The following is a 144,179-nucleotide window of genomic DNA, read 5'->3' as shown; positions in this document are numbered from 1 at the left end:
ATTCTTTCAACAATTCTTCTCATTAAATGATTCATCAACATGATCAACCAATTCTTCATATCAATCAGAAACCGCTTATCAAACAATAACAATTGATTAAACAATAACAATCCAACAACAGTGACATTTATCAAACAGCTCTTTCACTAATCTATGAAAACATATGTTTGTTTCATGTGATTGAACAATCACATTTCCGGTCGGTTTAAAGTAAGGTCTAAGTTCATCTTACCGGTCAACTATGCATAATTATAAATTTGTTTTACCGGATTTGGAGCGCGTGCGACTAACTCCTGTGCTAGAGGTTGGACGGCTTCGACTTCTTATTCGGTTGATACTTCCGCATGAGATACGTTCGGAGTTGACACCTTTCTTCCCACCTTCCTTGGTGGTGCAACGACATGGGCGTCCTTAGAACTTTGCGTTACACGCTTCGAAGCCATAGCTTCGGAATAGAGAAAAGAAAAGCGCGCTGTTGGAGAGAGAGAGAGAGAGAGAGAGAGAGAGAGTGTTCACAAATCGGGTGACGGCACGTCGACGATTGGAGATGGAGATGGCTTGAAGGTGAGAGGTTAAGGGAGAGAGGCTTTCTCCGGCGCGTCGTTGCAAGAGAGCTTCCGCTTCTGTAGATGTGTGTGTTCAAAGTGAGAGGAGAAGGGTCCTTTATATAGGCCCTAAGAGGGTGTTAAAAATATTGAGAGGTTTCAAGAATAGGAGAAGAAAAAAGCTCACGCGTCGTCGCGGCTCTATATATATAATAATTTAAAAAAGCTCTATATTTACAAGTTCCCATTCTATCTTGAGAGAGAGAAAGCAAGAAGTATCCTAATTTTGATTCACCTCTCTTTCTTTCCTAAAAATACTATCTCTAAGCTTTTTCTTCACACATAGATTAAGTTCCCACATAAAGAAAGATCATAAATAAATAGATTCTGAACGCGATTTTTGATCCGATTGCTCTTATAAACTCATGATGACTCACAAAATTGAGAACCTCAATTACTTTGCAAAATCTCTGAAATGATTTATAAGGATAAATGTTGGGTACATTACATTTCTGCAGCCTGTTGTTGTTGCATAAACATGGCGAATGCTTGAAACATTTGCATTGTGCCTTGATCAAAACGCATGCCTTGTTGCTCTTGTTGATCCATAGCTTAAATTATTTGTAATTAAACCTTTCAAAAAAAAATGAACCCCCACCCCGGCTCCTTCGTGTTGGGTTCACCAGAAATGTCGGAATGTGTGCGGCCTAGCTAGGAAGGTGCAAAACCTCTGGCTGTGAGAATTCGTTATGAGAGTCACAAAAACTTTGTTAAAAGTGTTTGTGAAGAATCACCAAACCTCTTTCTAAGGGTGACTAAAAATCTAAGAGCGTTCGTGACAGCAAAGTCACAAACGCTCTTTCCTATCGTGCTTAGAATTTGCTTGTTTTCGTAGTCGAGATTATGATGAGAGGATCACCAAATCACATTCAATTTCACTTAAAAAGACCATTGAAAAACACTTTGAATTATGAGATTCCAGAAGAGTTATGGTCTAAACATAAGCCCCACTATGACCATCTACGTGTTTTTGGTTGTAAAGCTTATGCTCACGTGCCTAAACAACTTCAACAGAAGTTAGAGCCAAAGTCACACAAATGTATCTTCATTGGATATGGTGCAGATGGAGAGATGGGATATCGTCTCTGGCACCCAGAATCTCGTCGAGTCATCCGTAGTTTAGATGTGATCTTCAATGAGTCAAAGATGCATAAACAACCTATCAAGGAAATAGAGGTTTGGAGAGTCACTTTTGAGGACGTTGCCTCAGAGAGAGTGAAATCAACTCAGCAGGCTAGTTATGTACCTTCCACTAGCAATGCTTCAGAGGGAGAGGGTAGCAATGGTCAACAAGGAGTGAGACGGTCTACTAGAGTCTCTCGTCCACCTACGCGTTTTGAGCCAGGTCTTGATTACATCATGTTGACCGATTGTGGTGAGCCAAGCTGCTACCAAGAAATCATGATGACGGATGATGTGGTGTAGTGAGAGCAGGCTATGGAATCTGAGTATAACTTGATTCTGGCTAAATGACACTTGGGACTTGGTAGAACTGCCAAATGATGTGAAAGCTTTACCTTGCAAATGGGTTAACAAGAAGAAGTTTACCTCAGGTGATCCAAATCCAAAGTACAAGGCTAGACTTGTAGCCAAAGGGTTCAAACAGCAAAAGGGAGTCAATTTTGATGAAATCTTCTCGCCTTTGGTCAAGATGAAAACGTACTTGGTCTTGTAGCGATTGAGGACATGGAACTTGTCCAAATGGATGTGAAGACAACATTTCTTCATGGGGATCTAGATGAGGATGTTTACATGCAGCAGCCTGAAGGGTTTGTTCAGGAGAACACATCTCGTGAGGAACTAGTATGTAAGCTCAAAAAGGTACTTTACGGCTTAAAGCAGGGTTCAAGGCAGTGGTATCATAAATTTGATGCATGTATGAGGTCTCAAGGGTATAAAAGGAGCGAAGAGGATCACTACTTGTACATGAGAAAGTTAGATGATGGCTCAATGATCATTCTAGTTCTATATGTTGATGACATGCTTATAGATGGGAAATCCATTGCAGAGATTGCCAACTTGAAGAAAACACTTAACAACAATTTTGCAATGAAAGATTTGGGTGATGCTACGCACTTTCTTGGCATGCGAATCAAAAGAGATCGTAAACGTCGTATTCTTGAGTTATCTCAGGAAACATACATTGAGAAAGTTTTGCAGCGTTTCAATATGCAGGGAAGGAAAGCATTGAATACCCCAATGCAGGTATTCTTGAAACTCAATAAGGAGGATGCATCCAAATCTGATGCAGAGCGAGCAGAAATGGCTAAGGTACCATATTCTTCAGCAGTGGGCAATCTCATGTATACTATGGTGGCCACAAGGCCAGACATTGCTTTTGCAGTGGGAGTGGTGAGCCGATATATGGAAAATCCTGGCAGCAAGCATTGGGAAGCAGTGAAGTACATTCTTAGGTACCTCAAAGGTGCGATCGGCAGGTGTTTACGCTTCGGAAACAATGATGCATCCATCGTGGGTTATGTGGATGCAGACTATGCGGGGTGTGTCAACAATAGGAGATCAACATCTGGCTATGTCTTCATATTTGCTGGAGCAGCAGTATCTTGGAAGTCATGTCTTCAAGATTGTACGTCATCTTCCACTACAGAAGCAGAGTGCGTTGCGTTGTCGGATGCAAGTAAATAGGTTGTATGGTTATCTCGCTTGGTCAGAAATCTTGGCATTGATGAGACTCTAGTGATATATTGTGATAATCAAAGTGCTCTTGCATTGGCTCCAATTAGAAACACATTGAAGTTAGGTATCATCTCGTGAGAGATTTCTTGGTCAAAAAGCTCATTGATTTGGTCAAGGTACACATTGATGACAACTTAGCAGATGCTTTGACAAAAGGCTTAACTTTGGAGCGGTTTACACATTGCAGTGAGTTTATGGGTATAGGCTAAAGCCACTAGATTGCTTCATTGTTGTACATACCAGGTCACGTGAACTGCGTTGGCCTTCAAGTGGGAGTTTGTTGGGATTCAAGCCAACTAGCCACACATCCCAGTTACCACTAACCCATCTACTAACTTAACCACATATACACTTATTCTTTAATACAGAAGTGAATAAGGAGTTGCAACAAGTTAACGTTGTTGTGCGCTCCACCCAATAGTAGCTCTCTCTCTCTCTCTCTCTCTCTCTCTCTCTCTCTCTCTCTCTCTCTCTCTCTCTCTCTCTCTCTCTCTCTCTCTCTCTCTCTCTCTCGGACATGCTTCCCGCGGCACCTTCACTTCTTGAAGCAAAATAGCTCCAAGGCAATCACCACAAGCATCACATTGGACCTCAAATGGCTTTGAGAGATCTAGTAGTGTGAGCACACGTTGAGAGATAAGTTTCTTCTTAAGCTTCTCAAAAGCTTCTTGCACTTTTGCAGTCCATGAATACTTAATATTCTTTTGTGCTAAGTCATGTAATGGGCCTGCTATTAGCGAGAATTTTTTTATGAAGCCTCTATAAGATGCACACATACCTATAAAGCTTCGTAGCTCCTATAGATTCCTTGGATTATGCCATCTTCTATTACCTCTAACTTTGTTGGATCCATACGGGTGCCATATTTAGAGATAATGTGACCTAAATATTGAATCTCTTGTAGGAAAAAGTCACTTTTCTTTTGGTTAATGAAAAGCTTATTCTCTCTCACAACTTGAAAGATTACTTGGAGGTGTCACGTGTACTCCTCAAGAGAATTTGAGTGGCCCGAAGATTTTTTTCCATCATGAATTTGACTGCAACTAGACCATTTGTCAGGCCAAAACTTGTAACTTATCAAATAGGTCTTCTACTCGCGGCATAGGAAATCTTTTTGTTTATAGTGATCCTATTTAGTACGTTATAGTTGACACACATGTGATATGTGTCATCTTGCTTTTGCACTAAAAGTATTAGTGAATAGAATGGAGAGAAGCTAGGACTCACCATCCCTTTTTCCACCAATTCTTGCACTTGCCTCATGATCTCCTCTTGTTGAGCTTAGGAAACTTGATAAGGAGCTTGTTAGGCAGTGAGCTTCCTGGTAAGAGCTCAATTGCATGGTCATCATCCCTCATTTTGAAGGTAGCTCACTAGGGATGTCATCAATGAAAACATCTTGGAATCCATTTAGGAAATTAGACAGCTCTAATTCCTCTTGATTTCCTTTATTGCTACTTGCAAAAACATTAGAATCATTTACATATTTTCTAACAAAAATCATATACGCAAAAATAGGGATTTCATTGACTTAGCAAAAGTAAGTATATTTACCAGGGATATGGTGTTCCTCAACTCATTAGCATCTACGTACTTGCTCTTTTCCCTCTAGGTGAAGTGTATTCTCCTTTCAAGGAACTTCATATTGGCAGCCATGCAGCTGAACCATTCTGCCCCAATGATAACATCCTCATGTTTGAGAGGGGAGATGAAGAAATCCTCTTTGTCCACATAGCTTTGGACACGAAGCCACAATTTTCCATATAAGGGAGTAACTGAGACGTCTTATCCCTTGATAGCTCCATTGGCTTTCAATGCATCTCCCATCTCGTGGGCTTGTATGTCTAGCTTGGTGGTCAACTTTGTGGATATGAAGTTGTGAGTTGAACCAAGGTCAAACAAAATAAAGGCATCATGCTCTTGCATCTTTCCCCAAGCATAGGAAAGGGAAATCCTTGGGAATGAGCATCCTCTTTTGGAGCTTCAACCATAGAGGCTCTAGGTAGCTCATTGCACACATTTCTTTGAGGGCAAGCTCGATAGGCCTGTCCTTGCTCCCCGCACTTGAAGCACCGGCTATCTTTGCATAATGCTCTAGATCCTCGAGAGAAAGTCAATTCTTGCCTTTGTAGACTCCTTTCTCTTTAGCTTTATTGTTTTTGATAGAGTTGCCTTGGGAAGAATTTTGAGCATTGTTCTTCCCCTTTGCTTCATTTCGATCTTTTTTTTTCCATGGGCTTGGCATTCCTTTTAGCCCCTTATTGGAAATTTATGTGTGAATCAACCATAGTATGGTGGATTACTTCCGTGATAGAACCAGGCCATTGGGAGTTGACATACTCGGCCATTTCTTCAGGTAATCGCGGACACGTTATTGTTCCTTTTGCTCGACAAAGTCTATTTTTTTAAAGATAGTAGCCTTGAGATATAAATCCCAAACCTTGTCCACATATTTGTGGATAGACTCATGACGGAGAATCTTCAAACTCCGCATTTGGTAAGCACTTTGTCCTTTGCATCGCTTGCAAGGAATTGCTTCATGATGGAAACTCGTAGAGTTTTCCATGTTTTTGGGGCTTTGCCGTTTCCACGAAGGCTAGTCCACCATTGACGAGTAGATTTTTGGAAGTGCATAGCTACATGATGTAGCTTGGAGGACTCTGTGAAGCCCTCGTCTCCAAAGGCCGCATCAAATTGTTGATGAAGGCCAATACTTTGTCGGTAGCACCAAAGGTTCCATCATAGGTGAGAAAATAAGTACTCTTTCCTCCCTCTTTGAACTTCTAGAGATTTTGGGACCTTCGCCATGCAAGGTAAGATTTGCGATGTCCTTCCCTCTTGTATTCTCAAGGAGAATAGCTATTGCTTTCCTTGGAAGAGGAGAAAGGTGAAGAAGAAGGAGAAGAGGGTGACCTCTTTCTTACCCTTTCCTTCCTTCTCTTCCCTTTTGAAGTGACAAGGAGAAGGATTGTGGGTTGATCGTTTCCTCTTGAAAGGAGTTGGCATCGTCTAGACCATTGTCTTCATGGAGCCACATCTTTAAAGGAACTTAGGGATTTGCTTCTTTCTCGTTCTTTGGATTCCTCCTCTCTTATGGGAGAGAGTCTTCTTTTGGGGGTCTCATCAAGACGCCTCCTAAGCTCTCTCTCTCTCTCTCTCTCCTCTTGGAGAGGAAGGGAAATCCCATAAGCACAAAGTTTTTGAGTAACTTCGGCTTGCAAAACAAGGTTGCCCATAGCTTGTTGAAACCTAGTAACAAGATAATTAACAAACATGGGGGCATCATCATTAGCACCTTTATGTGCAAAATCAAAGTTGTCAATATTCACTCTACTCTCTTGGTTATTGTCACCCATGCTAATTAAACTCAATTATAGATTACTTTGTGCTTTGGTACCCTCAAAAACCTTTGTCGCTACTCTTCTTTACCATTGAAAATTAGTTCTCAGCAGCCACACCCGTGGTTTAGACACTGTTGATTGCAAAGACTAGTGGAGTGGGTCTAACATTGCTCGATTGATTATAGTTTCTATTGAGATTGCTAGTAGCTGAATAATGGTTAAGCCAAAGGCAAGCCCCAAGAGACTCCAGTACTAAGACTATAGTTCCCAGCGGTGACCTCAAACTAAGTCCTTCTCAACCAAAATAATAGATCCCTGTCCCACTTACCCTATTGCAATAAACAGGCCCAACCTTTCATGAACAACTTAAGGACCTCTCTTCTTAAGCAAGAAAAAAGAAACCAATCGCTCTGATACCAATGTCATGGAAATGGCCTATGAACTTTGAGAATAGCGGAATTAGGAGAATTAAAGAGAGAATTTTTGTGAGACTGCTCTCTTCTTAAGCAAGAAAAAAGAAACCAATAGCTCTGATACAAATGTAACGAAAATGGCCTATGAACTTTGAGAATAGCGAAATTAGGAGAATGAAAGAGAGCATTTTTGTGAGATTACCTTGAGAACATAGAGGGTGAACTTAATTAGCGGTAGCAAACATAACTGATATACTTAATTAACTTGGCATGAAAAATACTTTTGCAAGAGAGAGAGTTTAGAGAACTTGACAACAGTTGAGGACCGGATATATGTGGAGCCGGTCCCCTCTCCAATAGGCTTTTGTATTATAGATTCTCCCATAAAGAGAGACTTGGTATAATACAATCTTTGTGTTCCTTGTGACCTTGGTGATGCTATGAAGATGAAAAGCTTCATGCATCATGAGCATACCATAAACTTTGTAAAATCATTAACCATCCCTTGCCTCAGTCCCAAGGCCTCAAACACCTTCAAAGGTGGAGAGAGCTAGTGGGGAATGAGGGTAGAGAAGAGGAAGAAGAAACATTCATAGGAGAAAGAAATAGTTGCTCACTTATCATCACTCTTCTTGCTAGCATACATAATAGCATAGTAATAATAAAGATAGAGAAGATGGCAAGCTTAAGCATTGAAGCATGGCTCTTGGTTGGATTTATACTCCATTGCCAAGAGTATTGAAGTAGGCTCTCAACTTCTCAACAAGCTTGGAGAAGGAGATGGAGTTCCTGCACTTTCACCAAGTGAGAGAATGTGTTAAAAATGAGTGTGTGAGAGAGTGTATACCCCCAAGCACACCCCTTGCTTGCTTTGGTTGACCCCTCCTTGTAGATCAAGCTTGAAGCTCATTGGACCCCTCTAAGCCTAGCCAATCACATGCATAATGCATTTCAAGCAACATGGGTAGCATTAGGACAAGTGTCCTCCTTACCTCTTTGAGAGAGAGAACTTGAAAATATCTAGATATTTGTTGAATTGAACTAGAAGCTCATTGCACCCCTCTTAAGCCCAGCCAATAGGATTCAAGCACACCATGTGGCTAATCATAGGGAGAGCTTGACATGTGTCCATGTGCCCCTTGAGAAAGGGGGGTGCCCTTTGGGTGAGTGGGAGGTTAAGCCAAACATTCCCCTAACTTTGGGGCTTTCCCCCTCCTTTGTAGGGTCTTTTTTTGACTCAAGATCCTTACCCCCCATGCATGGGAAGCTTCTCAAGCACTTACTCATCAAGCATAACAAGCACCTCAAACATCTTAGTCAGCAAGCACGACAAGCACCTCAAGCTTGGGTCAGGTTCCCACCTGAAGCTCAGCCCTAGCTTGCCTAAGGTCCTAGGTCTAAGGACTTTTACGGGGACTTTTAACACTAACCTTTGGAGGTCTTTAAAGAATCTAAACTTAAGGTCTTTTAAGCTCCATTAGATGCACGTTGCTCTTTGATAGACCATCTCCTTTTGGACCCCTATTGAGATGTAACCATTTCTCCTCTTAGTCCCCTGCAGAGATAGAATCACTTATTACACATTGCTCTTTGGTAGACAATTTCCTTTTGGACCCCTATTGAGATGTAACCATCTCTCCTCTTGGTCCTTTGTTGAGGTAAGTCTAGAAGCACTTATTACACATTGCTCTTTGGCAGACAATCTCCTTTTGGACCCCTATTGAGATGCAACGATCTCTCCTCTTGGTCCCATGCTGAGATAAGTCTAGAAGCACTTATTGTACATTGCTCTTTGGTAGACAATCTCCTTTTGGACCCTATTGAGATGCAACGATCTCTCCTCTTGGTCCCCAGCTGGGATAAGTCTAGAAGCATTTATTACACATTGCTCTTTGGTAGACAATCTCCTTTTGGACCCCTATTGAGATGCAACCATATCTCCTTTTGGTCCCCTGTTGAGATAGGTATAGAAGTGCATGTCTCTATTCTAACTCTTGTTCCCGTTTATTCTCCCACATTAAATGATCAGTTTAATATAAGAAAATCATTTGGGCTAGCTAGATATTAGATTTTAAAACAAAGCTTAACAAAAATCTTTGTATCAACGCTTTTAATTCTTCTCTTTTCAATTCAAAGCATAACATGATTTCCTTCATTAAATTCATGTGCTTTGCGATGTTTTTTAGTGTGCTTAGTGTAAAGTTATTTTGAGTGCTTAATAGTAGAGTGAACACTTTGATAAATGTTATGAAAATTTGCAATGAAAGTCTTGACAACATGCATAATGTTAGAAAGACTTGAAGTAGGAGATTTACGTGTAGCATAGTGAGTGGTATTGCTATAAGAAAATTGTAAAATATGCAGGTAATCATCCCATCTCTTTGGTTGAGAAGACACATAAGCTTTTAATAAATCAATAAAAGTACAATTGGTGACTTTTGTTTGACCATTATACTCAGGATGAAATGCAAAGGTGAAATCAAGTGTAGTACCAAGATTTTCAAAGACTGTAGTCTAAAAAGCACTACATAATTTGGAATCTCTATCATATATGATTACCTTTGGAAAATTGTGATGAGGAAAGACAACTTTAGAAAGAAAAGCGCAACTTGATGTGCAGTGAGAATTTTATTACTTAGAATGAAATATGCTTTCTAAGAAAAATAATCAATAACATTCCAAATCATATTATGCTTGTGAGGAGTGAGTGGAAAACACATTAACAAAATCCATAGAAATGTGTTCCCAAGGTCTTTCAAGAATGGGTAGAGGGTGTAACAAACTATTGATCCTTTAATCTTTTGGCAAATCAAACAAGATAAAACATGATGTTTAACATACTTTTCATAGCAGGCCAATAAAAACCACGACATAAATTTTGAAGAGTAGTAGTAAAGCCTCTATGTCCAGCATAAGGTGGTTTATGCAATTCCTCGATGAATTTTGTGACATACATTTTTTGTTTGAAGTAAAAAAATAAAAATTTGTCTGGTGCATTCAAGAAATGTATGCACTGAGTTGTCAAGCATATGCAACCATGTTTAAAATCATCATCTTGTGCATAAGTAACAACCATATAATGAAATAAAGTACCCGTAATAATAAATAGATTATTAAGAGAGGGTCTTCGACTCAAAGCATCATCTATTAGAGACGTACTGAATGTTAGGTTGAAAAATTTGAATAAAAACAGTCCACTTAATATGTGTATCATCTATTAGGGGTTGAGAGATAATAAATATTCAATACTTTGTTGATCCATTGTAATTATCAAGTCAGCACCATTAAATAATTTTTAAAGCATGTACTACAACAATCAATTCTTTTTCATATGTACTGAACTTAGATAAAAAAAGGTTTAAATTTATGACTTTCAAAAGCAAGTGGATGGTTATCTTGCATAAGAACTACACCAATTCCTTTTCCACTAGCATAAGTGTCTACAACAAAGAGTGGTTGATCAAAATCAGGCAATTGTAACACAAGTGCATCAGTCAAAGCATTTTGGAGTGCAGAGAATGAGTATAAATGATTCCATAGAGAGAGAGAGAGAGACAAGGCTGCCCCCAACTGCCATGTCCTACTACGCGCTTGAGGGCGGCTAAAAACGCGCGCACTGCGCACTAGCTACTTGCTGAAGTTCTACACATCACTTTGGTTGCACTTTGCCACGTCGACTGCCAGCGTCTGCCAGTTTGGCTCACTACCCCAGGCCACGCGATAGTCAGCTCCTCAAGCAACAAGCACTCACGCCAGGCCACGTCGACTCGACTGTGCCACTGAGCTCCTCGAACATGGGGCAAAGTTGGCCAACCCGACCAACTCAGTGAACTTATCTTTTGTTATTTACCTCCAGCTGCGGGCAATCAAGCCAAATTAAGTGCCTCCTCAATATTTTAAGAGGTGCGTCCCTCAGTGCCATCCACAAATTGGTCCTCGCGTGTCGGTAGCAATTCATTTGGAGCAAACTGACCCTCTTCCTCTCTTTTCTTTATCCAACATTGCCTTTTTTTTTCTCTTGAGTGCTGCCAGCCTCGACCTTTCAGGCTGTCGACACAGGTTTGGACTATGGACCTTTTTAGTTTATGCTTTTGTTATGTGCAGTATCTATTAGTCGTGTACTTTCAAGGATTGAACTAATAGATGACCATTTTAGTGTAAAAATTATTGTCCGTGCAATGATGGATAGCCCTTCTAGTTGTTCTCCAATTGCTGCTATAGGAGGACATGGTGTTAATGAGGTTATCATGCATACACCTCTAGATCGTAATAGCCTATGAGCTACAAAGCAACTTGCTAGATCAAGAGGTTATGGGGATGATGAAGGTTCTTCAAAGTGTTTACACATTATTCAAGGATTTTGCGAACGTAATGAAGCTAACCAACACGAGTCCAATGAATATTTAAGTAAAATTTGGAAAGAGGTTCAAGCACCTACAAGTGAAAGTGACCAAGAGACTTTTCAAGAAGAGTTTTTTGACTCCTAGACATGCAAGACATAGCAGATTGTGTGAAGCTACTCAAAAAGCAAGACGGGAAGTTGCACGGTCTAGGGCTCAAAGATCTCTGCATGGGGTTCATTTTTGAAATGCCCCCTCTTCATCAATGGTCTATGTCAATGTCCTCTCTTCATCAAGGGTTGATATTTTGAATGACCCCTATTCATCAAGGGTTTCTATCAATGAGCAAGGACCAACTGCTGCTAACTCCGAAAATAATCTCTACAATATTGAAACTCATAGACCCTTGCAGGATGTCCACATAAATCCTCACAATGCTCTTAGAGAGGGTGACTTCTCCAAAGTTGAGAAATACAGCCTTTCTTTTCGTACAGTGTATCCAGTTTCCTTGGTCTTAAAGCATAGCCCATGCTTTCTCTTTACCATGGTAAATGCTACACAGCTTGGGCATCTTGGAATTTAGATGTTCTATCTGTGTGCTTTTTCTTGGAAGGTAGAAGGGAGGTCAATACAAACATTTTTGGGAAAGCATTGTTGCTCATTGGGTAAAGTGTCTTTGCTTCCTTTAAGTGATCCACCAATGGAGCTTAAAGAATTGAAGCAGGGGACTACTAGAAGCAAAAGATTTCTCAGAAACATAAGGGCATATAATAATGCATTAGCTTTTGCATCATTGGGGGCCCATGTAGATGAGAAATTTTCTAGAGGGAGAGGTATATACACTTTTTAAGTTCATGGATCTGTGTACCATAATATTGGGCCTATGACTGCAGCGGAAACAATAGATCAAATTCCTCGCTTTGCACAATTGTACTTTTCTGACACAGAGAATGAGTTGAATAATCGATTACACCATGTACCAAATGTGGATAGAGATGTTTTGCAAAGTTTGCAAACGATGATGCATCATGAGAAACCATATGCAAATGCCTTTCGTCATGCCGCTACAATGATGTAAGATTCTATAATACCTAAGGTCCAGATGGTAATTACTGAAGCACGTTCAAATGGTTGGCAGTACCTAGCACCCCGTGTCTCAGAAGTTACAGCAATCATAACTGGGCATGGAGATGAAAGAAATGTGGGGCATCGTGATATTTTATTGCAATATCGTACAAGAGGCCTTAAAATAATTTCTTCCTTGCATCGCTCATATATGCCTTTACTATATGTTTTGTTTTTTCCAAGAAGAGAAGATGGCTGGCACCTGTACATATCTCTTCTCAATATCAATAATAATGCTAACTTCGATGATGATGCCGGTGTGAATACTAAAAGGAGAACACGCTTTATGACTCAAAAGCACTATTATACCTTTAGGATACAAGTAAAGAGTGACACCACAGAGTGTCTTTTACGAGGGGGTAGGTTATTGCAGCAATACATTGTTGATGCTTACAGTACAATGGAGGAGTCTAGGCTACTATGCTTGAGAAACCATCAAAAGGAACTTTGTGTTGAAGCTTATCAAGGCCTTGCAGACATGGTGGCAACTAGGGATGTGGTGGAAGGAGTGAGAGGTATTAATGTTGGACAAAGGATTCTTTTTCCTTCGTCTTTTGTGGGTGGCCCACGACATATGTATCAGCTCTATCAAGATGCCATGGGAATCATGTGCAAGCGTGGGAAGCCATACCTATTTATAAGTTTCACATGCAATCCACGCTGGAAAGAGATTGATGATGCCTTATTGCCAGGACAAAGTGCTTTTGATCGTCTTGATTTGATAGCACAAGTCTTTATCCATAAGTTTAAAGACTTGATGCATTTGCTTATACAGGGCTCTATTTTTGGAGATGTCATTGGGCATGTCAGTGTGATAGAATTCTAGAAAAGAGGACTTTCTCATGCTCATATTTTGTTAATACTTGCATCTCAGTACAAGCCCACTGATGTTTCACACTATAATAAAATGGTTTGTGATGAGCTACCGGACAAAGACAGGTTCCCTGATTTGCACAATGTTATAACATGTTGTAACATTCATGGTCCATGTGGTGTCTTGAATCAAAATGCACCATGCATGGTAGACGGGAGGTGCATATATAAATATCCACGCAAGTTTTGTGCAAAAACTTGCATTGATGGTGATGGATATCCAACATACATGCGACGAGATGATGGAAATTATGTGCTATCAAAACAAATCAAGCTGGATAATCAATGGGTTGTGCCATATTATCCACTTCTCTCATTGAGATATAAAGCGCACATCAATGTTGAGATATGCTCGACTATCACAGCTGTAAACTATGTTTAAAAATATGTTTATAAGGGCCATGATAGAGCCACAGTCTTCCTGCAAGATGGTGAAGGTGTTCTTGATGAAATTAAGAGCTATCTAGAGGCACGTTATGTATTAGCATCGGAGGCAATTTGGAGGATATTTGGATCTGACCTACATGATGAGAAGCCCGATACAATGCGGTTACAAGTTCATCTTCCTTTACAGAATATGGTGACTTTTAAAGATGCTGCAGATTTGGCGGGAGTAGTCAATAATGATGCAAATAGAAAGACAACACTGACAGAGTGGTTTGTGGCAAATCAAAGGTATCCGAAAGCAAATGATTTGCTCTACACAGCCTTTCCTACTCAATGGGTTTGGAGTGCACGCAGAAAAGTGTGGACTCACACAGACAAAAGGGCAACACCATCGGAAGAATGTATAACATTGTTCCTGCAAAGCTGGGGAGGTTTATTACCTTTGACTGTTGCTTAACGAGTGCAAGGGTTCACGGAACTTTTGAGGACCTTCGAACTTTTAGTGGGAACACTTACCCTACCTCTAAGGAAGCTTGCAATGCTAGGGGCCTACTACAAAATGATGTTGAATGGTCAATGTGTCTACAGGAGGCATCCTTGCAACGATTGGGACCACAAATGCAACAATTATTTGTGATCATTTTGGTGTTTTGTGAGCCTTTGTCTCCAGGTACTCTATGGAATAATTTCTCCAAAGATCTTTCTGAGGAATTTTTTTATGCTTTGCGCACACGTACGCTTGATGAGCATGTTTGTCATGAAATAACAACCAAGCATTATCTACCCTAAATTATATGCTTCAACAATATGGAAAACGACTTGTTGACTTTTTTGGAATGCCTAGCATAGATCAAGCACGTTTATTGCAGCGTAGTGGTGGATTGCTAAGTGAGGAGACAATATTCAATGCACATGAACAAATGATTTGGCAAATAAAATGGAGAGTTCTTTGAATCAAGGGCAACACATTGCATATAATGAAGTCATGGAGGCAATTGAAAAGGCAGAAGGAAGTTTTTATTTTCTAGATGGACCGGGTGAAACTGGAAAAACGTATCTTTATAATGCCTTGCTCTCTCGCATTTGTGGTCAACAAAAGGTTGCTTAGGCATGTGCATCATCCAGCATTGAAACTTTACTTTTTAGCAAGGGAAGGACCTCTCACTCAAGGTTTAAAATACCATTAGAGTTGCATTCGGAATCAACATGTAGTATCAAAGTGAACAGTCAGCTTGCTGAACTTTTGAAGAGAGCTGCCTTGATCATATGGGATGAAGCTCCCATGACCCATCCATATGCTTATGAGGCACTAGATCGAACGTTAAGGGACGTGATGCAAAATGATGTATTGTTTGGAGGAAAAGTGCTTTTTTTTGGGGGCGATTTTAGACAAATCTTGCATGTTGTCCGCAAAGGAAGTCGTGTAGATATTGTGAATGCATCTTTGTGTCACTCACACATATGGAAATATATAAAGGTTTTGCGGCTATAAGACAATATGTGTGTGTTTCAAGGATAAAATAATGCACTTGCAAATTGGATACTTCACATTGGTGATGGTCATGGATATTTGAATGACCATGTCCCATTGCCAAATAACATGCTTCTTCCACGAAATAGTCTTGAAGGGTTCCTTGATTTTATATATGGAAATATGCAACACATTCAAGATTACAAGAGGTTTTTTAAGGATAGAGGTATCCTTGCTCTTCGCAATAAGGAGGTTGATGCCATTAATGACTTGGCCATGGGTAAAATGAGAGGAATATTATGTGAGTGCAGACTCAGTATGTTCATCTGATTGCAGCAACATTCTTTATACAGCTGAATTTTTGAATTCTCTTGAGCTTGGGGGAGGTTTTCCACCACACTCTTTGCAATTGAAAGAGAACGCCCCAATTATGCTTCTTCGCAACTTGGATCCTCGACAAAGTTTGTGCAATTGTACAAGGTTGATATGTAAGCAGTTTCACCACAGGATTATTGATGCAGAAGTAATCAGTGGGTCACATGCTAGAGAAAGGGTATTGATACCCATAATAGACTTTATTATAGGGGCTTCTCATGGACTACCTTTTGAAATGAAGCGTAGATGGTTTCCTGTGAGGCTTGCATTTGGAATGACAATCAACAAGGCACAAGGTCAAACACTCAAAGTTTTGGGTTTGTATCTAGCTACACCCATTTTCACTCATGGTCAGCTATGTGTTGCAATGTCCCATGTGAGATCTTCATCTGCCATCAAAATAGTTCTTGATGATGCTCAAAGATCGAATATAAGTGAATCCGCAGAGCCACCAATGGTTTACGCTCGAAACATTGTGTACAAAGAGGTTTTACAACTAACAAATATGTATGGTTTGATATATTAAAAAATCGTGTTATTTTTTCCTATTGGTTTGATTCTAACCCAATATACTTGGTTGGTTGTGTTTTTTCTCATCAGAAGCTATCAATGATAATAGAAAATTAATCTATAGTTTGATATATATTGGGACAAGCAAACAGGGCTAGGACATGTTTCTGAGAGAGAAGTGGGACAACATAGACCTTTAAATGCAGTGTCCTCACTTAATTTTGGTTGTAACGAATGGTTACTGAAATTATATACAGTAGATGACACAACATTGGACCGTGGGAATTCCACGCGTAAGCTTGAGTTTTTTTTGTTGTCTCTTATTGAAGGACTATAATTGAAATAATTGAGGGAAATGGAAGAATTTATTGTGTTTTACTAATAGCTTTTAGGAAAGTTCTCTTCTTTTTTGTTGCCTTGGTGGCTCCTTTGCTGGAGTCTTACTCAGCATATGTACATAGCACCACCGGAGGTATCGCCGTTGTACCAAAATGTGATCACAAATAATCGTCACAAACACACACACTTGATTCAAACCAAATCATGTATGCTATGAGAAGTGATGTTTACTTTTGATGCTTTCTTTCTTTATGCCGCCGTAGTCAACTACTCTGTCGGAGGCGGAGTTAGTCTCATTCGTTTGTTATAACATATGCACTAGTATCCTTGGCTACACATCAATTGGCCCCTTTCAGCCCCTCTGATTCCGAAGTTGTTACTATAAGATTTAACGACCATCTACCCTTTTTAGGGGTTTTTTTTGTCATATGAAGGTAAACATATTTAGCTTTTTGAAACAAGCCTAAGTAAAGTAAGGCTCCACAATTTTAAAAATGAAAAACTTATTCTAAAATTCAAAGGTTTAACCTTAGTACTTAGCGGGGCATGCAATGATACATTAAAAATAGTTGCAGGAAGCGATGACTATTACTTTGATAAAAGGAGTCCTACCATATGGCGAGCGAATATTTTCGAGCAAGGAAATAATAAAGCAAGCAATTTGAGAGAGAGAGAGAGAGAGAGAGAGAGAGAGAGAGAGAGAGAGAGAGAGAGAGAGAGAGAGAGAGAGAGAGAGAGAGAGATGTTGGAATTAGGGTTGCAGAGAAACGCACACAGCTTGGAGAAGACGAAGGAAGCTCAAGGCACACAATAGAGAGTGTATTACTTAGTGTGCAATGGAAAGATAGATAGCCCTATAGTGATTGGCGTATATACAATGCACGGGGGGGAAAAACATCCTAAAGAGGGAAAAAATGCCCCGGCAGTCCTAGTGTGTTCACACACATCACTACCACATGTATATGGTAACAAATCCCCCCTGGAGTGATGCGGTGAACGAGAGTTGGCACATGAGTAAAGGGAAGTGCCATGCCGTGAGGACATAATCAGTCCACAAAGTGGAGTAAGCCCAAAGCTTTGCGGAAAGCTTCAAGATTCTCACGAGATAATGCCTTTGTGAAAAGATCTGCAAGGTTGTCTGTGTTGGCACATAAGCCAAGCTGATCTCTCCTGCTGAGAGCCTCTCCTTGACATAGTGGTAATGCACCTCAATGTGCTTTGTGCGAGCATGAAAAATTAGGTTCCTCGCAACTGCCAATGCGCTCTGACTGTCAGTGTAGATAGTGTTGGCAGTGTCCTGTCCAACACCCAAATCAGCCATAAGGCATCTGAGCCATACACACTCAACCGTAGCTGTGAAGACTGCCATGTACTCAGCCTCACAACTCGAAGTGGCCACAGTAGATTGCTTCTTGCCCAATCATGATATACATGAGCTGCCAAGCATGAAACAAAAACCACTTGTGGACACTCTCGTGTCAAAACAACCAGCCCAATCTGAGTCTAAAAAAGCATGTAAGTTTGGCGGCAATGATCCCCCCTTGGGATAAAACAAGCCAAGATGTAAAGTGCCACTAAGGTAGCGGAAAATCCTCTTGACAGTCTGCCAATGCTTAGACCCTGGGCTATGCATAAATCTGCTGACCTGTGAGACTACAAACTGAATATCCGGCCTCGTGTTGCATACATAAATGAGGCAGCCAACAACAGTTGGTAAAGAGTGACATCAGTAGGATCTCCAGCATCCTGTAGACTTAACTTCAAACCTGTTTCCATGGGAGTGGGAATAGGTTTGCAATCCTCAAGTCCAAACTTGCATAGCAATGTCTCTATGTAACTTTTCTGACACAAAGCAATACCACCATCACACTACTTAAACTGTATACCCAAGTAATGATGCAACAGCCCCAAATCTTTCATCTTGAAAGTAGCATTCAAATCAGCCTTAAATTCAGCAATATGTCTCTCATTTGGTCCAGTGATCAGCAAATCATCGACATAAAGAACCATAATGAGAAGTACATCACCTTCACGCTTTACATACAATGTGCTTTTTGTTGGACTGTTACGAAAGCCTCGTTTGACCAAATGAGTGTCAGCTTTCTCATACCAAGCTCGAGGAGATTGCTTCAACCCATACAAAGCCTTCTTACATCTACACACTTTGTCCTCTTGTCCTTTTATGACAAAACCGCGAGCTGCGTTACATAAACTTCCTCAAATATGTCACCATTCAAGAAAACAGTAACAATGTCTGATTGATGTACATCCCAACCAAAATGAGCTGCCAATGCACATAGAAAATGCACAGTAGTCATACGACAGGTGGGAGCAAAAGTCTCTTCATAATCTATGCCTTTTTGTTGTGCATAACCCTTTGCAACAAGTCGAGCCTTATGGCGATCGATCTCACCATCCGGGTTGCGTTTCAACTTGTAAACCCACTTCGTACCAATGGCCTTTCTGCCAGGAGGCAAATCACATAAAGTCCATGTGTCATTTTCTATAAGTGCATCATATTCTGATTGCATGGCAGCCATCCAATTTTTTGAATTTTGTGCTTCATCAAAAGACAGAGGCTCCTCAACATCATGTAAGCTAGACACAGCCAAAGCATAACAATCTGATGCATAAGATGCATGGCGAGAGCCTGAACGAGTACGACTAGAAAAAGGTGCATCCAATTTACTGTCACGCAAAGTGTGCACAAGCCATTTTGGCATACCTCTAGCCTGCTCATTTTCAGCCCTTTCCTCATCAAGTATATCATGTACATCTGCATCAGTAATAGGCTGATCTGCAACATTTTCATAAACCTTCATAGGTTGTACATTTGCCTCATTGGAACTTACATTCATATTTCCACCACTGAAAAGAGGCAACAAAGTGTCATAAATGTCCTGTGAGCTTACATTACTGTCGCTAGTACATGACAGCAAGGGCTGAACAGAATCTTCCACAAACACTACATCCCGTGAAACGAGAATACGTTTGTTTGCGGATGATACAACCTGTAACCTTTGCTTTCAGCACTATAACCAACAAAAATACATTTGACAGCCTTATCATCCAATTTTCTGCGTTGTGTTTGTGGCACCAAAACATATGCCAAACAGCCAAAAACACGCATGTGCTCAATAGAAGGCTTTCTATCATGCCATGCTTCATATGGAGTAATAGACTGCAAAGCTTTCGTAGGACACCTGTTTAGTACATAAGTGGTACACATGATGGCATCAAGCCAAAAAGAATGCGGCAAAGCTTGACTTTTGACCATACATCGTGCCATTTTCGTCAGTGACCTATTTTTCCTCTCAGCAACACCATTTTGCTGAGGTGTATAAGGCACTGTACATTGGTGTTTTATCCCACGACTAGCCAAAAATGCATTAAATTCATGAGACATATACTCCCCCCCTCGATCGGAATGGAGGGTGCCCATAGTACATTTCAAGACATTTTCAGCCATAGCCAGAAATTGTTTGAAGCACATAAAAACTTCGGACTTCGCTTTAAATGGAAATACCCATGCATGCAATAAAAGTCACGAAGTACAGGTAATTGCCCAAGGACGGAGTTTGCATGGACCCACAAACATCACTATGCACAAGCTGCAATCTGCATGTGGCCCTAACTGAACCATCCTTTGGAAACTTAGAACACTGCATTTTACCCAGAATACAACCTTCACAAACATGTTTGACAGGTGCTTCAAGAGGCGACAAAGAAGCAACCATATCAGATTTCTGCAAACGCAGCAAACTGGCAAAATTCAGATGACCAAGAAGTGCATGCCAAAGTTTTTCATCTGAAATAGACCTTGAATCTGCAACAGCATTTGCCAAATTTTGTCCACACTTGTCATACAAAGTGAGCTTATACAGCCCACGGCACAAAAGGCCAGATGCAACAATTTCATCACCAAAACTGAGATCATGAACTGTACATCTCTCATCCACAAATTTGACTACAAGTCCAAGTCTATCAAGTGCGGATACAGACAAGAGATTCTTCTCGATCCCAAGTACATAAAGTGCATCAACAAGTGTGAAGGAACTGCCATTAGCAGCAGTAAGCACAATCTTTCCAACTCCCTGAACTGGATAAGAGGCATTGTTGGCACAAGTGATTGAATTCCCATGAGGGACAGACTCGCGAGAGGTAAACAATTCATGATGTGAGGTAATGTGCTTTGTAGCACCATTGTCAAAATACCACACATGTGAATCTACAGCAATTGACAAGCATGCATCATGGACAACAGGATTGTAAGTGCACTCTGCGCTAAAAGCCCATTCTGCATCAACATCAGCATTACAGTCTCCTTTCAAAGAAGAATCAACAATGGCTGCATTTGTAGTGCAACCAGCATTTGCAGTGGAACCACCCTCTTTCTTCTTAGCCTCTTTGTCCTTCAACTTAGGACACGACTTGATCAAGTGATCATTAGCTTTACAATAATGGCAACGCATCTTCTTTTTGCCCTTATCACCAAAATTTCCAAATGAATTGCTGCCAACAGAAGCATTAGGAATAGAATTTTTGCCACTCGCAGCAGAACCATAAGAAGTGGCTGCATTGCTGTTACCACCCTTTCTTTGAGAAGCAATAAAAGCCTGTTCAACTGCACGTTGCCTAGTCCTGTTTTTTCTAGAAAGTGACTCTTGCAACAGCAATGTGCATAATGCATCAAACTTGACAACTTCACGATTTCCTTGGGTCATCGTCTCCAAGTACTAGCAAAAGTCTGGTAGCAATCTGGTAAGGCATCAAGAACAGTCTGCACAAGGGAACTGTCTGAAATGACTTCACCTGCAGAAATAAGTTACTCATTGATATCCTTGACACTAGCAAGGAAAGTGTCCATATCATCTTCCTCATGCATAATCTTCTACTCTAGCTCTTTACGCAGCAAAGCAATTTTAGCCTCATTGCGGCTTGCATAAAGACCTGCTAGAATATCCCAAGCCTGTTTTGCAGATTTTGTTGAGCAGATGTGAGGAACAATGGTGCACTTCACAGACAACGCAATCAATGCATGAGCCTGCGCATCCTTTACATCCCAACGAGCTTGTTCTGTCGTAGGCAAAACAACTCTAACAGCATCAAGACCTGCAACATCCTCAACATCGCCTACATCCTCAGAACCAAGACGTACATCAATGCCCTGCACAATGTTCCAGACGCCCTTTGACACAAGAACATGTTGCATCATTTAAGCCCACATAGGGTAGTTGTCCCCATCCAACCTGTCCTCAACAGCAAACATCTTGAACACATCTTTGTTGTTGTTGTTAGCCATGGTAAATGCTGCACCTGATGTGAAAACTGCCCGAAAATAGGAGAAACAACACGTGCTATATAGCACAAATCGTAGAAGACTATAAGGAACCTGTTATGCAGAAAACGGCACTGACAGAAATTCTGCACAAAATGACAAAATAGCCTGTGCAATACTGCCTGTAGTGGAAACGGAGGCCGAAATGAGCCCAAATCAAAAAATCTGAGCAGACCAAGCTCTACGAGTTTTCCCCAAATATTTGTCGACCTGCGAATGCTCGCCAAAGCTCACTGAAATTGGAGAAAGCGAGCAGGCGTGTACTGGAGCAGCTAGAGACTAAGCCCGGGAGGACGCAACCTGCTCTGATACCAATTGTTGGAATTCGGGTTGCAGAGAAACGCACACAGCTTGGAGAAGACGAAGGAAGCTCAAGGCACACAATAGAGAGTGTATTACTTAGTGTGCAATGGAAAGATAGATAGCCCTAGAGTGATGGACGTATATACAATGCACGGGGGGGAAAACCTCCTAAAGAGGGAAAAAATGCCCCGGCGGTCCTAGTGTGTTCACACACATCACTACCACATGTATATGGTAACGAGAGAGAGAGAGAGAGAGAGAGAGAGAGAGAGAGAGAGAGAGAGAGAGAGAGAGAGAGAGAGATGGCCCCTGACTCCCTAAAGAAAACATGTATAGTTAGAGCCAAACTAAGTATTCGGTGTCACATAAATGAATCAAGTGGTCATACTTCCAGGATCTACAAAAGTTGCTTCCTCTCCTCAATTGGACTTGCACCTCTCTTATACCCCATGAAGATCATAGTATATTTGCACGACAAAAACTATGACCATGGCTTGAAATGCTTTATATCCGTGATATTGATTGAATTTTCATTAAAAGTAAAATCATGCTTTACTCAGTGAAATCACCCAGGAAATCAAAATAGCCATAAGAAATATGGTGAAGAACCATAATGAAATGACTAATAATCAAGTCTAATGAATGAGTATACTTTGCCACCCACCCTACCGTATCATCTTTGCAACAAAACAAGGGTAATGTTTTCATTGTAACCAAGCTATCGTGTCTTTTCCTATCAATAGATACTTAATCAAAAAACTAAAATGAACAACTAGCATGTCGCAATGGAACATGCCCATGAAGATTCATCTCTCCAATTATTTTCTTTCCCTTCTCTAGTGTGTTTTTTACAATGAAAAGAGAGCATGTTACGTTTCTGTATCTTGAAATTGGGGAGCAACAATGTGTAGTCTCTCATATATAAAATAATATATCCATCTCTTTGTATTGTTTGTAGCTATCTGGAGTGACACAAATGGGTGCATGCAATGGAAGGTGACAAAGAAAGGAGATTGTGAGCACTAGCTTTGGTTTCTGGGTGCAGAGGACTAGTAGCCATTCAAGGTAGCATGGATATATATGTGCAATTCTTTATGGTCAAAGAGGGCCATCTAAGGCAATGAAATTTAGTATAATTTATAATTTTTGGTGTGCATTAATAATATTTTCCTCCATTGCTGTTTCTTTAGCCATCAGTGCGGATAGAGTTTGCAAAACTCTGTCCTCTCTCTATGCATTTTTGTAGGGCACTTTACAAAAGCCAACTAAGATCGTTCGTGACTAATCAAGTAAGCAAAAACGTTACTCTTGTTGCATGCGAAAGTGCTCAAAGGGATTAAGTACACAAAAGTTGCCATGCACTAAAAAATTCATTGAATTTTTCATCATCTGAATCATGAGAACTAAAAGGTTGTCATACTTATAACTTTTGTAAAAAATGAAACTGCATGTAGCTATCCACGCCGGCGTGGATGGCTACAAGTAGGTTTCTTTTGGAAATTACATTCACAATATCAATTCCAATTCAACAAATGAATCTAATAAAATGTCGTTTCAAATATTACGAACGCACCTTTGTGTACGAAGACCATGTCGACCTCGCAACACACAAATAGGATGAACCTGCTGACTTACAGTCTCGCAAGCTAAGATCGGAGCCCTGCTTTGTGCCCATGCATGCTCGCTGCGCTCCTCAATTTTTTGGCCTCTGCTAATTGCAAGCAATGCATTAACCATGTCATGGGAAGCGATGCCTGGCTGATGTCTCTCTCTCTCTCTCTCTCTCTCTCTCTCTCTCTCTCTCTCTCTCTCTCTCTCTCTCTCTCTCAATTCTCCCACAAGAGGTGAGGGTGAGGTAGCTCATAAGCATGACAACTCGTAACTATAAGGCTTTGACATCATGAGGCAGCGAGAGCAAAGACACGCTGGTATGTGAAGAGATCTGAGGGTTGGCGCACTGAGAGCTAGCTATGGGTGAAGGCAACCGGCAGGAGGGAAGTAGCACTAAACTGGAGATTGTGAAGGGAGGCCTGAGGAGCCACCAGATTATAAAGAAACGGGAACTGTAGACATTCGCTGGAGGATAAGGGAGGTTTAGATAGTGCAAAGAGGAGAAAGCTCACCCAGCTAGCATGGGCAACCAAGTACATGCCACTCGAGGATAGTTCGAGCTTGTAGGGGGCCTGATCAATTGACGTGCGCTGTGAAAGGGGTGTATGGGAGCAATTCGTGGGTGAGGAAGGTGGCTTTGCAAACAAGAAGGGGAGGAGCTAGATGTGACATTAGGGGGAAGCTCATAAGAATGATAACTGATAAGTCTTGTAGAAGGAGTGATATGAGCATACAGGTATGTGTGTAATGGGAGGTGGCCAAGTGTGGATGGTGAGATGGTGGAGTGGACACAAGCTATAAGGGTGTGGTGACCGCATCATTGGTTCTGGCTAGATGTCATCTGTAACTGCCTACAAGCTTGCATGATGTGGTGACATTTTGGCCCTCAAGGACACTCCTCTCTCCTCCAACATGGAGTGGCGTACATATTAATTGAGCATGCAGTTATCCATGTAATATTGGGATCATCGGAGGAGGGGCAACTTGAGGATGGTGAGATGGCGCAAGTAGGAGCGTGGTGAGTCGGACTGGTGATCGCATCACTGGATCTGGTTGGATGTCATTTGTGAGTGTCTACGTTACAAGCTTGCATGTGGTGACGTTGTGGCCCTCACCCTCCTCGTCTCATCCATATCCCGACCAAGATTAAGGTCACTGCTGGTGCTAAGGCCGCTGTCAAGGAGGCTACCACTCACATGGCCTCATCATCACCATTGCCGTTTTTGCAGACCGTAGGACTTCTAGGTGTTGGGCAAGGGAGTATAAGATAAACATCTAGGCAAGGGAGTGTAGGCATATCACTATCCTTGGTCCTCTAATGTTGGAATGTAGAATGTTTGAGATCAAGTTTGTTTTGAAAGAACATTTTATGGCCCTTGCAGACCATACATCTTTGCATCCATTGATGTTTTGGAAGCACACGTGAAGTTTGGATGCTATAACAATAGATGATGGAGAAGATGCATAGATGAAGTTGGAGGCATAGAAATAGATGATGGAGATGATGATTTCTTACTTAATCCTTAATGGCATCAATTATACAACGTGGTTATATTCAAGGTGCTTTGCCAAAAATTGCTCGGTTTTGTGTTAGCTCGGAGTGGTTCGCTCGGAGTTCGGAATTCCTCGATAACAGCAACCTACTTTGTGCCAAAAAGTAGGGATGTGAAATACTTCTCTCTCTCTCTCTCTCTCTCTCTCTCTCTCTCTCTCTCTCTCTCTCTCTCTCTCTCTCTCTCTCTCATATTAGGGCAGCAAAACTACGAGGGATGAAGACGTAAGGGAGCCATGAAAGCTGGAGGGTGTGCAACAAAAGAAGGGTAACGCGAGAGAAGGAGAGAAAAGCAGATCAAAAATACAAGAGTAGCATGCTATTTGATATTAATTGAACACCTTACATTTATAGAATTGATAGACTAACTTTAAACTCCTTTCCCATGCATTCTCCACATAAGGAGTGGTTCATATCAGTTTACTAATAGGGAGTGTGTCCCACGAGTTAGACGACTCGTGATCAAGGCTTGAAACCCAACATCTCTCTCTCTCTCTCTCTCTCTCTCTCTCTCTCTCTCTCTCTCTCTCTCTCTCTCTCTCTCTCTCTCTCTCTCTACGTTTGTAGGCCTTCATGGCAAGTCCCTCTATGTGAGTGAGGTGGGGTTTAGGGAAGAGGGACCTGTGTTTGTGTGTGTGCACGTGCGTGTGTGTGTGTGTGTGTTGTTGTTGTATTATAACTATTACTTATACACAAAAGGATTTTATGTTCAAAACACAACTAGAAGGTGGTGTGCACAAAAACGAATCGATATTTGATTCATTATTATACAATATGGTCAAAATGAGGAACCATTCCAGTAATCCTAATCATCGGCAAAATTAAGACCGAAATAGGTCTTCATCTTTAGAGTCGAAAACTAAACCACTTGAAGCAAAGAGCATTCTCACCCTGCATCCATGTGAACAAAACAACAAATTTGTTAGCCTTGAATAGGTTTTTATGCTTAAAAAAAGACTGTGATTTTCATGCTTTAAAAAAGACTAAGAATTGTAAGCCTTGTAAGAAATGATGATTCAACAAAATTAAGTGTAAGTAAACAAAATGAAAATGGAATTAAGGAACTAAAAAATAGGACTCAAGCACCGAAACATAAACGAAGAGGGAATGTAGCCACTGTTTAAAAAGTCGAAAAGACAACATGAAAACCAGCCCAAAGGAAAGCACTGTTTAAAACGTCGAAGAGACAATATGGGTCAGAGTATGCATTTGTTAACAAGTAATAATGATGAAGTTTAGAAAGGAACTTTCTACGTTTTTTGAATTCATTCTATCTACCCTCCTTGCCTCTCGTTTGCTTCCCTTTGCCACCTCCTCCTCTTTGACTGCCTCGAATCCCAATTTTGACATGTTGGTGTTTGAAGCCACTGTTGATTGTCTCCACGAAACTGCAGCTCGAAGTTTACAAATTAGACTTGCTGGCCCTCGAGCAGTCCGTATTGCAATGAGGTTTTTGTAGCACAAATTTGATAGTAGCTCTACCTTCAGCCCTTTGATATATTTGCAATACCTAGTGCAGCTTGCCTTCCCCGCGTATCTTGGTGCCTTTGCCCATGGCAACCCCATTCCTTGCACCCCAACTTTGTTGACTTTTGCCTCCTCTCCGTCGAGGTGTCATCACCCTCTGCCTATCAACCCCAACTTGCTGCCTCACGACTAATTGCCTGTGTGCATTTCGCATTGTCGACATAGTTGGCACGTATAAAAGAGCTGCTTAGGTTGACTCTAGGGCACTTTGCACTAGAGAAAATGGCACTTTGAATTCATGACATAAGCAACGCGTGCACAATTGACTAGCCTCTTACACTTGGTCCAAATCCTGCACCGCCAACGTTCCCCCTGCGTAGTTCGCAAGGAGTAATCTTAAGTTGAGAACTTAGGTAGGCTGTGATTGGATTGCCTTCATGAGGAAAGTGTCGGATGCTTTTCAAGTCAACAAATCATCGATATGACAGCCTGATAGAGGGTCACTCGAGTAAGGAGAACACCTTTTTGGCCTACCCAAAGGGTTAAGGCCATAGTGATGTGTTCCCTTTTTGTTAGTGAAAATTCTCATATATATTTTAAAAATAAAAATAAAAAATAAAAAATGTTTGATTGGTGAGTATTGTAGTGAGCACTCATGAGAAAGTTAAGAGTGAAAGCCAGTGGGAGACAATGTGCTATTTTCTCTCAACAGATATTCAGATAAGATTTTTTCCAAGATTATAGTATTGATTGGGCTTGCAATTAGAGTCTGGCTCCTCTTTTCTCGTGCAACCTCCATGAGCAAGTGTCCACTGTGTTAAACAAGTGATAAAATCGCAAGCCTGCCAGGCGTGATAAAAATTTCTTTTTGACATGCAATTTTTCAAGCCCCCTTTCATATGCTTTGTGTAATGCAATCAACTTATATAATTTGCCATATATAACGTTAACTTAAAGATATAAATACAAACAATGACAGGCAATTTTGAGATTGTTTTGATTGTCAAAATAGCCCTTGACAAAAAAAAATAGGCGTCAATTTTAGGCCTTGATCTGAGGCAAGATCCCACTTTAAAATCACTACATCTCTAAGCTTTTTTTTTATAAAAACATAAGCACATAAAATTGAATTAAAAAAGCACCCTTAAGCTCTACACCCTAAGCTTTAGATCCCTATGCTCTACACCCCACTTTAAAAATTTTACATTTTTAAGCTCTAGAGCCCTTTTTACAAATTTAAAAGTGTAAATCCTTAAGTTGTAGATCCCACTTTAAAAGCTTTAAAGCTCTAAGTCCTAAAACTCTAGCGTTTCGGGGTGACCCTCCCCCTACGTGTGGATCCATGTAACATTTTCACTTTCTTTAATTCAAAGTTTTATCTTCTAATAAAAAAAAACTCTAGGTACTCATTGGATAATTGGAGACCTTACTTTAAAAGTTCTACATCTTTGAGTTCTAAACTTAGCTTTAAAATCTCTAAAAATAAAAATAAAAATCTTTAAAGGTTAAAGCTCTAAATGATAAATTTCTTCCATAAAGTTTTAACTAACAAAAATGACAACTTTAGTCTATTACCTCAAGTTTCAAGGGGTGAACCAAATTCTCAAAATGAAAAGGTGGGTAAAAGAACTTCTCATATTTCAAAATGAAAAGGTGACTCTTCGGATTTGTGGAGCCTCTAAGGTTTTATCATTTAACATGTAAGGACGTCCATGTTTCATGCTTCCAAAGGCATTGGGCAACCCAAAATCTTTTCCTTGATATATGAGAGTTCATTTCATATTTCAAAACTCAAGACATGTCTATCATTAGATTTACACAATTCATTTCAATGAGTGCCCACTATCTTATTTCAACCAATCAACATTTTTGACCTATCAAAAAATGCTTAAAAATACAACTCAACCTTTTTCCTATTTTAGTCAGCAAAAAGAGAAGGCAACGCTATAGTCTTGCCCTTTGGGCAGGCCAAAAACACTTTCTTGGTGCTTGGCTCTAGCTGCCACGCACAGTTGCAACCCCTTTCATCACATCTCATGCTTGTTACGCAGGCCTGCATCATGCTACTCAAGCTTGGCTTTGTGCCCTCACAACCCCTTCTACACTTTGGCATCCGAGCCTAACCCCCTCATCGCCCCGCCCACATCCTCCCCTTCTCAACATCGTGTGCAGCAACCCCTTCTCACCATCACCTGCAGGGGGGTGCATCCTCGGACAATGACTGCTCCATACAAATTACTCCTCCCTCCCCTTGGTTACACGAAGCTTGCCTTATTGTTGAGCTTCTTTGTACGTTATGGAAGGCTATTGTGGCTTGTCTGGGAAGCTTTCCCTCCATGAAGATGACACTGCAATGCATAATGGGAGGCAAAAGAAGCCCGCACAAGCTGAAGAGACCGAGTACCGTATTCTTTGCCCTGTTGGCAAGATTTGGTAGCCTCATTGGCAAAGGAGCTCCACCATTAAGGCCCTCCGAATAGAGTACAGATCCAAGATTAAAGGACCCCGTCTTTGGCTTTGACGAACGTGTAATCCTTATCAGCTCCTCTACTGACCAATTCAGAGAACAAGGCTACTATGTTTGTGTTGCTCAAGAAGCCCTTGTCAAAGTCCATGCCAGGATTACAGAGGCCGATGATGATGATAAATGATGATGATAACGAGCCTCCTCAGCCCATGTTTGTCCGGCTTCTAGTCCCTAAGAGCCACATTGGCTATTTGCTTGGGAAGGGTGGCAAGATAATTGAGCAAATGTGGAAGGAAATTGGTGCCCAAATCAAAATCTTGCCAAAAGAGCAACATTCGCCATGTATTGGCTCCACTGATGAGCTTGTGCAGGTAAGATCTATTTGTCTCTTTTGAAATTTGGGTCTTTTGAAATTTTCGGGTATAGGGTTTCTTAATGAATAGCTTTTTTGAGGCCTGAGAGTCAAACTTTCATGTAGGTGACTGGTGATGCAGCTCTTGTGAGGAAGGCTTTATTTGAGATTTCAACTCGGGAACGTACACGAAAGGGTGCACATGTGTCTCAAGGCTCTGGCGGCATGATGGCTCCTATGTTTGCTGCTGCTGGTGGAATGTATCCATGGGATATTTACAGGCAGGTTCACTCTTGGGTCCATCCGCTGTTGGTGACCCAATGCAGGGCCTTTTCCTGCACTGAAAGGCCACATGTGCGGCATTGTTTCATGTTGCTTATTGAGCAACCTCCCACACAACTTCCCATATGATTCTCTTGCTCACAACATTCCTGCAGCGTGATGCCCAGGTTCGACCGATCCCCAACTGCCTTGGATGCACCTCCGATTCGATTCTGCTACTCTTTGACATCTGCTGCATCAACCCTCACCATCTGCCTCAAACACATGATTCTCCAGTTTCTCTTTGACAAGTCTTCCGCCCTTACCTTGCATCCATTCTTCCCTTCGTTCATCATTGTCGTCGTCGTTGCTCCCGTTCCTATGTTCGCGATGTGCCCAAGCAAAGCAAGAAAATGTAGTCTCTATCTGCACTGGCTCGTCCTCATACATCCCTGGTGCATGGCATTGACAGGCCAAATGGAGCACCTCAGGAGCGCACATGCACTTCATCGGGTTGTTGGACGACATCTCACACACAGAGCAAAAATCTTTTTCAATTAGCCTCTCTCTCTCCACGTGCTAGGTCCCCCCTTTTTTCCTCCTCAAAGAGCTTCCTACTAATGATGATCCTCACGTAAAATTGAGCAGACCTATTTTGGGGGTATCTTGAGAATTGGGATTTTTAAAACAAGTAAAAAGAGAAGTCACTCCATGGCTCTCGACTCTCGAGATCACCTAGAATATCATCATTTTTAAGTGAGAATTTGGAGAGATTCTCTCTCTCTCTCTCTCTCTCTCTCTCTCTCTCTCTCTCTCTCTCTCTCTCTCTCTCTCTCTCTCTCTCTCTCTCTCTCGTGTTGAGTAGTTTGCACCATTGCAGGAGGTGCTTCTTGTGTCAATTGTCGCCCTCAGTTTCTTGTGCTTCTTGTGTCGATTGATCGTATGCATGCAGCAACAAATGGAGCTGTGCATGCAAGAGCAGTAGGCAATGTGGCGGTAAATGGTCCGTGAGGGGGTCAGGACTCAGAGCAGGAATGATCATAGCACTATAATGACTGTCAAATTTATTAGCAAGAGAAAAGTCGAATCGGGACTCACTTACATATGTTTGTGAAAGCAAAAGAAAGAGAAGAGGAGGTGGAGCTTCGGCACATCGAAGGGAAGGAGTGCAGAGGTTAACGTTGTGAAGGAGCCCACAAAGGATGTTAACGGAGACTGTTATGAGGAGCAACTTGCTATTGATACTAGGTGCAGTTTTATAAGCAGGAGTAGTACGCCAATGGATTATGGGGCAGCTGCCTTCGACTTCCAAGTTATATTCTCTCCATTTCTAGAAAGGGGGGCTTGGGCCTCAATCACAGCTGCCTGCTAATTCTACCAGTTTGTTGGCATTGAACTTGGAAGACTCTCACCTATGATCCACACTTAAATGGGTGCCCCCGCCCTGTGGTGTAATGGGCCTGCTACACACGGGGGATCAATTTTCTGATTGCCTTTCTTTTCCCACCTTAAAAGTCCCCTTCCCCCTCTTTTGTTTCTTCTTGCAGGGCGTAGCGGCAATAAGAAGATAGAGAAACTTCCACACTCTGAAGGAAGAGATGCACTCACTCTTTATATAACGGTCTTCGTCATCTCTCTCTCTCTCTCTCTCTCTCTCTCTCTCTCTCTCTCTCTCTCTCTGGCATTGTCTGTTAGCGGTGGTAGTGGTAGGCCACGAAGTTGACACAGTTTCGGCTCTAGTGCAAGCATAAGGGTATGTTTCTGCCTATGTAAACACCGCATTCTTGCTCGCCATAAGCCGACCTGGTTCTTGACGAGGTCCGAACCTTCTACTCTGTTTTGACAGACTTAACCATTCACACAGGGGCCTTGATTATGTCTTCCCCTAGTACTCCAGCATAGAGCCGCAAGAGCTTTCTTGCGATGATGGCCGCTCCAAAAAAAGACCCTTTCGCCCGTCAAGATGCACGGGTTACAATCTTGGAGATGCAGATCCAAGAGTTAATCAAGGAGAACGCGTCGCTTAAGCAACGCTTGCATTCGCTTGAGGAAGCAAAAGAATCAGAGAGTCAAGCTTTACTTACAAAAGCTCACAAAGTCGAAGCTTCCCTCATCGAAACTGTCATGGTGGTACAAAAAGAACTCCACGAGGTAACTCACAAGAAGCTCGATACACAAATACAAAAAGTGCTACAAGAAAATCAACAACAAGAGTCTCTTGGCCTCAAGATCAGGATTGGAGGGCTCAACTCTCCATGGTGCACAGAAGAAGACACACTCGAAGAAGCCATCACCAAGCTCAATGATATCCTCCAACCAATCCACATCAAGCCCGATTCCATCTCTTGGATCAACGATACAAACAAGGCAGTTCCACCTCAACAATGTATTCTTACATTCGAGGACAAAGAAGCACGGATGAAACTACTGCAACAATATTGCCTCCTCAAGGGAAGAATGCTTTGGATCACCGAGAAACTGACTCGACATCAACTCAAGCTTAAAGCTAGCGAACTCAAGAAGATGCATGAAGCTCGTAAACAAGGTAAATGGTTGTCTACCGAGGTGGTAAAGCCATCATCCACGAGTTTCGAACTCCTAAACCGTCATCTCCGTCTCTCGAACCCCCTTAGCACTAGGTTGGTAATGGGACACTTTTATGTCCTGGGACACTTTTATGTCCTGTTAAGTGACCATTTTCCTTGAATTATGTCAAGAGTTTCAAAATGGATTTTGAGGTGCTATCTGTCTAGAAAATTGTCTCATAAGCTGAAAAAAACTCGACATTTTTTTGGAATATCAATTCCATCTTTAACCTTGTCCTTGCACAACATTTCACAACCTAAACTGTGTGAAAAAACGGGTCTTGTTTTTGGCTTTTTTCAACTTTTTGCAACTATACCACTCTAGAATTCATGTTTGTGAGGTCTATAATGCTAGATAACTATCTTTAGTAGTCCTCAACATGTCTTGATGCTTCTAGGGAGAAATAAATGTTAAAGTTGTAAGTTATGACCAAATTACAAAAATTGTCAAATTTTGTTTTTTAGCCAATTTTAGCTCTTCTATGATTTTTTTGGTGGCTTTCATGATATCCAAATGCAGTTTTGATTTTCTATGTCGCATATTGTAACATAAAGCTAATATTCCTTGAGTTTTGGGGCACCTAATACCCTATTTTGCATAGTAGACAACGATGGTTGATTTTTTCAATTGTAGAAGAAAATGAAACATTCTAGTATATCAAGTATAGCTTTTTCAATATTAATAGTTTCTTGTGACAACTACATGCATTTTGTAGGTAGTAACCATATCTAGCCATAAGGATCAAATTTGGATAGATATTGAATAGTTTCTATGGGATTCTACAACTCATAATGTTGAACCCAGGTTTTTTCATGTTTGCTGTATTTAGCACTTCATCTTTGTCCCCAAGATTCCCCTTAGTAAGAGATGTATTATTCTTTTGACATGCTCCATGGCTCCTTATGAACCTAAAGTACAATAGTGAACTAAGAAAACATGCATATATTATTTGTATTGAGCGTGGCTATAGAAACTTTGATGATAGGTTTGTAGAATGGCAAAAATTCAACTTTTTTGTACCTATTTCTTTTGGCAAAACAAAAAATAGTGAGTGAGAAGCAATCATATGTTCTGATCACCAACCCATTTAAGTTAACTAGGGAATTTATCTCAAGTCCTACAAAAATCCCTAATCTTATTTTTATGCAACAAAACGTAAGAAATGACTGTTTCGATGAAAATGTACTGGTCCATCAACATTGGAGGCTTGGTGTGACCAAAAGATGAGAAATTTTACAAGTTTCTTATTTTTTCCATGTGTAGTATGCCTTGAACTATAACCTCATGAAAGGATTTTACAAAATGAGTGGATCTACTATGGTTTTGGAGGTTTTTTTCAAAACCCTGAAAGGACACTTTTATGTCCTATTAGGTTTTGGAGGTTTTTTTCAAAACCCTGAAAGGACACTTTTATGTCCTGTTAGGTTACCAACCTAGTGTTAGGATCTTCTATTTTCCTTTTGCCTCTTTTCTCTTCCAATGGACCCTCAGTCCCTAACTGATACGTATCTCTTTGAAAACCTCGTTGTAACGCTCTCTTTTTTGGTCCCATGGGTCATATGTGACCTTTAAGGACGATAATGAAATCTATCTATCTATCTATCTATCTATCTTGCGCGACTATGATCTTTGGAGTCTGTGTCTCCCTGTGTAACACAAGCCTTCAACAGTTTTAACAGTTGGCAGTGTGTGTGTGTGTGTTCGCCCACGCGCTTTTCGGCAATTCTATCTCGGTTTCAATTTTAATCTACCTAGCCTAGAGCCTGCACAGGAATGTTTGAAATTTGAAGGGTATTTTGGGAATTTCCACAAATTAGAGGGTAAGTTTTACTATAATCTCGTCTTCTTGGTTGCATCCTCGTGATTTATCACTTTTTTTCCTCTTGTTTGAGTGCATGTACATTGTACAACCCGGCCTAGTGGTAGCTAGCAGAGACTCGGGCAAACCTCGAAGGGAGAGACGGGACGCATCGTGACTATGATCTCCTATGATCTCATATTCGTGTAATCAAAGAAAACTATATATATCCTCTTGAATAGTGAGAAGATATATTTTAGCTACCAAAAAGAGAAGGTGCCTTCGCGCAACTCTTCAAGCGCCGCTTCGCTACTACAATCATGCTGGGGGCACTGACATGAACGCCGAGGTCAAGAGTGTGCGCTTGGAGCGATACACGGGATACTCGAAAGACATCTACTTTCGTACTACGCTTGCAATTACTGGAATGTCATCCACCACCAACACAGAAGCAGCTTCAGACCCCGACGAACGAGGGTTGAACCCATCTGTACCTCGCCTTATCGCCTTGTCTCAGCCCAGTCCTGCGGTAACCAAGAGACCTTCACTCCCTCCAAGCTTCTTCAAGTTTCCTGTCCGTGCCAGGCTCAATGTCATTGAACAAGTATGCTTTTTTACCAAAATGAGCACTTCACTGTGCTGTTTCGACTCGCTGCCTTGTCTACCTGTTACTCTGAATGGCTGCATATTTAGTTTAGGGTTGATATTCTTAGCTGTTTCATTATCAGGCATTGGGTTCTGACAAGTGTTTAAACAGCATTTGAAGCCATATCAAATTTTAAGAGACATTCTACTCCTCATTCCAATAAGTAGGAGCCATTGATAGCCAGCAAAAAGCACCCATATCCTGATGAGGTTTAAGACACTTTGTTGTTTATAATCTAATATGTATTTATCGATACTTTGTCTAAACAAAGGCCCTTGATGCCGTGCTTGAACTCCCTCCTACTAATTGATAGTAAATCAAGATATTTTCTCCAGAATCATAAAAAAATGGTAATGTGATTGTGATTATCGATTTCAATGAAGAGGCTCATGATAACCTATCGTACGAGTCACAACAAACAATTTTTTCTGGTCTGTTTTTTGGGATAGTGGGTAATCAAAACCCAAGGCTCACATTGTTGTGCGCCACCTTGCAGTCCAAATGGCATGAGATGTTAAAAGGTAACTATCAGCATTTGTTAGGGAGTCTCATGGGTTGTATTGTGGAGGATATAAAGCAAACAGGAATATGCAAAAGGTTTGCGTGCAAACGTACAAGCACAACAATAGATAACATAATAGTGGTCTCCAGTGCAATGCAATTGCTACTTGTTTGAATTCCTTCAAGCCTTAATTATAATTTATATAGGAAAAAGCTGAAAGGATTCATGGGGCAGATGCAGCAAAATGGGATGACAAATTTTCTGGCAAAGTGTGGCAAAACCATGGTTGAGAAAGATGCTTTCTTTTTGGTGTCCCCAAAAGCAAACCACACAATTGGACTTTGAGGTTGTAACTTGTCAGATGAAAGACTAACACAATGTAGACCCCCATTTTCTTGCGGAGGAGGCTTCATCCTGGCGGTTATGGACATTGGATATGGAAGGGGAGACCGATCTCTCAGCTTTACAGGGATTCAGGGGAGTGACAGTGTCCTTTTGCAGAGCATGGTCAGGCTCGGGTTGTTTTTGAGTATACAATTAGGATTGGACGCATTGCTCTAGTTAGACAGTAGAGAGATGGTTACATTTAGGTCTCTCACATGCATATCTGAGACAGTAGTGGTCAGCACATTGGATCTGCATATAGTTAGACGGGTCTCATATTTTCTATGGCTGCTAGCCATGGTGGATTACCTATTAGGACGTGGGTTTCTTCCATGGGACATGATCCTACATGCATCAAATGCACCCTTCAAATTGTTGAGTCCCCTAGTCACTACTTATGTCACAAAAAATTGATGTGGCAATATCATACCTGACTGGGGAGGGGTTGGAGAGAGAGAGAGAGAGAGAGAGAGAGAGAGAGAGAGAGAGAGAGAGAGAGAGAGAGAGAGAGATGCAGACATGGATCTGTATGGCCTGGGATTTTCGTCTTGGACGATGGTAGAGGAAGTGGCGTGAAACGCGGCAATCGATGCGGCACTTTGGACGCAGGCACTTTCCGCTTAAAATTATTGAAAGGAGTTGACTCTTAAGGACGCCATTGCTTTTTGGGCACCAGAGCTTTGGTATTAGTTGCTTTTGGCCATGTGCCTTATTAAATGAAGCCTTGCACTTGTAGATTAATTGCATGGTTGCACAGTTGTAGAGTGACTTCCCAACAATTGTAATTTGTGGCTTTATCAGTATAAAAAGTACTTGTGGGGGGCGCCTAACTCAAAGGCCATTGCATTTGGGTAGAGAACTTGCTACCATGTCTCGTCTTCCGTGCTCTTTCAATATTAAGTGGTTTTAGTTTTCAAGTTGAGTTGTGTGTTTGTTGTGGATTCACTACCTCGCCAATGGCTTACTAGTTAGCTTTAATTGATTTTTCTTCTACGGAGGATCCAATCCGACTTTTTGCAAAACACTCCATGGATCTTGACAGAGAATTTGTCAAAGAATGAGTGGGAGACCGAATGTGAAGACAGAATCTTAAGATAAAGCAATTGCCAAAGAAGAAAAAGCTGATCACATTCTTGATCAGCTGATCGAATGTTGAGGAATTTGAGGAAGTAGCCAAAGAAGAGACTGAGCGCCAAGTGTATAGGAAATTGGTGAGTTTGGGGTGCTCCAGGTTCCAAACCTTTGAATTCAAAGTCTTTTTTTGGTTTTTTGGGTGGAATGCTTGCTTCTTCCGATATGGCGGCCAAGGGTGCTCGTGTCGATGCATTTGGTTCTTGAAATACCCTTAGGGATACCTTTGGGAAACACTGCAAGGATGCAATTGACCACAACGATTACAACTCAGGATTAGTGCTTAGTGTTACCCAAGGTTCCTTTTACTTCATGAGAGAATTCCGTTTACTGCTTGAGAGAGAGATGCAATAGTCTAGAGAGGAGATATTGTGAGTGAAGGTTCTGTGAGTGATAGAGAGAGAAGACACCGGATTGGGTCGGGTCCTGCTTTCTATTGCTAGAGAGGTATTTGCTTTAGATTGCACAAATGTTGATACAATGGTCCTAGATGTTAAGAGTTGCTGGTGGGATATTGTGGTGGATGCTTGGATCTGGGAGGCTAAGGGCTGAAAATGCAAAACGCATGTGGAGCTGATGGGATCTGCAATCGCCAACAAGGATATGGCTGATCTGCTATGGTCGATGTTGAGGGTGGGTTGAAAAGTGAAAAAACACTAGCTGATTTGGGGGACTGAATCTGAAAACGCTGGTGTTACTGTTGGATGTGCGACGGTATGACGAGGTTATGGCCGAAAATTGCTAACGCTATGGATGATCTAGTACTGTGGGGTTAATCTGGTGCTATGGGTTGATGCTGGGCAAAAACGCCATGAGTGCTGGATGTATTGGTGAAAAACGTCGGGTGGTATTTGTGCTGCTGGGTACTAGTACTGCAGGTATGGGGATAGTAAGTGGAGAGGTGACTCCGAAGGTCACCTATATAGGTAAAAGTATTCGGAGTCACCTGTATAGGTAAAAGTAGCTGGGTCAAGCAGGCTCCAAACAAAAAGGTAAAAGTATTCTATATAGGTAAAAGTATTTGGAGTCACCTGTATAGGTAAAAGTAGCTGGGTCAAGCAGGCTCCAAACAAAAAACCCACGACTTGCTAAAATGCTACTATATATTACTTATAATAGTAAGTTATTAAACTTACTTATAAGCGGTGCTTTGTATGCAGATACTACCTAGGCCAGGTACTAATGATTTGTATGGGAACACTCCCTAGTGCCTACACCTAGCAGATACTGTCACAAAGTGATGACGTGGCTACCGACAGCAGCAAAAACCCTAATTTCAAAAAACCCTAATTTCCTGCAAACCCTAACTGTTGGCTGGAAACTCTAATCTGGCGCCAGTGCCACGTGGTAGTAGCTTCGGATTTTGCGGCGTGAATTACGGAAGCTGAAAAAAAAAGCACAAGCGACGCAAAAACTGTTTTTGGGCTTTTTCTTGAGGCTACGCTTTGAGAGAAAGAGAGAGAACTTGCTTTTTGTTGCTGTGATTGAGAGAGAGAGAGAATTTGCTTTTGCTTTCAAGCTTTTGGGGCTCTGCTTTTGGGCATCCCTTGTAACCCTTTTATATGCGGTGAGGGCCTCACTTCTCAGAGCATCTGGACGCAGAGTCTGAGAGTGAAACCCTAACCGCTCTTGTACTCTGACATTGATTTTTAATACAAAAAGAAATTCCGAAAGGGGCGCCAGTCTTTGGGGCCAATATCTCTAGGCACGGAACTCCGCTGGGCAGTGCAAATCTATTGTGATCTGTGAATTGTTTTGAAGTGGTTATTTGGCGCTGTCGCGATTGATTCTTGACTTGGAGTGTCCAAGTCTGTTACAGTGGTATCAGAGCACGGCCGGCTTCTCTTCTATGGGAAATCCAATCCCCAATTTTTTTTTCCGCGGCACCTATGGCTTCACGCAAGGATCAATCGACTCCCTCTGCATCTGGAGATGCGGGCAGGGATCACAACGAAGATTCAGACAGAGAGTATGGCCCGCCTCGGCCTACTCAGGCGGAGCAAAGAGAGATGAAGCGTCGTCAATTGATTGGCGATGCAACAAAGATGATGCGCAATTTTGCGAAGGATCCGAAATTGGTAAAATATATGAGCGAGACTTCTTTTCAGGAAGTGCATGCACAGTGGCAGAAAACCACTACACCACCCCTGAAACCCGCTCTCAAGAAACCTTCTGATCACAAACAGTATTCAGAGAAGGAATTACAAGAGGTGGTTGATGCACGGATAGCTCAGCTTTTTGACGCGCAAAAGAAAGCCAAAAAGCACGGCAAAAAGCATAAGAAAAGCACCGACTTCCCGGGATATTTGGGTCGTCAGTCGACTTTTGACAAGGCAAAGAAACAGAAGAAGCGTGTTCGATTTGAAGGAGTACCCAGTTCTTCTTCTTCTGACAGTTCTTCTAGCTCTTCAGATTCGAGTGAAGAAGACAGAAAAGGTAAGAAGCGAAGGAAGAAACAAAGCTTCGGAAAGGGTAAGAAAAAGGCAAAGAAGGCTAAATCTCGCCCAGAGACTGACAGTTCTACTGAGGACTCGTCTACAGACAGCTCAGATTCTGATGATGGAAACTTCTATACGAACAAGAAGAATTTTTACAAAGCCAACCAGTATGACTTTCTCGAAGATAAAAGCAAGAAAGTCCGAGAGTTTAAGGAAGGTGGCCACTCGATCAAGTTTGATACTTTTTCAGGATACTCAGATGCTTCGAAGGCTTTGTCTTTTATACAGCAGTTTGACATCGCTTTCGCGGGAGGACGCTATTCAGAGCACTCCAAGATTTGGAGAGCTACCTTTTACCTTAAGGGGAATGCTCGTACTTGGTGGTCCACGCTTCTTTTAAACAAGACTGCGCCAGTTAAATGGTTGAAATTTAAAAAGATTTTTATTTCTTCTTGGTTGACGCCAGAATATGAACGAGATATACAAGCTGCTTGGAACCATCTTCGGATGACCAAGAAAGATACAATCAATGCTTATTGTGAAAGATTCTGGAGCTCTTTTCTACCCGCCTCTTCATTGAAGAAGATCTTGTTCAGAGAACAGATTGAGCGGTTCACCTTGGGTCTATCTACAGAGATCCGAGATCACTGCTTGGAGCAGAAGTTAGCTTCTATTCAAGAGTGATACGAACCGGGCCTTTGCCATTCACTCTGGCAGTCTGACCTACCCCACAGATGAGAACATGACACAACGAGCCGAACAGACTTCTGGGAATGAAAGTAGAAAGAAAAAGAGCAACCCAGAGAAAAAGGATGCACGACCCAAGCTTACTCCTCAGGAGCGAGCTCGATTCATCAAGGAGGGGAAGTGCTTTGGATGCGGGGAACAGGGACACATCTCTGCGAAGTGCCCTAAAAAGGCACAAAAAGGACAGAATAATAAGGATGACGATAGGCCTGAGAGTTCGAGAGCAACTGAGGATCGTGGACGAAAAGGCAAGATGAGAACAGGACTGGTTCGAGATTGTGTGGGTACCGATCCCGACACCATGGATGAGAGTACAAAACTTTGCCAAGCTTGGGGCAAAGTGAAAGATCAAGAGGCCCTGATTTTCTTTGATGGAGGAGCCAAGGCCAACTTCATTTCACCGGATTGGTGTCGCGGCTCGAGATTACTCCCGATCAGATGGGACCACTTGCAGAGGCAGTTCTAGCGGCACCCGACAGGGACATAGCCATTACACCTGTCATTGGCAAACTCCGGCTGCATTGTCAGGGGTATTTGGGGCATGAGAACTTCTTCATAATGCCTTTGGAGGGTTGCGATGTTCTCTTAGGGATTCCCTGGTACCATAAGAACAACGCCGTGGTCGATTATCGAGCGAGGAAAGCGACTTTGACTACAGAAAAGGGCAGAACAATTGTACTTGATATTAGATTGAAGGGCGAGTTTGTCCCTATTGTATCGGCTTCGGCCATTTCAAAAGTAATGAAATCCAGTCTGTTTGTTTACTCGATCTTTATGAAAGAATTGAGCGATAAGGATAGGACAAATATGTCTAAACTTGATAAAGAACGCCAAGATTTTCTCCACTCTCACACTGATTGCTTCTCAGAGGGCCTACCAGAGAGTTACCACCTGCTCGTCCTGAAGATCATACCATTGATCTGATACCTGGAAGCACACCAGCGAACCGGCCACCTTACCGTGTGAGCCGAGCACAGAAGTAAGAGATTATGAACCAAGTGAAAGACCTCTTGGAAAAGGGTCTTGTCCAGTCTAGTACTTCACCGTATTGCTCTCCAGTGTTGTTGGTTTTGAAGAAAGACGGATATTGGAGGATGTGCATCGATTATAGAGCTTTTAACAAAATCACCATCAAGAACAGATTTCCGATTCCTAGGATCGATGATATACTCGACAGGTTACAAGGGTCCTCGTGCTCTAGCAGGATTAACTTGAAGAGTGGATATCATCAGATCCGAATCGCGCCGAGAGACGTCTACAAGACAGCCTTTCGGACTACTTTTGGGTTATTTGAGTTTTTGGTAATGCCTTTTGGCTTAACCAATGCTCTTGCGACATTTAACCGGTTGATGGACATGATTTTTTGAGAGTACAGACTATTTGTTGGCACTTTCTTTGACGACATCATTGTTTTCTCCAAGAATGAGGCAGAACATAGAGATCATCTGCTTCAGGTCTTTCAGGGATTACGAGATCACAAGTTAGTGATGAATGCAAAGAAAAGTGAATTTTTCCTACCAGAGATACACTTCTTGGGACACATTGTCTCAGCAGCTGGAGTACAAATGGACCCAGCCAAGATAGAGACTATCCCGGATTGGCCCGAATGTCCATGAAGTTAGAAGCTTCTCGGGACTGTGTTCGTACTACAGGCGGTTCATACAAAAGTTTGCAGAGGTTGCTTCCCCTTTGCATGTCTTGACATAGAAGGAGTCCCTTTCTCGTGGGGATCCACAGAGCTGACTGTCTTTCGGACATTGAAAGAGAAATTGACTACGGGACTAGTTTTGACTTTGCAGGACTTGCAAAAGTCATTTGAAGTATATTGTGATGCTTGTGGTCGTAGTCTGGAGGCGGTCTTGATACAAGAAGGCCATGTCATTGCTTACGAGAGGTGATTGTTCTCTAGGCCGAAGATGACAGCACAGATATACGAGAAAGAGCTTTTGGTGGGTATCCATTCTCTTACTCAGTGGCGGCATTACCTACTCGGAGCGGATTTTACTAGTCTTTACAGACCATCAGAGTTTGCGCTACTTCTTGTCACAGAAGCAGCTTTCGGAAAAGCAGATGCGGTGGGCGAACATCTTGTCATAGTTTCACTTCCAGATTGTCCATGTGCAGGGATAGAAGCATGTGGTGGCAGATGCTTTGTCTCGGAAGCCGTTGGTTCTGGCTATTTCCACGATACATCATAGGAGCTTCGAGGATATGGTCGATTAGTATGGCACAGATACAGATTTTGCAGATATTTTCACACGGATACAGGATGGGGAGACAGTAGCTGGATACTCTCTTCAAGAAGGCTACTGAGAAAGACTATGTTGTGCGTTACACAGCGGTTGAGGGAAAAGGTTATGACTGAATGCCACTGTGTACCTTTTACGGGTCACCGTGGCATTGCTACCACCATGAAGGGGGTAGAGAGATACTTGTTTTGGCCAAGACTCAAAAAGGATGTGGAAGAGTTTGTGCGTTGTTGCTTAGTATGCCAGAAGGTCAAGTTTGACAGACATAAGGCACAGGGATTGTTACAACCTTTACCCATACCCACCCGCCCTTGGGAAAGTATTGCGATGGATTTCATTTTTGATCTCGCGAGAACACAGAGCGGTCACGATGGTATCTGGCTGTTATTGACAGATTTAGCAAACAGGCTCATTTCATTCCAATGAAGAAAACAATCAAGCCAGATCACTTAGCGAGACTGTTTGTGGCCCAAATCTTCAGATTGCATGGCATGCCTGAGACGATTGTCTCCAACAGAGACTCCAACTTTACGAGTTTGTTTTGGAAGGCAATTTGGGAGAACATTGGCACGCGGTTGCAGTTCTCGTCATCGTTCCACCCGCAGACTGATGGGCAACCTACGATTGCAAATTCAGTGGTTCTAGATTTATTGAAGTCTTATATCTCTGATCAGAAGACTCAATGGGAAAAGTACTTACCCTTGGTGGAATTTGCCTACAATAACACGATACACTCTTCGACGGGGAAGGTGCCATTTGAGATTGTTGAAGGTGCTGCAAAGGTTCCACCGTTCCTAAGCACGAAAGGTAAAATCTTTGAAGCGGATGAATATACTCGAGATTTGGATACGGCTTTTGCCAAGGTTCGCGAGACTTTGCAGAAGTCTCAAGAACGACAGAAAAAGGCAGCGGATCGCCATCGTCGCGACATGAAATTGAAGGAGGATGATTGGGTGCTCTTACGTTTTGAGAAGGCACGCCTACGAAAGAAAAAGGGAAGGGAGAGGCTTTTTCCAAAGCTTAGTATGCGATACTACGGACCTTTCCAGATCACTGAAAAGTTAAATGATGTCTCCTTCAGATTGAAACTGCCAGATACTTGGAGGATTCACAATGCATTCCATGTGAGTCTCTTTAAACCTTTTAAGGGTGATGTGCCTGATGAGCAACCCGAAGTGGAAGAAAACGAGGAGATCCTTGTTCCTGAACAGATTTTGGCACATAAGGATACGAAGAATAAAGGTAAAGTCCGAAGGCGGTTCTTGGTTAAGTTCAAGAACTATCCTGCATTGGATGCGAAGTGGATGGAGGAGGAGGACCTAGCAGATACTCCTTAGATTGTGAAACTTTACCTCGATGCTTTTGGTTTAGCATAGTCTATTCCAAACGGAACCCAGAATTCAGCTTGGCCGTAGATCTGGTGCAGTGGGATGCACAAGAGGGGAGTCGCTCCGCTCCTTTGTCAACAGATGCCTTGATTTAGATACTAGAGTCACTGATGTCTCTTTGAGCTTCAGGGATATTGAAAGCTGACAGTATTCTGCTGTATGACTTTATGAAATGGAATTCTTGATTATGATACTGATTTGTTCTTGACTTCTCTTAAGTGCAGGAACTGATAGACGAAATGACTGCAGTATTTTGGTTTGATTGATCTCGAATAAACATGGTTGCAATAGGGGTTAATCATTGGACATCAATGAGGTCCCGATTGGACCTAGATGTGATTGCTAGCTACATTGCCGATAAATCATGGTCTAAGATCCGGATGAATGTTGAGTGTCATGTGATGTCCTGTGATGTCCGGTGATATCATGTGATGTGACTGTCGATTTGGTACATGTGCTAGATGTGTGTTCCTATTACATAGGTACTAACAGTCAGTGTTTGCTAAGACGATTTATGGCTTTTGTCGGTTTTGTAGGCGATAATGCGTAGCGTGCAGGGCATCACTCCTACCACCGCACTGTACATAAGAGGTAAGCAAGCACTCCGTTGAAGCTCTCAACCAGTGAGCATGAAAATGAGCCTTCTCCTCTCTAAAATCAGCGCCCCCTTCTCTTGCATGAGGAAACTGCACAGAAATGTGCCACTTGACACATTTACAAGCCATTTCCCGTTTCGGGGTTGCCGCCTAAAAATTTCCCGACCGGTTGCCCAGTTGACTTCACGGCAGAGTAATAAAATGTTCCCCTTGTCATTCCGGAGGTAATGACGCTAACACATTTTCAGGTCCCAAAATAGCAGTTCCCTAAATTTTAGGAGATGCTGCCATTGTATCTTTCTAGGTCATCTGACCCCCTTTGTACACTGCAGCCACACCCAGAACTGAAATGTAGCCTCTGTAGCAAAGGATTCCACTTTGGCTAGTCAATGACCCCACTTTGGCTAATCATAGTCCTTGTCCAACCTTAGTGCTCTCTTGCTCTCACCAGGAGGTGTATTTTTCCTGTTGCCTTCCGTAAATAAGTACTAGATATTTTTATTTATTTTTATTTTTACTTGTTTTCCCCGGAACCCTTGAAAAGGTGCAAGTGGACATTGCATGGCCAGTGTGAAACGGCTGCGGCCGAATAGGTTTCTCACAACGGGAGTCTGGGTCGGTCAGTTTTGGACTGATCGGGCCAGTTAGCACTGAATTATGATGAGTATGGAAGCTTGTCTGCGCCACTCGGAAAGTCACTTATAACTTTATAAGTCAGTGGGAACTAGAGAATTAACTCAAAAGGGGCAAATTGGACACATGGCGGCTCCAGGCAGTTTTGCCACTTCCAGCATGAAGGGGGGGCGCCCAATTTGAGAGAGGAGGCTGATTTTTGAACATAAGTGAGCTACAGTGTGTGTGTGAGTAGTGGGTGCAGGTCTACAGCTTTAATGGAAAGCTTGCCTTCTCCTCTGTCTCATGTAGCGCGATGATTTGCTCTCGTGCATCTCTCTCTCCTCTTTGGCACATATGGTAATGCCCCACTAGATGGGCTACTCAGATGAACATGTACAGTTCTTGGGGTTTATGCGCGTTTGCCAAGGCAAGAGCCTTCTGAACAGGAACCGGATTAGCTAATTGCTAATCCCCCACAGGTACGCACAGTTCCATCGCGAAAGATTGCGAGTTCGGAGAGTTTTCTCGTGTGAAAACTCGTCCAATTCACAGGGGAACTGTCCCATTGTGTGCGGGAGCCCTTGGGACACGCGTAGGCGTGTTCGCTCTGCAAAAAACGATCCAAAACAGCGAATTACAGCCTGCTGTGTTTTTCTGCAGGTTTAGGGTTTCGCACCGAAACTGCAAGGGAACATCGGGGGAGCCTCGTGAGAGCCTTGGGATGCGTGTACAGGCTTTTGGGCACCCGATAGTGAAAAACAGGGAATTACAGCCGGCTGAAATTCTGTGACAGCTCACTAGAAAGCTTCCAGATAGCGAGGGAATCCGTCCTAGACAGGTGCTTTTGACCTGCAGGGGTTTTTGCGCCGTTATGCTGCCAAAATCAGGTCGAAAACCTGCGTTTTCAGCCCTCGCCAGGTTTGGACAGCTTTGTGAAAGCTTGTGCTAAGTGGTCGGATCGTCTGTCTTAATTTGAATAAAGAAATACCGAAAGGGACGCCAGTCTTTGGGGCCTACAGGGTGTCGATCTCGTGTGCGCAGTGACATTCTAGTCGCTGGACGCAACTGTGTTCTCTTCCCTTCTCAGTGCTCTGTGTAAAGTTAACAAGTAATTGAAATAGTACCGCCTTCTACGTTGTACAGGCCGGTTATATGGTTCCATCGACGGGATAGTCACTTTTTCTTCAAAAAGTGCAGCGTGGATTGTTGTGGGTGAAAACAACACAGAGCTTGTCGTTATGGCAGAGAAGAGAGACCAAGTACCTGAAGAGGGATCTTCCTCACATGGCACGGAGAAAGTTCCTTCAACTCTTCAAGAAGAGGACAGGTTGTTTAGAACTCAACTGCGTTGCTGCATGGACATGTTTCAGCAGTTGGCTAACAACCCAAGGATGCAGGAGTTCTTACAGGCTCCGACACAGGGTTTTCAGCCTCCTACACAGGGCATGACTGAGCCGTTGCAGGAAAAGGAGATTTCCAATGCGCAGAGGACTCATGATGCTCGAGGGAAAGCCCATGTGGTTGAGCAACTAGCGGTGTCCAATGATCCAAAGCAGCTTGCTTTAGCTGGACAAGAACCGTTTGTGAATGGTCGAGGGAGCAATGAATAGGCTATGCGTCAGACCCTTCCATTACCTAATACTTATCCTGGTTATTTTGGAGGTGGTTCAGTGTTTCAAGCTATGGCTGGACCTTCCCCAGACCTTCCCCAGGTTATATGCCAGGGAATGTGTTCGGGACAATGCAAACAGGCATGGGTAACCCTATGTACGCGAACATGGGTGTCCAACCAGGTTTTCATGGTGCCTACGGCCAGTTTCGAGTGCCTGGAACACAATTTGGTATGGCTGGTTTTTCGCAGCCATACGTACCAAATGCAGATATGACAGGTAAAATAGTTGATGCGAGTGCTGGAATGAACACTCATGGAGCACCACTGTTACAGGCACCTGCTTATGATAATGTGGCTCCTTTGAGTCAGCTTAAGGATTACAAGGAAGGTGGGCAGGGAGTGAAGTTTGAAACTTTCAGAGGAACTGAGGATCAATTGAAGGCTTTTACCTTCATACAACAGTTCGACGCAGCTTATGCTGGAGGAAACTTCATGGAATCTTCAAAGATACGCAAGGCTGCCACTTTCTTGAAAGGGAATGCGCTTCAATGGTGGACCGCATTGTTGAACTAGGGTCAAGCCCCAACAACGTGGGTCCAATTCAAACAGCTTTTTGCGCCTGCATGGTTGACAAACACTTTTGAAGTGGATGTGATGACAGAATGGCACGAGTTGTGACCTTCATACAACAGTTCGACGTAGCTTATGCTGGAGGAAACTTCACGGAAACTTCAAAGATACGCAAGGCTGCCACTTTCTTGAAAGGGAATGCGCTTCAATGGTGGACCGCATTGTTGAACCAGGGTCAAGCCCCAACAACGTGGGTCCAATTCAAACATCTTTTTGTGCCTGCATGGTTGACAAACACTTTTGAAGTGGATGTGATGACAGAATGGCACGAGTTGAATGCTAAACAGTGTGCGAACTTGGAAGAGTACAATAAAAAGTTTTGGGCCGCGGTGTTGCCAGTCACCTCTTACAGGTTTGTGCCATTGTCAGAACAGATTGAGAAGTACTGTTGCGGATTGCCCAAGAAAATCAGGGACTACTGCACAAAGACTACTGTCATGAATATGTTTCTGTTGATAGAGAATGCAAGAGTGGCCAGCAATCTGTCGAAGGGAGATTCCGATGGATTTAATAGCCACAAGAAAGGGTCCCAGGGCAAACAGTTTTCAGCCAAGGGCAATGTTGCAGCAAAGCCTTCTGAGCCTCCCACAAAGAAGCCCTCCACTGAAGAAGGTGATACGTCCAAGAAGCAGTCTAAATCTTTTTCCGGACGAGGACAAGGGCAAAAAAGGCATTTTTCTGGCAAAACTTTTGAAGAAAGGAAAGCTCTTAGGGAGGCCAAGAAATGCTACATTTGTGAACAGGAAGGACATTTTGCAAATGAATGCCCACAGAAGAAGTCACAGGATAAGGATGACAAGTCAGACCATAAAGGGAAGAAGCCAAAGCCAAGTGCAGGACTTGTTCCAGATTTGGTTGGAGACCAGCCAAACACAGATGCCACGGAGCTGTGCAGAGCTTGGGGCAAAGTTAGAGACCAGACAGTGCTGGTTTTCTTTGATCCAGGAGCCCGTGCAAATTTCATATCACCAGAATTGGCATCAAAGTTGGGCATTCGTGCAGAGGAGATGGGTATGACAGGGGAAGCAGGTTTGGCATGCCCAGGTCATTCAGAGCCCGTTACTCCCATTTTGGGGAAGCTTCGTTCTGCACATTTAGAGTTATGTGGATGCGGAAGAGTTTCATATTATGCCACTTGAGGGCTGTGATGTGTTACTGGGTATCCCATGGTGTTACAGGTTGCATGCTATGGTGGATACTTACAACAAAAAGATTACCCTTGTACATAGAGGAAAGACTCATGTCCTTGATGTAAAGCTTAAAGGCGAGTCTGTTCCAGTTGTTTCTGCTTCTGCTATTTCATCTGTAATAAAGAATCATCTTTCTGCGTACTTGATCTTTGCAAAAGAAGTACCTCAAGTTGTATCCAATTTGTCTACCTCAGATAAAGACAGGTCAACTTTTTTGAGTGGTTTCAGTGGTTGTTTTTCGGACTCTTTACCAGGGGAGTTACCTCCTGAGAGACCTGAGGATCATATTTTAGATCTTGTGCCAGGTTCTAGTCCACCGAATAGACCACCATACAGGGTTAGTGCAGCCCAGCAGAAAGAGATTATGAGTCAGGTCAACGAGCTTTTAGAGAAGGGGCTGATTCAGCCCAGTTCATCCCCTTTTTGTTCGCCTGTACTCTTAGTGCAGAAGAAGGATGGTTCATGGCGCATGTGCATTGACTATCGCGCCTTGAATAAGAATACCATCAAGAACAGGTTCCCCATACTGATGATAGATGACATTCTTGATCGGCTTGAGGGAGCGTCATTGTTTACAAGAATAGACCTAAAGAGTGGGTACCATCAGATACGCATTAGGCCAGAAGATGTCCATAAGACTGCGTTCAGGACAACATTTGGTCTCTATGAGTTTCTTGTTATGCCATTTGGTCTCACAAATGCTCCTGCCACGTTTAATAGAATGATGGACAGAAATTTTAGACCACATGGAAACTTCGTGGGTACCTTCTTTGACGACATGATTGTCTATTCGAAGTCTGAAGAGGAGCATAGGGATCACTTGACTGCAGTTTTCAATGAGTTACGTAAGAACAGGCTACTCATTAATGTGAAGAAGAGTGAATTCTTTTTGCAAGAGATTCACTTCCTTGGGCACATTGTTTCAAAGGATGGGGTACGCATGGATCCCGCTAAAGTGGAAGCAATTAGATCATGGCCAGACTTGAAGTCCGTACATGACATCCGAAGCTTTCTAGTCTTATGTTCCTACTACAAGAGGTTCATCCGAAATTTTGCTGAGATTGCTTCTCCACTCCATGCACTACAAGGAAAAGGAGTTACTTTCAAGTGGACAGCCAAGGTAATTTTAGCGTTCAAACACTTGAAAGGGAAGCTGACTTCAGATCCGGTAATCATTTTGCCAGATCTTTCAAAACCTTTTGTGGTTCAGTGTGATGCGTGTGGCCATAGTCTTGGTGTAGTTCTAATGCAGAATGGCCGAGTAGTCGCATATGAGAGCAGAATTCTTTTGAAGACTGAAAGGAACTTGCAAGTCTATGGGAAAGAATTGCTGGCAGTAATTCATGCTCTTACTAGTTGGAAACACTATCTGCTAGGGGCTGATTTTGTTGTCCAAACGGATCATCAAACCTTGCGATATTTTCTCACACAGACGAAGTTGTCTGAGAAGCACGAGCGATGGGCAAACATCTTGTCAATGTTCCATTTTCAGATTGTGCATGTGCAAGGGAAAAAGAATGTGGTGGCTAATGCGTTGTCACGAAAGCCCCAAATTTCAGCAGTGTCAATTCTGTACCATTGTGAACTAGATGAAATGAAGACACAATATGCTAAAGATTCAGATTTTGCAAGGATCTATGACCAGCTTGTTGATGGGCAACATCATGAGCACTATATGCTTAAGAATGACTTTCTCATGATGCATGGAAAGTTATGCGTCACTAAACAGTTACGGCCAAAGATTTTGATGGAAAGTCATGGACCATATGCCGGACATCGTGGAATTGATGCGACAGTGAAAGGGGTTGAGGCATTCTTCTAGTGGCCAGCTTTGCGTCAAGATGTTGACACATTTGTAAGATCATGCTTAGTATGCCAAAAAGTCAAATTTGACAGACAAAAGCAATTGGGATTGTTGCAACCATTGCCGATCCCAGATAGGCCATGGGAAAGCATAGCAATGGACTTTATCTTTGATCTTCCAAGGACGCAAACAGGCAATGATGGGATTTGGACTATCATTTATAGGTTCAGTAAGCAGGCCCATTTCATTCCTGTGAGGAAGAAGATAAAGCCAGAACACATGGTCAAGATATTCATGAGCAATATCTTTAAATATCACGGGATGCCTCAGTCAATTGTCAATGACAGGGATCCACGTATGACGAGTCTTTTCTGGAAGGCATTGTTTGAGAACATGGGCACTATGCTAAAGTTCTCTTCTTCGTTTCATCCGCAAACTGATGGACAGTCAGAAGAGGCAAATTCTACTGTTCTGGACCTGCTCAAATGTTATGTGTCAGAGCACAAGGCAACTTGGGAACACCATCTTCCATTGGTTGAATATGCTTACAATAACACTGTGCATACGTCAACAGGTAAGGCACCATTTGAGATAGTGGAAGGAGGGAAGAAAGTCCCGCCCATTTTGCAGACTAAGGACAAGATTTTTGAGGCAGACAAGTATGTGCAAGATATGGATGAAACATACAGGAAGATAAAGATTGCTCTTGAGAAGACTGAGGCTAAGCAAAAGAAAGTTGTTGATCGTCACCGTCATGAACTTGTATTTTCACTTGGTGATTGGGTGCTTTTGCGCTTTGAAAAGGCCAGGTTAAGGAAAAGGAAAGGCAAGGAACGCTTGTTTCCTAAGCTCAGTATGTGATATTATGGTCCTTTTCAGATTTCAGAAAAGATCAGCGATGTAGCTTACAGGTTAAAGCTACCAGAAGGTTGGAAAATACATAATGCTTTTCATGTCAGCCTTCTAAGACCCTTTGTCGGTGATGTGCCAGAGAATATGCTTGATGAGGAACAACCCGAAGTGGAAGAATTGGATGAAATCCTTGTTCCTGAACAGATATTGGCACATAAAGAAAGAAAGGTTAGAGGAAAGGTTGCAAGACGCTATTTGGTGAAGTTCAAGAACTATCCATCGTTGGATGCCAAATGGATGGAAGAGTCTGAATTGATTGATTCACCTCAGCTATTGCAATTGTATCTTGAAGCCTTTCAGATGGAACCCACAGTGACTTGATGTAGACTTTTTGGAGCAAGGCAAGAGCATGGTTCATGATGCTCAAGAGAGTAGTTAAGCAATTGTATCTACTCTTTCCGTACAGAATTTAGCTAGAGAAGTTTGTGCTTGAGAGTACACTAGAAGACTTCTATGCTTGATATATGTGCCGTAGCCAGGTTGGTGGGATTGTTTAATCGTCCAACGCTACATTTCCGGAAGCATGTATATCTTGGATTCCCATCGTAGAATACATGTGATATCAGGAGATACTGCATGTATTATTGGCATGCAAGCGAGGTCGCTTGCAGTATTTCAAGGGTGGGGTGTGTCACCAGGAGGTGTATTTTTCTTGTTGCCTTCCGTAAATAAGTACTAGATATTTTTATTTATTTTTATTTTTACTTGTTTTCCCCGGGACCCTTGAAAAGGTGCAAGTGGACATTGCATGGCCAGTGTGAAACGGTTGCGGCCGAATAGGTTTCTCACAGCGGGAGTCTGGGTCGATCAGTCTGGGATTGGTCGGGCCAATTAGCACTGAATTCTGATGAGTATGGAAGCTTGTGTGCACCAAATGAACTCTGGGCCACTCGGAAAGTCACTTATAACTTTATAAGTCAGTGGGAACTAGAGAATTAACTCAAAAGGGGCAAACTGGACACATGGCGGCTCCAGGCAGTTTTGCCACTTCCAGCATGAAGAGGGGGCGCCCAATTTGAGAGAGGAGGCTGATTTTTGAACATAAGTGAGCTACAGTGTGTGTGTGAGTAGTGGGTGCAGGTCTACAGCTTTAATGGAAAGCTTGCCTTCTCCTCTGTCTCATGTAGCGCGATGATTTGCTCTCGTGCATCTCTCTCTCCTCTTTGGCACATATGGTAATGCCCCACTAGATGGGCTACTCAGATGAACATGTACAGTTCTTGGGGTTTATGCGCGTTTGCCAAGGCAAGAGCCTTCTGAACAAGAACCGGATTAGCTAATTGCTAATCCCCCACAGGTACGCACAGTTCCATCGCGAAAGATTGCGAGTTCGGAGAGTTTTCTCGCGTGAAAACTCTTCCAATTCACAGGGGAACTGTCCCATTGTGTGCGGGAGCCCTTGGAACACGCGTAGGCGTGTTCGCTCCGCTAAAAACGATCCGAAACAGCGAATTACAGCCTGCTGTGTTTTTCTGCAGGTTTAGGGTTTCGCAGCTAAACTGCAAGGGAACACCGGGGGAGCCTCGTGAGAGCCTTGGGATGCGTGTACAGGCTTTTGGGCACCCGACAGTGAAAAACAGGTAATTACAGCCCGCTGAAATTCTGTGACAGCTCACTAGAAAGCTTCCAGATAGCGAGGGAATCCGTCCTAGACAGGTGCTTTTGACCTATAGGGGTTTTTGCGCCGTTATGTTGCCAAAATCAGGTCGAAAACCTGCGTTTTCAGCCCTCGCCAGGTTTGGACAGCTTTGTGAAAGCTTGTGCTAAGTGGTCGGATCGTCTATCTTAATTTGAATAAAGAAATACCGAAAGGGGCGCGAGTCTTTGGGGCCTACAGGGTGTCGGTCTCGTGTGCGCAGTGACATTCTAGTCGCTGGACGCAACTGTGTTCTCTTCCCTTCTCAGTGCTCTGTGTAAAGTTAACAGGTAATTGAAATAGTACCGCCCTCTACGTTGTATAGGCCGGTTATACTTGCCCTCAGGCCTGGACTCCCTCTGAACAGTTCCACACTAGCTATGCAATGCAGGGCAATTAGATTTCCCGAGGGGTGTTTCCAAAAAGTGAAAATGAATAAATAATAAGAAAGAAATCAACAAAAAGGATAGATAGTATTCACACGTTGGTGCCATACCCCCCTCTTGAAATCTCAAACGTCCTCGTTTGCATCTATGTCGTACATGCTCACAGTCAACACTCGGGTGTGCGCACAGCTGTCGACACATGTACGACACATACATGCTCATTGTCAGCCCTGGTGTATTCAGCACCTTGTTGACACATGTATTGCCTATGTGTGAACCCTGTCGCAATGACATAGTGGTAGCTTCGCACTCTGCCATTGCTTTGAGTCATTAACTTTCCAATGACAAAATGGTAGCTTCACATTTTGCCACTGTCTTTTAGTACACGTTGGATCCAGTAACACTTTCGAGCATACCCAAACCGACAGTTTAAGAATGCAGTTACACATGTATCCTTTAATAGAAGCAATTACTGTATCCTTGACAAACTGACAAGAAATACTCACTTCTATAGCACTAACCAAACTTTTGGACTTTCCATAAGAGCAATTGCCAAATTGACAATCTGTACAACATTCATGTAACATGTATTTGATTTGAGCTCACTTTAAATACAATGTACATCATTTGTTTCAGAAGCCATTGTCACACTGACAGTCCATGTAGCTTTGAAACTCAAGGGGTCAAGGTAGGTTGCAAATCGAAGGCTTCAAGGTAAAGTGATAACACAGTTGGTGACTCTGCAAGTTCACCTTCTTCCATCCACTTAGCATCCATTGGTGGATAGTTTCTGAACTTCACCAAGTAACGCCTAGCAACCTTGCCTTTCACTTTTCTTTCTTTATGTGCCAAAATCTGTTCCGGGACCAAGATCTCGTCAAGTTCCTCGACCTACGGCTGATCTTCAGCTGGCATATCCTCTGACACATCACCCACATAGGGTCTGAGAAGACTCACATGAAACGCATTGTGAATCTTCCAACTCAGGCAATTTCAGCCTATATGCAACATCACTGATTATGTCGCATACTTGAAAGGGCCCATAGTAAGTCATGCTGAGCTTTGGAAACAGTCTTTCCTTGCCCTTCATCTTCTTTAACCTTGCCTTTTCAAAGCATAGAAGCACCCAATCACCAAGTGAAAATGTAACAAACTTGGACACTCCAAGTCAAGAATCAACCGCGACAGCACCAAATAACCACTTCAAAACAATTCACAGATCACAATAGATTTGCACTGGCCCGGCGGAGTTCCGTGCCTAGAGATATTGGCCCCAAAGACTGGCGCCCCTTTCGGTATTTCTTTTTGTATTAATCAATCATCAAAGTACAAGAGAGCGGTTAGGGTTTCACTCTCAGACTCTGCGTCCAGATGCTCTGAGAAGTGAGGCCCTCACCACTAATTTAAAGGTTACAAGGGATGCCCAAAAGCAGAGCCCCAAAAGCTTTTAAAATCAAAAGCATCAGTTCTCTCTCTCTCTCTTAGAGACTCTTTTCTTTTTTTTTATAAAAAAAAGCAAAAGCAAAATTCGCGTCGCTCATCATTTTCCAAAAAAAAAATAAAAAATATATATATATATATATTTTATAATAATCCGCCTCCGCGATTTCCGGAATTTAGGGTTTTTGGCAAAAATTAGGGTTTGCAGGAATTTTAGGGTTTCTGTTGTCCGCCACGTCATCACTTTGTGACATACCCCCCTCTTGAAAGCATTGTAATCGACCGCGATTACGCCTGCAAAACTGACAAAAGCCATAAACCGTCTTAGCAGACACTGACTGTTAGTACCTACGTACTAGGAACGCACATCTAGCACATGTACAGAATCGACAGTCACATCACACGACATCACAGGACATCACATGACATTCAACATTCATTCGGATCTTAGACCATGATTTATCGGCAATGTAGCTAGCAATCACATCTAGGTCCAATCGGGACCTCATCGATGTCCGATTGACTAACCCCTATTGCAACCATGTCTATTCGAGATCAATCAGACCAAAATGCTGCAGTCATTTCGGCTATTAGTTCCTGCACTCACAAGAAGTCAAGAACAAATCAGTATCATAATCAGGAATTCCATTTCATAAAGTCATCCAGCAGAATACTGTCAGCTTTCAGTATCCCTGAAGCTCAAAGAGACATCAGTGACTTTAGTATCAAAATCGAGGCATCTGTTGACAAAGGAGTGGAGTGACTCCCCTCTTGCGCATCCCACTGCACCAGATCTCCGGCCAAGCTGAATTCTGGGTTCCGTTTGGAGTAGACTATGCTAAACCAAAACATCGAGGTAAAGTTTCACAATCCGAGGAGTATCTGCTAGGTCCTCCTCCTCCATCCACTTCGCATCAAATGCAGGAAAGTTCTTGAACTTAACCAAGAACCGCCTTCGGACTTTACCTTTCTTCGTATCATTATGTGCCAAAATCTGTTCAGGAACAAGGATCTCCTCGTTTTCTTCCACTTTGGGTTGCTCATCAGGCTCCCCATCATCAGGCACATCACCCTTAACAGGTTTCAAGAGACTCACATGCAATGCATTGTGAATCCTCCAAGTATCTGGCAGTTTCAATCGGAAGGAGACATCATTTATCTTGTCAGTAATCTGGAAAGGTCCGTAGTATCACATACTAAGCTTTGGAAAAAGCCTCTCCTTTCCCTTTTTCTTTCTTAGGCGTGTCTTCTCAAAAGTAAGAGCACCCAATCATCCTCCTTCAGTTTCCAGTCGCGACGATGGCGATCCGCTGCCTTTTTCTGTCGTTCTTGAGACTTCTGTAAAGTCTCGCGAACCTTGGCAAAAGCCGTATCCAAATCTCGCGAATATTCATCCGCTTCAAATTTCTAATCTTTCGTGCTCAGGAAGGATGGAACCTTCGTAGCAGTTTCAACAATCTCTCATGGCGTCTTCCCCGTCGAAGAGTGTATCGTGTTATTGTAGGCAAATTCCACCAAAGGTAAGTTCTTTTCCCATTGAGTCTTTTGATGCGAGATACAAGACTTCAATAAATCTAAAATCACTGAATTGGCAATCTCAGATTGCCCGTCAGTCTGCAAGTGGAACGATGACGAGAACTGCAACCGCGTGCCAATGTTCTCCCAAATTGCCTTCCAAAACAAACTCATAAATCTAGGGTCTCTGTCGGAGACAATCGTCTCAGGCGTGCCATGTAATCGGAAAATCATCGTGATCATTCTGTATTCTCGGGAGATAAAAAAAAATGAAATCCATTTCAATACTTTCCCAGGGGCGGGTGGGTATGGGTAAAGGCTGTAACAATCCCTGTGCTTTATGCCTGTCAAACTTGACCTTCTGGCATACCAAGCAACTGCGCACAAACTCTTCCACATCCTTCTTCAGTCTCCACCAAAAGAAATCTCTCTCTACCCCTTTCATGGTGGTAGCAATGCCGCGGTGACCCGTAAAAGGTGGACAGTGGCAATCAGTCATAACCTTTTCCCTCAACGGCTGTGTAACGCACAACAGTCTTTTTCATCAAGTAGCCTTCCCGAAGGGTGTATCTAGCTACTGTCTCCCCATCCCGTATCCGTGTGAAAATATCTGCAAAACCTGTATCTGTGGCATACTGATCGACCATATCCTCGAAGCTCCTATGATGTATCGCGGAAATAGCCAGAACCAACGGTTTCCGAGACAAAGCATCTGCCACCACATTCTTCTGACCCTGCACATGGACAATCTGGAAGTGAAACTGTGACAAGATGTTCGCCCACCGCATCTGCTTTTCCGAAAGCTGCTTCTGTGACAAGAAGTAGCGCAAACTCTGATGGTCTGTAAAGACAGTAAAATCCGCTCCGAGTAGGTAATGCCGCCACTGAGTAAGAGCATGGATAACCGCCAAAAGCTCTTTCCCATAGATCTGTGCTGTCATCTCCGGCCTAGAGAACAAACGGCTCTCGTAAGCTATGACATGGCCTTCTTGCATCAAGACCGCACCCAGACTATGACCACAAGCATAACAATATACTTCAAATGACTTCTGCAAGTCCGGCAAAGTCAAATCTGGTCCCGTAGTCAATTTCTCTTTCAATGTCCGAAAGGCAGTCACCTCTGTGGGTCCCCACGGAAAAGGTACTCCTTTTTGTGTCAAGGTATGCAAAGGGGAAGCAACCTCTGCAAACTTTCGTATGAACCGCCTGTAGTACGAACACAGTCCCAAGAAGCTTCTAACTTCATGGACATTCCTCAAATCGGGCCAATCACGGATAGTCTCTATCTTGGCCGGGTCCATTCGCACTCCTGCTGCTGACACAATGTGTCCCAAAAAGTGTATCTCTAGTAGGAAAAATTCACTTTTCTTAGCATTAATCACTAACGTGTGATCTCGTAATTGCCTGAAAGACTTGAAGCAAATGATCTCTGTGTTCTGCCTCATTCTTGGAGAAAACAATGATGTCGTCAAAGAAAGTGCCAACAAATAGTCTGTACTCTCGAAAAATCCTGTCCATCATCCGGTTAAATGTCGCAGGAGCATTGGTTAAGCCAAAAGGCATCACCAAAAACTCAAATAACCCAAAAGTCGTCCGAAAAGCTGTCTTGTAGACATCTCCTGGTGCTATCCTGATCTGATGATATCCACTCTTCAAGTCAATCCTGCTAAAGCACGAGGATCCCTGTAACCTGTCGAGTATATCATCGATCCTAGGAATCGGAAATCTGTTCTTGATGGTGATTTCGTTGAGAGTGCTATAATCGATACACATTCTCCAAGATCCGTCTTTCTTCAAAACCAACAACACTGGAGAGCAATACGGTGAAGTACTAGGCTGGACAAGACCCTTTTCCAAGAGGTCTTTCACTGAGTTCATAATCTTTTCATTTTGTACTCGGCTCACACGATAAGGTGGCCGATTCGGTGGCGTGCTTCCAGATATCAGATCAATGGTATGATCTTCAGGCCCTCTCAAAAGCAATCGGCATGAGCGTGGAGAAAAAAAATCTTGGCGTTCTTTTCTTCAGGTCAAAACATATTCAACTTTTATCCATCGTTCAGTTCTCCCAAAAGAATGAGTAAGAAAACTGAAGTTCATCAAGTACAATCTCTAAGCCCTTCATTTATCAAAGTCGCTTTCTCGGCCCGGTAGTCAACCACGGCGTAGTTCTTGTGGTACCAAGGGATCCTGAGTAGAACGTCACTCGCGTGCCCTGAACACCCCTGTCATTGCAAACGAAGTTTGCCAATGCTCGGTGTAATGGCAACATCCCATCCGGGTGCCAGTCGAACTACCTCCGCCTGTGGCGTCAGTCTGTCGGGCGTAGTTCCAAATCGAGCCGCCAATTCCAAGTGAAAAGAAGTTGGCCTTGGCTCCTTCAAAAGAGCTTCCTGATCCTTCGCTTTGCCCCGAAAGCGGCAAAGTTTGTACTTTCATTCATTAGATTCGGTGCAGGTCCCACGCCATGTGGTACCAGTTCTGCTTTTCTATCTGCCTTTTCTGCCACATTCCTCAGCTGCTCTCGAACTCTCAGACCCGTCGTCGTCTTTATCATTCTGTTCTTTCTGTGCCTTATCAGGGCACTTTGCGGAAATATGTCCATGTTCCCCGCATCCAAAGCACTTCCCCTCTCTGATGAAGCGAGCTCTCTCCTCAGGAGTAAGCTTGGGTCGTGCATCCTTTTTTTTTTCTCTGGGTTGCTCTTTTTCATTCTACTTTCATTCCCAGAAGTCTGTTCGGCTCGTTGTGTCATGGCCTCATCTGTGGGGTAGGTCAGACTGCCAGAGTGAATTGCAAAGCCCCGCTTCGCATGACTCATCAACTCCTGAATAGAAGCTGACTTCTGTTCCAAGCAGTGGTCTCGGATCTCTATAGGTAGACCCAAGGTAAACTGCTCAATCTGTTCTCTGAATGAGATCTTCTTGAATGAAGAGGCGGGTAGAAAAGAGCTCCAGAATCTTTCACAATAAGAATTCACTGTATCGCTGTTGGTCATCCGGAGATGGTTCCAAGCAGCTCGTATATCTCGCTCAAACTCTTGAGTCAACCAAGAAGAAATAAAAAGCCTCTTGAATTTCAGCCATGTAACTGGCACAGTCTTGCTTAATAGAAGCGTGGACCACCAAGTACGAGCATTCCCCTTAAAGTAAGAGGCAGCTCTCCGAATCTTGGAGTGCTCTGAATAGCGTCCTCCCGCGAAAGCGATGTCAAACTGTTGTATAAAAGACAAAGCCTTCGAAGCATCTGAGTATCCTGAAAAGTATCAAACTTGATCGAGTGGCCACCTTCCTTAAACTCTTGGACTTTCTTGCTGTTATCTTCGAGAAAGTCATACTGGTTGGCTTTGTAAAAATTCTTCTTGTTCGCATAAAACTTTCCGTCATCGGAATCTGAGCTGTCTGTAGACGAGTCCTCAGTAGAACTGTCAGTCTCTGGGCGAGATGTAGCCTTCTTTGCCTTTTTCTTGCCCGTTCCGAAGCTTTGTGTCTTGCTTCGCTTTTTGCTTTTTTTCTGTCTTCTTCGCTCTAATCCGAGGAGCTAGAAGAACTGTTAGAAGAAGAAGAAGAAGAACTGGGTACTCCTTCAAATCGAACACGCTTCTTCCGTTTCTTTGCTTTGTCGAATGTCGACTGACGACCCAAATATCCCGGGAAGTCAGTACCTTTGTTCTGCTTTTTGCCGTGCTTTTTGCCTTTCTTTTGCACGTCGAAAAGCTGAGCAATCCGTACATCAACCACGTTCTCCAGTTCCTTCTCCGTATATTTCTTGGAGGCAGAAGGTTTCTTGAGAGCGGGTTTCGAGAGTGGTGTTGTGGTTCTCTGCCACTCCATCTGTACCTCTTTCAAAGAGGTCTGGTTCATATATTTTACCATCTTCGGGTCCTTGGCAAAATTGAGCATCATCTTTGTTGCATCGCCAATCAATTGACGATGCTCCATCTCTGTTTGCTCCGCTTGAGTAGGCCGAGGCGGGCCATACTCTCTGTCTGAATCCTCGTTGTGATCCCAGCCCGCATCTCCAGATGCAAAGGGAGTCGACTGATCATTGCCTGAAGCCATAGGTGCCGCGGAAAAAAATTCGGGGATCGGATTTCCCGTAGAAGAGAAATCGGCCGTGCTCTGATACCACTGTAACAAACTTGGACACTCCAAGTCAAGAATCAACCGCGACAGCACCAAATAACCACTTCAAAACAATTCACAGATCACAATAGATTTGCACTGGCCCGGCGGAGTTCCGTGCCTAGAGATATTGGCCCCAAAGACTGGCGCCCCTTTCGGTATTTCTTTTTGTATTAATCAATCATCAAAGTACAAGAGAGCGGTTAGGGTTTCGCTCTCAGACTCTGCGTCCAGATGCTCTGAGAAGTGAGGCCCTCACCACTAATTTAAAGGTTACAAGGGATGCCCAAAAGCAGAGCCCCAAAAGCTTTTAAAATCAAAAGCATCAGTTCTCTCTCTCTCTTAGAGACTCTTTTCTTTTTTTTTATAAAAAAAAAGCAAAAGCAAAATTCGCGTCGCTCATCATTTTCCAAAAAAAATAAAAAATAAAAAAAATAAAATATTTTTTATGATAATCCGCCTCCGCGATTTCCGGAATTTAGGATTTTTGGCAAAAATTAGGGTTTGCAGGAATTTTAGGGTTTCTGGCAGAAATTAGGGTTTCTGCTGTCCGCCACGTCATCACTTTGTGACACAAAATACCACTTCACGATAGTGACGATCAGTTGCTTTCTTTTGCTTTGCCTGAGTCTTTTCTAAGGCCACTTTGACCTTCTTGTACATTTCATCCATGTCCTGAACATACTTATCTGCTTCAAATATCTTGTCCTTTGTATGCAGTATGGGAGGAACTTTCTTGCCACCTTCAACTATCTCAAAAGGTGCCTTGCCAGTTGATGAATGCACTATATTATTGTATGCATACTCCACCAATGGCAAATACTGCTCCCACTTTCCTTTATGCTCTGACACATAGCACTTCAACAAATCTAGGACAGTAGAATTTGCCTCTTCTGACTGCCCATCTGTTTGAGGATGAAATGACGAAGAGAATTTGAGTGTTGTGCCCATATTCTCAAACAAGCTTCTCCAGAACAAACTTGTCATGCGTGGATCACGGTCGCTAACAATCGACTGTGGCATGCCATGGTACTTGAAAATATTGCTCATAAACAAGCGTGCCATCTGATCTGGCTTTATCTTCTTCGTGACAGGAATAAAATGAGCCTGCTTGCTGAATCTGCAAATGATGGTCCAAATACCATCATTTCCTGTCTGCGTTCTCGGAAGATCAAAGATAAAATCCATAGCAATACTTTCCCATGGTTTATCTGGAATAGGTAGTGGTTGCAATAACCCTGGTGCCTTTTGCCTGTCAAACTTGACTTTATGGCATATTAGGCATTCTCGCACAAAGGCATCCACATCTCTTCTCAATGTAGGCTAGTAGAAGAATGTCTCAACCGCTTTAACTGTAGCATCGATACCACGATGCCCTGCATACGGTGGGACATGACTCTCTTCCATAACTTTGCGTCGCAATGGCTTTGTGACACACAATCTGCCATGCATCATCATGAAACCATCTTTGAGAAGATAGTGTTCATGACGTTGTCCATCCATTAGCTTGCTCGAAGACCCTTGCAAAATCTTCATCATTTGCATACTGCTCCCTCATATCATCAAGTTCATGATGATAAGGAATTGACACAGCTGAAATTTGTGGCTTCCTTGACAAGGCATCAACAACAACGTTCTTCTTGCCTTCCACATGCACAATCTGAAAATGGAACATGGACAAGATATTCTCCCATCACATATGCTTCTCAGATAACTTTGCCTGTGTCAAGAAGTATCGCAAGGTCTGATGATCCGTTTGGACAACGAAATCTGCACCTAGCAGGTAGTGTTTCCAACTTAAGAGCGCATGAATCACGGCCTGCAATTCTTTTTCATAGACTTGCATAGTCTTTTCTGGCCCTTGCAAGATTCTACTCTCATAGGCTACTACCTTGCCATCTTGCATTAGCACTGCACCAATGCTAGTGCTGCAGGCGTCGCACTGGACCACAAATGACTTTCTAAGATTTGGCAACACAATGACTGGATTTGAAGTCATCTTTTCCTTTAAGAGATTAAAAGCTGAAATCTCTTTCTGTGTCCATCTAAAGGTGACTGCCTTCTTTTGAAGAGCATGTAAAGGTGAAGCAATCTCAACGAAATTTCGGATAAACCTTCTGTAATAGGAGCATAGTCCCAAGAAGCTTCGGACATCGTGCACCGTCTTCAAATCTGGCCATGACTTGATCGCTTCAACTTTAGCAGGATCCATTCTGACACCATCCTTTGAGACAACGTGTCCCAGAAAATGAATCTCGTCCATAAAAAATTCACTTTTCTTTGTATTGATGAGCAACCTATGGCTGCGTAGCTCTTTGAACACAATGGCCAAGTGATGCCTATGCTCCTCTTCATTCTTTGAGTAGACTATCATGTCGTCAAAGAATGTACCAACAAACTGCTGGTGTGGACGGAAAATTCTGTCCATCATCCTATTGAACGTACCAGGAGCATTTGTGAGACCAAAGGGCATCACTAAAAATTCGTAAAGGCCAAACGTCGTTCTAAAAGCAGTCTTGTGCACATCCTCTGATCTAATGCGGATCTGATGGTACCCACTCTTTAGATCTATCCTGCTAAACATAGCTGCTCCTTCTAATTTGTGTAGAATATCATCAATTCTAGGTATAGGGAACAGAATAGGAAGTGATCTGGCACTTTTGTGAGTGTGTTCGCAGACCGTGCATGTCCAGACACTTAGATTAGATGCATATCCTCTGGTTGCACACAACATGATCATCAGATTTCCATCAGAACCCATCAAGAGCATTCTTATAGTGCATAGACCTATTTTCCCTATTTTTGACATTTTTCACTTATTATTTTTAAGCGACTTTTGTTGGAAAGTAGGTAGGGCAATTTGACTAAGTAAATATATAAGCAACCTAGAGCTAGCACTATGTGGTAGAAGAAGAAAGAGAGCAATAGGTACCTAGTGCAGCAAGCCCTCTGGAGAACCTTCTCTAGAGCTAGCACTATCTGGCAGAAGAAGAAGGAGAGCAACAGGCACCCAGTACAGCAAGCCCTCTGGAGAACCTTCTCAGCAAGAAGAAACCCCCCTTGGCCTTGGCGTTTTCAGCAACAACTCCCCAGCGTTTTTCAGCCCTTGCCTTGGCGCTTCTGCAGCAGTGTCACAGCCAGCAAGACAGCATTTTTAGAGCAGTAATATAGGCTACACTTGGCGTTTTTAGCAGCCTCAGGCGAGCGTTTTTGTAGCAGCCATAGATACCATTTGCAGCAGCGTTTTTAGCCCCAACAGGCCAGCGTTTTGCAGCTGGAATTCAGCGACAAAGTAGCATCAAGATCAGCATTTTTCCTAAGCAAGACAGTCAACAAATTCAGCAGATAGAAGGGCAGCAGATCCAGCGATTTCAAGCAAGAAAGATAGCGTTTTTGCACACAAAGTCACAGTAGCAGATAGCGTCGTCGTCATCGTGGCCGCAGCATACAGTTTCCAGCCATAGCATCATTTAGACCTTGCATCACCATCTTGTACCAGATTGTGCAATCAATAGTAGACCACTCTTGCCATCGAGAGTGGGGCCCTTGGAGGAGGGTTTGACAACTTCCCGGTGTCGTATTCTCTTCTCTCTGTATCTCTCAATCTCAGCACCTTCACTCACTATGTCCATTCACTTTGTTTGTGTCCATTGCACTCTCTCATTAAAGAACGGAAGGCTCTCCCTTCCCTAAGTAAAAGGAACCTTGAGCACAGTTCGAAGCACTCATCTTGAGCAAAGTTCAACATTCACTTCCGCTGCACCTTACACATAGATGGTGGAATCTGCGAATAGTGGGCTTAAACTGCAAACGTTGGCTGATCTGACCGTGCGACCAGGATCTGCTGCGCGAAGGTGAGATCTGCAAGGTTTGGGGACTGTTGTGCGAAGTCTAACTGCTGAAAACTGAAAACGCTGATACTAGGGTTGGTTCTGTCGCTGGGAATCTGCAAAACGCTGATGTAGATCTGCAATTGCAAAAATGCTAGGCTGATCTGTGATCTGCAAAAACACGAGGCTGATCCGTAAACTGACAAGACCCTAGCAGATGCAAAATGACTATAAGTTGTCCCAGCTTTTGATCCCTTTCCGACGGCGCCCAAGGGACACAAGAAAAATAAAAAAGCACTCGTTGGAACTTGATTGACATGGTAGGCCGTACGGAATCCCACAACACGCACCAACAGGTGCTGATGTGGCAATGTAAGGATTTCCCCGTTTTTCGCTAGCAGCTTTTCGGCAAAGCTTTTGAGTTTGAATCTTTTTGATGTACTGCTTTTGGAGAGGCCATGGAACGCCAAGGCTGACCTCTTGAAAAATGCTAGGCTGGTCTTGAGCCAAAACGCATCAAGGCACTCTCGTGTAATGAGAGTCCGTATTGGGAGCGAAGCCTGACACCTCGAAAGGAGATGTCTTGCGAACCTCCAAGTGGGCTCTTTCGACAAGACAGTCACTAATCGCATCATGCATACTACCAGAATCAAACAAGACCACCATGTGTTGACCATTCACATGACCATAACACTTCATGAGAGACTCATCAATGGGAGGATCATGAGAAACTTGGGACACACGAGTGTTCTCATTTATGGCATTAGCAGAGGATGTGGGTTTTATGGATTCGTTAGATTCAATCTTAGGACATGTTTTCTTTATATGACCTTTGATGTGACAATGATAACATCGACCTTCCTTAGAATAAATCACTTGTTCTTTTGATGTTATGTATCCTCCTAAAATTCCTCGTGCGGCTTTCTCATCTGGGGTGAGCTTTCTCATCTGGGGTTTAGCAAGTGTGTTAGCTTTACCCTTAGATTCATTGTATGAGTTCTTTTCTAAACGACTAGAGGAAGATTGGTTAGAAGAGTTACCGTTCTTACCATTCTTACTGTTCGTACCGTTCTTAGGGTTCTGAGAAGTCTGAGAGGTACTTTAAGAAGACTTGTTCTCCTTAGGCGTTCCGTTATTGTGCTTCATCTCTTGTGTAAGAGCAATCGCTACCGCCCTTGTTGAGATCGATGGGATCGAAGACTTCGACATCAAACCTGATATAGTCGTCTAACCCTGAAAATAAAAGCCTCTTTGCGCTTCGCATCCGATTTGCATAATTGGGTGCCAAGCTGCAAAACACGGTTAGAAAAAGACATGACTGGGGTACCATTTTGCTTGAGATTGCGCCAATCTTCTTTTAACCGCGCTAGGTACTGAGGTGGCAAGAACGGTGCCTTGAGCTTGTCTTGGAAGTCGGCCCAACTGAAAGAAAAGGGCATGTTGTTGACCGCTGGGTCAACAACACAACATAACTCAAGTTTCGTACCACAGTCTTATCTTCTGCGAGTTATGAATTGATGCGGATTATGGCTATAAACGTCATTTGTAATGAGTAGTTATTCTAGTTTCAGAAGCCGGGGTGCAATGGCACTTCCAGATTGTAAATACAAAGCCATTTGACCCATTCAACCCCATTTTTGGTTAAACCTAAGGTAGCCTTAGTATATAAGGTACCTAGGTCATTTTGTAAGGAGACTTTTTAATCATAATTAAACTTTAGCGCTGCCGTCTACTGTGTGTGAGAGAGAAAGAGAGTGAGCGTGAGCTTCATCCTCTCGCTACGCCCGGCTCGCTCAACACATTGGAGATCCGACTGCACCATTGCTGTAGGCTCGGGGAGAGCTACGCGACAACGCCAAGCATTCCACGCGAGACGAAGCGCACACGCGGACACATCTACGAGCTATTTGTGGCCGTAAGTGTATCAAACGATGTCTGTTTTTTGCGTGCTAGTTGTCTATAGAATCGTGGGGACATAAGCTACGCATAGGTACTCATAAATTTCAGTTTCGGGCACTTTCAAAATTCAGCTCTGTCATCCTCTGCGTTTTCTGTAGATGGGTTTTGAGTGTAGAAGCTTAGGGACAGGTGTATCCTAGTGAGGGGATGGTGTTCCTTCAGTTTCGTATGAATCTGACATGATTTGGTGAGTTACCTTCCGTATGTGTGTATGTGACTAGGTGGTGTAGTTGAGAGCAGTGAGGTTCTTGATTGTGGTTTAGTTGGCCTTCCAGAGTGTTGTATGTGTAAGAGTGTTGTATGTGTAGGATGGTCTCAACCTGACAAGCTTAAGAGATTTCCTCCGTGTGCCTATCGTGTCATCTGTGTCCTCGATTGACATTATGTTGATCTAGGTAGTGTTTGCATGCACTTCATGGGTGTGTGAGTAGCTTCCCGTCCAACATTGGCGCCGCTGCCGGGGACACAAGGACCTAAGTAGGTTTCCTACTAACACTCGTGTGATGGTTGCTTGATTTAGTTTTGGCTAAAGAAAGCGTTTTTCTTAAGTGGATTCGGAAGAGGATATTCCGCGATCAAGTGGATAGCTAGGAAGCGTGTGTCTTGCCGAGGGTCTGCGATTAGATAGGTTTAGTTAGGATATGTGGATTAGAGTAGTTGTTGGTGGTCGAGTGATTTGTGAGGTGATAAAAGCGTTTACTAGTCTGTGTGTGGCAGTGAAGCGTTTTTCTACTCATAGATGCAAAACCCCATATGATTTGTAGGAGTAGCTTTAGGTAAGTGATCCGATTCTGATCTAGAGCTATTCATCACTGAATTATTTGCTAAAGTGCTTGATTGCATTTGAAATCACGGAAAAGTGTGCTTTTGAGGGTAAAAATGCATTAAACAAGCTTTTGTGGACATTTTTGTATTACTGACTGATGCTGTGCATATAAAACAACATTTGCAAGGGTTTTGTGAAGAAAACCTGCAATTCTGTAAACATAGACATCCTACGTGTAGGATGTCTCAAGGGGGTTCTGGAGACCAAATTTGAAAATTTTGACTGCACCAGTGTGTTCAGAGGGTAGGTTTTACCCTAGTAACATATTAACTTGGGTGTTTTTCCCTATTTTTGTTGACCAAAAGCCAAAAGGCGGAGTCAGAAAACGTAAAATTTCAGAAAAGGCTTAAATTGAGTGATTGTTGCATGTTTTTGCAATTGTGAAGCATACTTGCACTTGTTGAGAGCATAAGGAAGCATCAGGGACACTTCAGTCTCAAAAAATCAGCAGTAGACATCCTACGCGTAGGATGTCTACAGGGTGATCTGGTAGAAATTTTGAAAATCTGAGATTACCAGTGTGTTTAGAAGATAGGTTTTACCCTATTTTCACCTGGAAAGTCGAAATTTGACCAAATTTTGACTGATCAAAACCAAAAGACGAGAATTACCAGACATCCTTCCCAAATTGTGCCCAAGGCATAATTTTTGAGACCAAACCATAGGGTGACTTCATGTGCATGTTATACATGATGTTTTGAGTGCATGTGATAAATTTCATCTCATTTGGGTCAGTGAAAGGGAAGATTGAACAGAACTTAGCATTTTTGACTGAAAAAGGCAAGAACAGCTAAAATTTGGGACTTTTGACATCCAAACCAAAATCTGAGCATACCACTGGGTTGTTGACATCAAGGGGAAGCTTTGGGACAAGTCTGGGGTCAAACAGGCCAAAAAGACATCCTACGCGTAGGATATCATATGTGTGATTTTGCACTCCAAACTTAATTTTGAGCATACCATTGTGTTGCTGGACTCAAGGGAGTCTCTGGACCAAATTTTGTTAAATTCTGAGCAAAAAGACATCCTACGCGTAGGATGTCTCTAGGCCAGTTTTAGGGTCCAACTGTACTTTTGACCATACAGAAGTGTTCACATTGTTACAGAGATCCCAAATCTTTTTTCAAAATTGAATTTGGACTCATTTTGACCAGTCTAAACTGCATTTCACTGTTTTGGCCATAACTTTCACAAACGGTATCGGATTGGAAAAGTTTTTATATCAAACCGTAGCCTGAGAGCGGCTCTACAGATCTTAGAGCAAAACTTGAACTAAATGTATGCCTACGGCAACCATTTAGTTCAACTTTGAAAAAAAACATCGTTTAAGGTCTCAAAATTCATCCGGAAGTCAGGGGTGTCTGAATGAAAGCGACAATTTGCGAGAATTGTGACGAAACGGTTGCGATTTTGGACATAGTTTCGACTTTTCCCTAACCAAAGCACTTGAACACAATGGACTAAGTCTACTTGAACCAAGCAAAAGCTCTTAAGCCGAGAAATCATGTCTACCCTAGATTCAAACGCAGCTTACACAAGCTTGGAGATCCCGACGATAGAGGAATATCCTCCCACAATGGATCTTCCAAACTTGCAATTGATAAAGACCCATCTTGTTGAGAGAGTTTGGATGATTGGTCATGAGAGTGAAGGACTATATAGATACATTGACGACAATGAGGTCAATCTTTATAGATGCTCAGATCCATACCTAGAAGAGATAACGGATCACAAGCTCTTATATGTTTACACATACGGAGTCGACTGTCAATGGAGATCTATAGTTGTCGACAAGTATGGACGAGAATACAGAGTTGTAGAAAACACAAATCCACAGACTGTACTAGAAAGAGGTGGATATTTGGTCAATGAAGGACCACAAATGCCTCCACCAAACACAAGAATTCCTATAGGAATTCCAAGAAGAGAGCCACCAGGATTCCCTTCAAGAGCGATAACGAGAGAAGGATTGGGAGAGTCTCTGGTTAGACTTGTAGACAATCGATGAGTTAGACCATCCCAAGTCCAGAAATGGGTAAACAGAAAATACTCCGGAGATAAAGATCCAAGAGATCACGTAGCGGCTTTTAGAAGAGTGATTAGAGTAGAGGAAGTTTCAGATTTTGCGACACAGTTTGCGGGATTTGGATTGACTCTAGACGATGATGCAGCTACATGGTTCGACTCGGTGAAAATATGGGATTTTGAGACCCTAGATGAGATGTTTGAGGAGTTTATTGAAGAATTCTCGCCAAAAGGCATTGCTCACAACACGGTCTCGCAAATCCATAGATTCAAACAGAAAGAGAATGAATGAGTACGCAAAGCATCATTACGACTCAAGAGATATGTTAAGCTCTGTCTGAGAGCGGAAGTACCTACGCAAGCACGACTGATGCTGATCTTTATCCAGGGAATGAGAGATGCGGGCCTTCAGAAGGATCTGCATATGATAAGGAGGATGACGCTAAACGAGTTGATCAAAGAAGCTCTTTATCTAGTGGATAACTGTGAGGCATACAAAGAAAAGGACTTAAAGAGTCAAGGAGATGACACATCCTCTCAGCACAGTGTTTCACAGATAAGTGAGTCCATTACCAAGCCAACGACACCTATTGATCAAGAAAAGCTTATTGACGACTTGGTCAAGAGGTTGATTCCTTTTGTAAGGTCTGATTCGGGAGAGCCGAACTGGTGTGAAATTGAGAAAAAATGGACGAACCATACGGGGGAAGAGTGCTATTATAGCATGGAAAATGCTAGGGAGAGGTATGTACAACCTGTTCCAGAAGCACCTACTCCACTTAGATACATTACGGGGAATGCGCCAGGACCAGTAGGAGTTTTAAGGCCACAGCTTGTCTTAGGACAACAACGTCCGCTGCCAGGTGCTAGAATGCCGGTAGACATTAGATACATGCCAATGATGGAAGCATCAAATAAACCAACACTAGTACCCGCTACAATGTGGTATAGCAACCAAAGTGAGTTCTACCCTTCGGAGCAACAAAATGTGAGAGAAACACATGGAGTGGTGAGGCCAGTACAACCTCCACCTCTTGGGTTTCAGTCGAAAGAAAGAAGGTATGAAATGGACGAAAGGACATTGCGATTCATTGCAAATAGCGGCTTATCTAGGTCAAAGCTTGCTTATAGCCAAGAGGAAATGCTAAAAGAATCTCCTCAACCAGAGACAGATTGTCACAAAAGTCGTGACAACCACTTGGTCAAACAATGTCCTCATACGGAGATCACTGAAGTAAATGCCTATTGTCTTGAGTGTGGCATCACTCACTTGATCCCCGATTGCCCGAAAAAACCAAACCAAATCAGGAAAAGCACGACAAATGTATTAGGGATTGTTCAGCTACCTAGTAGCTCAGAAAACGAAAATGTCGTACCAGTTCAAGTGGTTACGAGAGCACAAGCTCAAAAGAAAGCTGATGAGAATCCAGAGACAAAGAACACGGAAAGTGACACGAGTCCAAAGACAGATGATGGACCAAAGAGAGACGCACCTAGTCAGAAAACCAAGAGTAAACGAAATAGTTGGAAAGCTAGAAAGACTAGGATGAAAGCACGCAGGGAACGAGAGCAAAAATCCCTAGCTGAGAAGCTTACCGAAGCTGAGGAAAAGATAAAACAACATGAGGAAAAGGAGGTACCTTCTCTTACACAGATGGTTAAACCTCTAGAAGAACCATCCACGAATGAGAAACCGAGAAGTGCTAGTTCAGAAGGATCTGTGTTGGTAGAGAAGGTTAATGAGACATTAGATGCCCTCTTGAAAGCCTATGATGCGAGGCTAAAAAACAATCAAACCCAAGAACAAAGGTGGATGACATATCCCTATGCGGAGCTAGAAAAGCAAAGGTTTGAAATGTGCCAGAAAATGATTCAAACAGCCCAAGCTTTTCTAGAACCACCAGTTGCAAAACCTGAGGATGTGATCAGTGTCATGCCTACAGAAGTAATCCCACCAAACCAGGAACTAAAAGAGCCAGATTCTAGTCATGAGCACAAACCAAACCTCAAAGACCCAGCATTAGAACCAAGGATAGTACTGAATACCACAGATAACTCTTCCGAGGGATTTCACCAAGCTATACCTGAGGATTGTAAAGAGATAGATGGTCTTGATGAATTCTGGAAACAAGTCAGAGAGGCCAATGAAGCCGATGACCTAAGAAGACGAGTAGACAAGACTGGTGATGAACGAGGAGTGTTTCTACCACCAATAGAGGAATTTGAGACTAGATCTCAAATGAATCTAGACGTGCAATCGAATTGGGGCGAGAAAGGATCTGTACAATCTATGGATAGTCAACTCCATTCGCTAAGAACACTACCGTCCTACATGGGAGAGTACGAGACCAAGTCAGACGTGGTTGCAGTCCCATCACAGAGACTGTCTCCCAACAAGGCCATTGATTCAAAGGGGCTAGTAGATATTCTATCTACCCCAGTCACGTGTACAATAATGTTAGCCGAGTTGCTCAGAATAAGACCAAACATGTGGGCTAATGTGGGTAAATGTCTAGAGAAATTTGGTGTAAAAACCCCAATGATTCAAATCGAGGAAGGCATCAAAGAGCTTGAAATGCCTCAACTAAATACTAGGCCAGTGCCATTAAACAAGGTAGGCGAGTATTATGAGGGAGAAGATAGAAACACCACCCTTCCTATGGAATTCAATGGTGTAAAAACCATGGCGATCCTTGACAGTGGAGCTGGTGTGGCCATTGCAACCAAAGAGGTTTGGAAAAAATGGGGACAACCTGCCTTGATATCCACACGAATGACCCTGCAACTTGCAGACGGACACAAGGAAAAGCCCCTAGGACTGCTAGAAAAAGTACTTGTTACTTCTTGTGGCATTGAATATGAATACACTTTTGCTGTTGTCGACTTTGGCAAGAAGAACAACTATGACATCATTCTGGGAAGACCATTCATGCGACAATTGAAAATGGTCCAAGATTGGGGTTATGACCATATATACCTGAGACATATGGAAACCATAACAAAGATAAACTTGAGGGACCATAGCTATAGGGATGTGACGAGAACACCGGTTGAGGAGTTTGATTCCGAGACAGTAGCAGGATCAGAACTTCTAGCTTGGTTAGGTAAGCCTAAAGAATTATGGATGCGTGGAGCTTCACAATGTGTTAGCTTGAAACGTGAGGAATGTATCCTAGAGCGGGTTATAGAGGATAAGGACTATATCCCAAAACCATTTCCTGAAGAAGAGTTAGAGCCTTTTGGATGGGAACACATCTTGGCTACTCTGGACGTGTGCGTCGTGGAGGATGCTCCCACAACAAAGTTTTGTGATGAAAATGGCTATGATGTCGTTCCTTATTTTGCAGTGAGTGTAATCCAGGAAAACGAAGAGATCCAGACATCCACAAGCTCTCGAAATAAGGAGCACACAAAGAAATGTGGAGAATCAAAAGATGAAGAAGACGACGAGTTCTATGACTCTGTAGAACACTTCGAGCTTCAAGAAGATCAACGACCCGGGAATCAATGTCATCACTACATGAATAAAGTGCATCAAAAGTGGATTCCAAAGTCTTCGGTGAAGACACAGCCACCACAAGCATCCTCATACATGGCTCCTAATAAGGATGCAAAGACTCAGCTACTAGGAGGAATATGACCAGAGCAACGAGCTAACAATGCTCTAATCAATGGGCTAAAAAAGTCCTCCAAGAAACTACCACCCACGAGCAAACAGATAGTAACTTTCCACTACTAGCCAAAAAATCAAGGAAAAGTACAAGAAGTCAACCTTGCTGAGGATTGTAGCGATAGTGATGAATCTTAGGACATCCCCTATCATCAACTCAGACCATCGCTATCACCAACGCCTTCAGCAACAACCATGATAGGTCAAAAGAACAGGACAACAAGTCAAAGCCAAAAAGCTCGACAAATCTGGATACCAAAAAGCCAGATCGGCCAAAAACAGATATGGATCAAGAAGACAAAGATCTCTAATGACAAATCACAAGATCCAACACCAAAACAAAAACAAGGAAAGCGTGCACGAACGGGTAAGAATATCACAAAGTCGCAAGCTTTCACAACTCAGGTTTGGGCTCCAAAGAAGTTGATTCAAGCACAAAAAAATCAGGAATTCATTTGGATTCCAAAACAACCACAGTATCAATTTTCAAAGCCTGAATCCCGTCCCCAACCAAGTGTACAAGGGCTGAAGCAAAGACCACTGTCGACTCACACAACAAAAAGGTGGATCCCAAAGAAGTCTCTTCAAACACAAACGAAGCACGGGCAAGTATGGGTTCCCAAACGAGCGTTAGCAACAAAACAGCCAATAATTGCAAAGAAATGGGTCCCAAAGAAGAACAACAAAACTCCTGTCAATGCATCGTCGCTTGAATTCTTACAATTCTTCCTACGATTACAGTACAGTTAGAAGAGAGCAAGTCGCTTCAATCAAGCAACGATACAGGAGCTTCAAAGACCATTACATTGCTTAGAATAGGAAGCCTCGCCAACAAATGCCAATAAGCAAATTGCTTATATCCACATCTTGCACAACATAAATCTTTTCCATGCATTGACTGTGTATGCATAGTAGGGCTACATTACAAGGCCTGCATAGACACAACTTTTAATTGCCCAAGCACAACACATACCCTTTGCGATACCTTGTCGTAAAGGATGACTCCAAATAGGAAGGAGGGAGGCATTTTGAATGCGGACCTAACATTATGACTATTAGAGGGCAATGTTTTGTGAGATGCATTGAATTTTTGCGTTTTATTGTGATATTTTTTTGACGAAATTTAGAGTATATGCCCTCATAGTAGTGCTACAGAGGAGTATGGGGACAAAATCCATATATGAGCCCCTAGGGACATGTGTATAGTGTACATAACATTTAGATTTCTATTTGAATGATTTTTCTTTTGTTGAGTTGTTTTAAGATTTTCTTTGTTTATTATTAAGAAAAAATAAAAAAAATCCATAATCCGCATGAAGAAAAGACTGACGAGAGGCCTGAGCACTACAAAGAGAAGAAGGTACATGAAAATGATGAAACTTCACGAAGTATGTCTCAGCAGCCACTACAACAGTCGAAGAACTTGTCACAAAGCAGAGTCAACATGCAACCGACAAGTCATACAAGTCAGAGTCGAGTAGCTAAGCCACAAAATGAGTGAGGTGTTAGTCCCAAAGCTTCAAGTAATATTCTCTGTGGTCTAAGCGTTTTAGCTATTCTAGGTACTGCTCAAGCTGGAAGAGTTGAGCATATTTACGTTGTGTCGCTCATGCTGGTATAGGTGAGCAAAAGAGTCGAAGTTTAAGTACTTAAGTCTGGTGAAGTGAAGGAGAAGGTCCAAAAGACACTCACGTACTGAGCACAGTGAGATACGAGTGGAGAAACTTCTACATCGAAAACCCTTCTCGGAAAGGTGGAAGCTATTGAGACATCTTTTGATGTCACATGTGCTACATTTATTCCTCGAAACACCCATCAACTCCTCCTTTCACATTGCATGCTTTTGTTGACAAATTTCTCATATGCATATAGAGTGTCTCATAATTGGCACTTGCATCAGGCACTCTTTTCGTGTTTCACCCAAGCACTCACCTTTTATGAACATGTACTTCACGTTCAACTGCTCAACTCCAATAAGAGCGTATACCAAAGGCATTTTTTTCCCACCGGGTTTTTTCCCTTTGGTCATCCAGGTTTTAGACCCTAATCTAAAGACACCTATCACCATCCTCTTGTACATATTCCTTCTACATCAACAATAAGAAAATGCTACTCAAATCAATTGACAAATGAATTGGAGCACCAATTTCAGATCATAGCATACTTCTCCTCAATGGTGAGTCGAAGAATGGCCTACAATGACAAAGCTGCAGACAACACTAACAACATGATTGCACAGGAATAAAGAAGTCCCCACTGAAGAAGAGCAGACATAAAAGTAATCAGAGGATCTCAAAAGATGAATGGTTATGATGATAGATGTTCGCTCTAATGGATTATAGTTCTTGTTGTGGTTCGACAAAGATACAATCAGTCCTGGATTCGGCCTGACAGACAGACTTTGCATTGGAGTGCAACTTGGCCTAAAGAAGTTATGGGTTTAGCCATACAATTTCTACAAAATCCTTACAAAGTTGTCATTGGCTCACAAGATCAGAAAGCCAATCACTCAATTCTACAGATTGTAGAAGTTTTTTTTCAGAATCACAAATACTCCGAATTGACAGATTTGCTGGAGCAAGTGATGGATGGAGCTTTCTCTATCCATGATGATAAGAGTCAAGTTAAACGACATTGGGTTCTTTTTGAATTTAGATCTGGCAGTAGACCTATAATGACAGAAACAGATGCTGCAGCTCGGAGCGTGGATGTGAAAGACATAAAGTTCATCATCAATTATGATTTTCCTAAATCATGTGAAGACTATGTACATCGGATTGGACGAACAAGACAAGCTACTGTAAAGGCTAGAGTCTATACTTTCTTTCCAACAACAAAACGACAGCAAAGACCACATCGCCATCGACAATCAGGTCATGTCGGGGACGACATGAACGCGGAAGGGGGGAATGTTGACCGCTGGGTCAACAACACAACATAACTCAAGTTTCGTACCAAAGTCTTATCTTTTGCGAGTTATGAAATGATGTGGATTATGGCTATAAACGTCATTTGTAATGAGTAGTTATTCTAGTTTTAGAAGCCGGGGTGAAATGGCACTTCCAGATTGTAAATACAAAGCCATTTGACCCATTCAACCCCATTTTTGGTTAAACCTAAGGTAGCCTTAGTATATAAGGTACCTAGGTCATTTTGTAAGGAGACTTTTTAATCATAATCAAACTTTAGGGCTCCCGTCTACTGTGTGTGTGAGAGAAAGAGAGCGTGAGCCTCATCCTCTCGCTACGCTCGGCTCGCTCAACACATTGGAGATCCGACTGCACCATTGCTGTAGCTCCGGGGAGAGCTACGCGACAACGCCAAGCATTCCACGCAAGACGAAGCGCACACGTCGACGCATCTACGAGCTATTTGTGGCCGTAAGTGTATCAAACGATGTCTGTTTTCTGCGTGCTAGTAGTCTATAGAATTGTGGCGACATAAGCTACGCATAGGTACTCATAAATTTCAGTTTCGGGCACTTTCAAAATTCAGCTCTGTCATCCTACGTGTTTTCCGCAGATGGGTTTTGAGTGTAGAAGCTTAGGGACAGGTGTATCCTAGTGAGGGGATGGTGTTCCTTCAGTTTCGTATGAATCTGGCATGATTTGGTGAGCTACCTTCCGTATGTGTGTATGTGGCTAGGTGGTGTAGTTGAGAGCAGTGAGGTTCTTGATTGTGGTTGGCCTTCCAGAGTGTTGTATGTGTAGGATGGTCTCAGCCTGACAAGCTTAAGAGATTTCCTGCGTGTGCCTATCGTGTCATCTGTGTCCTCGATTGACATTATGTTGATCTAGATAGTGTTTGCATGCACTTCATGGGTGTGTGAGTAGCTTCCCGTCCAACACACGTCTTCCTCGGCTTCCTCTAGGTACGCGGCCAATTGCTCCTCTTGCCACGCTTGATACCAATTAATGGCATCACCGGCAAGATACATGGCTGCCGTTAAAACTTTGTTGTTTTCCGTCTTCTTAGTTATCGCAAAATAAGCATTAAATTGATGCAACCAAGAATAAATGACATTAGTATCCATCTTACCGTCATACTTACTAAATGTCAACTTCTCTGTGACGAGGTTGTTGGAGTCCGAATCTCTATTTGATGAACTACCAAACCGGCTTAGGCTTCGAGGTAAGTACTTGTAGGAACAACTCTTGCATACGTTGGTCCCTTTGCGCCTCACACTCTAACTCCAAGGCCGCTCGTCGGTCTTCAGCCGCCAAGCACGCTTGCTCACGCTCACGTTCCAAGCCTAACTGTCTTTCTTCGGTTGCCAAGAGCGCTTGCTTGCGCTCACGCTCTAAGCTGTCGTTCTTTCTTCGTGCTCACTATCCAACAATTTAGACTCTGACGATGGCAACTTTTATGCGAACAAGAAGAATTTTTATAATGTCACGTGACACATCCAACCCTATGTGTCCGTGGACAAGCTACACCATAGCAGGGTTGCCGTCAGTCCAGTCGGTCTAGATTAGAAGTGATATGGCACTTTTGTGAGTCTATTCGTAGACTGTGCATGCTCAGTCACTTAGTGTAGATGCAAATCCTCTGGTTGCACACTGCATAAGCATAAGCATTTCCATCAGATTCCGTCAGAGTCAGTTTGGGGATTTTTCAAGTGACTTTATCCTATTTTTGCCTATTTTTGACATTTTTCACTTATTTATTAAGTGACTTTTGTTGGGAACTAAGTAGGGCAAATTGGGTAAGTTAATATATAAGCAAACCCAAGTTAGCACAATTGGGCAGATGAGCAAGGAGCACAACAGGCTTCCAAGCAACAGGGACTCCCTCCCTCTCTCAACAAGACCCTCTTCAAGCTTGCCTTGGTGAGTCCACCCCCATCAGCCCCTAGCGTTTGCTAGCTCCATACCATCTCCCCCCTTGGCGTTTTTCCAACCATCAGCCATCGCCAACAAGGCCCCCTTCTTGGCGTTTTTCCCCTCAACAGACAACACCAAACCCTAGCGTTTGCTATCGCCAACAAAGCTTGCAAGTGGCAGCGTTTTCAGCCATAAAGCGCAGCCCTAGACGTGCTACAAACCAGCGTTTTCAACCTTCGACGACAGCCACAAAAACGCAGCCTGATCTTGCTAAAGCTTCAACGTTTTTACCAGCCATAAGAGCCTCGACAAATCAGGGATTTTCAGCCATAAAAACAGCAGCAAACCAATCATTTTCAGCACCCCAAAGTGGTCCAGAGTCTCAGCTATTACCCCTTTGTGGACAGCAGATAGAAGAGCATCGAATTCAGCCCTAAAGTCATCATCGTCGTCACCAACATAGTTACGAATTGCATCAGTCCATGCATCATCATTGTACACCTTTGTGCAATCAAAAGTAGACCACTCTTGCCGACAAGAGTGGGGCCTTCGGAGGAGGGTTTTACAACCTCTCGGGTGTCGTATCTCTCTTCTCTCCTCTCAGTCTCATACACTTGCACGCACAATATCCACTCACTTTGTTCGTGATCATAGCACTCTCCATAAAGACGGAAGGCTCTCTTCTTCCCTAAGAACTACAAGGAACCTTGAGCAAATATAGATCACTAATCTTGAGAAAATACGACATTCATTCCGCTGCACCTTACATATAAAGCCAACCAGTATGACTTTCTGAAAGATAAAAGCAAGAAAGTCCGAGGGGTTAAGGAAGGTGGACATTCGATCAAATTTGACACTTTTTCAGGATATAAAGATGCTTCGAAGGCTTTGTCTTTTATACAGCAGTTTGACATCGCTTTCGTGGGAGGACGCTACTCAGAGCACTCCAAGATTCGGAGAGCTGCCTCTTATTTTAAGGGGAATGCTCGAACTTGGTGGGCCACGCTTCTTTAAACAAGACTGCGCCAGTTAAATGGCTGAAATTTAAGAAGCTTTTTATTTCTTCTTGGCTGACGCAAGAGTATGAACGCGATATACGAGCTGCTTAGAACCATCTTCGGATGACCAAGAGAGATACAATGGATGCTTATTGCGAGAGATTCTGGAGCTCTTTTCTACCCGCCTCTTCATTCAAGAAGATCTCGTTCAGAGAACAGATTGAGCGGTTTATTTTGCGTCTACCTACAGAGATCTGAGATCACTGCTTGGAACAGAAGTCAGCTTCTATTCAGGAGTTGATGAGTCATGCGAAACGGGGTTTTGCCATTCACTCTGGTAGTCTGACCTACCCCACCGATGAGGTCATGACACAACGAGCCGAACAGACTTCAATGAATGAAAGTAGAAAGAGAAAGAGCAACTCAGAAAAGAAGGATGCACAACCCAAGCTTACTCCTCAAGAGAGAGCTCGCTTTATCAGGGAAGGGAAGTGCTTTGGATGCAGGGAATTTGGACATATCTCTGCGAAGTGCCCTAAAAAGTCACAGAAAGAACGGAACGACAAGGACGACGAAAGGCCTGAGAGTTCGAGAGCAGCTGAGGAATGTGTAAGAAAAGGCAAGATGAAAACAGGACTGGTTCCAGATTGTGAGGGTACCGATTCCAACACCATGGACATGAGTACAGAACTTTGCCGAGCTTGGGGCAAAGTGAAAGATCAAGAGGCCCTGATCTTCTTTGATGGAGGAGCCAAGGCAAACTTCATTTCACCGGAATTGGCGGTGCGGCTTGAGATCACTCCCGATCGGATGGGACCACTTGCAGAGGCTGTTCTAGCGGCACCCGGCAGGGACGTAGCCATTACACCTGTCATTGGCAAACTCCGGTTGCATTGTCAGGGGTATTTGGGGCATGAGAACTTTTTCATAATGCCTTTGGAAGGTTGTGATGTTCTCTTAGGGATTCCTTGGTACCACAAGAACAACGCCGTGGTCGATTATCGGGCAAGGAAAGCGACATTGACTATAGAGAAGGGTAGAACCATTGTACTTGACATTAAACTAAAGGGCGAGTTTGTCCCTATTGTATCGGCTTCGGCCATTTCTAAATTAATGAAATCCAGTCTGTTTGTTTACTCGATCTTTATGAAAGAGTTGAGTGATGAGGATAGGACAAATATGTCTAAACTTGATAAAGAACGCCAAGATTTTCTACACTCTCATGCCGATTGCTTCTCAGAGGGCTTGCTAGGTGAGTTACCACTTGCTCGTCCTGAAGATCATACCATTGATCTGATACGTGGAAGCACACCACCGAACCGGCCACCTTACCGTGTGAGCCGAGCACAGAATGAAGAGATTATGAACCAAGTGAAAGACCTCTTGGAAAAGGGTCTTGTCTAGCCTAGTACTTCACCGTATTGCTCTCCAGTGTTGTTGGTTTTGAAGAAAGATGGATCTTGGAGGATGTGCATCGATTATAGAGCTCTCAACAAAATCATCATCAAGAACAGATTTCCGATTCCTAGGATCGATGATATACTCGACAGATTACAGAGATCCTCGTGCTTTAGCAGGATTGATTTGAAGAGTGGATATCATCAGATCAGACTCGCGCCGCAAGATGTCTACAAGACAGCTTTTCGGACGACTTTTGGGTTATTTGAGTTTTTGGTGATGCCTTTTGGCTTAACCAATGCTCCTGCGAAATTTAACCGGATGATGGATATGATTTTTTGAGAGCACAGGCTATTTGTTGGCACTTTCTTTGACGATATCATTGTTTTCTCCAAGAATCAGGCAGAACACATAGATCATCTGCTTCAGGTCTTTCAGGCATTACGAGATCACAAGTTAGTGATCCATGCAAAGAAAAGTGAATTTTTTCTACCAGAGATGCACTTTTTGGAACACATTGTCTCAGCAGCAGGAGTGCAAATGGATCCTGCCAAGATAGAGACCATGCATGATTCGCCCGATTTGAGGAATGTCCATGAAGTTAGAAGCTTCTTGGGATTGTGAAAGCGGCTTGTGGGGTGGTAGACGTTGGCTTTCACCCGAAATTCTTTACTTTAGACACATACACAGAGCACTTTGCAAAGGGAACCTGTGACGGGAATTAACACTTGAACGCACACACGGCTCGGAAGCTAGAATGGCCCAAGCAGACGTTGACAACCTGTAGGCCCCAAAATTGGCGCCCCTTTCGGTATTTCTATATTCTTTAGGAGGGTAAATTACAACAAAGAACAGTCTTGGGAATCCTTTATCTGTATCAAGCTAGATACCTTTTGCTTTGGCCAAATTTCGGCAGCATAACAGCCCCAAAACTTGCGCGAAACCAATTCCCCTGCTGGAACTCTCTTCCACTGGCATAAACCCTCTGATTCCTGCCCAAAAACAGTAAATTCAGCACGCTGTATTTACTGGTTTTTGCTCTGTTTTCAGCCCCAAACAGTCCCCTAATTGTCCTTTGCCAGTGGGGCACTATTCCCAATGGTTCTGGTGTCCGTATGGCTGAAAAACAGTCAATTTACAGCGTATACACAGTGCTGAAAACGCACCTGTACGGTGAGGTTATGACCCTCACCGGTGCCTGCTTTGAAGTAGTAGTCAGCTACCCATGTTGCTGCTAGCACAAAAGCATGAACCCACACAACTGTACGTCAGTCAAATGAAGAGCCCTCTTGTGGGACATCACATAACTGCGTGTAGGGGGGAGAGAGAGCAGTGTGTAGTGTGCAGGGAATCACTCTTGGCACCGCACTGTACATGAGAAGGAAAGCAAGCACTCCATAGCTGTTAACCTGTGACAGGTTCTCAATGAAGCATCCCCCCAGCATAAATCGAGCGCCCCCTCTTCTGTCCTTCACCTGTAATGCATCTATGAACAAATAGATGCAAAAAGGGAAAGATTTCCATGGCTGCCAAAACCTGTGTATCGCTGAAAATGCAGCAAAACAGCCTTGTAAACACGCATCTGATGCCTTCCGATGCTGAAAATGAGCTCCTTGGCTCTAGGTAAAGTCATGGGAAGCTCAAAAATGGAGAGAGATGGCTGAAAATCAGAGTTATCAGCCTCCAAAACTGCTCCAAAAAGTAAGTTACGAGTTCTCTTCTCCCAGACTTGGTAAATTGACCAAAAAGTGCCACTTGGCATTCATACATGCAATTTCCCACATTGGGCTGCTTAAAAATCTCTCAACTGGTGCATCAATTGACTTTGCAGCAGAGTAATAAAATGTTCCCTTGGTCATACCGAAGGTAATGACACGAACACATTTCACGGCCCAAAATAGCAGTTCCCTAAATTTTAGGAGATGCTTCCGTTGGGCTCCCACTGGTCATCTGACCATCTATCCTCATTGGGACCGCATCCAAAAGTGCAACGTGGCCCAACTATCGGATACTTTCTGTTGGTGATCCCACCTTGACTTTATGCCTTTATTGAGTTCACTTCCTAGTATCCACCAACTTGCTAAGTGCGACGGGGGGACCTACATGATCTTGAACTGAGCCTAGACATCCTTTTACTTTACGAGTTCCAGTGCTGACCAACTTTCCGTCTGCGGGTGAAACTACCGTTCACATTGGCCATACCATGTCCAACCATTTGCAACTTCAAAAAGAGGGTCTCAAAAATTAAACAAAAATCATTGGTAAGAAACCAACAACTAAGGTTAGCAGTTGCCACGTCCTCGTGACATACTTAACAGTTGCCATGTCTCCGTGACAGATTGTGTTCGTATTACAGACGGTTCATTCGAAAGTTTGCAGAGGTTGCTTCCCCTTTGCATATCTTGACACAGAAAGGAGTCACTTTCTCGTGGGACCCACATAGGTGACTGCTTTTCAGACATTGAAAGAGAAATTGACTACAGGACTAGTTTTGAGTTTGTCGGACTTGTAGAAGTCATTTAAAGTATATTGTGATGCTTGTGGTCGTAGTCTGGGTACGGTCCTAATGCAAGAAGGCCATGTCATTGCTTACGAGAGCCGATTGTTCTCAAGGCCGGAAATGACAACATAGATTTATGAGAAAGAGCTTTTGGCGGTTATCCATGCTCTTACTCTGTGGCGGCACTACCTACTCGGAGCAGATTTTACTGTCTTTACAGACCATCAGAGTTTGCGCTACTTCTTGTCAGAGAAGCAACTTTTGGAAAAGCAGATGCGGTGGGCGAACATCTTGTCACAGTTTCACTTCGAGATTGTCCATGTTCATGGATAGAAGAATGTGATTGCAGATGCTTTGTCTCGGAAGCCGTTGGTTCTGGCTATTTCCACGATACATCATAGGAGCTTCGAGGATATGGTCGACCAGTATGCCACAGATACAGATTTTGCAAACGTTTTCACACGGATACGGGATGAGGAGACAGTAGCAGGATACTCCATTCGAGATGGCTACTTGATGAGAAAAACCATGTTGTGCGTTACACAGCTGTTGAGGGAAAAGATTATGACTGAATGCCATTGTCCACCTTTTACGGGTCACCGCGGCATTGCTACCACCAGCAAAGGGGTAGAGAGATACTTGGGAGAGACTCAAGAAGGATGTGAAGAGTATGTGCACAGTTGCTTGGTATGCCAGAAGGTCAAGTTTGACAGGCATAAACCATAGGGATTGTTACAGCCTTTACCCATACCCACCCGCCCCTGGGAAAGTATTGCAATGGATTTCATTTTCGATCTCTCGAGAACACAGAGTGGTACGATGGTATCTGGACTGTTATTGACAGATTTAGCAAGTAAGCTCATTTCATTCAAGTGAAGAAACAGTGAAGCTGGATCACTTAGCGGGACTGTTTGTGGCCCAGATTTTCAGATTACATGGCATGCTTGAGACGATTGTCTCCGATAGGGACCCCAGATTTACGAGTTTGTTTTGGAAGGCAATTTGGGAGAACATTGGCACGCGGTTGCAGTTCTCGTCATTGTTCCACCCGCAGACCTAACGGGCAATCTGAGATTGCCAATTCAGTGATTCTAGATTTATTGAAGTCTTATATCTCGAATCAAAAGACTCAATGGGAAAAGTACTTACCTTTGGTGGAATTTGCCTACAATAACACGATACACTCCGACGGGGAAGGCGCCATTTGAGATTATAGAAGGTGCTGCGAAGGTTCCACCCTTCCTAAGCACGAAAGATAAGATTTTTGAAGCTGATGAGTATACACGCGACTTAGACACAGCTTTTGCCAAGGTTCGCGAGACTTTGCAGAAATCTCAAGAACGACAGAAAAAGGCAGCGGATCGCCATCGTCGCGACTTGAAATTGAAGGAGGATGATTGAGTGCTCTTACGTTTTGAGAAGGCACGCCTGAGAAAGAAAAAGACAAAAGAGAGGCTTTTTCCAAAGCTTAGTATGTGATACTACGGACCTTTCCAGATCTCTGAAAAGATAAATGATGTCTCCTTCCGATTGAAACTGCCTGATACTTGGAGGATTCACAATGCATTTCATGTGAGTCTCTTGAAACCTTTCAAAGGTGATGTGCCTGATGATGGGGAGCCCGATGACCAACCCGAAGTGGAAAAAAACGAGGAGATCCTTGTTCCTGAATAGATTTTGGCACATAAGGATACGAAGAATAAAGGTAAAGTCCGAAGGCGGTTCTTGGTTAAGTTCAAGAACAATCGTGCATTGGATGCGAAGTGGATGGAGGAGGAGATTCTAGTAGATACTCCTCAGATTGTGAAACTTTACCTCGATGCTTTTGGTTTAGTATAGTCTACTCCAAATGGAACCCAAAATTCAGCTTGGCCGGAGATCTGGTGCAGTGGGATGCACAAGAGGGGAGTCACTCTGCTCCTTTGTCAAGAGATGCCTTGATTTTGATACCAGAGTCACTGATGTCTCTTTGAGCTTGAGGGATACTGAAAGCTGACAGTATTCTGCTGTATGACTTTATGAAATGGAATTCCTGATTATGATACTGGTTTGTTCTTGACTTCTTTTAAGTGCAGGAACTGATAGACGAAATGACTGCAGCTTTTTTGGTGTACTTGATCTCGAATAGACATGGTTGCAATAGGGGTTAGTCAATCGGGCATCGATGAGGTCCCGACTGGGTCTAGATGCGATTGCTAGCTACATTGCCGATAAATCATGGTCTAAGATCCGAATGAATGTTTAATGTCATGTGATGTCTAGTGATGTCCTGTGATGTCATGTGATGTGATTGTCGATTGGTACATGTGTCAGATGTGTGTTCCTAGTACGTAGGTACTAACAGTCAGTGTCTACTAAGACGGTTTATGGCCTCTGTCTGTTTTGCAGGCGTAATCCAAGGCGATTACAATGCTTTCAAGAGGGGGGTATGTCACAAAGTGATGACGTGGCTGCCCAGAACTGAAACCCTAAATGTTGCTGAAAACCCTAACCCTAAAACATGCAAACCCTAAAATCTACCAAAAACCCTACCTGCCAGAAACCCTAACCCTAACCCTAACCCTAACCCTAGGCAGCAGGGCTGAACCCGAAAATGCGCAGATATGATGATGTGGCACCGTACGACAGGATCCGACGTTTCACGCTGGACTGTACGACAGAATTTTCGTTTTTTGTTATGGGAAAAAGCAGTTGGAAGTTCTACGCAATGTTTGGGCAGCTTTTGAACTTTGCTTTAATTTTCAAGCAAGGCTTATGAGACAAATTGCTTTATTTTTAAAAAGATGGCAGCTTTTGGAGCTCTATTTTTGGCATCCCTTGTAAACAAATAAATAAGTGGTTTGGGCTCCCACTCTGCAGAGCATCTGGACGCAGAGTCTGAGAGTGAGACCCGAACCACTCTCTTGTACTTTGAATTGATTAATACAAAAAGAAATACCGAAAGGGGCGCCAGTCTTTGGGACCAACATCTCTAGGTACGGAACTCCGCCGGGCCAGTGCAAATTGTGAATTGTGAACTTTTTTGAAGTGGTTATTTGGTGCTGTCGTGATTGATTCTTGACTTGGAGTGTTCAAGTCTGTTACAGTCTTATCCTTGTTAGTTTAAAGTTGAGTACTTTTTCAAGTTTTAGTCAAGTAAGTTGCTTCAACTTATTTTGCCTATGCCTTTTCTAAAACCATTTTTAAGTGAATAATGGTTTGTTTTATCTAGTTTGTTTAGTAGCAAATAAAGCGATTTAGTTTTTTTAATTGTTTTTTCTTATTTGCTTGTGTCCCTTGCTTTTGTAGTTTTTTGAGTGTTTTATCCCTCTCTTAATTCGTAAGTTTAGACTATTTTGACCCTATGAAGGTATATATCAGTTGGACATAAAGATTGTGTTTTTGAATGGTGATTTGAATCATGAAGTGTATGTAACGCAGCCTCGTGGTTTTGTTGAAAAAGAGCAAGAAAACAAAGTGTGCAAATTGAAAAAGGCTTTGTAAATTGGGAGAGTCTCCCCTTATGGTTGATGTAGCCCTCTCTAGTAGAGGTGGTTGTAGCCCTATCGCAGTTTTATTAACTATTAGAAGGATCTTTTTCTCGGAAAAAAAAAGGCTTTGTAAATATGGTTTAGAGGAAAGTCCTCGTGCTTGAGACATGCTTAATTTTGATTGTAGTCGGTCTTTATGAGCAAGCTGTTGGTTGGCTTATTTATGTATGCATGACGAAGCGGGACATTCATAGGTGAGCAGATTTATGCATAGCCAAGGGTCTAATCATTTACACGTTGTTAAGGAGATTTTTCATTCTTGAGTGGCACTATACTTCTTAGTTGTGTTAGCCCAAATGGGGATTATGCTACCAAATTTGCACTTCTTTGGACTCAAATTGGGTTGGCGGCTTTGACACTCGTGTGCCCACAAGTGGTTTTTGCCTTGTGCTTGGTAACTCATGCATATCGTGGCCGAGCAAGAAGAAGCTTGTTGTGGGAACCTCTAGTTGTTAAGCCAAGTGCAAGGCAACTTTCACAACTACGGTTTAGTGGGTTTGTCTAGACGCCGTTTGTTTGATTTGGATACTGGACCGTAGTTTACGACCACCATCTTGACTTTTAGTAGAGCGCATTTGCAGTCTCAAGGATCTGAGTGTTCCATGCTTGCACCAAGCACATTGAGGTGCATTACCATTTTGTCAGGGAGAGACTCTTTGAGGAGTGATCAGTCTTGCATTTGTGCCTATTATGTAGGATGCCCTTGCTGATCTTTTCACAAAGGCTTTGCCTCATGAGAAGTTAGAAGCTTTGTGATAAAAACTCTTTTACAAAGCTTAGGGCTTATTCTCTTTTGGATTGATCACCCTTCACAAGATCTAGCACTTCTTTGCACATGAGTGCTAGCTCACGTTCAATCGCATCACCCTGGGAGGATTTGTTACCATGATATGTTAGTGATGGGTGTGGACACATTGAGGACCATTAGTGTACCTTTTCCATTGCTTGGACGTTTCCCGTTGGCTTTTATATCCTTAGCCACCTTATCTGTGTACTTGGACACCTAGTAATATACCTTCTTGTGTTGCGTGCCCTTGAGCGTCTCCTTGTTTTCCAATTTGTGTGTGCATTCTTACAACCCTAAAGCCAACAATAATTTTTGTTGTTCATTTTTGAGGTTATGCTCATACCTTGGAATCTTGGAATTTTAATTTATTTTCTTTGTTGAGTAGCCACTAAGAAGACCTGTTGTTTCTTACACTACATTTGTAGGACTATTCTATCTCTAATAAAAAAATACGATCGTTCAGGAATTAACTTATTAAATTGAACTTATAGATTGGTTTTGTTGTCGCTTGTGCAGTACATCAGCTCATTTGAATATAAGCAGAGTCCTCAGACTAGCTTCAATTCCCACAAGTTGAGGCCATTGGCACGCATCATGGATACTGCCAAGATGGTGAGAACCAAGTCTTTTTGTCGTAAGAGATATTCACAATTTTGTAATCTTCTAAAACTGCATCAGTTAAGAGTCTAGTTTTGAATCAATATGAAGCAAAAGACGATTCGATAGAGTAATACGTGTGACGAGCTTTAAGTGATACTAGTTTTGTAAAGCTCCATATTTAAGCTACTTAAGAAAGAATGAAGCACATGGTTTGGAAACATTTTCTTGAAAGTAAGAAATGTAGTGCATATGGGCCCCTTCTAATTGTAGCGTGAACACGTGCGCCCGTGTGTGTGGATTTAAAGGTGGGGCTAAAGTCGGTAGGTTATGGCAGCACTACTTACATATGGTTGGGTAGAAAGAAGGGTCATGGAAGGCGGCTCCAATGATTGGTGATTTTGTCCTTGATTTGTTTTGGTAGTGGATGCATTGTCGAGGTGGTTCTGTAATGTCATCAAATTGTGATCATTTTATGATGGCTTCTTCTAATGACCAGAGAGCTTTTATAAGTAAGATTTGGAAGATTGAAGCTAAACTTGTAATTTTATCTTTGTAGGCTAGAGAGAACATGCCTAGAAAGCCTCTTAACTGATTCAGAAAAGTAGTAGAATTGGCAATGCTTGGACTTGACAATACCAAAGGATTGCCGAACATTCACAAGTTACTAGATACTTTTCTAGGGTCTTTGTCAAGCTTAAAGGAGACAAAAATTGCCCTAGAATGACCTTGAAAATGGCAATCTTTGTGCTAGCAATGTGGCATAGTGGGAGCATGGATCAAGAAGGGGTAGCGTGTGTAGATAGGCATGGGTTGACTTGGAATGACTAATAAGTGCCAAAATTTGGGGGTGAAGAGGCCAAAATATGGCAAGAGCACCCCCTTTTCTTGAAATAATTGCATGCTCAAGCTATTGGTAATTAGGACGTGCCTTGTTACTTGGTTTTCTCTCTCTCTCATCTCTATAGTTCTATTTTTGCCTCTCATACCACAGTTGACACACTTGCTGCAAAAGAATTGTTATGGTCCATGACAACAATGACTTCCTCCTGGTCAACAGTTCTGCGTTATAAACCCCTTTCCTCAATTCGAGTAGAATGCCTGCACTCCACTTGATGACAATTTGTTGTGACCAGAGGAGGGGTTATACATGGGTTTTTAGACAATGTACCTTGGTAGTACCAGTGTCCAAGCTTCCTCTTGTCTAGCCTCTTGTTAACAATTTGAGCCTTGACAAGGAATGTCCCTTCCTTTGTGTGCAATGTTTTGCGCTTGTGAAGGTCTTATCAGGGTGTTAGGTGCAGCGGAATGAATGTTGTATTTTCTCAAGATTAGTGATCTTTATTGCTCAAGGTTCCTTTTAGTTCTCTTAGGGAAAGAGAGAGCTTTCCGTCGGTAGAGTGCTGTGGTCACGAACAAAGTGAGTGGATATTGTGCGTGCAAGTGAATGAGACTGAGAGAAGGAGAGAGCAGAGATACGACACCCGAGAGGTTGTAAAACCCTCCTCCGAAGGCCCCACTCTCGTCGGCGAGAGTGGTCTACTTTGATTGCAAAAAGGTGTACAATGCGTATGCAATGGACTGATGCAATGGGACTATGCTGATGATGATGACGACGACTTGATGGCTGAGATTTGAGATCTTCTAATCGCTGAATTTCGGGACTGTTTTGGTGGCTGAAAATGACTGTTCTGGCTGCGTTTTCTTGGCTGAAAAATGGTTTCTTAGGGCTGAAAACTGATGGTCTTTACGGGCTGAATCTGCTACACTTTAGGTGAATAATGCCGGTCTTAATTTGCTGCTGAAATCCAAAAACGCAAGGGGCTGAAATTGGTCTTTCTGTCGCTGGGGTTCTGCAAATGCAAAAACGCTAGGCTGATCTGCTGTGCACAAATCGCCAAGGCTGATCTGATGCACTTTAGGTGAATTTCGGGACTGTTTTGGTGGCTGAAAATGACTGTTTTGGCTGCGTTTTCTTGGCTGAAAAATGAGGTTTCTTAGGGCTGAAAACTGATGGTCTTTACGGGCTGAATCTGCTACACTTTAGGTGAATAATGCTGGTCTTATTTTGCTACTGAAATCCAAAAACGCCAGGGGCTGAAATTGGTCCTTCTGTCGCTGGGGTTCTGCAAATGCAAAAACGCTAGGCTGATCTGCTGTGTCATGATGACGCCGGGGCTGATCTGCTGTGCACAAATCGCCAAGGCTGATCTGATGCAAAAACGCTAGGTCTTCTGTGGAGAAAACGCCAGAGTAGTCGCGGGGGTTGGTCTTGCTGAGAAGTTGCCTATTGAGCAAGGTGCTCCTGCTGCCTCTTCTGCCAGAAAGTGCTAACTTGGGTTTGCTTATATATTAACTTAGCAAAATTGCCCTACCTACTTTTGTTGGAAAGTCACTTAAAAATAATAAGTGAAAATACCAATAAATAGGAAAATAGGCTAAATGCACTGGAAAATTCCCCTAATTGATGCTAATGGATTCTGATGGGAATTCCGATGATCATGCTGTGTGCAACCGGAGGATATGCGTCTATGCTAAGTGACTGGGCATGCACGGTCTACGAATAGACTCACAAAGTGCCAGATCACTGCTAATCTAGACTTGACTGAACTGATTGAACCTTGCTGTGGTGTAGCTTGTCCACGTACACATAGGGTTGGGATGTGGCACGTGACATCCCCTCCTTTTCAAAGTGAGGTACTGGTACCGAACTGTATGGCGTCGAGGGAGATCGCCAACAGCATCCGGAATCCTGGAAGGGACTCTTCGCCGGCCCACTCTGATGTGTGGGTCGTGTTTTATTTTAACTTCATAAAGGTCTGCAACGCTTGCTTCTTTGGGCCGCGTCGAAAGCGACACAAAGTCTTCTGAATCTCCTTTCTTGCTTCAACTTCGTCTAGAGTCCTGCTTCTTTCGTCTTCAAGTATCTCCATGGCTGAAAATTCTTGAAACAATCTCCAACACAAAACCATGAACATACCCATTCCATGTATAGTGAAGGAATTTTTTTTTGTCTTTTCTAAAGACTGTGTATGCAATGTAGATGAACATAGAGACGGAGTTACAATCCGTTCATCAAACACATGCAAACAATGCGGTCGAATCTTTTCTGTTTGATGGAAATCAATCAACTGTGGCAAATCACAATGGAAATGCCCATGCTTGCTGCTCATACTATGATGTGCTCTTTCGGAAACTGTGTCATGCCAAGGAAGAGACATGGAATGTGACTTCCTGACATATAAACTTTTCAACTTTTCATGAACAATCCGCATACATTCGTGCTCATCCATGAGACAAACGTGCTCAACATACAATATGTCATGCCTAGGAAAAGGGATCACATAACGATGCTGACTAAAATACAGGAAACCTTCACGAATGAAACACTCGAACAATGCGTGCGTACCAATCATGCGAACACATAATACTTCCTGTGATGGTTCTTTGGACCAAGGCTCGAGAGCCAAGATCGGTTCGTCCTGAATGATCAAATCGTCCTGTGGGGGTTCTTTGGACCTCGACTTGAAAGCAAAGATTGCTTTTTTGTGATTGATCGAATCTACAACGTGGTTAGCTTCGCTAGAAAAAGCATCAACTAACACATCATCCTTGTGAACAATCACATCATCTTCATGCAACTCATCATACTTGTGAGAAATCACATCTTGATCATCATGCAAATCATCATGCTTGTCTTTATCATTCAAATCATCATGCTTATCATTGGCATCCAAATCATCATGCTTATCATTGGCATCCGATTCATCATGCTTCTCATCATGCAAATCATTGTGCTTATCATTGTCAATCAAAACATCATGCAAGTCATTGTCAATCAAATCATCATCATGCTTCACACAATCATGTAAATCCTGTGTTTCATGCTTTGGAGAAGTAGAGACTGAGAGAGTCTCCTTTTCTTGATCTTGTGTGAACTGCGCCTGCACAATAGAAAAGAGTCGCAAGAACTCTTTCATCATGTGTTGGTCGCTCTTTTCTTTTTGTGCTTTGATCTCGCGATCAAAATCTGCTTGTCTTGCTTTGCTCTTGCGCGCTATGGCTGCCATTCTTTCTTGGTACTTACGCTCGATGGCTGCCATGTCTTCTTCGTAGGCTTTTCTGTCTGCTTCTCTTTCTTGTTCCAACTCCTCCATAGGAGTTAGTGCAATCTTTGTCGTAGATGGTGAAGGGGGAGGGTCGGAAAAACCTCCTGGTGTGGAAAATTCTTCTTCGCCTCTCTCATGCTCATCACCTCCAAGCGAAGTATCCATTCCGCTTCCAGTGATGACCATTCTGAAGTCGTGGGTTCTTGTGGGTTCTTGGGGGTCTTGGGTTCTTAAGTTCACGAGGAACTTGGGTTCTGAAGTTCACGAGGAACTTGGGTTCTTGGGGGTCTTGGGTTCTTGAATCTTGAGGGTCGTGGGTTCTTGGGCTTCTTGAGGTTTTCTTTCGCTTGCAAATCGCGTTGGAGAAGGATCTTCTCTTCACCCGAGTTCTACTCTTTTCTGCGGGCGCACCCCGCACCCCTTGGCGGCCTTGTGCTCACACCAAGGTTGCTTTTTCTCACCTCACGTCGATTGGCCGGCCGCTAAGTGCACGGTCCGCTCTCAATGAGTGAAAAGAGACACAAGGGGAGGTTGGACAAGCCCTTCTTTCTTGGGATTCCTGTCACTCTTCAACAAAACACGATTAGGAATCGCGACGCCCAAGTAAACTTGGGTTCGTGCGATCGCAACAAGCAAAAAAAATTGTTGTGGTTCTTGTGGTTCTTTCCTTGAGTAATGCAGAACACTTCCAAAGCTCTGATACCAATGTTAGGTGCAACGGAATGAATGTTGTATTTTCTCAAGATTAGTGATCTTTATTGCTCAAGGGTCCTTTTAGTTCTTAGGGAAAGAGAGAGCTTTCCGTCTGTAGAGTGCTGTGGTCACGAACAAAGTGAGTGGATATTGTGCGTGCAAGTGAATGAGACTGAGAGAAGGAGAGAGAAGAGATACGACACCCGAGAGGTTGTAAAACCCTCCTCCGAAGGCCCCACTCTCGTCGGCGAGAGTGGTCTGCTTTGATTGCACAAAGGTGTACAATGCGTATGCAATGGACTGATGCAATGGGACTATACCGATGATGATGACGACTACTTGATGGCTGAGATCTGAGATCTTCTAATCGCTGAATTTTGGGACTGTTTTGGTGGCTGAAAATGACTGTTTTGGCTGCGTTTTCTTGGCTGAAAAATGAGGTTTCTTAGGGCTGAAAACTGATGGTCTTTACGGGCTGAATCTGCTACACTTTAGGTGAATAATGCCGGTCTTAATTTGCTGCTGAAATCCAAAAACGCCAGGGGCTGAAATTGGTCCTTCTGTCGCCGGGGTTCTTCAAATGCAAAAACACTAGGCTGATCTGCTATGTCGTGATGACGCCGGGGCTGATCTGCTGTGCACAAATCGCCAAGGCTGATCTGATGCAAAAACGCTAGGTCTTCTGTGGAGAAAACGCCAGAGTAGTCGCGGGGGTTGGTCTTGCTGAGAAGTTGCCTGTTGAGCAAGGTGCTCTTGCTGCCTCTTCTGCCAGAAAGTGCTAACTTGGGTTTGCTTATATATTAACTTAGCAAAATTGCCCTACCTACTTTTGTTGGAAAGTCACTTAAAAATAATAAGTGAAAATACCAATAAATAGGAAAATAGGCTAAATGCATTGGAAAATTCCCCTAACTGATGCTAATGGATTCTGATGGGAATTCCGATGATCATGTTGTGTGCAACCGGAGGATATGCATCTATGCTAAGTGACTGGGCATGCACGGTCTACGAATAGACTCACAAAAGTGCTAGATCACTGCTAATCTAGACTTGACTGAACTGACTGAACCCTGCTGTGGTGTAGCTTGTGCACGGACACATAGGGTTGGGATGTGTCATGTGACACAGGGTAGTATTCATAGTAATGTCTAGATTCATACACGTCGAAATCAAAATGGTTAGATGGAGAGAGCTATGCATGGTCGGTCTTACCATGTGCATGTAGGGCAGATAGTACTCAAAATTAAGGTGGCAAGCAAAGTGTATGGATGCATCATTTTGTGATTCTAAGTCTACAAATAACAAGGTGACGTTGTGCCGATGCATGGGTAAAAGCAAGCTGCAAAAATACACACTGCTTCTTGCATTGTGTGGGTTTGTGTAAACAACGGTTATGATTTGAAGCTTGTCATAGCTTGCTGTAGATTTGTTAATATCAGATAGAGTCCCATTAGTGTGAACTTGTAGTGAGTGGAAAGGTGTGACAATGTGCTCGCTCTTTACGTAGGATTGCCTCTACTGCTGGTACTTTATGCCAGGGTATCTATTTCTAATTTCAAAAAGCACGAGCCAATTGGAAAAATCAATCCGGAAAAAAGCTCTCAAGGACTTTGCTGTTTTTGCGACATTACATGTGGCAAGTAGCTGATGCAGTTAGCTGTTGCATAAGTTGCCTTCCACTGCTTGGCCTCTGTATGGTTGCTGTTGAGCACTGTTGGAAGCGATGCTGTTGCGAACTGTAGTGATAGTGCACCCAGTTGAACAACGATTTCTACTGCTCATGGACCAGGAAGCCAGCCTGTGTCTGCATAATAATGTTATTGCAAGCACATCGCACCGGGCAGGGTTTAACTTATGCCTGCTTGCAAAATCTGAGGACTCCACAGTCCACACAGCTGCCAGAACTAATCTGTGCAAGGCAGCAGCCATCACACCTTTTGTGTTCCTTTAACCAGCAACTAGACATACTCTACTCCCAGATATGTAGAAGATAGAAGGTACTGCTCTCAAGCTGATTTTTGTTAAAAGCTGAGCCTATCTTCATGTGATGAGGCTAGCACACTTAGTACAAGGCTGTCAGTGCCACCATTGCAGAAGTGGAAGACACCTTTTGCTTTGCACACCAAAAAATGCTTATGCATACAATGCAAATGGATAACTCATACATGAATGCACTTCTTTTGAGGAGCCCTTCGAGCAGAGGCTATAATAGCAACTTATACCATGATTTCAATTGCTCCTATGATAAGGAGAACAGGCTTGGCAATGGGGAGGAACTGGTCTGTGTAGAAGGTGTGATCATTGAGTTTGGAGGAGAAATTAGTGGTCAACGGAGTTAATCAGGAAGATGATTGGCGATCGTTGATGTAAAGGATAAAAAATGTAGTGATGGTGAGGCTGTGGGAGAAAACCTGGTTCTGATACCATGTTGAGATACACCAATTAAGTTGGGGGGAGGTATGGTGAGGGTAGCATCCATCTTTGTGAGTGATAACAGTGGTTGTGTATGTGTCCAGGAGTCACAAATAACATGAAAAAATTCCTCAACTTACATTAAAGAGTTGCATTTCATGTGCAATACAAGAAAATTTAAGCTGCAGCATGTGGAGCAAACCAACTTGGTTAGGGTTGCTTCGCTTTCTCCTCTGGACTGTGCATTTCTGACAATCATTGTATCTTTGTACATGGTGATTAGTTTTGCTTTCACTTGAGATGATTTGATTAGGCACTTTGATGCAGATGATATACAACCCGCAACCCATCAAGTGTGTTGAGGCTGTCTTCTTGGCACTTTATTTAACGGTAAGTTGCCTCCTTCTGTCGAGTTGTTTATGGCAGTTCAAAAAGCGCACAGAAGTTTTGCATCATTCTCAAAGCTCCTTGTTTTGTTCTACAAAAGGCAGGTATTGCAGATACTGAGAGAATTCCACTAGGATTCAAAAGTGAACTACATGGACAGGTTTGTGATTCAGTTCTATAGTGAGTGACAAAATATCAGCATTCTAGTACCATCATACACTTCTTCCTTGCAAGGAAGGACAGAAATGAAGATTAATTGATTGATTGGATCATTGAGAGCTGTGTCCCTTTGAGTGTTTGATCTATCATTAATGATTTGTTTCACGGAACCTAGTTACTTGGCTTTTGTAAAAGTATTGGAGTGATGCATTTTATGTAAATAATGCTTATCGGCTGTTCTTCTAGGTTTAGTGGATTGAATTTTGGAGTGGGTTTAGGCAGAGTAATGAGCTACAACTGCGTGAAGGCTTTCACTTTTGTCTGCCTGTTGGCCAGTCCATTGGTGCAATTCCAAGAATGTTTTTGCTCGAGCTGCACAGACACAGAGAGAGCTTGATGAGAGGAAAGACTAGCCAGTCTCAGAGACAGATCACAGACTTCTTTAGAGCTGCCACTGGACACCCGGAGGAGTTAGTACCACAGCAGAGCTCGTCGCTTTACACCAGAGGCATACCGATCGACCGAGCGACTGAGCTGGGGAGATCCAGACGCCCACGACTGCGGAGGACTACACAACTTCGACAGAGGCTGCATCAGAGGATCCGGGTCACTTTGGCTCGACATGCACGACGCCCGGTAAGACTACTGACCATGGAGGAGATTGATGAGATCCGCCAGCGACCGATGGTGGATCTCCTGTGATCTAGCTATCCCAGCTAGCTGTTTTAGCTGCTTAGTCCACACCCAGTAGTCTAGGATTCCATAGTATTTTATTTTGTCATTTTGTCATCTTGTTACTCTGACTTTGTATCAGATCCACCACATTGTAACTTTCTGGTCTCATAGGTCACTTTGGCCTTTTGAAGACGTTAATATAACATTTCATTTCATTCTCTCTCTCTCTCTGCTTGTTCAGAGAGGGTTTTGGACCACTCTCCAGAGTCATGGGGTACGAGGACCAGGAATGCCTGGGTCTGTTTTTGCTCCCAATGACCTACTACCACAACAAAGCCCACACTCCCCTCGCACCAGAGGCACGCTGATCGATTGAGCGACCGAGCCGGGGAGATCCTAACGCCCACGATTGCGGAGGACTACACAGTATTGACGGAGGTTCCATCAGAGGATTCGGATCACTTTGGCCCGACATGCATAACGCCTGGTCAGAATTTTGACCATGGAGGAGATTGATAAGATTCGCCAGCGGCCGATGTTGGATCTGCTTGGTTTCACCTCTAGTAGCTTTAGACCCACCACATTGTAACTTCTTATTTCCATTCATTTTATTTTGTACCTTGACATTGTATCAGATTCATCAGGATTGCACTGGTTTGGTCTCATAGGTCATTTTGGCCCTTCGAAGACCTTTAATGTAACATTTTATTTCATTTTCATCTCTCTCTCTCTCTCTCTCTCTCTCTCTCTCTCTATATATATATATATATATATATATATATATATATATATATATATATATATATATATATATATATATATATATATATATATATACACATATGTATATATATATGTATAAATGTATATATATATGTATATATATATACACACATATATATATATATATACACACACACATATATATATATATATATATATATATATATATATATATATATATATATATATATATATGTATATATAGAGCACTCTAAGATTCGGAGAGCTGCCTCTTATTTTAAGGGGAATGCTCGAACTTGGTGGTCCACGCTTCTATTAAGCAAGACTGCGCCAATTAAATGGCTGAAATTCAAGAGGCTTTTTATTTCTTCATGGTTGACTCGAGAGTATGAACGTGATATCCGAATGCTTGGACCCATCTTCGGATGACCAAGAAAGATACAGTGGACGCTTATTGCGAGAGATTTTGGAGCTCTTTTCTACCGGCCTCTTCATTTAAGAAGATCTTGATCAAGGAGGAGATTGAGCGGTTTACCTTGGGTCTACATACAGAGATCCGAGATCACTGCTTGAAACAGAACTTAGCTTCTATTCAGGAGTTGATGAGTCATGCGAAACGGGGTTTCGCCATTCACTCTGGAAGTCTGACTTACCCCACCGATCAGATCATGACACAAAGAGTTGAATAGACTTCGACAAATGAAAGTAGAAAGAGAAAGAGCAACTCAGAAAAGAAAGATGCACGACCCAAGCTTACTCCTCAGGAGCGGGCTCTCTTCATCAGGGAGGGGAAGTGCTTTGGATGCGGAGAAACTGGACATATCTCGGCGAAGTGTCCTAAAAAGCAACAGAAAGAACAGAATGACAAGGACGACAATAGGCCTGAGAGTTCGAGAGCAGTTGAGGAACGTGGAAGAAAAGGCAAGATGAAAATAAGACTAGTTCCAGATTGCATGGGTACCGATCCCAACACGATGGACGAGAGTACAGAACTTTGCCAAGCTTGGGGCAAAGTGAAAGACCAAGAAGCCCCGATCTTCTTTGATGGAGGAGCCAAGGCCAACTTCATTTCACCGGAATTGGCGGCGCGGCTCGAGATCACTCCCGATCGGATGGGACCACGTGCGGAGGCAGTTCTAGTGGCACCAGGCAGGGACGTAGCCATTATACGTGTCATTGGCAAACTTCGGTCACATTGTCAGGGGTATTTGGGGCATGAGGACTTTTACATTATGCCTTTGGAAGGTTGTGTTGTCCTCTTGAGAATTCCCTGGTACCACAAGAACAATCCCGTGGTCGAGTATCGGGCGAGGAAAGCAACATTGATTACAGAGAAGGGCTGAACCATTGTACTTGACATTAAACTAAAGGGCGAGTATGTCCCTATTGTATCGGCTTCGGCCATTTCAAAGTTAATGAAATCCAGTCTGTTTGTTTACTCGATCTTTATGAAAGAGTTGGGTGATGAGGATAGGACAAATATGTCTAAACTTGATAAAGAACGCCAAGATTTTCTCCACTCTTATGCCGATTGCTTCTCAGAGAGCCTGCCAGGTGAGTTACCACCTGCTCGTCCTGAAGATCATACCATTGATCTGATACCTGGAAGCACGCCACTGAATCGGCCACCTTACCGTGTGAGCCGAGCACAGAACAAAGAGATTATGAACCAAGCGAAAGACCTCTTGGAAAAGGGTCTTGTCCAGCCTAGTACTTCACCGTATTGCTCTCAACAAAATCACCATCAAGAACAAATTTCCGATTCCTAGGATCAATGATATACACGACAAATTACAGGGATCCTCGTGTTTTAGCAAGATTGATTTGAAGAGTGGATATTATCAGATCAGAATCGCGTAGGGAGACGTCTACAAGACAGCCTTTCGGACGACTTTTGGGTTATTTGAGTTTTTGGTGATGCCTTTTGACTTAACCAATGCTCCTGCGACATTTTCCCGGATGATGGACATGATTTTTCGAGAGTACAAGCTATTTGTTGACACTTTCTTTGACGATATCATTGTTTTCTCCAAGAATGAGGCAGAACATAGAGATCATCTGCTTCAGGTCTTTCAGGCATTACGAGATCACAAGTTAGTGATTAATGCAATCTGCTTTAGGTCTTTTAGGCATTACGAGATCACAAGTTAGTGATTAATGCAAAGAAAAGTGAATTTTTTCTCCTAGAGATCCACTTTTTGGAACACATTGTGTCGGCAGAAGGAGTGCAAGTGGATCCGGCCAAGATAGAGACTATCCGTGATTGGTCTGACTTGAAGAATGTCCATGAAGTTAGAAAGTTCTTGGGATTGTGTTCGTACAACAGGCGGTTCATTAGAAAATTTGCAGAGGTTGCTTCCCCTTTGCATATCTTGACGCAGAAAGGAGTCCCTTTCTTGTGGGGACCCACAGAGGTGACCGCCTTTCAAACTTTGAAAGAGAAATTGACTACGGGACCAGTTTTGACTTTGCCGGACTTGCAGAAGTCATTTGAAGTATATTGTGATGCTTGTGGTCGTAGTCTGGGTGCAGCCTTAATGCAAGAAGGCCATGTCATTGCTTACAAGAGCCGATTGTTCTCAAGGCCGAAATTGACAGCGTAGATTAATGAGAAAGAGATTTTGACGGTTATCCATGCTCTTACTCAGTGGCGGCACTACCTACTCAGAGCGGATTTTACTTTCTTTACAGACCATCAGAGTTTACGCTACTTCTTGTCAAAGAAGTAGCTATCGGAAAAGCAGATGCGGTGGGCGAACATCTTGTCACAATTTCACTTCGAGTTTGTCCATGTTCAGGGAGAGAAGGATCTGGTGGCAGATGCTTTGTCTTGGAAACCGTTGGTTCTGGCTATTTTCGTGATACATCATAGGAGCTTCGAGGATATGGTCGACCAGTATGCCACAGATCCAGATTTTGCATACGTTTTCACACGGATACGCGATGGGGAGACAGTAGCGGGATATTCCATTCGGGATGGCTACTTGATGAGAAAAACCATGTTGTGTGTTACAGAGCCGTTGAGGGAAAAGGTTATGACCGAATGCCACTGTCCACCTTTTACGGGTCACCACGGTGTTGCTACCACCATGAAGGGGGTAGAGAGATATTTCTCTTGGCCGAAACTCAAGAAGGATGTGGACGAGTTTGTGCGCAGTTGCTTGGTATGTCAGAAGGTCAAGTTTGACAGGCGTAAAGCACAGGGATTGTTACAGCCTTTGCTCATACCCACCCGCCCATGGGAAAGTATTGCAATGAATTTCATTTTTGATCTCCCGGGAACACAGAGTGGTCACGATGGTATGTGGCCTGTTAATGACAGATTTAGCAAACAGGCTCGTTTCATTCTAGTGAAGAAAACAATCAAGCTGGATCACTTAGCAAGACTGTTTGTGGCCCAGATTTTCAGATTACATGGCATGCCTGATACGATTGTCTCCGTCAGGGACCCTAGATTTACGAGTTTGTTTTGGAAGGCAGTTTGGGAGAACACGGGCACGGGGTTGCAATTCTCGTCATCTTTCCACCCGCAGACTGACGGGCAATCTGAGATTGCCAATTCAGTGGTTTTAGATTTATTGAAGTCTTACATCTCGGATTAGAAGACTCAATGTGAAAAGTATCTATCTTTGGTGGAATTTGCCTACAACAACACGATACACTCTTTGACAAGGAAGGCGCCATTTGAGATTGTTGAAGGTACTGCGAAGGTTCCACCCTTTCTGAGCACAAAAGATAAGATTTTTGAAGCTGATGAGTATACGCGCGACTTAGACACGGCTTTTGCCAAGGTTCGCGAGGCTTTGTAAAAATCTCAAGAACGACACAAAAAGACAGCAGATCGCCATCGTGGCGATTTGAAATTGAAGGACGATGATTGGGTGCTCTTACGTTTTGAGAAGGCACGCCTGAGAAAGAAAAAGGGAAAGGAGAGGCTTTTTCCAAAGCTTAGTATGAGATACTACGGACCTTTCCAGATCTTGGAAAAGATCAATGATGTCTCCTTCCAACTGAAACTGCCTGACACTTGGAGGATTCACAATGCATTTCATGCGAGTCTCTTGGAACCTTTCAAAGCTGATTTGTTTGATGATGGGGAGCCTGATGAGCAACCAGAAGTGGACGAAAACGAGGAGATTCTTGTTCCTGAACAGATTTCGGCACATACCTTGAGTGGTAAGAATCGGTTTCCCATGTTGTATCAGCATCCATAAAGCTGCTATCATCTATTTCCACCTGTTCCTCTGTCTCAAGATCCGAGATTTCCTCTATTTTCATTGCTTCAATATCATCTGCAAACCGCACTCTCTGATCTCTAGCACACTTCAAAGGAGACTGAACAACCATACCTCGATTTGGCAGCACATCTCGTACCCAATCTTGAGCCATCTTCTCTTCTTTCATAAGTGGAGCTTCTATAAGTGGAAACATTGGCATGGAAAACGCTTCACCTCTTTTCGACCATTAAACCCTCGATTCTTCTTGCACCGGCACTTCTCTTTGTTTCAACCTTGGATCCACTTTCACCGCATCGACTTGCCTAGGTACCAAAATATTTAACAAGCTTTGCCTATCTTGTTGCTTCTTCAAAATCTTCTTGGTCCAGCCTCTCACAAAATTGACTGCTTCCACATACGTCACAGGTCCCAATCCGCTTCAACTTTATTCCGTACATCCTTATGTAAGCAATCCAGTAATTTACTCAATTTCAAGTAATCAACATTTTGTGTAGCAGTTATCGCCATTAGCTGTTCTCCAAAGGGCTTTGAATTCCCACACAAAAGCTTGTATATCCCTGTCTAGGCTTTTCTTTTGACCATCCAGCTTCCACTTCGCCTCATGCACCTACACATCCGGCACATATTGGTGTCAAAAAGCCACTTCTAAAGTCATCTAGCCCGCCCTATTTCATCCCGCAACCCGTTGTACCATCCTTTACACATACGGACACAAAGAATAAGGGTAAAGTAAGAAGGCGATTCTTGGTTAAATTCAAGAACTATCCTGCATTGGATGCGAAGTGGATGGAGGAGGAGGACCTAGCAGATACTCTTGAGATTGTGAACCTTTACCTTGAAGCTTTTGGTTTAGCATAGTCTACTCCAAATGGAACCCAGAATTCAGCTTGGCCGCAGATCTGGTGCAGTGGGGTGCAGAAGAGGGGAGCTCCTCCGCTCCTTTGTCAACAAATGCCTTGATTTTTAGAATACTAGAGTCACTGATGTCTCTTTGAGCTTCAGGGATACTGACAGCTGACAATATTCTGCTGTATGACTCTAGGAAATGAAATTTCGGAATATGAAACTGATTTGTTCTTGACTTGTTTTTAAGTGCAGGAACTAATAGACGAAATGACTGCAGCATTTTGGTTTGAATGATCTCGAACAAACATGATTGCAATAGGGGTTAGTCAATCGGGCATCTATGAGGTCTTGACTGGATCGAGATGCGATTGCTAACTGCATTGCCGATAAATCATGGTCTAAGATCCGAATGAATGTTGAATGTCATGTGATGTACTGTGATGTCTAGTGATATCCTGTGATGTGACTGTCGATTGGTACATGTGCTAGATCTGTGTTTCTAGTGCGTAGGTACTAACAGTCAGTGTCTGCTAAGACAGTTTATGGCTTCTGTCTGTTTTGTAGGCGTAATCGAGGGCGATTACAATGCTTTCAAGAGGAGGTTATGTCACAAAATGGTGACGTGGAAAACCCTAACACACATAGACACATTGCGAATATGAGGCAACAGAATCGGTGAGCAAGGCAGCCCTGTGAAACGCGAAAATTCCGTACACCTGCTGACGTGGCAAGCCACTGTACGACTGCTGACGTGGCAGCCCGCAAAACGCGGTGGAAATTGCAGAATTGAAAGCTGCGGCAGTTTGCTTTTTGGCATGCTTTTTGGCTGTGCAAATTGCAAGAGAGAGATGGAGAGAGCCCTTTTTGCTTTTATATGCAATTAAAGAGAGAGAAAGAGCTCTTTTGCTTTACTTTTGATTTTCAGCTTTTGGGGCTCTGCTTTTGGCATCCCTTGTACTCTTTAAATATGCGGGTTGGCTTCTCACAACTGAGAGCATATGGACGTAGTGTCTTAGTGTGAGCGCCTGCCCGCACTCTTGTACTTTGAACTCAGATTAATACAAAAAGAAATACCGAAAGGGGTGCTAGTCTTTGGGGCGAATATCTCTAGGCACGGAACTCTGCTGGGTAGTGTCGAATAAATTGTGAAATGTGAATTGTTTTAAAGTGGTTATTTGGTGCTGTTGCGGTAGATTCTTGACTTGGAGTGTCCAAGTCTGTTACAGTCTCTATGATTGCACGGCTTATTAGAGCCAAGGATTTAGTACCACATGACATTACTTGAGCAGAGCTAGCTGCTCCCCCCCCCCCCCCCCCCCCAAAACAGCGGTTGAGGCGTTTACGAGATCAGTTTCCTTTATACACCGTCTGTGGGACCTTCCTAGAGACAGATATTCCCGCTTAGCCAGAGTCCTTTCGATAGTCAGCTTTGCAGGGAGACACGACATTATGGTATGGAGAGATGACATCATGGTTTGAGCTACATGGATTTAACATGGACAGACTACCCCCTTCCTGTCACAAATTGTGACGTGGCTGCCCAGTGTACACACACACCTTTCCCCCTAAAGCATGGACAGTCCCGGGGATGGACAGGCTGAATGATGACGTGGCTGTTGCGTACGGTGTTGCAGGCTGAATGATGACGTGGTTGTTGCGTACGGTCATCACCCGGAAACGGCGGAGGTGGTGCCACGTGGCAGCAGTATGAAATTCCATGATTTCCGGCGCAATCAGCGCTCAGTTTTTGGCAGCTTTTTGGCTACGCAATTGAGAGTGGGAGAGAGAGAGAGAGAGAGACTTTCTTTTTCTAAGCTTGAGAGAGAGAGAAAGAAAGAAAGAAAGAAAGATATATTAACTTCTTGTCGAGGCCAAAGCTGACCTTTAGGACAAATCAGAATACATCCTTGGTTACAGTGTCTTCCATCAACTCTTCTGCTTTATATTAAAAGCTATTTTTATGGACAACGCTTTGGACTTGCTTTTGACAAGGAAGAGAAAGAAAGAGCCTTTGCTTTATTTTTTGGGCTTTTGATTTTCAGCTTTTGGGCTCTGCTTTTAGCGTCCCTTGTACTCTTTAAATAAGTGGGTAGGCCACTCACAACTTAGAGCATCTGGACGTAGAGTCCGAGTGTAAGCGCCTGCTTGCACTCTTGTACTTTGAACACAGATTAATACAAAAAGAAATATTGAAAGGGGCGCTAGGCTTTGGGGCCAATATCTCTTGGCACAGAACTCCGCCGGAAAAGTTAAGGGACAAGTTGCTAGATGCTATTTGATGAAGTTCAAGAACGATCCACCTATGGATGCAAAGTGGATGGAAGTGCATGAACTGTCAGAGTCACCAAATGTATTGCAGCTTTACCTTGAGGCCTTTGGGCTACAACCTATGTATGGCCCAACCCAATGTTTGCAAAGGAGGGGTAACGATAGAGCTAGCACATTAAATGTACATATGAATTCAGTGTAATAGATGGAAATGACAAAAGTATGATGGTCTCATTAAGTCATTTGTATCTATGTGTTATGACCTTTCTTGCGGATACATGCGATGATAAAAGAGTGTTAATAGCACAAGATCATTAGTGGCGTGTATTTATGGTATGCAATCGAGGACGTTTGCGATTTCAAGAGGGGGGTATGTCATGAGGACGTGACAATTGTTAACTATGTCACGAGGACGTGGCAACTGCTAACCTTAGTTGTTGGTTTCTTTCCAATGATTTTTGTTTTATTTTTGAGACCCTCTTTTTGAAGTAGCAAATGGTCGGATATTGTATGGCCAATGTGAACTGTAGTTTCACTCGCAGACGGGAAGTGGTCGGCACTGGAATTTGTATAGACCAGAGATACACTTTTTGGGACACATTGTCTCAGCAACAGGAGTGCAAATGGATCCAGCCAAGATAGAGACTATCCGTGATTGGCCCGATTTGAAGAATGCCCATGAAGTTAGAAAGGAGTCCCTTTCTTGTAGGGACCCACAGAGGTGACTGCCTTTTAGACTTTGAAAGAGAAATTGACTACGAGACCAGTCTCGACTTTGCCGTGATTGGCCCGATTTGAAGAATGTCCATGAAGTTAGAAAGGAGTCCCTTTCTCGTAGGGACCCACAGGGGTGACTGCCTTTCAGACTTTGAAAGAAAATTGACTATGAGACCAGACTCGACTTTGCCGGACTTGCAGAAGTCATTTGAAGTATATTGTGATGCTTGTGGTCGCAGTCTGGGTGCGGTCTTAATGCAAGAAGGCCAGATCATTCCTTACGAGAGCCGATTGTTCTCAAGGCTGGAAATGACAACACAGATTTATGAGAAAGAGCTTTTGGCGGTTATCCATGCTCTTACTCAATGGTGGCATTACCTACTCGGATCGGATTTTACTGTCTTTACAGACCATTAGAGTTTACGCTACTTCTTGTCACAGAAGCAGCTATCGGAAAAGCAGATGCGGTGGGCGAACATCTTGTCACAGTTTCACTTCGAGATTGTCCATGTTCAGGGACAGAAGAATGCGGTGGCAGATGCTTTGTCTCGAAAGCCGTTGGTTTTGGCTATTTCCACGATACATCATAGGAGCTTCGAGGATATGGTCGATCAGTATGCCACAGATTGGGATTTTGCAGGCGTTTTCACACGGATACAGGATGGGGAGATAGTAGTGGGATATTCCATTCGGGATGGCTACTTGATGAGGAAAACCATGTTGTGCGTTACACGGCCGTTGAGGGAAAAGGTTATGACTGACTGCCAGTGTCCACCTTTTACGGGTCATCGTGGCATTGCTACCACCATGAAAGGGATAGAGAGATACTTCTATTGGGAGAGACTCAAGAAGGATCTGAAGAGTATGTGCGCAGTTGCTTGGTATGCCAGAAGGTCAAGTTTGATAGGCATAAAGCACAGGGATTGTTATAGCCTTTGCCCATACCCACCTGCCCCTGGGAAAGTATTGCAATGGGTTTCATTTTTGATCTCCCGAGAACACAAAGCGGTCACGTTGGTATCTGGAGTGTTATTGATAGATTTCGCAAACATGCTCATTTCATTCCAGTGAAGAAAACAGTCAAGACGGATCACTTAGCGAGACTGTTTGTTGATCTCCCGAGAACACAAAGTGGTCACGTTGGTATCTGGAGTGTTATTGATAGATTTCGCAAACATGCTCATTTCATTCCAGTGAAGAAAACAGTCAAGACGGATCACTTAGCGAGACTGTTTGTTGCCCAGATCTTCAGATTACAAGGCATGCCTGAGACGATTCTCTCCCGACAGGGACCCCAGCTTTACGAGTTTGTTTTGGAAGGCAATTTGGGAGAACATTGGCATGCGGTTGCAATTCTCGTCATCTTTCCACCTGCAGACTGACGGGCAATCTGAGATTGCCAATTCAGTGGTTTTAGATTTATTGAAGTCTTATATCTCGGATCAGAAGACTCAATGGGAAAAGTATCTACCTTTGGTGGAATTTGCCTACAATAACACGATACACTTCGACGGGGAAGGCGCCATTTGAGATTGTTGAAGGTGTTGCGAAGGTTCCACCCTTCCTAAGTACGAAAAATAAGATTTTTGAACGGATGAATACACACGCGACTTAGATACGACTTTTGCCAAGGTCCACGAGGCTTTGCAAAAATCTCAAGAACAACAAAAAAAGGACGCGGATCGCCATCGTCGTGATTTGAAATTGAAGGCGGATGATTGGGTGCTCTTACGTTTTGAGAAGGCATGCCTGAGAAAGAAGGGACAGGAGAGGCTTTTTCCAAAGAACGACAGAAAAAGGCAGCGGATCGCCATTGTCGCAATTTGAAATTGAAGGAGGATGATTGGATTCTCTTACGTTTTGAGAAGGCACTCCTGAGAAAGAAGAAGGGAAAGGAGAGGCTTTTTCCAAAGCTTAGTGAGATACTACGGACCTTTCCAGATCTCCGAAAAGATCAATGATGTCTCCTTCCGACTAAAACTGCCTGACACTTGGAGGATTCACAATGCATTTCATGTGAGTCTCTTGAAACCTTTTAAAGGTGATGTGCGTGATGATGGAGAGCCCGATGAGCAACCCAAAGTAGAGGAAAACGAGGAGATCCTTGTTCCATGACAGATTTTGGCACATAAGGACACAAAGAATAAAGGTAAAGTAAGAAGGTGGTTCTTGTTTAAGTTCAAGAACTATTCTGCATTGGATGCGAAGTGGAGGGAGGAGGAGGACCTAGCTGATACTTCTCCGATTCTGAAACCCTTTATCTCGAAGCTTTTGGTTTAGCATAGTCTACTCCAAATGGAACCCAGAATTCAGCTTGGCCGCAGATCTGGTGTAGTGGGATGCACAAGAGGGGAATTACTCCGTTCCTTTGTCAACAGATGCCTTGATTTTTGTATACTAGAGTCACTGATGTCTCTTTGAGCTTCAGGGATACCGAGAGCTGACAGTATTCTGCTGTATGTGTTTATGAAATGGAATTCTTGAATATGAAACTGATTTGTTCTTTACTTGTTTTAAGTGCAAGAACAGATAGACGAAGTGACTGCAGCATTTTGGTCTGAATGATCTGGAATAGACATGGTTGCAATAGGGGTTAGTCAATCGGGCATTGATGAGGTCCCGACTAGATCTAGATGCAATTGCTAGCTACATTGCCGATAAATCATGGTCTATGATCCAAATGAATGTTGAATGTCATGTGATGTCCTGTGATGTCATATGATGTGAATTGGTACATGTGCTAGATGTGTGTTCCTAGTATGTAGGTACTAATAGTCAGTGTCTGCTAAGACAGTTTATGGCCTCTGTCTGTTTTGCAGGCGTAATCGAGGTGATTACAATGCTTTCAAGTGGGGGGCATGTCACAAAGTGATGACGTGGCTGTCCGCTCTGCAGAAAGTCAAAAACCCTAATCCTAAAACCCCTATTTTCTGAAACCCTAACCCTAAATGTAGAAAATCACAAACCCTAATTTGCTGACGTGGCCTGACACGTGGCAGCTGTACAGCAGCCCGCGATTTGCGGCTGATTTTTCGGAAAGCACTTGCGGCAGTTTTTGGGCATGGCTTTTGGCATTGCTTTTCCACGCAATGGGAAGAGGGAAAAAGGCTCTTTGCTTTATTGTATTGAGAGAGAGAGAGAGAGAGAGAGAGAGAGAGAGAGAGAGAGAGAGAGAGAGAGAGAGAGACCTTTTGCTTTATTTTTTTTTGAAAGCTTTGATTTTAAGGCTTTTGGGGCTCTGCTTTTGGCAACCCTTGTACCTTTAAATAAGCGGGCTTGCCACTCACAACTCAGAGCATCTAAACGCAGAGTCTGAGTGTGAGCGCTTGCCTGCACTCTTGTACTTTGAACTTAGATTAATACAAAAACGAAATATCGAAAGGGACGCCAGTCTTTGGGGCCAATACCTCTAGGCACGGAACTCCGCTGGGCCAGTGTTCAATCAATTGTGAACTGTGAACTGTGAACTGTTTTTGAAGTGGTTATTTGTGTTGTCGCGGTAGATTCTTGACTTGGAGTGTCCAAGTCTGTTACAGTATTCTGACCACGTGCATCATGTATACATACTTCGCACTGCGTGAAAAGTAGACAATCGGTAGTAATAGACTACCTTTTGGCTATCTTTCTCTTTGTAGTTGCTGCTGGCCCATAAAGTGCCCTAGGTACTAATCACTCTTGGACTCACCTCTAAATCCACCAAATGTGAGAATTATGTTTGCATCTCTCTTAAAGAGAAAGATAGAAGTTAGTTAAGATCGCCATTGGCAAGAGAAGTATGACCTCAACAATTTGGGGAAGAGCTTCTGCAATCAAATTGACGATTCTTGGAGAAGCAAACATTTGCGTGGGTTCAACCCGATGGTTAGAAAGGGTACAAAGATATATAAAACTTCTATGCTATTATCATACGCATTATATCTTCTAAAGTTCTCATGTATGTAGAAGCCCTGATGGTTGCCTCTTCTATGGTAGCAAGTCTCATAATTGGCTGCGAGAAGAGAGGGCTCAGAGCGAATGGCTACTGGAGCAATCGCAACTTGCATAGATGGGTCTTTGAGATACCATGCCTTGGCCTAAAGTACCAATCGATTTGTTCCATGCTTAGTCAAAAGGTCTCATTCTTTTTGGATAATTTATATATAACCGCGGTGACTCTCTTTTCAAGCAAACAATTGGTATCCCTATGGGCACCAATTGTGTTGTTTTTCTTGCTAATTTCTATCTTTTTACTTATGAGTTTGATTTTATGGAGCGTCTTGTCTTTGCTAACACTTGCCCAATATTTTTGCACAAGTTCTGCAATATAAGACGCCTTGTAGATGATCTTTTTGTTTTGGCGTTCCTTCTTTTCAAGATTTTATGTACTTGAATTCAAGTTTTGTAGGTGGAGGAATTCATCCTAAGGAGTTTTGTTGTCATGAGGTCGTGGCAACTGCTAACTACTATCACGAGGACGTGGCAACTGCTAACCTTAGTTGTTGGTTTCTTTCCGATGATTTTTATTTAACTTTTGGGACCCTCTTTTTGAAGTCACAAATGGTCGGACATTGCGTGGCAAGTGTGAAATGGCCTACGGCTGAGAGTTTCACCTGCAGTTGGGAAGGGTAGGCCGCCACGATATGGTCGGGCCAGTTGGCACTGGAATCTAAGCAGTAAAAGGGTGTATAGGCTCAGTTCAAAGTCATTTAGGCCCCCTCGCTACACGTATAAGTCGTGGGTACTAGGAATCAATTCTAAAGAGGCAAACTCGACACATGGCGGCTCCGGGTGCACTTGCCAAGCCCATCCCAGCTGGGGGCGCCCATTTTTGAGAGGGGGGACTGATTTTGCACTTCATTGTGCTACAATTTGTGTGTGAGTAGTTGGTGCAGGTGATAAAGCTTTAATGGAAACCTTGCCTTCTCCCTTGCTCTATGTGGCGCGATGATTTGCTCTTGTGCATCTCTCTCTCTCCCCTTTGCACATATGGTAGGTAATGCCCCACTAGTTGGGCTCCTTAGATGACCTTGTACAATTTTGGGAGTGTTAATGCAATTTGCCAAGGCAAGAGCCTTTTGAACTGGAACCGGATTAGCTAATTGCTAATCCCCCACAGGTACGCACAGTTCCATCGCGAAGGATTGCAAAAATGGAGAGTTTTCTTGCGTGAAAACTCGTCCATCTCAAAGGGGAACTGTTCCATTGTATGCGGGAGCACCCTTGACATGGTCAGGTGTGCTCGCTTTGCCCAAAACGATCCAAAACAGAGAATTACAGCCTGCTGTGTTTTTTTGCAGGTTTAGTGTTTCACACCTAAACTGCAGGACAATGCCAGGGGAGCCTTGGGTAAGCCTTGGGATGCGTAAATAGGGCTTGGGCACCTGACAATGACAAAATAGGGAATTACAGCACGTTGAAATTGACCTGCAGCTCAGTGGAAAGCTTCCAAACCGCAAGGGAAAGCATCCTCGACGTGTACTTTTGACCTACAGGGGTTTTGCGCTGTTATGCTAGCGAAATTGGGTCAAAAACCTGCAATTACAGCCATGGATAGGTTTGGGCAGCTTGGTGGGAGTTAGGTGAAAGTGTTCAGATCGGTTTTTGCAATAAGAATAAAGAAATACCGAAAGGGGTGTCAGTTTTTGGGGCCAGGAGGTTGTCGGCGTCTGCTTGGTAGCGCTCTAGCTTCCAGGCCGGGTTCATTTGAAGTGTTAATGCCCGTTACAGGTTTTATTTGCAAAGTTTTTTTGTGTCCTAAAGTCTAAAGTAAAGTTTCGGGTGAAAGCCAAAGTCTACCGCCCTATGGGCCGGTTTCATTTGTGAACTTAACTGTACCACAAATAGTGATTCTTGTGCCTTTGCCTTTTTAGACCTTAAGATTTTTCAAACTCCCTTGGATTGGAAGTAGATATCTATGATAAATGCCTTGAACTGGAATATGCCAATCTAGATATCATCCATATGCCTCACTTTTCTTTGAACATTGTCTTTTAGCTAGATACGGTGTCATTTGCTCTCAACTATTAAAATTTTCTCGTCTTTGTTCTAGTAAACTTGCTTTTGTTGTTCAATCGTGTCATCTCATTTCTTTATTCATTGAGAAAGGATACTCATTCAAAAGAATCATGAAAAACTTTTGTTCATTTTTGCATCATAGTAACTTTTTTTTTTCCCCTTTTGGAATGTTCAAGATAATATGTAGTAAATTCAGTAAAAGTGGGGAGTAAATTCAATGTATTTTCCTTTTGGAATGTCCAAGATAATATGTAGTAAATTCAATAAAACTGGGGAGCTTAAAAGCCCACTAATGGTTTGACTAAGTAACACACTATTTTGATGTTCTTTTGCTTGACAAATGCTAGCGTTTATCGTGGTTGAGTACTCCCATCACCCTTGGAGGGTGATAGAATTTCAGCTCGTTGGTTTTATAGAGTATATTCAAAGCATGAATGACCTCTATACAAACATGTACCTACTCTTGGGCACTGACGACGTGAGTAGGGATGTCATAGCTGTTGTCCAAGCTATGCATGAGAAAGGTGATAATCTTATTCTTGTTGTTTGGACAAGCAGCGAAGTTGAGGTCACATATTGTCAAGTTTGGATCTTTGTGGTTATTTTCAGCCTCTTCTTCGTAGGCTTGTAGTAGTATTTATTTATAATATTTAGTTTACACTAGGACTAAGTTGTTGTGTGGAGGCTGATTTCTAGGGTTAAGGCTTTGAGATGTCTTATCCTTGTTAGTTTAAAGTTGATTACTTGTTTCAAGTTTTAGTCAACTAAGCAGTTGTGTTTAGTTGCAAATTAAGTGAGTTTGTTTCTTTTTTTTCCTTGTTGTTTTCTTGTTCCTTGCTTTTGTAGTTTTGTGAGTGTTTTATCCCCTCTGAGATAATTCATGAGTTCGGATTATTCTGAACTTATGAAGGTATATCAATTCTCAGCCTCACGTTGAGCAGAAGACTCCTTTGCTACTTGTCTCATTTATTCACCTTGATGACACACTCTCTGGAGGTCTACCAAATCCTACATTTGAAAGTCTTCTTGATGCATCGCGATCTCCATCATCATTTTCAACACATCCCTTGGATAGGAAGGAGGTGGTAGAAGGAGAGGGAAAGAGGTCAAGAGGGACGTAGCAAAGCTAGCATCCACAGAGTCTTGAGCACCTTTCATGTCCATTTGATGATTCTTTTATTGGCCAAGGTGACAATCATGCAAGGAGTTCCGCAATGTCGAACTGCTAGAGGTAGTGACAGCCATTACTCGAAGAACTATCTACCTCCACGATTGCAACCTTGCATGAATAGTGTTTGCTTTCTTTAATACACAAGGCGCACGGTTCCACCCTAACAAACAGCTTTGTTTGTCCTTTAGTGAGAGGAGTCTTTCTTGAGAAGTACAGTGTACACACTCAAAACACAAGAAAAAAATCGGGGTTGTGATCAATGGATAGCCCAAGCGTTATTGTCATACTCTATGGATAATAGAAGATGCAACATATGACCACAGGGATAGTCAATTCACAACCCACAACCACCTTCACTTTCTCCTTGAACTTGGTGAATGTTCCTTCAACCTTAAGGAGTCGAGAAAGAGAGAGAGGTGCAGGTAATCTTGGAAAGAGATAAGGAGAAGTAGACACAACAATGGGGCCCAACCAGCCCTCTTGATGACCGACCCCATTGTCAACAAAGGGGGGTATTTTATTCTACATTGTTTGGCAACCTCTTTGAGAGTCTCTATGCTACGTACACATGGCCCTATGTGCCACGTGGACATGCTAGAGTATGTCTTCAGACTCTCAGAGCCAAAATTGGTCTATTGGGCATAGGGGCATTCTTAATCAGGTCTGCCTCCCTAGTCGCTGGTGCTTTTGCAGCCCACATTTGCCCTTCCAACCCTTGGCATCATAGAGGCACCCCATCAGCTGGAGATTCAGCCCATTGTGAGCCTCACCTAGCCCTTGCGGGTTTGACATCAAATCTGCGGCCATATCGTTGTGTTCCCCCCCCCCCCCCCTCCCTTCCCAACTCTCTCTCTCTCTCTCTCTCCATCTCAGATCTACATCTCTGTACATAGGTCTATTGTTGTTTATAGCAGATCTCTATCTCTCGACTCAGATCTGCCTATCTACCTTGAGAGAATCTATCCCTCCATCAAGGTCTATTCATTCTAAGAAAGGAACCATTGAAAACACAAGGACTCATTTACTAATGCAAGCGATTTCTCGATTTTGAGTAATCTTTTAGTTCTGTTGCATTCGACATTGGTGTAGAGTGTTGATTTTGCACTAATCATCATATTCTCATTTTTTTTTCCTCTTGTATTTGAGTGTGTTTGAGTGTTTCCCCCAAGGACACTCTTCTCATTTAGGGAACTGCACGACCTGCCATTGGGTATAGGGTCGTGCGCCTTGAGCGTAGGAAACACGGGTATTGTATATTGGGGGTTGCTGTTGTGGTACCCCCGCGAGAGGGTAGTTACCTTGGTGTCTAAGGCTTGGGCACCTTGGCATAATGGAGCCTTGCATGGTTATTTTCAACCATTATTGGATGTCCTACTCTCCGGAAGCCCAATGGCTCAATACTTTACTAGATCTAAGGTTCATCCATATAGCAAGAGATCACCAATTGCATGGTTGTATACATGCATCGGAAACATGAAAATTATGATCCCAAGTATTAGGATATGGTGACAACTGGGAAGGTGGACACCCATGTTAGTGCAACTGTTTTGGAGTGTTAGCACTGGTTGGACAATCATCATCGCTTTTACTTGGAGACATCCACCAATTCAGAAGGGGCACTGGATCGTCATTGATCAATACACAACTTTGGTGGCACATCAGGTGTAGACCATATACATCTTCTCAACAACAGGTAACCACCTATTCGGAGGGAAATGTTTCCAATCCGTGGCACCACCGCGGGGAGGCACCACCACATCCGTTGCACAAAGGAGGATTCATGTAGAGCTTCCATCATCCGGCAATCTAGTAGAAGCCCCAAGAGGAGCCTCTATCTTTGAGTCACTTGGTAGTTGGCAGAGACATCATACATAGGACTTGCCACGGTCCATGAAATTTTGAAGGAAATACACAACTTTATCATCCATTTGTAGGGATCTCACAAAGTCTATTGCATAGGGGCAATACAGGCTTGCCGATAACCTTCGTGGACCTTCGTGGACATGGACGCTAGCATAGCCATCCAGCTGCTTCATGAGCATCCATTCCGTTTGTGAAATTGGTTAACACCATCCAAGTTGGGGTAACATAGTTACTTGTTTGCCATAAATGGTTTATATACGTGTTTGACGGGTGCTGTTACAGTTTGGTGGGCATTCGGCAAAAGCAGCATGTGGCCTATCATTACCATGTCAAATGGATCACCAAATTGGTAGACATTGAGCTCGTAGTGCATTAAAACTGTGTATAAAAGCAGGGCCTCCCCCATCATTTGGCTTTGCTTATAGCGCAACGCTACCTCAATGGTTTAATATGGAATACGACCCCCAAACCACCTTAAATGCTATATTCCCTAGGACAACGTTATGTACCGTCCATTCTGCAGCCATGCGTATGGGGCCTTCTCTGGCATTTTTGCAGCAACAAGACCCCTCTTGCGTTTGCAGCCAGGTCGCCCCACCAATTGCTGGCATTTTTGCAGCGTATCGCCCTCTCACATTTGCTCATCCCTTGCCATTCAGAGGCGCTCTATCAGCTGCAGATTCAGCCCATTGTCAGCCTCTTCTAGCCCCTCCCAATTTGCAGCAGATCTGATGCATTTTTGCAGCCCCTTGAATTCTCACCCATCGGGTATCCCTTGAATCCTCTCACATCGGGTGTGCAATGAGCCCCAAATGTTCCCTTAGTGGCCGAACGTAGTCCACATCAAGGCAATTCAGATTGGTGCATGCCCTGGAGGTGCTTCATCTGTAGAGTCACCTTGGCAATAATCTCCCTAGAGGTCAGCCCATGCTTTAAGGTATATCAGCTGTTGTACATTGTTGTATGCAATGGAAGCAAATACAACTCAATAACGGGGTGGGGGGCCCTTGAGACGGCTGATTGGGACCGAATGGTGTCTTCTCTCTCTCCATCGCTACCATAATCTCTCGGAGTTTCTCTATCAGAGGTCTACATCTCCATACGTTACAAAGAGATGCATATCTCTCCATCAAGTTCTCTATTCATTCCGAGGAAGGAACCATCAATAATGCAAGGACTCATTCACTAATACAAGGTTAACAAAAAGGGTTTGATCGTGTGATTGCTCGTTCCTGTCTAAATCTTTCAACTCCGCTGCATTTTGACACTCTAGCAGAACAATGTTGAGCCTTCAAAAGAACGGCAGGGAGAAATAAGGAACGTTGTTGAGCGAGGGTTGTTACACATGTCCATCAAGAGTATGATTTTGACTTGTGTAGCATGGGAAGGGTTTAAGGCCACTATCACAATACTAGTGTGAGCATGGGGCATCTCATCAAGGCCCATGAAAGAGGTCCTGTCATAATTCATTAGTGAGCCCCTCTGCTTTTTGTACGGCCCCTTCATTGTATGGTACATTGTACAATACATTAGTTACTCATTAATCCAGGTTTTACTTGTGGATTTCTCAATTTTAGCTTCTCCACCCGTATACAGTTCATATAATATAAGGGTGGTTGTGTGAATGTGTATTTGGAAGGTTTCTGAAAATAGGGAGGTTTTATGAAAATAGAACTAGCTTTTCTGTAGATGGATGAGCTCAGTGATTTTACTTGACGTTCAGATCGAGAAGTTTGCAGGATTTTGATGTCATTTGGTCACCCTGCATATACTTACACAAAATTTTAGTTTGTATGTTCACATTCTCTAGCTTTGTGTTGATGTTGTTTAAGTCTCTGTTTACAATAAAACTGAGTTGTGTCTGCTTGTGTTGATAGGTACATCAACATATAGTTCTTCTTGTAAGGTACAACAACAGATATGGGGCGTTTGGTATTAGTCGACAAAAAAATCTAATGAGCAAAGAGTTTGCGTTTGAAAGGTAGTAAGAAATGATAAAAGGTGTTCATTGCTCTAATCACAACTCAAGTCCTGTAAGAGAAGAATTCTCAACATTTTCTATCCATTCAAAGGAGGCCTCACAAGTCCTTGTGATAAGACTTTCATTGGATTGTATAACATATTTCATGCACTAGGATTACTTGATTCTCAGGTCCTTCCTGCGAAACTTCTAAAGCGTCTATTAAATGAAATAGAGCTTTATATTCTTGTTGTAGTTTACTTTTTTTTTGTTCCAAATTTCTTGTAAACAGGTTGGCTTATGTTGTAGTTTACTTGTGTCATTGCAGTCTTTCAAGCATTGTAGATAATTTCAAGCAGGCCTATGAGAAATTTGACCATAAAGTTATTCGCATCAGAGTTGGGCTTCCTGTATGTTTTTCAGAAGATTTAAAAAGTTTGTTTCTACCTTTCTTTTTTCCACTTCTTACTCATTCTCACTTCCTTCACCTCTAAAATTAATAAACTTTTGCTTGGACAGGTAGAGCACAACACGGCGTCGTTTAATTTCGTGTGTTGGCGATACTTGTCCCTTGATCCATCTTCAACACCGTGGGAGCAAGTGAGTTGTTTCATTGTTAATCACAGAGAGAGAGAGAGAGAGAGAGAGAGAGAGAGAGAGAGAGAGAGAGAGAGAGAGAGAGAGAGAGAGAGAGAGAGAGAGAGAGATGAAATGAAATGAAATGTTATATAACGTCTTCAAAAGGCCAGAGTGACCTATGAGACCAAACTGATACAAAAGTGGTGAATCTGTTACAATGTCTGAAAAGTGTGAAAATGTGAAAATAAATGCGAAAAACTAAATACAAAGTATTAGATAAACTTCTTAGGAGCATTCTGGGTGTCTGGCTAGAATGCTTCTAATCCTTTGTTGTAGTCTCCTCCGGTGAAGTGTGCTTTTGCATCTCGGTCGTGGTCATCTCGATTTCCTAAGCTCAACCGCCCTGTCAATGAGGGTGCCTTTGGTATGAATGTGGGTACTCCTTTGTGCTCGCTGCTGGCCTCTTGGTTCTCCTTCCATTCCTGCTTCTCTTGATCCAAAGAAATCTGTGATCTGCCTCTGAGGCTGTAGTGCTCTTTGTCTTCTCATTAGATTATCCCTGTGCCGATGTAGTTCCAGTAGGTACAGGCCTAAGCACCTTTGATCTTGGTACTGCATGACTCTATCTAGAGGTCCAAAGCCTTCTTTGAATAGGCAATGGAAACGCCCACGTATCTCATAGTATACGGTGCAATGGCATATGTAGTGTAATTCTGTCTCCGGCTCCATTCCGCATAACTTGCAAATTCTGCTCTCAGGTGGGATTCCCCTAAATCTGCCAAATTCAATTTCCAGCTGGTGTGAGGATGTACGAATCTGACCAATAGCACATCTCAAACCATGAGACAGGTGGGTATCCATGTAGCTCGGGCGAATCACAAAACCATCTTCAGATAGCTGTAGGAAGTTTTCTTTGTAGTCGGCCATCTTCCTGCCCAATTCTTGTGTAGGGTCTACCCATGTCCTCTTAGTGTCCAACTGTATAAGATCTTGGCGGCGGATGATTTTATTAATCTCCGTTCGTGTGATTGCCAGTGATGGAGCCTCAAGAGAGTATTGGAAGGGGGGTAATCTTTCCATACTGAACCCGTCTCTGAAACCACGAGGACAGTTGCGCATACGAGCATGATGTATCTCCTATCATTGCTAATTTTCGAGAGGATTCGAGAGCCAATCTAGTATATTAGCAATTATTTGTATCCCATAAACCATGTATAAAGGACACTGATATAAAGGACACTGATCTGGTAAGAGCTTCAATTTCTATCGGAGGGGTAGCTAGTTCCGCTCGGGTAATCGCGTGTGGTACGGAGGCCTTGGCTCTAATCATTCGGGAAATCATAGATACCAAAAGTCTCTCCATTGACTTCCAATTATCCTGATCCACAGATGGTCCCCAAATCTGGACCCCATAAAGCATAGCCGAAGCCACCACAGTATCAAAGAGCCAAAGTTTTGTTTGTGGTTCCTGAAACTGCACTTGTGAACACATCCTCTCCAACCCTCCCAAGGCCGCATAGGCTCTGGACAATCTAGCATCCGCTGCTTTCTTAAGAGTAAACTTCGGTCCTGTAAATACCACACCAAGGTATGTGTATGCATCGGTGTACTCTACTGTATCCTAGCCATATGCAAATGTAGTTGCCGATCTCCTAACCCACTGCGGTGTGGTGTTAAACACCACAACTTTGGTTTTACCCAAATTTACCGACAGTCCGCTGTCCTCTGCGAATTTATGTAATGCATCTAACTGCCTCTGCATTCCATCTGGTGATTCTGCTATCAATACAATATCATCTGCATATAACAACAAAGGGATCCATGACCCTGCAAGTTGAGCACCTCTGTCACCCTCTCTATCAATGTAATCTGATACCTCATCTATATACATACCAAATGAAGTAGGGGATAGTGGGCATCCCTGCTTTACTCCAATGGTGGAATGAACAATGTCGGAATCCCCTTCTGGAGTACGTACATAGCCAGTTACTGACCCGTATAAGGCCATGATCCCCCAGATAATCTCTTTGGGGACCCCTAACTCTTGCATTCTGCACATCAATCTGGCCCTTGGTACTGTATCAAAAGCTTTCCGAAAATCCACAAAGCAACAATACATCCTTCTCCCGCTTGCTCTTCCTTCCTCAATAATGGTTCTGAGCGTAAGAATATGATCTAAAGTGGAATAACCCCTCTTGAATCTAGCTTGTCCTGTTGCCCTTATGCCCTCATTCTCTGCCCATCTACTCAATTTTTTTTCCAGAATGGATGCGTACAGTCGGGTCAATGTGTGACCCACCATAATGGTACGGTAGTTTCCGGGTATCATAGGATCCCCTGACTTGAAAATAGGTACCATAGTAGATAATTTCCAAGATTCAGGTAATCCTTCATACATGACGCGATTAAACAGACGAGCAAGGACTTCTGAAAGTAGATCCCTTGCATGGATCAGATGTTCTGCTACTAGACCCTCATGATCATATGCTCTTCTCGTCTTCATCTTATCAATGGCTTTTTCCACCATTTCCGTAGTAAAGAAAGTACTAGTAGCAGGGCGTGGCTCTAGCGGATCTGGTAATGGAGGCTGTCCAGATACCGTATATAATGATGTTACATATTGACCCCAAATCTGAGGAGAAGTAATTGTCGGAGGCGATGAGTGCTCGTGAAATAAACGCCAGGCCTCATGTGAGTCCTGACTCAAGAAGAGCTGATATAAATCCTTTTCCAGTTTGGCTAAAAATGCCCTTTTCTTGCGACGTACTATACGCCGAAGAGCAATCCTAGACTGCTTATATGTGATGATCCCAAGTGTAAGCTCTTTCTGGACCTGGGTTCTCGTCTCTCTGCATTCCTCGTCGTCCCCACTGTTTTGAGGCATGTTCCCAGATCCTCTCTTCTGATCAGGCTGAGTATGTGGGTATGCCTCTTGTGCTGCTCCATGTAGTATCTCTGTTAGCTGAGAAGTAATCTCCTCTACAGTATATACTGGCTCGGCTGACCACATCCTATTATAGATCTTTTCCACATAGACTGAATTGGTCTCTGGCGTGAAAGTATATCTTGTGTGTGTCTTCTTCCTTTGTACTTGAGAGGCATTGTATTGGAAGGAGATTGATAAGGTCAAGAGAGCATGATCTAGTGCAATCCCAACTGGTCTGGGTCCCACCTTAAAGTCCTCGATACTAGAAATAAAGCTTGGTGAAGTCATGACATAATCCACTGTACTGGCCCCATGCCTGTGCGGGAAGCATGTGAACCCCCTTGATAAAGGGAAATTCTCTAGACCATTAAGTATGGCCAAACCATGTGTAGTTGCCATTTCCGTGAGATGTCTCCCATATTCAGTGTGTTCTTTATCCTGTGAGTTTCTAGTAAGCCCCTCCTGTGATAAATCCACTTCTTTGAGCATTTCCTCAGAAGTATCATAGAATACTGCTTGAGAGTTGGCCGTTCTAGCATTAAAGTCTCCTAAGAGAACGATGTCTCCATCTCTAGAGAACTCCCATATGTCATTATTCAATATGGAGAAAGGGGACTGTTTTTTAGGTGAGGAGTAGACTGATGTACTTGGAGGGAAGTAGCATATAGCGATATATAGAAATCTACCTGTCTCGGCTCTCATTCTCACCCACATATACCTTGCTTGTTCATCTTTCCTGATAATCTGTAGTAGTGGTTTCAGCTCCTCTTTAAATAAGACTGCTACTCCTCCTGAACCCCGGCTACCTCGCAGAGATCTCTTGTCTGGTCGACCAGCTGTTTCCCATAAATACCCCTTCACATGTGGCATAAGCTGTCCCGGTATCTGGTGTGTCTCTGAGTAGAAAACTATGTCTCTGTCCCTAAAGCTGTCTTCAAAGGCACCTACATCTAGCCTATATGATCCATTACAATTCCACGCCGCTATCCAGAGCGTCGCCCCATAGGTCTCGCACCTTCATGATGAGCGCTTTTCCAGAACCACTACTTTCCCTCCTCTATAAAAGGCGATTTTCCCCATTTCTCTTGCTGCCCTGATCTCTGGCATCAACTCTTGCATGTGTGCCACTTGTGCCAATGTAAGGTCATCTCCCAAGAAAATACCGGTTTTCTTAAGAGTTGGCCTCTTCTTTAGAAATTCTTTCCTTATTTCTATATTCGGGAAGCGGAGAATAAGTGCCCTATCCTTTATGTTTCCCTTCTTGTCGATTCCTTTCTTACCCACTCTCCATGCACTTGTGTGAGTAGGCTCTATGATGCCCATGCGTTGTAGCAGTTCCCTCACTTCTTCATCTACATTCTCTTTGTCTTTGACTCCTGTGACCTGCACATGCAGAGCCCAATTCTTCCTTTTCTGCTCTTCCTCAATGGTCATATTAATAATGGTGGAGGTAGGTGTGGTCTCAAGCATCTGGGCCTTTCCTTTCTTCGCATCTTCAATCCATTTCTCTGCTTCGTCAACCTTTTCTTGTGTCTTAATAAGACGTTCCGCCCATGAAGATGCCGTTTTCGATTTCTGTTCATCTCCTTCCTATAGAGATTTCATTTGATCCTTCATGTCCTCGAGCTCCTTCAGCACCGAAGGTTGGTTGTCTCCCTTCTCCTTAGTTGCAGATTTGCAAGCTGCAAGTTCTCCTTTTAGCTCCTCTATTATTGCATCTTTTTCCCCCATGTGCTTTTCCATATTTGTTCTCCATGCTTCAAAACTTGCTACTGCCTCATCGAGTTTCTTTTGCATAACGCATTCTGTTACATTTACTTCGGCCTTGATTAGGTTTCGTAATTCCGTTTTCACGATCTGAATTTCCTCATTCTGTATCCCCCGGATCTCTCTCCTTAGTTCTCTCATCATGCCTCCATACATGGAGTTCCTGTAGCTCTCAACGTTCGCCTGCATTTTCTTCCTGATGTCATCCCTCATATAGTTTAGCTCTGATTTGAGCATCACCTGGACCTTCTCCATCAGTAGCTCATCATGTATCCTAGAGAGAGAGAGAGAGAGAGAGAGAGAGAGAGAGAGAGAGAGAGAGAGAGAGAGAGAGAGAGAGAGAGAGAATTATCGTCCACGGAGGTCAAATATGACCCATGGGACCGAAGACAAAACATTACAACGATTGCTTTCAGATGAAGCATAGGTACATATCAGTTAAGGACTGTCCTTGAGAGTGAGGATACAATGCTTGGGTGGTACGTTTCTATGCGTATCATTGATCGAAGAGACGGTCTCTGGCTTGATATTTATTGGTTGGAGAATATCGTTGAGCCTGGAGATTGCTTCTGAAGAGTGTCCTCATCTGTGCACCATGGTGAGTGGAGTCCCCGAATCTTGACCTTGAGGATACAATGCTTGGGTGGTACGTTTCTATGCGTATCATTGATCGAAGAGACGGTCTCTGGCTTGATATTTATTGGTTGGAGAATATCGTTGAGCCTGGAGATTGCTTCTGAAGAGTGTCCTCATCTGTGCACCATGGTGAGTGGAGTCCCCGAATCTTGACCTTGAGGCCAAGGGATTCTTCTAGTAGGTTTTCTTGTAATGTTGCTCGAATTTTGTTGTGAATCTTTTTGTGTGTTGCCTCCTGGGCTTCTGTGACAATTTGGGTGAGCGAGGTTTCGACCTTGTGTGCTTTCGCAAGTAGAGCCTTGCTCTCTACTTCTTTTGTTTCCTCAAGCTTGCACATTCTCCTCGACGAGGTCTTGAATTTGGGCCTCTAGGACTACAATCCTCGCATCTTTATGAGCTACATGATCCTTCTTGGTGCAACTGCCACCGATATAACGGTCTTGCAGGTGAGGGATATTGGTGTTTACGTCATCCTATTGCAAGGTTGTGAAATCACCCTTACTTTTTGGCTTAGGGTAGTAATCTTTAAAGCAATATCTCTATGAAAGGTACGGCAGAGTCTGTAGAGATTCATTGAGAGAGAGAGAGAGAGAGAGAGAGAGAGAGAGAGAGAGAGAGAGAGAGAGAGAGAGATTAAAGCAATATCTCTATGAAAGGTACGGCCGAGTCTGTAGAGATTCATTGAGAGAGAGAGAGAGAGAGAGAGAGAGAGAGAGAGAGAGAGAGAGAGAGAGAGAGAGAGAGAGCGAACCTCTTGCGTTGAAACCCCAACCCATCGTGCTTGGCACCCTGGTAGCCGTGTCTCGCCTTTGCGCTATCCCGTTTCGTAACTCGCAACCTTGCCCCGTGACGCCCTTGCCCTGACCTACCCGCCACTCACCTTCCCAGCCAGCCTTGCCACACCCTTGCCCTGCCCTGTCATGCCCTGCTGGCCACTCACTTGCCTGGCCTTGCCTCGCCACACCCCTGCCCTACCTTGCCCGCCACTCACCTGCCATTCCGTCAGCCCCCGACTTGTCCCCCCTTCCTTATGGTGTTCTATCACAACTTGTTTCAACATTCCTCCACTATCCTTTCATTCACCTAGGGCTGAGAGGTGAGGAGGGGAAGGTTAAGGTTTTGTCGAAAGGCTTATCCACATTGGCTCCCTCTTTAGTCTTATGGCACCTTCAATGGTTATTCCTGATGATCTTCTGCGTAAGATTGCTGACCGGATTAATATCTTCTCTGAAAGAGGGGCCGTTGGCCGCTTAGTGAGATGCTCCTACACTTGAGTGAACATCCTCTCGTGCACTAACTAGTTAGGATGAAGGCAAAATGGAACACATCATCCTACTAGGCAGAGGCACTTTCATTGCTATTCTCTTTAAAGGAACTCGCCTCTCGAGGAGTCAGCTGTACTCCTCTCAGCTTCGGAGACGGATTGGTGTTCTTGCACCCGTGGTATGAGGATTTTACTCTAGATGCTTTTGAAGACAGTTGCCACATTCTGAAATACCCAGTAAAAATAAGGATAGGTTGTGCCTGTACCCGTCTATAAACCGTCTCTGTCTCAGTCTCTGTCTCTATCTTTGAGTCTGTTCAACACTGTGTTGTTGTAGAGCACTCATTGTTGCTAACTCTGCACGGGGTTGTGCGGCTGAGCAGAGCTCTGTGGTGTCTGTTGTGGCTGTGAGGATTGTCTACTTATCCAACCAATTTGTTTCTGTTGTCACCCTCTAGGACAATCCCTCACCAAGTGCCCCATCTCATGGCATCTAAGGCACTAGTTCGGTCTACCCTAACCACAATCCTCTGCCAGTGCAACACCCCTTTCCACTCAAAAGTGATTGTATCTGAAAAGACTGTGGAAGCCACCTTTATAGATGTCAAGAGGAGGCACCAAAGCAGTTGGAGAGAGAGATTGAGGAGGATCAATAGTTGATGGCAGTTCAGGCACAGCGCGAGCTGCCCCAGGACAGGACACTTTGGATCAGAGAGAGAGAGAGAGAGAGAGAGAGAGAGAGAGAGAGAGACAGAGAGAAAATGAAATGAAATGTTATATTAACGTCTTCAAAAGGCCAAAGTGACCTATGAGACCAGAAAGTTACAATGCGGTGTATCTGATACAAAGTCAGATTAACAAAATAAATTAAACTAGGATAACAAAATATAAATACTGCGGGATCCTAAACTAAGCAGTACAATGTGACGACAATATGAGAGAGAGAGAGAGAGAGAGAGAGAGAGAGAGAGAGAGAGAGAGAGAGAGAGAGAGAGAGAGAGGGGGGGGGGGGGGGGGGGGGGGGGATGGAAATAAATTTTCAGTTGTTTTTTAAACATTGGATTGTTCGGTGGAACTGATTATCGATGATGAAAGGAATACAGCTAACTGAAATTCTCTACATGTTTAATCTAGTGCTCAGAAGCATTGGAGAAACACATCAATCAAGCTAAAAGACTTTGGGAAAGGTATTTCGATCACTAAGCATTGTATCTTTTGTTTGCTTCATGGGCAGGTGGTTTTTTAAACTTTTGGGAGAGAAACAAATCTAGCTATATTCACGACTTGATTTAAAGCGTTATAGTGTAAATATCATTTGAATGCTACGTAGGAACCATTTGGAGGTGCATAATATTATCCCAGTTGATTATTTCCTGATCACTTAGAAGTTAAGACACACAGGCCAAGTTAATGTCCAATGCTCTCTCCTCTCCACTTGTGAAAAGTGTAGCCTACTGTCCCAGGATCCGTTTAAACTGTATGATAACCCTGGCAAATGTCATCCTAATAGCAGTAACTTGGTTCAGAATCTTTGCTTGCCTCTCCCTTCTTAGTCCAATTGTGAAGCCAGTGTTATGGCTGCTTTATATCTCTTTCTTCACATATAGAGCACTAACTTTTCTGCATCTTTTTAATGATCAAGAACTTCTCTGCAATTTTGTCACAAACAGAGCAAGGATAATTATAGTTGCGTGCAACGTTATGACTTTTTGACAAGGAAAATTGCAATTGAGAAGGAAAATTATAGATGCCAGGCGTCCACATTTTGTGACGGGATTCATTTTTAAGATGCCGTGCAATGCTTATTTCCTTGCTGCACTCAAATGTGCAGTGGCGGTTGCTTTTGGATTGGCCACCCTTCACTCCACTCAAGGTTGTCCACATACTTTCAGGGTGGTTCTAAGACCTTGCCCTTTCTTTATTGATTTGAAGATCGTTAGGATGTCATGGACTTGTTTTTTTTGCCATGACTTATACTTGTGTCTGTATGTGTGGAATCTCACGCCTTACATATCAATTGTGCGTCTTTATCTTGAGCTGACTCAAGCACTAACATTGCTTGTCACATCTTTGTGCACCTGCTCTCACCATTGTAACCAGCATGCTTGCAAGGTCCTTAGTTATTTGTCAGCACTCTCTCTCTCTCTCTCTCTCTCTCTCTCTCTCTCTCTCTCTCTCTGTGGTCGTCCAAGATTCCATCATCCGAAATCTACAAGGTGAGCTTCTTTAAGCCAAAAGTGGGCGACTTGAAGAAGGGGAATGTCAGCCTTCCGTGATGGAGGAGCTGAATGCAATCAAAGAATAAGTGTGGTTCATCAAGGAGGAGGAAAAGAAGTCATCTTGGGTCGAGGTCATCACCAAAACAGAAAGTGGAGGCAGCAAACAAGTGGAAGGGAAAGGTAAGAGGCGTCTTCTACACCTACCATCATTAACCCGACTCTCAAAGAAGAGCAAAGAAGGTGGGTATCTGCCTTACATGTGAGGGTCACCGGCCTCAAGGATGTCAACAATGTTGAAAAAGAGGTCACAAGCCTCATGTCCATGATGGGGATGGAGAAGCCTTCACACACAAAGGCATGGAGGGTGGGCAAGAGGAGAGAATGCCTGGGAGAGTCCTCAAAGGATAGAGCTCTCATACTACATTTCCCCTCCTTGGAGGAGTTCTTGAAGAAGAGGCCAACCCTCAAGAAGACATGTATTTTTTTGGGTGATGATCTCACCCTCTCGCAACTGTCTCACATGAGAGAGGTGATGCTAGAGATTACAATAGCAAGGGAGAAGGGAAAGATGGCCTTCTACAATGATTGTCGGGTGGTGATTGTAGAGCGTCGCTATACATGATGGTGTGAGACCTATCGGACCATACTGAAGATGGCAACGTGGAATTGTAATGGATCTTATAGGTTGGATGTGGGCGCCTTTGAGGATAGCTCTTGGGATAGGGACATTATATTCTATTCAGAGACTCATTAGGCCTCTGGAGAGATGATGCCACATGTGATGGGATATAGATGGAGGCCACTTGCCGGATTGACACGAGATCTGAGCATGGGAGAAGAAAATTGGGGGGAGTAGCAATGTCATTCAAAGAGCTATAGCCTCTTCTACACATTGTACAAAGAGATGATCGTGCTAGATACATGTGGGTGAGTTTGAGGGCCGAAACGTACCGATTTTTATGCTACTTTCCTCCCAATATATTAGTCTATGCTCTGCCTACAGGGCAGTCCCTTTTCTTTGTCCTAGATGATGACATATGGTTGGGACAAATGTCTCCCTTTCCCCTTTGAGAGAGAGAACTAAATTATCATTGGACCCCTTGGAAGGCCAACCAATAGGCTTTAGGCACACGATGAGGGCAACATGAGGAGGAGCTTGACAAGTGTCCCTTTTGCTTTCTTTGTGCCAAGCTTGCCTTGGTGAGCGTGTGTGTGTTCTCTCTCATCCCCTAGCTTTAGGGCTCGCCCTCTCTCTCGTAGCGATGGGATTTGACTTTTTGGACACCTTACCCCCCAAGCACCTTAGTGAGCAAGCATGACAAAGCACCTCAAGCTTGGGTAGTGTTTCCACAAGCTGTCACGTGACACATCCCAACCCTATGTGTCCGTGGACAAGCTACACCACAGCAGGGTTCAGTCAGTCCGATCAAGTTAGATTAGCAGTGATCTGGCACTTTTGTGAGTCTATTCGTAGACCGTGCATGCCCAGTCACTTAGCATAGATGCATATCCTCCGGTTGCACACAGCATGATCATCGGAATTCCCATCAGAATCCATTAGCATCAGTTAGGGGAATTTTCCAGTGCATTTAGCCTATTTTCCTATTTATTGGTATTCTCACTTATTATTTTTAAGTGACTTTCCTACAAAAGTAGGTAGACCGTGCATGCCCAGTCACTTAGCATAGATGCATATCCTCCGGTTGCACACAGCATGATCATCGGAATTCCCATCAGAATCCATTAGCATCAGTTAGGGGAATTTTCGAGTGCATTTAGCCTATTTTCCTATTTATTGGTATTTTCACTTATTATTTTTAAGTGACTTTCTTACAAAAGTAGGTAGGGCAATTTTGCTAAGTTAATATATAAGCAAACCCAAGTTAGCACTTTTTGGGAGAAGAGGCAGCAGGAGCACCTTGCTCAACAAGCAACTTCTCAGCAAGACCAACCCCCGCGACTACTCTGGCGTTTTCTCCACAGAAGACCTAGCGTTTTTGCATCAGATCAGCCTTGGCGATTTGTGCACAGCAGATCAGCCCCTGCGTCATCATGACACAGCAGATCAGCCTAGCGTTTTTGCATTTGCAGAAGCCCGGCGACAGAAGGACCAATTTCAGCCCCTGGCGTTTTTGGATTTCAGCAGCAAATTAAGACCGGCATTATTCACCTAAAGTGTAGCAGATTCAGCCTGTAAAGACCATCAGTTTTCAGCCCTAAGAAACCTCATTTTTCAGCCAAGAAAACGCAGCCAAAACAGTCATTTTCAGCCACCGAAACAGTCCCGAAACTTAGCGATTAGAAGATCTCAGATTTCAGCCATCGTCGTCGTCGTCGTCATCGTCATCGTCATCGTCGTCGTCATCGGCATAGACCAAGTTGCATAGTCCATTGCATACGCATTGTACACCTTTGTGCAATCAAAGAATAGACCACTCTCGCCGACGAGAGTGGGGCCTTCGGAGGAGGGTTTACAACGTCTCTGGTGTCGTATCTCTTCTCTCTCCTTCTCTCAGTCTCATTCACTTACACGCACAATCCACTCACTTTGTTCGTGATCATAACACTCCATAAGACGGAAGGCTCTCTCCTTCCCTAAGAACTAAAAGGAACCTTGAGCGATAAAGATCACTAATCTTGAAAAAAAAACAACATTCATTCCGCTGCACCTAACACAAGCACCTCAAGTTCCCTAGTCGGCAAGCATGACAAGCACCTTAAGCATCTTAGTCATCAAGCACCTTAGTCATCAAGCACGACAAACACCTCAAGCTTGGGCCGGGTTCCCACTTCAAGCTTAGCCCTAGCTTACCTAAGGTCAAAGAACTTTTAACACTAACCTTTGGAGGTCTTCAATAAAGCTAACCCTAAGGTCTTTAAGCTCCATTAGCTAGCCTTGCTCTTTGACAGACCATCTCTCATTTGGACCCCTTTACCATTGGCCCCGTGTTGAGATAGATCTGAAAGCACATGTTTATATTCTAACCCTTGTTCCCGTTTATTCTCCCACATTAAATGATCAATTTAATGTGAGAAAATCATTTGGGTTGGTTAGATATTAGATTTTATGACATTACCTCTCTCTTGAAATCATAGTTGTGCTCGACTATGAGGTAGAAGAGATAAAGCCTTAGTCATTAGTCAATCTTGGTTAGCGGGTAGAGGATCCCTTTTTACCCTACGACATCTTTCCAAGGTCGATGAGTGCTTGGGAGAATGTTTGCTCTTTAGTCCATTTCATTCTCCCAAGTAGAGTGACAAATTCTACTTGGTGTTTGAGAAACGTCGTCATCACAAACATGATTCTAAGCATGCATACTATTTAAATTTGTGCACAATAAAAAGAGAACTAGTCTTATAAGACAAAAACATTGGTCATTTAAAAGAAATTTGTACACTTGCTTACTCTAATGTAGCATTGTAAGCATTGACAAGGTTCATACTATCCTTAAGCTGTAGTCCTTGCATCCATCTAGCATCTTCAAAAGGATAATTTTTGAACTTAATAAGATATCGTCGGATAATCTTACCATGTCGTAGTACATTGTCTTCATGCCGAAGGATAGCTTGCGGTTGTAGCACCTCTTCTTGGTCTTCGATTTTTGGAGGGTCTTCAATAATTGGTTCACTTGGTGGCTCTCCTTTGTAGGGCTTAAGTAGGCTCACATGAAAAGCATTGTGTATGAGCCAATGGTTGGGCAACTTGAGTTGATAAGCCATCTTAAGTAAGACCCAATCATTTTCTTTGAACGTTAAGGCCCTTTTGTGCTTATCAACAACAGCTTTTTGCCTTTGTTGAGAGATGGATATAGCCTCCTTAACCTTTTGAAAAGATTTTTGTAGGTCACGGCTATAGTCATCGGCAACGAAGATCTTCCCATGTACTTTTAAGTAGCAAGGGACGTTTAGGTCTTCCCTCAATTATTTCAAAAGGTGCTTTTCTCGTAGAAGTATGTACAAAATTATTGTACGGATACTCTACAAGAGGTAAGTACTTTTCCCATTGTGAGCGTTGATCTACTTTGGTAAAATAAGTCTTTAGTAGATCGAGTATCGTAAAATTGGTTGTTACTGATAGGCTGAAGAGAAATTCAATCTTTTTTTTAGATTTTTAAAGAGACCTTTTCAAAAATTAGTGGTCATTCTAGGATCTCTATCTGACACGATGGATGTTGGCAATCCCCGGCGGACAACCTAGCGTTTTCCAGCCAACATACCAAAGATCAACCTAGCGTTTTTCATCAAGGCCAGCCGAGCGTTTTGCAGACAGTCGATCAAGCTTAGCGTTAGCAGATTTTAACAACAGGATCCATATCGTTTTTGCATCAGACATCAAACCAGCCCTAGCGTTTTTGGGACAGCAGAGCATCTAGCGTTTTGCAGTTCCTCGGCGACAGAAGTACCCCTAGCTTCAGCGTTCTCAGTTTTTAGCGTATAGACACCGCAGAGCACCCCACCAAACCTTGCAGATCTCACCTTCCCGCAACAGATCCTTGCCGCACGGTTAGATCAGCAAGAGTTTGCAGATTCAGCCCGCTATTGCAGATTTTAGCATCTGCGTTTTCAGCACGTCGTCGTCGCATCGTCGTCATCGCCGTCGTTACCGACAGAGTCAGAATTCAGCATTTGCAGATTTCAACCCTTAGCGTTTTCAGATTTCAGCCCGTCTCGTCGCCATCCTTATCGTCGGCAAGTCCATAGCATTGTAGAGATTTGTGCAATCAATAGTAGACCGCTCTCGCCATAGAGAGTGGGGCCTTCGGAGCTAACCTTAACTGCATGTGGACAAACTATCCTGGTTCTAGGGTTCAGGTAGCCTAGGAAGTGTTCTGGCATTTTTATGAGCCTGTGCGCAAGCCGTGCATGTCCAGGCACTTAGAGTAGTTGTATACCTCTGATTGCACAACCCAGTAGCACCTATCATTAGCCTTTTCCACTTCATAAACCCAACCGTGCATTGTAGATTGGCCAGGCATTATTTAGCATTTTATTTATTTATTTATGCCATTTTTCAAGGTCGTGGGGTTGTAGGGGAGCATGCTCGAACCAGCATGGATTCACTATATAAGAAGTGGAGGCGCTCATTTCCAGCAGAAGAGGTAGCAGAAGAAGTTATCCAACTTGTAGTGCTTCTCCTCAGCAGACCGACAGAGAGCCCAACATTTTCAGCCAACAAGAACCTCTGGCGTTTTTGCAAGCTCCAGACCAGCCTAGTGTTTTTAGTCTCCCGCATTCCTGACCACCAGCAAAGCAGGCCAGCGTTTTTGGTTTTCAGCCATCAACACTTGCAGATCAGCCCATAGCCTCGCAGATCTCACCCTTCCACTAGCAGATCCTCATCATTTCATCAATCAGCCAGCGTTTCCAATTCGCCGCAGTTTCCAGATTTCAGCACCTAGCGTTTTGCTACTCTTCGTCGCCGTCGTCACCATCGTCGTCGTCACCGACATAGTCCCAGATTTCAGCAGCATATCAGCGTGTTCAGATTTCAGCATATCAGCCCTAGCATTTTCAGTTTTCAGCGAGTCCTTGTTGTTGCCATCGTTGTCATCGACATCATTGGCAAGTCCATTGCATCTATACCATTGTACGAGATTCGTATAATCTATAGCGTAGACCTCTCTCGCCATAGAGGGGGACCCTTGGAGGGGGGTTTGAGAATTGCCTGGTGTCGTATTCTCTCTCTCTCTCTCTCTCTCTCTCTCTCTCTCTCTCTCATTCTTAGCACTTTCATTCACAGTAGCATTCACTTTGTTTGTGATCATTGCACTTGGACGCTCTCTCTAGGAAGAACGGAAGGCTCTTCCTTCCGCAAGTAAAAGGAACCCTTGAGCAAAGTTCGAAGCACTCATCTTGAGCGCTATCAACATTCACTTCCGCTGGACCTTACAACTTATGTGCCAACATAGGACAACCTCGCAGACCTTTTCACAAAGGCATTGTCTCGTGAGAAGTTTGAAGCTTTCGGCAAAGCTTTGGGCTTATTCCCCTTTGTGGACTGATCTGTCCTCAGGGCATGACACTTCCCTATGCCAGCTCTCGCTCACCGCATCACTGTTAGGGGGGATTTGTTACCATATACATGTGGTAGTGATGTGTGTGAACACACTTAGGACCGCCAGGGCATTGTTTCCCTCACTAGGAGGTTTTTTTCCCCGTGCATTGTATATACGCCCATCACTCTAGGGCTATCTTATCTTTCAATTGCACACTAAGTAACTACTCTCTGTTGTGCCTTGAGCTTCCTTCGTGTTCTCCAAGCTGTGTGCGTTTCCGTGCAACCCTATTTTCAACAGTCGCCCCTCTTCCTCCTAATCATAGTTACCCGGAATGGCAAATTGGCAATGGGCATGAAACACCATTCCCTATTATGGATACTCACACCCGAAACACGGAACAGGGATTTGCAACGGGAGGTGAAATGGAAACGGGGAACGAAGACTTAAAAATGGCCATTCTCTGTAACTATGCAAGTGCTAATAGATTCTGTATAGAGTGCAGAGCCTCTCCCAAGAGGCAAGCCATGAGAGGCAACATATCTTCATGTATGCCATTGACATTGCGGGTCAGACATGTTTAGTATCAGATTTATGCTACCTTTGAGGAGGCTTGACATGTTTGATCTATCTTGCCATGCCATGACTGCGTGCCCTATTGAGATGGGTCATGAGATGTATGTCTCTGTGATATTCATGTATGCTTCTGGATTGATTGCATCATGACATGGGCTCATACTCTTCAACCTATTTGCATGCTTGTGAAAGATGGTTTGCACCTGAGGGCTTGTCAGTTGATGCGCCTATTTTGCTATGTTGGTCGTATACCACTTCGTAGTGAGGCATTTGTTCATGCTTCTTGAACGTCTTCTGAGGGTAGTGGCTGGATGTTATAGCAGCTGCGTACTGTTCCAACTCAAAGATTTGTTTGCTGCAGATATCCTCGTCCACAAAACCCTCACCTTATAGTTGCAGATTGCTGACTCCAACTCCTTGGGGGGTGTTAAGAGTTCAGCATTTCGTCCAGTCAATCTAGGTACCTCCCAAGTACAAGTAATAGGGAGTGAGGACACTTTTGTGGATGTGCCCGGCAGGTGTGAACCATTGATGGTTCAGCCAGTATGTGTGCGTATAAATACAACCAGTACGCAAAGTACCGAATATCGGTATGGTATTTATTGTATGGTGTGGGAAGACTGATAAATACGCGTATTGAATGCACCCTTGAGATACACTTTGCTCATTCACAGTTCAGTGGCTACATTAGAGGCTTCTAGACTTCCTCAGAGCTGCCTTACTCTCGCCCCCTATTCCCAGGATTGTGTTGGTCTCCTCGCTGGGGAGAGTATGCTACGGGGTTCAGTTTCAGACATCACATGAGGCTAGTCTAGTTTTGGCACAGAACCCCCTTACTTTCAATAGAGTTTTTTGTTATTTGTACAAGTGGAGACAAGGGATGGATCATTGGATCTAGCTGGTCTTGTTGCCAGAGTTTTATACGCATTTGCCGAGGGTGGTGCACCGTCCAATGGTGTATACACCCCCACACTCAGATTGATTCTTCACCCCTCTTGTGAAGAATCCTCCTCGATACATCTCCCTTCCTACTATCCATGGAGGTGATATACAGCTACACTCTGATCTAGAGTTTGGCAGATTAAAGGAGGTAGAGAGAATCACACTGAACTTGAAATACCTCACTCAGGGGCTGAAGCCTTCTCCTCCCTCTGCTCTTATATGCAAGAGTGAAAAACACTGCAAAGCAACAATCTCTGAAGAAAGTCATGCAAGAGAACATCACCAATCGATGTAGAATCAACTCAGGAGCTGAGTTGTCAGGTGAACTCGAAACCTCCTTGGGCTTGCACCCATCAACAGCCTCATCGAAATTGTGTCCATTTACCAGGCTAGTATTAGGTTACTTCTGTTCAGACATTTGCTTGCTTATTTGAGATTGCAACACGTAATTCTATGTTTGTTAAAGTTTTCCATATGCATCCCTCAATGCATGTTGACAGGGCACTTAACAATTTTTGTTTACGAGAATTGTTGCATTGGAATTAGCTGCTGTCTAATTTTCCACCCGAGGAGCAGTCATGTTGACAGTGAAGTCTCATGCAGGTGGCTACTAGATGGACAAAGGGAGAATAGAAGGGCAGATTCCTTTTTGAGAAATCTTGACGTAAAGAGCACTGTGGAGATTCAAGAGAACAAGTTGAGGAAACGGATGGAGTGCAATTCAGGCTCTTCAGTGAAAGCTGTGAAGAGGCGACAGGAACCTGATAAACAAGAGCCTTGCATGAAGCTCGTAAAACGGAGACAGGAGCTCCGAGAAATACCATCTGCTGGAAATGTACCAAATCAGTCTTTATCATGTAAAATAGCTACAAGATTTACTGGCAGATGCAAAGGGTCCCCCCTTTTGCTACCAAAGGTGTCTCCAAGGGAACCTCTAACAGCCTCAAAACTGTGCTCCCGTTGCCATATGCCACGAAATGTGCCACCATCCGCCAGACGCACTCCAGAAACTTACAAAAAGAAGATGAGAAAGATAACACTCAAATGTCATTCAATGGAGCTGTTTCCTGGTTCTAGCAACAACACGTGGTCGGGTTCTCAAAGTGACCACCGGACACCGAAGTTGTATCTCGATCAAGATAGAAAACACATGGGAGGAGAAAAGGGAAACATCAGGAAGTGCGAGTTGAGAATGCCTGTGGAATGTGTCGCCAGGGAAGTTCAGCAGCAAAACAAGTTGAAAAGCTTGAGGAGGGGAAACCATGATGAAGGCTGAAGGCAGTTCACAGTATGCTATTTTTGTTATAAAACTGTGTTGCAATGCGACAACAGCTAGCTGATGTCACCTTGGTGGGGGTTGTGCACTATGTAAAAATGTAATATATCTGTGCATCTATGTAAAATTGTATTATATATGTGCCTCTTATGTAAAAATGTGATATATCTCTGTATCTGTTTCATATGAGGACTGGTCTGCATAGATCGTAGTTTCTTTTTGGCTTGTTAAAACATGCCATGCAACACGTATAATTTTTTTAATCCTATTTTTTATTCGTTTTAATGAAGAGCCTCATGGACTTTTTTTTCAACTTTTTGTTTTAGAAAGATATATTTAAGTTTGTGAATGGTCCCCCTTCCATCTAGGGCACAACTCTTGGCTTTTCAATTTTCTGTTTCAAAATGCCAACGTGAGTCTTTACCTTGGTTTTTCACTTCAAAAGTCTCTTGATCAAGTCGGTCATTTGCAGTTGCTAGCTGTGTCAATTAAAATCCATAAAGTATAAATTTTTGGATACTCTTATTTTCTTGAGCTCTACTTTGACAATGGTATTGTAGGGTCAGAAAACGAAGTAAATTTCTTCCCAAGTTGAGGTAACACTTCGTAGCTGGGAGGAGAATTAGTGATCAAAACTTTTGAAAAACCTACGACAAAAATCCACCGTCATTTCTGCTTATAAACCTCATGGCAATCACCTTGGAGTTCAAAAAATCATATCAGACAGGCCTGCCCTTTCACCTGTTGAAAGCTTTTTTTGTTGAAAGCAAAAGCCTTAGTGAGGTTGAAATGGCATACAATTAATGATAGTAGCCAACATGAAGTTCTTGTAAGCCTCTTATGCCTTTAATAAAACCATCTAAATTTACAATTGTTCCAAACTCACTCTAGCAAAAAGTGCACTTCTCTTGTAGAATATTGACTTGTTTAGATTTTATTATCTACTTGCTTGCTCATTAACTATTGCTTTAACCTCGTATTTGTTTCTTTAACTATTGGTCAAAACAATCTGCTTACTCTACCTATGTAGTTAAGACTCTCACTATATTACCTAAGAGCTCTTTCTCATAATTTCTCTATTAAACTTGCTATGTTTCTCCCTCAAAGGCTCAAAACCATGTAGGTCAAAAGCCTTGCAAAGGATCTACACACTAGTGTATAGTAGCTTTGTATGTTGCTATGAGAGAGAGAGAGAAAGAAAAAGAAAGAAAAGAAAGATTTTTAACGTCTATGTCAGGCCGAAATCGGCCTATGAGACAAATCAAATGTACATTGTGTGTATGTCATCCGTCTATCGGAAAGACAAATGAAACAAAATTGATTGAGAGAGAGAGAGAGAGAGAGAGAGAGAGAGAGAGAGAGTTCCATGAATGAAAACCTCTACATCTAAGCACCAATATGCGTAAGGTGCTAAGCTACTATAAGAACAAAGCAAAGAAGATGCCTTGGTTTGCCAACCTTGTTTATGGCATAGGCTTCTTGAGCTAGCTCCGCCTAACAAGCTGGTTGTGTTAGTTACGACGACCATATACTAATACGGCCATGGTAGATTTTTTGAGCTTGCATAATCATATTTGGAACCCATTTCCCTTCTGGTTTACCCTTGGCTTCTTCCAAGGCATTGGTTATTGTTTAAGTCTTCTCTCTTGCACAATGGTATTGTATTGTGATGAGCAATGTTCCTACAACAACAAGCCTATGGTCTAGTATGGCAAAGAGTTTATGGGTGTAGGGGTTGAGGCCCCTATCCAAGGAGATGCACACATGGCAAGGGATTCAATATAGGGGGGCATGGTTAGCTTATGTAAGGAGTTGGTTGGATGCAGCTTTAATGTGTTTTTTTAACCCATGCTTTTGGCCCTATCATCACCAATCTATGGGCAAGATTTGTTAGTTACTCCGCACTTCATCAAAGAAATAAAGTCACCATGCAATTTATGTCAAGTGAGATAAATAACTTCGCCTCGGATACCAACAGGATCTTGAGCAACATGCACAAAGAAAGGTAGCGCCAAGGAAGGGGGGAATGTTAGTTGCTCAGCTAACAAGAGCAATAGAACGAGCATCAAAAGGGGTGCCACTCATTTTTAGAGCCAATTGAATGTATTAAATCTCTTTGTATCATTGGAAAATCTTGCAAAGTCCAAAGCCGTTGTAATACTATTGATTGTCAATGATTCTAAAGGGGGTTGAAGGCATCCAAGTTTGTAATCATATGCAGTTTCTAAGCCTTGTATTGAGCTTAAATAGCTAGAAATTCATTATCTCAACTTTGGTTAAGGTATAAAAGTCAACTTTGTATTTATTGAGCCCAAATAGTTAGAAATCCATTATTTGAACCTTGGGGTATAAAAGCCAACCTTTGTAATTAAAAACCTAAATTCTTGGATAATGAAAGGAAGCGTTTGCTTCAGAAGCTCAACGTGAGTCTAATGTTTTCTTTGAATCTTTTACTGGTCAAGGAAATGGGATGTGTTTTACATCTTTCCTTAAAAAGCATCTAACCACCTACATTAGAAATATTTTTATTGTGAAGTGGCAATCTAAGCAATTCAAAGACTACATTTAAAGGTTTCCTATACATGTGGTAGTCTCTATTATAAACTTTGTTAAGAAATACTCTTTCAAGGAGAAAAATGAAATCCAATCATGCATTGGTACCCTTCACAACTCACAACCATGGTGCACATCACCTATGTTTGAAACGAGGCTGACAATGTGTTAAAGTATATACATTTTTATATCTCTGATGACAAAGAGCATGACACATTGTTTCTGTAGCATTGCATGCAATTGCATACTATGTGGCTACCGGAGCAAGGATTCAACTCCTTGAAGCTACATTAGGTCTGGTGAGGATGTGCTGCTTATTCAAGATTCCATACCATTTTTCTTTGTGTCAAGGTATTCTAGCTTCTCTGATTTCTTGTACATGATTTCAAGTTTCTTGTTTTTTTCAAGCCTTTGAGACGTGTCATTGATCTAGGTACTACACTTTGACTGGCATTGAGATGCTATGGAGTTTCTTTGCATCGGACCATGGCAAAGCACACCACAAGTTTTAGACATTTTTAACTTATGAAAATTGAGTGTAAATATCACTTATGTTACTCTAAAGTGTTTTTTAGACTAAAAAAATCATCATTTGAATGTAAATATTATGGCTTTTACACATGGGATTGTTTCTACATCCTTGTTTTTTTAGTGGAAAAATAAGCTATGCTTTTTTCTAGCAATGAAAATGGACTTTCTTAGTGGAGCAAGATAGCTTGTGCATCTTTTGTTGATGGTCTTTGCAAGGAACACAAGCCATAGCAATGTGGGTATGTGTGTGTTGTGCACTGAAGAGAAGCAAAGACACCTACACTCCATCGTTTCAGTTGTGAGTGTGGATTAACACATGCGAAGGCATTTGAAGGGTGATGTTTGATCGTTTTGTTATCAAGATTAAAAAATTTCATTGTCTTCTGGCAACGACATACTGGATCTTAGGAACATCTTTGTACTTTTTGCTGGTCATCTAATGGCTATTTTGAGCGTTTCTATGATTATTATACCATTGTCAAGGTGTTTGAAATTTGGTTTCCATTTAAACCTCAATATGCATGGCACGATTAGGCTAGTCTTTTTAGAAGTCTCTATTAACATTGATTGAGAGGTAACTATAGGGATTAAAGACATGGTTGGTAACTATCGAAGCATTTTTCAATTTCTCTATGGTTCTAAAAAACCCTCTACAAACTTGGTTTGGTATATGAGGCTTGTTGAGTATAAGTTTTGAGACAAAGGATGGGCTTATATCATCCAAGAGTGACTTCTTTGAAAAGTGATCATGGGGTATTTGTTGAGATTCAAATGGGCGATTATGGTCCATATCCAATATGTCATGAAAAAATTCTTCTCTTTGGAGGCTTCTATATGTGTATTGATTTTCTCACCACACAATAGCAAGCTACAATGTTCAAAGTGAAGGTTATATTGGAGTATAGGTGCGAAAGCGGTCTACGAATTGAAAAATCTAAGTAACTAGTTATGTAAGTGTGCTCATTAGTTTTAGATGCTTGGACATTGTTTATGCAACCCTAAGCATAAAAGTCACTTCATGAAATGTGGATTGGCCTTTTGGAGAAGAAGTAAACTTGGGTTTGCTTAACGTGTCTCTCTCCTTCTTTTTCAATACTAATCTTTTTCTTACATACTAACTATGCTAATGTATGTATTGCTTGCATTCTATGTTTGAACATGTGTGTATTACTTGCATTCTATGCTTGAGCATTCTTACTTTCTCTTGCTATGCATTCATCTGTCACTCTTTCCAAGCGTACCTATGTGCATGATCAATTTAAATTGTGTGCATCATTTGAGACTAAAGCTTGGCATGCTTTCTAGTTAGCTCCATGTGTATGTGCGTACTGAAAGGCCGAGGGGAGACTGAATGCCGGATCCTCCTCCCAGCCAACCTATTATAGGAGGGCCCATGGCCCTTTGCCCTAGCTGGATCCCCTATCCACACCTTCAGTCTGGCCCTTGGCCTAAGTCCCTGACTCCCCTAGGTCGGGCTCTGTCCTCTAGCCCTTGGCCTAACATTACTCCCTCCTTGGAGAAGTGTTTTCGTCCTCGAAAACAAGTGGTAGGATCTTCATAAGAACACTAATGTTTTTCACAGTGGTATCCCTCATGGATCCAGCTGTTTGTTTGATCGAAACATGGTGCAATAGGAGGTGCAATATAATCAACAATAACATCTTGATTTTGCACATTGTTGTCCATTTGCAACCATCTTGTGTTATTGGTTCCAATCCAATCATAGTGTGTAGAATCCATTTAGAACGCACATGAGCATGCTAAACGACTTATCACAATAAAGATGTACCTGAAAGTTCCCTTTCCACAAAGGTAACTTACTGACATAACTCATCAGCCAAGTGTAAGTCCTTGATTTGTTCTCAAATTTCACCAATAGACAACCCCACCATAACTAGTGTTCAAGGTTGAGAAGCTGACTTGTACATGAAGAGACTAAACCTAATCGCAAACATTCTTTATCTGATGGTAAGCAAACTCTAAGTAGAGCAATAAATGCTTATTAATTGAATTGCTTGGTGCTAATGTACGCACTTTGCATATCCTTTAGCACAAGAATACACTTTGTAATCTGCCTATCCCCTTGGATAACTGTCAGTACTGAGGTGTGTTTCCCCCACGGTTTATAGACAGTCTTCCCAGATGACTGGTAAATGGGGATCCCAATATCGTACAACATTGCTGAGGAATCAACAATGCGCGGAACAACCATCGTGGTTAACTTAAAAAATCCACAAGAACCCAAACCGAGCCATGACCTCTATTGGTGATTGGTAGACCCAAAAGTAATCTCTAGAGATACTGCACATAGAGTGCAAAAATGAAAAATGCTTCATAAGCAACAACTTGATGAATACGCATGATATTCCAAATCAGCTTTTGCTAAACACTAGGGCCTATAACACCTAGTGTGCATTCATTTAGCAAAAAATAGATCCAAACCTGTATATCCATAATTGTCCTGCCAATAATTTTGGCGAATGTGATGCTCCTAGCACACATTGAAGAAGTGTAAATAGTTGCACAAAGAAACTAAATATTTTCTATTGCAATCATTTGCAATCCTTGCTGAAACGTTTGAACCATAATAGAAGGTGAAACAAAAGTCACTTCTAGGTGCAAACAATAAATTTTTTTTCATTAACAACTCATAGCTTTGCTATATGTATAAACAACCATCTGTAATGTTAAACAACCATATATAATGTTAAACAACCATTTGTAATGTTGTTTAGCAGCACTTGTACCTTAACAAGTCATTCTAAGTATTCAACAATTTATGGCCACTGAAATTGCTCCTGATACATCGTGCTGATAATGGTCTAGAAAACAGATATGACCAGCACCTAAGGACATCGTCGCGACACATAATTGAAGTAGCAGCGCCAGTCTCTGTCCCAGAGACTCATATTCTTCACATGTGGAATATGTCTCAGGTAAGAATGTCTGAAAAAACGTCCTTCAAGTACGAGATGTACTTGGGTGTGGAGGTAACTATAAAACACGCATGTGACGTGCGTGAGAGAGACCCTCATTATCCATGCTCCACACTGCCTAAACCGAACTCCTCAAGTTCCTAAACCATGTTGTATCCCATGTGACAACATGTGCCAAATAAAAACCTACCAGTGGGTCCATAATTGCGTAATGCAAAAAATGTATTTTGCACACAACGGCCCAAAATTCTTGGCTCTTACATGACCTTGTCATCTCTCTGGAGGTTGAGCATAGTGTTCACTTATCTGGAGGGAAAGACACCTGCCCAAATTTCCCGCCTGCAAAGGCCTAAGAACACTAATTGAAATTGAGTGAAATGCAAGTAGTATTGCACATGTAACCTTGCCATTGCAATCCAGACCCCTTGGTTAAAGAAACATTGTCAAACCCCTTGGTTAAATGTTGCATGAGAACTTCTCAACGAGCAGCCGGCCCGTGGCCTTTGTCCATGACCCCCTTGGGTTTGCCTCTGGCATTTCATTACTTTGGAAGTTGAAATATTCCCACTACCCCTTCGCAGTTTGTGGACTTCTTTCCATGAAAATGAAAGTGTTAAGGTTCCAAGAATAGACCATCAATCCTTACTAAGAGTAATAATCACGCTCTGGGTCTTACCCCAAATTGTACTCATATAAGCACTCTTAGTGCTAATAGGAGCTCCACCAAAATTGGACACCCAAAAATCCATAATCGTGGTTTTGTGTGAGTAGCCTTGTTGTCCAAATGCTGGCTTCATCCACACACCTTGGTAGAGATAAGCCCTTACGAGTTTAAGACGGTCAAAAACTCAACTAGACTGTCACACGTAAAGTGTGTAGTGCTAAAATAATGCCCAAAAAATCTGTAATGGCAAGACCCTTGCTTGTCCATTATAAGCGATGGGTACTCTATTGAATAGAGTTGGTTGATCTTGAAAGCAATCACTGATGGATTACAAAAAGATGGCTCTTAGCCATTCCAAAATAAGTGTCAATAGATGGCGCTTAGCCCTTACTGTTACCGTATTGACATAAACAGATTTTAATAAAATCATGCCTAGTTTCACTTTTCCCGGAGAGAGAGAGAGAGAGAGAGAGAGAGAGAGAGAGAGAGAGAGAGAGAGAGAGAGAGAGAGAGAGAGAGAGAGAGAGAATGCTGGACTAAGGAAATCCCCGTATTCTAATGTGTTGTATGCCCTTTTCAAATGCTCTAGTGCAGACCGTGCCTGTGTCATAGCTTATATCCTATAAGCATACATCAATGTAATTGTACTATGCCCTCGTAGAGAGAGGTATCAAAAGTCACATCTTCACCCACTTACCTTGTATGTAATCGTGACTGTATCGGGGTGCAGATGTATGGCACGTTGCCTATGATTAAACATAAAAATAAAATGTCTAAAAACAATAACAACGGAGCTCGACCTTGACAGAGTAGCTAGTGCTATAGCGGAAGCGTATGCAATGATGGGTGTTGTGCGTCCATCATACTAGTATGCCATGTAGACATATCAAAAAATAGAATGATAAGCCCTTGGCTTCAATGAAACTCTCAACCATGTGAGCCTCTAGTATACGTGCTTGGCACGATTACACTGGCATGGATACATCACAATACACCGTTGTGTAAACTATGAGCTTATATCCATATAGTGCCAAAGATGTGTGCCATTATCATTCATCCAAAGTCAATCGATAAGACTATGGCACAAAAGAGAAGTCGTGCTTCACATGAAGACAGGTAAAGCACTTTGCTTGTACAGTTGCTTCGTATGGAGTCTGCCCAAGCACTTTGCTTTGCACGACAGAGAGATCGTTTTCAAAATAAAAAGTAAAACACAGACAATAACAAACATAACTTGAAATGTACTAACCTTGTCACCCACTTGTGGCGAGGTTTTTGGTAGTTCGCTTGAAGCGGGCTCATAGCCATTGAGTGAGATAGCTACGTCCTCGTGTGATTTAAAAACTTGCAGACATCTTGAAAAGTTTCCCTAAGTTTGTATGCTATTAGCATATTCCAAACTGTGGGAACCGCTATGCCAAATGTCAAAAGGGAAGCCATGTTCCACAAAAGTACTTATGCACTGTTATGGTGTTCATAACGAACATATACTCTTGCCAATTTACAATGGCATAACAAGAGAAAGTTAACCTTGTCGAGCATTCACAAATAATCGACCTTGTCGTTGGACAATGTGTTGGAAAAAAGAAAAATACGTGCAATAGATGTGCCGTGTACCTGCTTGAGTTGAGCACTTTTGTCCTTCACCACTCATAACCGTCCATGGCATACCATAGTTATCAAGCACATGCTCAAGAAACAAAAAAGAAACTGCGTACCTCATAAACGACGCTTGCCGATGGATCTTTCCATCAGAATAATGGAATAAGTTGCCAATCGAGAAATGCTTTAGTGAATACCGTTGCCGTTTCCTGCTACCAAGGCCTTGCCTTATTCGCAACGGACTTGTAAGCTTAAAATTACCAAACAAAGTGTATCTGAGTTGTGCAATAGTGGTTGCATTACCTGGCCTCTGACTTCATGCTCAATATCCTGCCTTATTGAGCAAGCCCTGCATGAACTTGCAATGAGTGTTAGGAAACTCCAACTTTGTAGCAAAATAAAGGTTTTGAAGATCCCTGAAGATGGCATCAGGATTGAAATACATAGTAAAATGCCTTGCATGTCATCATAATTTGTATTCTCTATGCTGAAGCCTTTCCATGACACCCGGCCCATGCCTTGCATGCATTCGATTTGTCACATGCGTTGCCGAACATCAAAAAACGACTCGTACAAGTCCGCTTCGAATGGTGAGCACACGTCGTTGTAGCCGCAATGCAACATCTGTCATGTTGCATGACCATCCATACCAAGCTCCTCGTGAATCCAAGTGGACTTGAAACCATGGAGAGTCTCCCTGTTGATGCGCAAATCATGCTCGAGTGTCTAAGAGCTATCGTAGCCAACTGTCGTAGCCAAACCACAATTTTCAGACAATTGGAAAATTTCTGTCGTACTGGGAATGGCTTGGGATCCACATCGACTTCGTGTACTGCCATCGGCTTGTACCGCTCGGCAAGACCTCGAGGGCTTATGTGTAGATAGTGTAGATATGGGGTGGGGTGGGAAAGCCTCCTTGGAAAGGGGATGCCCAAGTTCCCCAAGCCCCAAAGGGCGCTCGAATTTGAAACACCAAGGAAAGCCATGGCGGTGACGAAGGCAGAACGAGAAGGAAAAACCACGCAGGGTCCTGTCCATGGAGAACCGGGGTTCTGCCCTTTGTCGAAAACCACTGGCTAGGGCCTCGCGACCCTGACGAGCCCAACCTCGTTCGTTTTTATGCACCTTGACCTTGCCCGCCTCCTCGGCACTAGTGGCCCTGCACACAGGCCCTGCACACGGCCTTCGTCGTGATCCTCTTGCTTAGCCGCCTTGCACACCACGCCTTGCATGAGCATGCTAGACATGCACGTCCTGTTCTTGCAAACCAGAGAGAGAGAGAGAGAGAGAGAGAGAGAGAGAGAGAGAGAGAGAGAGAGAGAGAGAGAGAGAGAGAGAGAGAGAGAGAGAGAGAGAGAGAGAAACCCCTGTCGAAAAGGAGGCCATACCTCATGCTGAGATCGAGAGAGAAACTGAGAGAGTCCTTTCCCCCTTCCATGGTTCCCCCTCCTAAGCTCTGATACCAGTGAAAGGCCGAGGGGAGACTGAATGCCGGATCCTCCTCCCAGCCAACCTATTATAGGAGAGCCCATGGCCCTTTGCCCTAACTGGATTCCTTGTCCACACCTTCAGTCCGGCCCTTGGCCTAAGTCCCTGACTCCCCTAGGTCGGGCCCTGCCCTCTAGCCCTTGGCCTGACACGCACTTGTTCAGAGGTGTGTGTTGTAAGAATGAGAGTACAATACATATACATGTGTGTTTGGTTGAGGGAGATAGAGCAGAAGAGATTGGCCCTTCCATGGATTCTCTCAATGAGCTTCTACTCTTTCATTAGTGATTTTTCTTATATTACAAATTCTAGAGAGCTCTCATTCTTGTGAGATGCCTCCATGCCCTAGTGGGGTGGTTACCTTCTTTGGATGGACAAGTGAAAGATTGTATTGACCTTGTGTAGTTTTACTATGCTACAGTCACACAATATTTTTGCGGCCGTAACCAAGGTGGTTGTTTGAAGAAGAGAAACTTACTAATTTTCATGAGAAGTAGAGTTAAATTTAGGCGTTTTTGGTGTTCTATAATTGGTGGTTTTTGCTCCTTCGCAGTTGAGCATAACTCGCAATTTTCATCAATTTTAGCTTGATTTCACCTAATTAGGTACAAGTTTCTCGCCAATGCTTATAACTCATTGATTTCACTTTTTTTTCTTACTCTCTCACTAATGTTCACTAACTAGAATGCTTCGTTAGCCGCATTTGTGTTGGATTGAAGTGAGTCCAAGAGTAAGAGAAAGCAAGAACCTAGAAGAGAAGCTTGAAAGAGAGAGAGAGAGAGAGAGAGAGAGAGAGCTTGTGCTTTGTTTTCTACAAATCTTGTTACCTCGAGTTGATATGTTCTTGTGTTCACAATGCCATGATCTACATGCCCCATCAATGCGTTCC

General features: G+C 43.0%; 2 protein-coding genes across 3 annotated transcripts; both read left to right on the top strand.

The window, feature by feature from the left end:
- The first annotated feature begins 29,483 nt into the window (after window positions 1-29,483).
- On the top strand, window positions 29,484-29,977 carry LOC147420728 (uncharacterized). Its single transcript, XM_086504576.1, has 2 exons — window positions 29,484-29,585; window positions 29,693-29,977. The coding sequence occupies exons 1-2, from the start codon at window positions 29,499-29,501 to the stop codon at window positions 29,975-29,977; spliced, it is 372 nt and encodes a 123-aa protein (XP_086360702.1). The 5' UTR covers window positions 29,484-29,498.
- Window positions 29,978-34,482: 4,505 nt separating this feature from the next.
- On the top strand, window positions 34,483-133,801 carry LOC147420727 (uncharacterized). Of its 2 annotated transcripts, XM_086503927.1 has the most exons (9): window positions 34,483-34,815; window positions 87,019-87,114; window positions 94,641-94,703; window positions 94,801-94,860; window positions 115,253-115,356; window positions 115,664-115,745; window positions 115,855-115,935; window positions 123,642-123,694; window positions 132,844-133,801. In XM_086503927.1, the coding sequence occupies exons 1-9, from the start codon at window positions 34,549-34,551 to the stop codon at window positions 133,514-133,516; spliced, it is 1,479 nt and encodes a 492-aa protein (XP_086360053.1). In that variant the 5' UTR covers window positions 34,483-34,548; the 3' UTR covers window positions 133,517-133,801. The 2 variants fall into 2 exon arrangements, with proteins under 2 accessions (XP_086360053.1, XP_086360054.1); XM_086503928.1 differs by lacking the exon at window positions 87,019-87,114.
- Window positions 133,802-144,179: the final 10,378 nt, after the last annotated feature.

The sequence above is a fragment of the Adiantum capillus-veneris genome, chromosome 28, assembly GCF_014529385.1.
Source record: "Adiantum capillus-veneris isolate H3 chromosome 28, ASM1452938v2, whole genome shotgun sequence".
NCBI lineage: Eukaryota > Viridiplantae > Streptophyta > Polypodiopsida > Polypodiales > Pteridaceae > Adiantum > Adiantum capillus-veneris.
Note: the sequence above shows the minus strand (reverse complement) of the source record. Positions and strands in the feature narration are given on the sequence as shown.

Excerpts from the sequence above, each read along its gene's own strand:
- LOC147420728 (XM_086504576.1), top strand. The coding sequence starts at position 29,499 with ATGTGGAAGGAAATTGGTGCCCAAATCAAAATCTTGCCAAAAGAGCAA. Across the intron at positions 29,586-29,692 it reads CCACTGATGAGCTTGTGCAG|GTGACTGGTGATGCAGCTCT; the intron begins GTAAGATCTATT and ends ACTTTCATGTAG.
- LOC147420727 (XM_086503927.1), top strand. The coding sequence starts at position 34,549 with ATGAACGCCGAGGTCAAGAGTGTGCGCTTGGAGCGATACACGGGATAC. Across the intron at positions 87,115-94,640 it reads TCATGGATACTGCCAAGATG|ATGATATACAACCCGCAACC; the intron begins GTGAGAACCAAG and ends ACTTTGATGCAG. Across the intron at positions 94,861-115,252 it reads AAAGTGAACTACATGGACAG|GTACATCAACATATAGTTCT; the intron begins GTTTGTGATTCA and ends TTGTGTTGATAG.